This window comes from Rhinolophus ferrumequinum, chromosome 16 (assembly GCF_004115265.2).
Source record: "Rhinolophus ferrumequinum isolate MPI-CBG mRhiFer1 chromosome 16, mRhiFer1_v1.p, whole genome shotgun sequence".
Classification (NCBI taxonomy): Eukaryota; Metazoa; Chordata; class Mammalia; order Chiroptera; family Rhinolophidae; genus Rhinolophus; species Rhinolophus ferrumequinum.
Genome location: NC_046299.1, coordinates 64,162,812 through 64,302,481, shown reverse-complemented (window position 1 = coordinate 64,302,481; position 139,670 = coordinate 64,162,812). Strand labels below are relative to the sequence as shown.

At 45.5% G+C, this 139,670-nt stretch overlaps 3 protein-coding genes across 3 annotated transcripts; all 3 read right to left on the bottom strand.

The window, feature by feature from the left end:
- Positions 1-25,528: 25,528 nt before the first annotated feature.
- Positions 25,529-57,935, bottom strand: C16H10orf53 (chromosome 16 C10orf53 homolog). Its single transcript, XM_033129841.1, has 3 exons — positions 57,839-57,935; positions 26,260-26,379; positions 25,529-25,593 (listed from the first exon to the last, which is right to left on the bottom strand). Exons 1-3 carry the CDS (start codon positions 57,933-57,935, stop codon positions 25,529-25,531), a joined length of 282 nt encoding a protein of 93 aa, XP_032985732.1.
- A 2,891-nt stretch (positions 57,936-60,826) lies between these two features.
- On the bottom strand, positions 60,827-116,643 carry CHAT (choline O-acetyltransferase). The gene is made up of 15 exons (XM_033129748.1): positions 115,884-116,643; positions 113,655-113,757; positions 110,642-110,833; positions 109,838-109,956; positions 108,273-108,326; positions 106,543-106,723; positions 105,337-105,514; positions 80,423-80,592; positions 78,007-78,107; positions 76,979-77,107; positions 74,331-74,453; positions 71,253-71,394; positions 71,054-71,116; positions 65,420-65,557; positions 60,827-63,665 (listed from the first exon to the last, which is right to left on the bottom strand). Exons 2-15 carry the CDS (start codon positions 113,718-113,720, stop codon positions 63,396-63,398), a joined length of 1,926 nt encoding a protein of 641 aa, XP_032985639.1. The 5' UTR covers positions 113,721-113,757; positions 115,884-116,643; the 3' UTR covers positions 60,827-63,395.
- A 1,564-nt stretch (positions 116,644-118,207) lies between these two features.
- On the bottom strand, positions 118,208-120,608 carry SLC18A3 (solute carrier family 18 member A3). The gene has a single exon (XM_033129837.1). It carries the CDS (start codon positions 120,176-120,178, stop codon positions 118,589-118,591), a length of 1,590 nt encoding a protein of 529 aa, XP_032985728.1. The 5' UTR covers positions 120,179-120,608; the 3' UTR covers positions 118,208-118,588.
- Between the last annotated feature and the right edge of the window lie 19,062 nt (positions 120,609-139,670).

Sequence of the window (139,670 nt, the reverse complement as noted above, 5' to 3'; positions counted from 1 at the left end):
GTAGGGAGGCAAAGACCTCTTCTTCTTGGCGGAACTATGTCCAAGAAACTCCCTTCCTTCACCTCCTGGCTTTCTGGTCTCAGCGGAGACCTTTTTGAACATGCTTTCTAGTGTGGTGGTTAAGGGTAAAGACTTGGGGATCAAATGGTACGTATGTAATGCTGCTGTAACATGAATGGTTTTCTCTAATTCATAAAGAATACGAAATGTTTCAAATACACAGAAAAGTAAAGAGAATATGAGAACAGACATCAGTGTGCCCATTAACCACTTATCTTGATCAAATCCTAACGTCTTGCCATACACACTTTATATATTTTCAAAACAATAAAACCTAACAGAGACAGTTGAAACTCTGTTGTTTCTCTTTTTCTATTGAGTTTTAGGAGTTTATAAATTATGGAATCTAATCTTGACAGGTATATTTGTTACCAATATCCTTTTCCAAATTGTAGCTTATCTTTCCATTTTATTTATCCTATTTTTTGTTGAATAAACATTAACAACTTTTTAAATCCAATTTATTTTCCTCCGGTTTGGAGGCCACATATTTTTAAAATTCATTCTAGTATGCATTCTTTAGGGTAAGCTATTACAAACACCAAACCAAAACCAAAAAAACTTGAGTTACTTAGTATTTCTAATCTCATTAACAGAGAAACTTTGAAAAAATGAACTACCATTGAATAACTCCCATTTTGGTCTTCTTATCTAAAAACAATATTGTTAAACACAGAAATTACATTATTTTAATATGAGTATGTTACCATTTTTTGTTAATTAAATTTAATGATGTTTTATTTATCCTTGTGTTCAGCATTGCATTTTGTATCCCTCAACTTCCATCTGGGTTCATTTTCTTTGGGCTAAAATTCAACCTTGCATTAACCATGTTTTTTATTTTCTGTATTTTCTGATCAGTGAGAACATCTGGGTTCTCACTGATCCTGGAGGGACTGTCCCTCCCAGACCTAGCCAATTCCTAGAGATTCTAAATGACTCCCCCTTGAGCATGACTGTCATATGCAAACCAACCAATTCAGAACCCATATCCACACTACCTCCTTCACTGGACTCTTCCACTCTGGACCACTATCCTCCAGCCTTAATCACCCAAGGGTCAGGTACAGACAACTAGGGACAGCTCCTTTGCTCCAGAGCCCGCCAAGATTATTCAAACTACTCAATCCTAAACCTGCTCTCTCTCCCTTTCCCATTTCTTCCTACAGAAACCATAATAAAGGCTCTTGCCCATGTTTTCCCCACTCTCTCTGCCTCCTGACTGACTCTGGTGCTGCCCTGTGTAGCCCTCCATGTAATGTCCCATGCCCCCTGTTTCTAGGGATCTGTAAGTATAAAAACTTCCTTCATGACATTCATTTCCATATCTCTGTGTCTTACCACATCTGAGTAAAACAAATCCCTGTACCTTAAAACAAACCCCTGTACCCTTAAAACAAATCTTTAATAATTATTTTAGTGAAAATCCATAGGCCTTTGTATGTATAAAAACTCTTTTATTACCATTCATAAATCATAGTTTATCTGACATAAAATTCTAAGTTGAGTTATTTACCCTCAGCCTTTGGAAGATATTACTCCATCATCTTTGGCTCTCATTGTTGCTGATGGAAATTTTGTCATCAGTCTAATTATTGTTCTGGTAGAAATTTGTGTTTTCACTCTGGAAGCTTTTTACACTTGATGGTCTGCAGTTTTGTCACAATTTATCTAGGTACAGATTTATATTTCTTTATGCTGACTAGTACTCATAGTGCACGCTGAGATCACTTTCTTCAATTCTGGAAATATCTCAGGTATTATCTCTTCAAAGATGTATTTTCTGCTATTTTCTCCAAACCCTGCTTCTGGAACCCCTATTAGATATTTGTTAGAATAACTCAAAGTAGCCTTTGGTTCTCATAATCGATTTTTCAATATATCTTTTAATTTCTTTTGTCTATTTTCCAATTCATTAATATTCTCCTCAACTAGTTTCTGTCTAGAATTTATCCTGTATGGTGAAGTTTTTTTTTTTTTTTCAATTAAGACTTTTTAAGAGTACGCTTAGGTTCAGGGATTTCCCATACACCCTCTGCCCCCACATGTGCATCGCCTCCTTCATTATCAGCCTCCACACTACTGTGGGACATTCATTAAAATTGATGGACATACACTGACACATCAGAATCACCCAAAGTCCATAGTTTACATTAGTGTTTACTTTTGGTGTTGTACATTCTATGGGTTTGGACAAATGTATAGTGTCGTGATCCATCATTATAGTATCATACAAAACATTTTCACGGACCTAAAAATCCTTTGTGCTCTGTTTATCTCTGGCTACCACCCACTACCCTAACACCTGGCAATCACTGATCCTTTATTTTCTTTTCAATTTATTTTATTTTTAAAAGATTTTTATTAAAATATAGCTAACGTACAATATTATTTTAGTTTCAGGGGTATAACATAGTTATTCAACATTTATATACCCAAAGAAATGATCACCATGATAAGTCCAGCACCCATCTGACACTGTACCAGCTATCACAATATTATTGGCTATATTCCCTGTGCTGTACATTACATCTCCCTGACTTATTTGTTTTATACTTGGAAATTTGGACCTCTTATTCCCCTTCACCTTTTACCCTCCCCTTTTTTAAAAACATTTTTTTATTAGTTTCAGGTGCACAAAACAATGTAATAGTTAGACATTTATCATTTCTATCCCTCACACAGTGACAACTCCCCTCTCCCCATCCACTACCCCTCTGACATCGCACACAGCCGTTACAGTTCCACTGTCTCTATTCCTAATGCTGTACTCCACTTCTTGTAAATATATATACACACATACATATATGTGTACATAATATATATATATATATATATATATATATATATATATATATATATATATATATATATATATATAAAATTGTAGTTGACGTTCATTATTGTTCAGCTTCAGCTTCAGGTGTACAGTGCAGTGATCAGGCATCTACACCATCCCTGAGGTGGTCTCCCTAATGAGACAAGTGTGCATCAGATACCCTACAAAATCTTTACAACATTATTGATTACATCTCCCAAATTAACTTTCGTATCCCCAAGGCCATCTTGTGGTTACCGACTGTGCTTTCTAATCCCCTCACCTTTCCCCTTATCCCACTCCCCCTCCCATCTAGCAACCCTCAGCTTTTCCTCTATGTCTCTGAAACTGTTTCTGATTAGTTCATTCACTTATTCTTTTCTTTAGATTCCACATATAAGTGAGATCTTATGGTATTTGTCTTTCTCTGTCTGACTTATTTCACTTAACATAATGTTCTCTAGGTCCATCTGTATTGTTGCAAATGGTAAAATTTCCTTCTTCTTTATGGCTGTGTAATACTCCATTGTATAAATGTACCACAGTTTCTTAATCCAGTCATCTACCTATGGGCATTTTGGTTGTTTCCATGTCTTGGCTATTGTGTATAGTGCTGCAATAAATATAGGGGTGCATACATTTTTTTTGAATTAGAGTTTTGGATTTCTCCAGATACGTAGGAGTGGAATTTTTGGGTCATAATGTAGTTCCATTTTCAGATTTTTGAGGTACCTCCATACTGTTTTCCATAGTGGCTGCACCAATCTGCAATCCCACCAACAGTGCACAAACCTTGTCTCCACATCCATGCCAGCACTTGTTGTTTGTTGATTTATTGATGATAACCATTTTGACTGGTTACCCCCTTTTAAAATTTTTCAATTACAGTTAACATTCAATATTATTTTATATTAATATCAGGTGTACAGAATAGTGGTTAGACATTTGTATAATTTAAGAAATGATCCCGCTGACTAGTCTAGTACTCACCTGGCACTATACTTAGTTATTACCATATTATTGACTATATTCCCTGTGCTTTACTTTACATCCCCATGACTATTTTGTAACTACCAATTTGTACTTCTTAATGCCTTCACCTTTTTCACCCTGCCCCTAACCCCCTCCCATTTATCACCCCAACAAATCTAGTACCCATGCACAATACGTAGTTATTATGGTACAATATTATTGACTATATTCCCTTTTCTATACCCTACATCCCCATGATTACTGTGTAACAACCAATTTGTATTTCTTAATCCCTTTCCCTTTTTTGCTCACCCCCACCTCCCTCCCATGTTCTCTGTATTTATGAGCTTTTTTTCTGTTTTATTTGTTTATTTTGTTCTTTAGATTCCACATATAAGTGAAATTACATTGCATCTGTCGTCCTCTGTCTGACACTTGACCCGGCACAATACCCTCCAGGTCCATCCATGCTGCTACAGATGGCAAGAACCCATTCCCTTCCATGGCCAAGCAATATTCCATTGTATATATGCACCACCTCCTCATTATCTATTCTTCCATCAACAGATGCCCAGGCTGTCTCCACATCTTGGCCATTGTAAACAATGCTGCAATGAAGATATGGATGCACATGTCCCTTCAAAGTAGTGTCTGTGTTTCTTCAGATAAATCCCCTGAAGTGGGATTACCACCAGGTCCTTCTTTATCTCATGTTATAGCCTTTGTTTTAAAGTCTATTTTGTCTGGTGTAAGTATTACTACCCCAGTGTTTTTTTCTTCCCCATTTTCATGAAACATCTTTTTCCATCCCTTTACTTTCCGTCTGTGTGTGTCTTTCGATCTGAAACGAGTCTCTTGTAGGTAGCATATGGAAGGGTTTTGTTTTGTAATCCATTCAGCCCTCCTATATCTTTTGAGTGGAATATTTAATCCATTTACATTGAAAGTAATTGTTGATAGATATGTATCTATTGCCATTTTATTATTCATAATTTTGAGCTTTTTTTCCATCTTGAAGGAGTCCCTCTAACATTCCTTGTAATACTAGTTAGGTGATGATGAACTCCTTTAGCTTTTTCTTGTCTAGAAAGCTCTTTATCTGTCATTTGATTCTAAATGATAGTTTTGCTGGGTAGAGTAATTTTGGGTTGTAAGTCCTTGCTTTTCATCACGTTGAATATTTTGTGCCAATCCATTCTGGCCTGCAAAGTTTCTGTTGAGAAATCAGCTGACAGTCTTATGGGAGCTCCCTTATAAGTTACTAATTGCCTTTCTCTTGCTGCTTTTAGGATTCTCTCTTTGTCTTTAAACTTTGTTGTTCTATCCTGCTTTATCTAGTCTTCTGGTGACTTTGTCTACTGCATTCTTCATTTCAGTTAATGTATTCTTCACTTTTGACTGGTTCTTTTTGTATGGTTTCTATGTCCCTTTTTATGCTTGCTATCTCTTTGGTGAAGTTCTCACTAAGCTCCTTGAACATCCCTATAACCATTGTTTTGAACTCTGTATCTGGTAAGTTGCTTGCCTCCGTTTTATTTAGTTCTTTTTCTGGGTTTTTCTCCTGTTCTTTCATTTGGGATGTATTTTTTTGTTTCCTCATTTTGGCTGCCTCCCAGTCTTGGCTGGGTGGCCTTATGTAGTAGGTGTCCTGGAGGACCCAGTGGCACAGTTTCCCTTGTCACCTGCACTGGTGCTCCAGGAGTGTCCCTTATGTGGTTTGTGTGCCCTCCTGTTATAATTGAGCTTTGGTTGCTACTGGCATGTCAGTGGGTAGAATTGACTCAGGCTGATTGGCTGTGGGGTTTGGCCACGTCCACAGCTTACAGTGGCTTACCCCACTGATTGGGATTTTTCCCCAGTGGGCTCCGGTGCCTGTTGAAAGTGCCCTTTGGGTATGCTGCTCATGGGGCTAATTGAGCAGTGCTCTGCTGTGGTCTGAAACCAACCTCCAAGTATGTTGGTTTTGGGGTCTCTTGCAAAGGGCTCTGGTGCAGGCCCAGGTCACCCTGGGCCGAATACCTGGTAAAAGCTACAAAGCAATCTATGGTTGTTTGCTGCCTCTGCTAGTTCTGGAGGTGTATGGGAGAGGCCACTCTGTGAACTGAAGATGTATGTTGCCAGTACTGGGCATAGAGTAGCTTCACAAAATGCCAGGACACCTCCAGTCCTGCTGCCACCTGCCAGGTCACTTAAGGTTCAGCCACTGATAAAGCTTCATGTGGTGTGCAAGTTGGGTGAGGCAGGGTCTCAGGGAGTCACTAGAGTGGGAAGAACTGTGTCACCAGGTTAATGTAAATTCTGGTTTGGTGCCAGTGCTGAACCTGAAGCTATTCAGCAAAAGTCTCAGAGCACACTGAGGCCAGTCTCCACACGCCTGGGGTCTGTTGGACTCTGATAGTTTACCAAGAATGAGGGCAATTTGGGTGAGGCTGGCTGCTCTTGGAGAAATTGCCTCCAGTATTGGGGGAGTGGAGTGGGGCAGGGTCCCAGTAAGTCAGCAGGGCGGAGCTGCAGAGCTCACCAGGCCAATCAGATTCAGATTTGGCTGGGGGGCAGGGCAAGGGGGCAGGCTCAACACAGGAAAGATGGCACCCACCTCCTAGCTGTACAGGAGGAGGACCTCCTCACAGGGAAATTGTGACTGTCCTGCAGCCCTCAACCCAAAGCAACACAACTCAGTCTGCCCCCACACCCCCTGCATGTCTCTGACACCCTCTGAGTTACTGTCCCTCTGCTGGAGCCCAAGGTGAGTGACTGGGAGTGAGAAAGTTGGTGCACAGGTCCTTTAAGAGGATGCCTGGATTTCTCACCACCTCCCATCACATTCAGATGCTCAGAATCCCCACTGTTTTTCACAGCCAGATGTTTGGAGGCTCCTTTTCCCAGCACTAGTACTCTAGGCTGGGGAGGCTGGTGTGAGGTTGGGGTCTCTTTCTTCTCTGGGGGGATCCTCTGCAGCTGAGATATCTATCCTTCCTCAATCTCAACTGCCACATGAAGTTTTGGGGTTAGCCAGTTCCACATCTCTGCCACTCTTATCAGTCTCAGGGTGGCTTCTTTTTATCTTTAGTTATAAAATTTCTGTTCAGCCAGACTTCAAATGGTTCTCCAGGTTGATTGTTCTATGATTTAGTTGTAATTTTAATTTGTTCACGGAAGGAAACAGGCACAGTGTTTATCTACTCTGCCATCTTGGATCTCCACTCACTGATCTTTTTAATGTCTCTATAGTTTTGTTTGTTTTCCAGAGTGTCATATAGTTGGAAAGATTGTCTTCTTTTTCTTAATAATAAGCGTTTACAGTTCCTCCATATCTTTTCATGACTTGATAGCTCATTTATTTTTAGTGCTGAATGATATTCCATCATCTGGATGTACCACAGTTTATTTACCCATTTATCTACTGAAGGACATCTTAGTTGCTTCCAAGTTTTGGAAATTATAAGTAACATTTCAATAAACACCAATGTACAGTTTTCTGTGTGAACATAAGTTTTCAACTTTTTTGGGTAGATACCAAGGAGTATGATTGTTCGATAAGATGGCAAATTATGTTTAATTTTGTAATAAAATGCCAAACTATCTTCCAAAGTGGCTCTAGTGAGTTATCAAAAATTTCAGTGATTATACTTTTGTAGGATTTCTAAATTATTTATATCTACTTGATATTTCATTTTAGTATGCATTCTTCATTTCTGCCTGTGGGGACAGAGCCCCAAAAAGCAGTTTCCAGGCTCTCGGCCTCACATAGAAAGGTGCTGGCTCAGGTAGTAAATGGCCATCGACTGTGATCAAATGGCCAGCAGCTGTGGCTAGTTGGCCGTCAGCTGTAACCAGTGAGCCATTAGCCATGAATATAACTGCCATGGCTAGGCTAGTAGCAAAAAGAAAAAAGGGGGAGCTAGCAAGAAGATGGTGGCTGAGTCTGCAAGCGGCACAGTGAGGGTTGAGAATTGTGTTGCTCCTGGTTCCTGTGTCTCCAACCCAGTCGCCAGTGAGAGTATAGTGGTATGACTCCCCTACCTATGGCTCCGTGGGTGTTCCTTTTTGGCCTCACCATATCCTGCGTTCTGATGTGGGGAGTGGGACCAGAGACCCTGCCTGACACCCTGCATGACACATGGCGAAGTCGGCAGGATCCCCTGCACTACACTGCCTCTTTAAAATTAATTTTATTTTTAACAAATGCTATGTTAAAAATCTTTTTGAGCAACTTATAATAATTTTCGAGTATTTGTCAGACTGCTTTAAAAACTTAATTTTATGTAGAGTGATTTCATGTTCAATTATTAATTTTCTTGGCTCTCTTTTCAATATTTGCATTCTCCCTTATATTTTGGAATATTAATTTGCTAACTTATTTTGAGTAGAATGTTTTAGGGCTTTTGTTTTGTTGGGGTTTTTTTCCTTCTCTTTCTGGCCTTGTCCATCACTTTTTCACTTTTACAGTTGTCTTTCACTAAGCCACATCTACTCCCATCTAGGACGAAGCATTATAATAGAGTTTTACAGATCCTATTCTGTGGTAATGCTAGAGAAATCCTAGGCTCAGACAAGAAGCCAACATGCAACCTTGATTAATTCTAGTCTTTGTTCAGCCTTCTCTTGATATCCAGAACCTCAAATAAACTGGGGCTCCAGGCAGTGGGTCGGGGTTTGTTTCAGCCTTATTTCCCTACAAGGGCATCCAAATCCCAACACCAGACTTAAAGCAGAGATATTGGAGCCAGTCTTCCACCTCACATGGAATATTTTTAGTCCTCTTACCTGTAAAAAAGCCAAGCTCCCAGGAATGTTGCCTGCTTTGGGCTCCAGTGCTCAGCAGGCTTGAGGCTTCTGTGCCATCTACAATGTTGTATGACTGTCCTGACTCTGGCCGCAAACATGGTTATCGTTCTTTTTATGAGCTGACTATATCTTAGAGCACTCCTCTTTTAAAATTTTATCTGTCACTGTTATGTATTTGGAGCAGAAGGCTGTGCTGAAGTAGGAAGATTTCTTGAAGTATGTCTTAGAGTTCTTTCATTGCAAGCCACAGAAATGACCTCTGGAATTTGCACACAGGGAGCCTAGGAGCTAGCCCCTGGGCTGGAAAGATGTGAGCAGAGTAGGTCAGGGGACCTGGGCAGTAGGAACTAAAGGACAGCCTGGTCCACGCTGTTCCCAAGATTATGCCTCAGTCATTTTGTCACTATCTTTAAGAGTCAAATTCCAGGAAATAAGATCTGATTGGCATTTTTTGGGCTACACATATCTTTTTTGGAGTAATTTGATTGATAACTTATTTTAGATTGTGTGCAATGAATGGAGGAGGAATCCCAAAATAAAATTCGGGTGTTGGTTCCAGAAGATGAGACCATGCATTTGGGCAGAAAAACTCTAGATGCTCAGGCCACATGTTCTGTCACTAAGTAGGTGTGAGAACAATAACAACAATATTTTTCAAGTACTTTCAAGTACTTACTATGTGCCAGTCACTGTTCTTGGTCTCTTCCACCTAATAACACCTTTAAATCCTCACTGTACCCATTAAGATATATATTACTTTCATGCTACTGATTATGACATTGAGGCTCAGAAAGGTTGAGTAACTTTCCTAAGGTCACATAGCTGGGATTCACATCCTGTTGGTTGGGGTCTAGGGTCCTTATCTTGAGCCACTGAGCCACATGCCTCTGGACTCGGGTGTTTCTTCATTAGGTTGACTGAGAATTCAGTGAAGAAGTGCAGGAAGAGCATGTGACATTGCGAGTGTGGTCATCCAGTGTCTGACCAGATTGGTCAATATGGGACCGATTTGGGCTCATGGGGTTTTCTCTATATGTGGGGAGTGAGACGTGGTGATGTGAGCTATTGTTTCCTTCAATACCTGAGGAAACTTTCATAATAACAGGGGATTCTCAAACATTAGAGGCCAGAATTGAACTGTGTTACAAATTATCTGCCTCCCCATGCTGTCTGCCACCTCTCCTTCCAGCTGAAGTGCAAAATGAAAATGCCCCGTGGTCATTTCCTTCTCAGAACCACCAGACCCAAAGAAAGGCCAAAGAAAATATGCTGCTGCTTTATTGCGAAGAATCATAAAAACCAAACCTCACATGGAAATGTAATAATGTCCTTTGAGTAAAAATGAGACACTTAGGAAAATAATAAAGCATAATAACCACCAACGATTATTGATGGCTTAACAGTGCACCAGGATCTGGGCTCTGCTCATTATGTTATGTTCGTTTTTATCCTCATGATAGTGCCATGGAGAAGGTCTTATGACCACCCCCATTTTAGAGATGAGAAAACAGAATGGGGAGGTTGAGTAATTTTTCAGCCATACAGATCATAGAGGAGTGCTAGCACTCACATCCCAGCTCTGAATTTCCACCTTGAACTATGTGTATTGCGATGCTGACCAACAAAACTGCCATCTTTTCTTTTTTCTATGCCTCCAGTCCATAAAACTACACACGTGCTTCTATTTGAGAAAACATTTTCTCAAACATACGTGTGTCCAAGACTGTGTTGTTCAGGAAAGGGACTTGAGGATATGTTTGCTGGGGTCTTACGGCCTGTTGAAATGAGTACTCTGAACAACAAAGGCGCCGCCACGCTGGGACTGCACGCCAGGATGGGCATAACTCATGTTCCGAGCAAGTCAAGCTGTCTGGAAAACAGTAACCATCCGTAGTGACAATTGAACAAAAAAATTGAGAAATGGGGAGATTTTCCCAACCATATCACTGTTACAATCATTTTTCTTGGGAAAAACTCCACCACATGTATTTCTGCCCTCTTGCCAAAAGCCCTAACGTGTTCTGACACCTTCTCTACGTCTAATGAAGTGAATTGGAGTGTTCTTGGCCACCGGCACTGCCTCTCTCCCGTATCAATCAGCATACGACATGTCCTTGCTGGTTCTTCGCTTAATCTGGGTCATGAAAGCAGACTAAATTTGAGACCTGACTCTGCCCCCAGCCAGTCTTATGGCCAGGGGGAAGTTGCTTCACTCTTTGAAATACTATTTAAAAATCCAGCTACCGAGGCTGGTTAGCTCACAGGTTGTTGAGAACTCATTAGCATACACGAAGAGCACAGCATAGCTTCCTCTCTCAAAACAGGTAACACAGTGAAGCTTTGCAGCCTGTGGTCCATTTTTTCCTGGAATTGAGACAAGGGGGAGGAGTTTGCTGCCTGAGAAAATAGGAAAGTGTTTGTTTCTGAAAGGGCGTGGGGAGGAGGCGAGGCCCTGGGAAAATGGAGAGGAGGAGGAAGGGCTGTGCTGGGCCACAGGAGACAGAGAAGAGACAAATGTGAAGAGGACTTTCACAGTCTTTGCTGTGGGGCATGTGATAGAAGTCCCTTCTCTTCCCCCAGGGAAGCTTCCATAAATTCCACTTTGTGTATGGCTGCCTCTGGGTAAGTGGGTTTATTTGGAGGTGCCCTGAGAGGAAGATGAGGTGAGCGACAACATCAGCTCCTGCAGGGATGGGTGGGTGACTCAAGTCCCAGACTGGAGCAGATGTGCTGGGAGCTGCAGAGAGCTGCCCCAGCTCGGGTGTGAGAGCTCGCCCAGGTCCCTCAGCTGCTCTCAGTGGCAGATGGAATCTTGCAGAGCACCACTGTTATTTGATGGATGATCTAGTGCAAAACATTTTGGTTCCAAGTGACAGGAAACCTAAGTCACACTACCTTAGAAAACCCAATCACTGTGGCTGGGTGTGCTCTGATTGGCTGGACATGAGTCTCAGCTGCCACAGGACAGGATAGCCTCCCAGTCAGACCACAGAGACTCAGAGTAGGGCAGATGTGGACCCTAAAACCACAGGGCTATTCCTGGAAGAAGGGAGAAGGGAGGCAGCAGAAGTGAACAGCCACCATCCAACACAGTGGCCAAAGGAGAGAGCCAAGTCTTCTCTGCTCTGGAAGAGATTTTCCAGCCACCAAGAACCTAGGGAAACATTTTTCACTGGCTGGTCAACTTATTCCCAAAGGGAGAGGCTAAGAAATGATCAGCAGCAGTTTGTACTAAGCACTTTCCAACATGCTTTGATGAAGCAAGAATGCTACGCTGCCCCCTAAGCAAGTGGAGGCTGGGACAGTGATTGCTGGTGTCTAAGCTTCAGTTGAGGGCTTACTATGTGACCCTGCTGTACAAGGCTTGGGGGCAAGAGGCTCAAAGATGTAAACGATGACATGGCTGCTGCTTTGAGGAGCTCTGGGACCCTCTCAGGGGACAGGTGCACATGGATACAGGTGCCGGGTGTTTGTTCAGAACCCATGGGGGAGCGAGGGCTGCAGGAGACTAGAGGATGGAGTCTGCTGTTCTGTGGTGAGAGAAGGGATGAGGAAAGATTACATCAGGAGGAGCCATTTGAGCTGGGCAGCGTTATACCAGGTGAATAGGGCATGACGGGAGGGCACAGGTGTGTAAATGTGACTAGCCTGGTGGGATCATTTCGGGCTATGAAGTAGACAGTGGGTGAGTGGAGAGGTGAGTGAGGCCCAGATCATACAGGCTGAGGAGATTAGATTTTATTCTAAAGCCATGGAGGGGTGTCTCAGTTGAGGTTGTAGCTATGAGCCGCAGGGCTGATTCTGGCTGAGATAGGCTAACAAGGAATTGTTTGAAGGGAAACCAGGGAACTCAAAGAATGGACAGGAAGTCTGAGGAACCAGGCTGGATAAACGATGGGACAAAGCCAGAGGACCAGCCCAAGTCACACCACAAAACCAGGCCTGGGAGGATCCATGGTCATGGCTCATGGAAACTGCAGCTGCACCACCAGCCTCACTGGGTGCTGGGTGCTATGGCTCGTGTGACCATCCTGGCTACCTACAGACACTACGTGTAGCTGCCACAGCTGGAGCCATGGAACGTATTATCTGTTCTTTCATCATCCATGTGCCAAGAGCTGTAGAGTCAAAGTCTGGGGCAGGGGCATGCGATTGACAAAGTGTGGGTTCCTTGACTAAGCTTCCCCGAAGACCCAGAGTGTGGCCAGGTGTCCAGGAATGCTTTGATGATGGCCAGCCAAAAAACCACAGACACACAGGGAAGAAACAGGGTCCAACTAATAGTTTAGAAAGATTATTTCAGCAGCAATGTAGAGAGCAGTTTGCAGGAGGAGATAATGGAGAAAGTAACAAGATAGGAATCCAGTGAAATCGTCTAGGAAAGAGGTATTGAAATCCCAAACTAGGGCAGAAGCACTGGTATTGTTGGGGAAAGGTCAGACTAGCAGTATTTCAGAGAGAAAAACAGGAGAAGATGGTGAAGGAGTAATTGGCTGTCTCCAACTTTTCAAATTGAGTAAGTAGGTCGTTGATCACAACTCTAACGTGGGAATACAGTAGGAGAAAAGAGGTGGGGAGCAGATGTGGGGACTTACTGCAGGTTGTCTGTGGGACATCCAGCTGTAGATGTTTAGGAGATGTGGGACAACTGGTGTTTCTGGCAACTCAGTATTGGTTCTCCTTTTCTGGAAACAGAGCCTCTGTTTTCCTTTTGGGAAACTAACCTATTCCCCGCACTCCATCCTTTAGCTTCTCATAGATTGAGTTTCCCCTCTCTCAATCCCAGAAGTAAGGGTGTCATCCAGGCCTGACTAACCCAGGTCACAGTGATTGGTTTGGAAATGGACACGTGACTCAATCTGGCCCAATGAAGGTCAGGCCCTGGGGCTTTTCTGGAACTGTTGGGAAGGTAAAGCTTTCTATGGGGGCTGATAAGCTGGTGAAATATCAGCCTGGAGCTGCTGGTGGCCTTCTCATCACTACTTTGGGTGAGCTTGCATGAAAATGAAGCCAACACAGAAGAAACCAGTTCCCAGAAACGGAGATAGAGTCCTGCTGTCATTCACCGAGCACTTGTATGCCAGCCACGCTGGAAGCTGTAAATGGACTTTTCAGTTAGATGAACCAATATAGTTCCTATTTTCTTAAGCCAATTGCAGTTGGCTTAAGCCACTTAAAGATGAAAATTTCCTGACTAGACCGCTGGGATTGGGAATCTAGACCTCAGCCAAGAATCGGAGCTGGAGAAGATGTTAGGAAGTTGTAGCTGAAGTTGTGTGTGTGACCTTAGAATGTGCATGGAGAAGGGACCAGGGACAGCCACAGAGTGAGCCAATATGTGGGTGCGGTATGGAAATACACTTAGAAACACTTATAAATAGCACAGCACTAATGCTGGGCCCTTCTTATAAAGTGCTAATGTTTGAAGCAGATTAAGAAAGTTTTATTTAAGACAATTAAAACCAAAACTAGACTAGTGTTTTCTCTTTCATTTCTACAGAAAACCACTGTCCTCTCCGAGGACAGTTTCTAAGGAGGCCTATACAATTCATGCCCTTGGACTGCCGGCCTGAATGGCTCTCCAGTGCCTGCTTCAGAAAGTACAGTCATCAGCAAGCAGTTTCAGATATATTTCCATTGTGGATTGTGTTATTTAGCTCACTTAACTCATTTAAACCCTTTCCCCAGTGATGCTAAATCCCTAATGAATATTTAAGTGACCAGAACATTTTAAAGACAAGAATCAGTCAAGTCTTGGAACCTGATCACCAGCTGCTCCGAGCTCCTTTGGTGTTCTTTAGGCTCTTCCTTAATCTGGGTAAACTTTGAAGTTTTTGCAGAAACCTTGTTTATTTCATATGCTCATGTTAACTGGATTACTGTTGTCACACACTGTTGTTGAAGGACACACCCAGGCGGTCAGTTTTGGGAAAATGACAAGCATAGCTTGAGTCCCATCCCTGCAACGGGAGGGGGTGGAACTGGAATACTGAGACTTGGGGTCCCTTGGATGAGGGCTCTGCTATCAGCTGGGGCCACTTCTCACCAGGGTAACAGAGCCTGGTCGAGTCCCTCACCTCCACTGAGACTCAGTCTTTCCACCTGTTAAATGGAGAGGATACTGACTGTGTAGGGCTGTGTATGGGTCTTTTGAGGATTAGATGAGATCAGGCACCTCAGATCAGAACAGTGTGTGGCACGTAGCAAAGGCTCCAGAATTGATAGACGTCAGTAAAGGAGCTCAGCTTTTGCCTTTACTTATTTTTTATTGTATACTAACAAAATAACAAGTGCTCATTATAAAAAATGCAAACAACATAGAAGTACAAAAGGAAAAAGGAAACTTCCCTTCTACCTGCTTGCCTTGCTCTCAGGTAACCCTGGGCAAGTTTCCTGACATACCTCTTGTTGTGCAAATGTGTGTACACATACTATACACACACCACATAATTGTTCACACATATGTGATAGGACATCTTTACCAAACCAGCACCGATAGCTAGATAGAGATAGTATCTCACTCTTAAAGTTATTCAAATAGTTTGGAGGGAAGAGGCAACTGACTTTTTCTGGTACTAGTTTTACAGAATCATATACTCCATGTCATATAATTTGTCCATTTAAGATTTAAGTTGTACAGTTCCATTGTTTAAGATGCACAGTTCCATTGTTTTTAGTATGTTCATGGACTTGTACAGCCATCACCAAATCAATTACAAAATATTTGCATCATGTCAAAAAGAAACCCTGTACTCTATCACCCCCTTAATCCTCCATCACCCCAGCCCTATGCAACCACTAATCTACTCACTATCTGTCTCTCTCTATTTGCCTATTTGGACATTTCATATGAATGGAATCATAGACGATGTGGTCTTTTATAGTTGGCTTACTTCACTGAGCACAATGTTTTCAAGGTCCGTTATGTTGTAGCATGTATCAGGACTTCATTTCTTTTTATGGCCGAACAATATTCCATTGTATGTACAGACCACATTTTGTTTATCCACTTAACAGTTGAGGGACATACGGATTGTTTCCAACTTTTGGCTATTTTGAGTAAATGCTATGAACGTTCATGTACAACTTTTTGTGTCAGCACATGTTTTCACTTCTCTGGTATATATAACTAGGAGCGGAGTTTCTAGGTAACTCTATGTTTTACTTTTTCAGGAAATTCGGACAGTTTTCCAAAGCAGCTGCACCACTTTCCCTTCCCACCAAAAGTGTGTGAAGGTTCTCATTTCTCTATATCCTCACCAACACTTGCTGATTTTTTGATAATAGCCATCCTAGTGATATCTCGTAATGGTTTCAATTTGCATCTCCCTGATGCCTAATGACGTCGAGCATCTTTTCCTGTGCTCGTTGGCCATCTGTATATCTTCTTTGGAGATGTGTTTATTCAGACCCTTTCCTCAATTTAAAATTGGGTTATTTGTCTTTTTTTTATTGAGTTGTAAGAATTTTTTATGTATTCTAGATACAAGTAATTTGACATATATGATTTTATCACTAGGTAGGTTGTCTTTTCACTTTCTTGGTAGTATCCTTTGAAGGACAAATGTTTTTAATTTTGATGAAGCCCAAATTATTTTTTTCTTTAGTTGATTGTGCTTTTGGTGTCCTATCTAAGAAACCATTGCCACATTCAGGGTAATGAAAAGTTACCTGTTTTCTTCTAAAAGGTTTTTCCTTTTGGCTCTTACATATAGGTCTTTCGTCCATTGTTTTGTATCTGGTTTGAGGTAAGAATCAAACTTTAGTTTCTTGCATGTGGCTCTCCAGTTCTCCCAGCATCATTTCTTGAGGGAACTGACTTTTGGATTTTTCTCCACATACTGGAATCTCTCTTTAGTCATCTTTCAGTTGATTCTTATTTTTCATGTCTTCAATGACCCTCTGCTATGCTTTTTAAAAGATAAAAAGTGTGTCTAGTGAAAAGATCTTCCTCTCACTGCTGTTCCTCTGTTACCTCAGGACTCCCTATCTAGAATTAGCTACTTCCTGTTTCTTGAGTTTTTATGCAGAGTCAATGCATACACATATGTTCTTTCTCCTTTTTTCACAAATCATAACATAGCATATACACTTCTGCAGCATGCTTTTCATGCTTTTTGACTCAAACAATATATCTTGGAGTTAGTTCCATAACAGTACCCCAAAGATCTCTTAGTCCTTTTACAGGATGCACAGGACTCCATTGCGTGAATGAGCTGTGTTTCATTTAATCAAGTCCCTTGTTAGTAGATATGGGACATTTTCCAATCTTTTGCTATTTTAAGCCATGCTGTAAAGAATTCTTGTACATACAGAAATTTATATGTGCGATTATAAATCTTTCTGATAAGAGGAATCTATTGAATGAAATGATACATGCTTTAAATGTTTGACAAATACTTCGAGATTGCTCTGCAGACATTTTATCAATTTCTATTGCTGCCAGCAGTGCATGGGTGCCCGTTCCCCACGTCCCTGCCAACATAGAATGTGGTCTCATTTTTTGATTTAGTATCTGTTTCAATTTGCATTGACCTTATTATGAGTGAGGTTAAACATCTTTTCCTGTGTTTAAGGACCATTGATATTTCTTTTCTGTGAATTGCTTCTTCATATTCTTTGCCCTTTTTTCCTGCTGGGTTGTTAGTCTTTTTCTTATTGATGTGGAAGCTCTGTAGAGATTAAAGATATGAATTGAAAATGCTTTTGCCTATCTGTATTTTAACTTTTGATGATATTTTCTTTTTTTTTAAACACAAAATTACTTTTATTTCTATGGAGTTGAATTTATCCATTTGTCTTCTATGTCTTTGTGTTCTGAGTCATGCTTAGAAAGGCCTCCTTTTCTCCAAGTCTAAAAATGATTTCAAGTTTGTGATTTTATTTACTACTTTTAAATATTTGATCCATCGGGAATTTATTCTAGGATAAGGTTAGATAGTAATCCAGGTTTCCTCTGCATGGCAATCCAGTTGTCTAACAACATTTTCAGAAGGACTCTTCCCCACTGATTTGAAAAGCCCTTTATCATACCCTACATTTCTCTGTTGATTACAGATTTCTATTTTTTTACTACTATTGTTTATATTTCAATATAAACGTTATCATCAGTTTTTCTTGTTTTCAAAAGTCTTATTGTCATTTTAGTTGGGCATACATTACATTTATGGATTAACTTAAGGGGACTTGATACTTTAGCATGAGCCTGCCTGTAGTATCTAGGAGGAGGAAGGAAGTATGATGACAGTGACTTTTGAACTGCTTAGAAATGTTCCCAGACCTAGAGCACTCAGGTGTCTCAACACCAGGCATCACAAGTCTTCAGTGATGACTGAGCCACCTTAATACATACATCTAGCAGACGTCCCGCGAGCATCTACTTTGTGCCAGCCTGTGGCTAAGGCTGCTAATTGCCTCCCAGGAGCCATTCTTTCGCTCTTCTTTAGTACTAAGATGTTTTGCTGCTGGCATCAGCGTGGCTGCCCATCTCCACTTCCCGTTCCCTGTTGTTGCCAGATCTGGCCACGTAAATGGAGGGTCGTGTGAGGTTTCTGATAATTCTTCTTAAAGAAAAAGGACAAACCCTTCCTTGTGCCCCTTCCTCTTCCTGGCTGCTTGCAACACAAACCTGATAGACCAGAAGGCTCCATGCTAAGATGACAGAGCAGTGAGATATTCGTAGATGGAGTTGGGTCGCTGGTAACAGAAGAGCGGCCAGTCTAGACTTCTGTATTAGGCAAGATTCTCCAGAGAAGCAGAACCAATAGGATATACATACTTGTCTACAGCTTGCACATGGCGCATCGTGGAACTTCTTAACCTCCATAATCAGGTGAGTCAATGGCTTATAAATTTATGTATGTGTGTATGTATGTATGTATGTATGCATGTATGTATATAGCTATAGATATATGTACATACTCTAAACACAAATATTATTTATATATGCACGCATTTGTGTATATATACAGTTATTATATTTGTATATGTATGTGTTTGTGTATCAAGGTCTGACAATTAAGTTCACAAACTCATCCTAGAAAAAGTGCTACAAACCTCATTGCTGAATATCACTATGGTCACCTGCGAAGTACTCCCCTTGGGAAGCTATGCACTGACGCCAGTGCCACTCTACCCTTCAAAGCAGTGTTAGAACTCTTTTCCTGGAATGGCCATCAGAGCTGTTGTCATATTACCCTTGCTGTCCTGAGTGTCATCAAAACATCTTCCTTTAAATATTTTCTTTATCTTTGGGTAAAGAAAGAAGTCATTGGGGGCCAGATCAGGTGAGTAGGGAGGGTGTTCCAATACAGTTACCATGTTTCCCCAAAAATAAGACCTGGCCGGACCATTAGCTCGAATGCGTCTTTTGGAGCAAAAATTAATATAAGACCTGGTGTTATGTTATATTATATTATAATGTTAATTATAAAGACCCAGTCTTATTTTAATATAAGACTATATATTAATTTTTGCTCCAAAAGACGCATTAGAGCTGATGGTCTGGCTAGGACTTATTTTTGGGAAACACGGTAGGTGGGAGTGTGGTGGGACCAGGGAAGGCTGCAAGGAGGGCCTGATAGGTAAGTGGGGACCTGAAGGCTAAGCAAGATTTTGTCATCCAGAGGACACAGCACAGACACTCCAGGAGGAGAGAGCAGCGTGATAAAGGCAGAAAAAAGAAAAGTGTGGTTTATGTAGAGGAACTATGAGAAATTTGGAGTAAGCAGGTTGTGTGTAGGATAAGGTCTAGGTCAGTGGTAGGACTCAAAAGGCATGAAAAACCACAATAAATTTGGGGAACAACTTGTAGCACAGTAGTTATAATAGTTCAGAAATATACTCCTAAATTTAAAATAAAAGTTAATGGGAAAAAAAGCACTTTACAAAAAATTTATAGCTGTGGTTCTCGACTTGGATTTCCCCATTCAACACATCTCACATCAATAATAGCGGTGGACTTAGCCGCAGGCTCACTCCCCTGGGGAGGCGCAGTATATCATGTCAGTCTCCACAGAAGGTGTCTGCAGATCGAACAAAGCTGGAATCTGATCCATCCTTGGGGAGGTGTGCCCCCACTCTCCTCTAGAATCACTGCTCCATCACTGCCCTTGGCTGCAGCCAGCCTATCCTGCCCAGTACAGAGGACTGACTTTTATCCAACGTAAAAGACCTATTGATGTGAGTGTGGGTTTTTAATTAACAGATATTTCTAGAAAGGCAAATAAGTTTTATAGGTATAATCCAAATGCTGCCTGGCTCCCCTGGGTTCATGGGTACAAATGAAAGATTAGCAACAAAAGCCCGAGTTAGTTCAGCAGTGTCTTCCTGAGTGGTAAAGACAGCCCACACTCCTCCATGTGCCCTTTCTGTGGACAGGCGTGTGGGGGAGGTGCACCTGCACGGTCTCCCACGTGGCACTAGGCTTTCGGGAGGCTTTGTCCATACTGCCCAGAGTCACCTCCTGCAGGTTCCAGTGCCACTGCCTTCTAAGGCCTCTGTCGCTGCTGTGCTCACCAGCTGGGTGTGTTCCTTACCTGCATCCTTCCCTCCCTCCAGCCCAAGTGTAGACATAGATGAGGAAGAAGTGTAGATACCTCCCGTAAGTCACCATGTCACAGTGCAGGTGTCAAGAGCTTGCTGGAGGCTTTGGGATAACTGTCACACTCAGGGCGTACCAGCCACACAAAACACTTCCCAGCCTAGACCCCAACCCACCTCATGCTCATGCCCAGGGAGATTTCCAAACCTCCTAAGACTCCTTGGAATCCAGGCCCAAGAACACAAGGCTCAGAGGGAGGAAACATGCCATCTCTCCTGTCTGCCACAAGCCTTCCTGGCCCTGACCAGGCTGACAGAGGGAGGGCAGCTCCCTCCCCTTCCTGGGGCATCCCCGCCTCTCCATGTAGAGTGTGGTCTTGCCCTAACACCCAAATGCCACTTTTTTCAGAGTGAGATGGCCTACGTGATTGGAATCAGCGGAGGCACACGTTAAAATGCAGATTACTGGGTCCCATACCAGATTCATTAAGTCAGAGCCTGGACTGGGGCCCAGGACCTGCTGAAAAGAGACTGCAACATCAGTGCAGCCCTTGGGGTCAGACATTTTTGTCTTAAATATTATATATTCGTTGTATCAGTGATACAGGCTGGCCTGAGCTTCTTCCAACTTGTCACTCTTGTGTGAAGGGGACATTGGGGATTACCATTCTTCTTTAGTCTTCTGGACCTCAGCTCTTTTTTCATTTTTTCAATTAAAAAAATTTTTTTTTTACTGGGGTAATTTTTTTTACTGGGGTAATTTTTTTTTACCCCACTCTGCCTGCACCTGGGCTTCCTTGTACTTGATCACAGAGAACAATAAGCATACTTAGGGGCTCAGCTTCCCAAATGTCTTCATTTCATAGATCTGCAAATAGTTACAGGGTTTGCTTTTCATTTACATAACCAAATGGTTGGGTCAAGTGGTTTTACTAGTACGAAGAGTAGTTGACACACACCAGCATTGAAGACAAGAGGCTATGGGCCTGTGGGAAGGTGACTGTCATTTACCGGGATAATTACACACAGACCAAAGGTCTAAGCGGGGAGTGGCCCTGGGCAAACAGGAACAGGGGAGCAACCTGTTAATGGGCCAGATGTATGGTTTTGTTCTTTTGTTTTTTTGTTGTCATTGTGTTTTTCAAAAAATTGAGTCAACACTTTAAAACCAACATTACAAATAAAAGTCCAGATTCCTGGCTCTCCTAGAAAAATTCAGAAGATTGATACTACCAGTCTCACCTCCTCTTGCTCAGTGGCAGCGTCACTGAGACAAGATGCAGCTGCCCTTTAAGCCTGGATGCCTGCTACGCAGGTCACCCCATCCCCACGCCCCATGCCCCACGGTGTCCCCATGAGGCCAATGTCCCTGGGTAATCCGTATGCTGTTTCCTTGTACCAGTTTAGTGCCACCTAGCCTGCTCTTTTTCTGAGTCTGCAACCTCGGGGCTGAGGTGGGGACCCCTGGTCCACATGGAGGAGAATTCAGGTCTCCCCCACTGAGTCAGAATCTCAGCTCACAGCTAGGACTGGGGCACCTGATCACATTGCTATGAAATGTTCAAGCCATTTGGGAAGAAAATTTCTCCGTGCTTTATGCCAGCGACCTGTACTAACATTTCCTTGTCTTTCCTCTGGATTTGGCCAACTGTGTGTTTCTGCTGGAAGCTTGACACCCACAGGGTGTACACACATTGTCACAGATGTTCTCCACCATGGTGCCCACAAGCCCCCAAGCTGGGCTGAATATCTGACGCAGGTGAATTTGAGCACCCTGTCCCAGTATTATTTCGCCTGGGATATGTGTCCACGAGCAGAGCCTTTGTTTCTGAGGGTATGTAGTGTCCTTTGGGGTCCTTTCATCCCCACACCGCTCACATGTCCCAGCAGCTTACCTTGGGAACTGATTTCTTAACACAGTTCTTATATATATGGGCTTGTCACAAGTATTGTTTGTCAATGTTTTTAAAGATGAACCCACGAAGAGTGCAAATACAGCCATGGAAACCCCAGGCAGTAAGTCCAGGGAGGCCCCTAAAAATCTCCATTCTTTCAAAATTTTAAAACTCAATGAAAAATGCTGAGAGATTCCAAATTTCATTTGAAAACTAATAGAGTTATTCTAAAAAGACACTTTCTTTGCATGTTCCAGTAACAATACAATTGTTTGGCATCTTGTAAAAATTAAAACGTGATTTAATTAAGGGTCATTTTAAAAGCGTTAAAAGGCACCTGAATGTCTGTCTCATTGAAGTACAGAGACTTTTTTTTTTTAATTTATTGGGGTGACAATTGTTAGTAAAATCACATAGATTTCAGATGTATAATTCTGTATTACATCATCTATAAATCCCATTGTGTGTTCACCACCCAGAGTGAGTTCTCCTTCCATCACCATATATTTGATCCCCCTTACCCTCATCTCCCACCCCCCACCCCCCTTACCCTCTAGTAACAACTAAACTATTGTCTGGAAGCACAAAGACTTTTGCCTTCAGTTGGGAGCAAGCCGTGTTCCTGTTTCTCTGCAGGGAGACACGTGCAAGAAGATATAGGACAGAGGGAAGCAGAGGAGGAGGATGAGGACACATTTCTTTAGATTCAAAAAATGATTACGTTTCCAAAGAGAAAGCTGTTCTTAATCAATGACAGGGAAGGACTAGGTCACATGGACAGAAGACCTCTAAGTCAAATTCTTGATTTTAAATGTTTATTTGAAAAGTTCCTCCCTAACCCCTCACACCCCGACACACATGCAAAGTAACAATTGGTTACGCCACTGAAAACATTTGCATATGGAAGACACCGTAGTCCTGCCGGCCTCCTCCCTCCACCTACCCCACCCACTTCTCCAAGCCTCCACCCAGAGGTAACGCCAGGGCTGTTTCCAGTAATGTTGACTCACGTGTCATTTAACTCTGATCTAAACTGGAACACAGTAGCATCTCTCACAAGATTTATGCACTTGGATTTTTCTTAGAATCTGTGTGCAATCTTGTCACACCTTGTCTTTCCACTCTGGTCATGGCGGGCAGGAGAGCAGGTCCTGGTGGAGGTCGGGGGCTGCTCTTAGTGCACAAATACAGGCTGAGAGGGATGTGGTGGAACTGAACTTACTGCACCAAATGCAGGCAAGAAAGCTTGCAATTTTATTTTTCAGCAGGAAAAGTTTGGGCAGTGAACGTAGGAGTCACTCTTTAAAGAGGAAGAAATTTCCTGATTTAAGATAGAATGCTTAGACAGTCAACAAATGTTTTAGTCCCATGGGAAGAAGCTCAATATAAAAATGGAAAGTTAAAAAAAAATTCCTAATTGGGTACATACAACATGATCCCAAATTGGTTAAAGCAATTACTGTATACAACGTCTGACAATTAAGTTCCCGAACTTGTTGCAATGATGTTGCTAACCACTTTTTGTATCAGAGGGATTATTCATTATGAATTTGTACAAACGGTTAATCAAGTTTACTATTTGGAAGTGCTGAAAAGGCTGCGTGAAAAAGTTATATGACCTGAGCTTTTTGCCAATTTGTGGCTCTTGCATCATCACAATGCACCAGCTCACACAGCACTGTGTGTGAGGGAATTTTTAGCCAGTAAACAAATAACTGTATTGGAACACCCTCCCTAATTATCTGATCTGGCCCACAAGGCGCTGGTGTCAGTGCATAGCTTCTCAGGGGAGTACTTCTAAGGTGGCTGCAGTGATATTCAGCAATGCGGTATGCAGGATTTTTTCTAGTAGGAATTCACGAACTTAATTGTCAGACCTCATATGTTTATCTCTTTATGAATATTCAGACATAAATAGAAGAAACCCAAATTAAAATATGCCAAAATGTTATCAAATTTATACTTTATTCTTACGTAAATTTTTCCATTTTACTTTAATGAAAATGTATTTCTCTTGTAGGAGAATGTTGATATGAAAACAAAGATAGAATGCTACATCTGTAATAACTTACTGCTCTTGGAGAAAAGGGGACTAAATCTAGAGTTACTAAAAAAGATGTATAAAAACTGGCACCAGACACCAGAAGCAAGAATTTTTTTAGCCTCAGCTTCTCAGTAAAGATGACTAAATATTTCCAAAGAGTCCTAAGTGATTAATAATCTGTGGATGAAATTGATTAGTGAAGTTTGGGCTGAAAATGAAAATTACATCCTGTTTTACCTCGTGTGAGAAAGAACTTGTGCAAGTGGTTTCATTGAGTCCTGGACACGTTTCAGGTTCTGGGGTGCAGGAGGGTCTGAGGCTGCCTGGGGCAATGGAAAGGACAGCTTGCCAGGTGCCACGAAGCCACAGGGAGCAGGGGCGCCTCTGAAGGTAATGTATTCAGAGCCAGCAGCTCCCTTGTGGAGGCTCTGAAAGCCCTTCTGTCAACATGTGCCCAGCATCCTCTGTGCAGGAATCCATCTTTCTTCACAAAAGTGTGATGCCTTCCTCCCACGACCTCACAGGTAACGTCTTTAGATCTGTATCTGCATTGCTCCCCTCTTCTGTACTCTGTAGCCAGGACTATATACTACAGTGTGGTTCATGGAACTGAAAGTAAAAAGAGCGTCATTTTGACATGGCTGTTTTTTCACACTGACCGTAACGGAAACCCTTTCTTAACTACATGGGCTGTCTTTTCCTTCAGAGGGACAGGGGAGCCACTTTACCCTTCTGCTCTGGCCTTTTTTGGGTCTTCTTCAGAACAGCCTATTGGACTGGCTAATGCAAAAGAAGGCAGATAATTTTCTTGTTTTAAAGGAGAATAACTGAAGGTTTGACTTTAAGTAATTGTCTATTAGCATTTTAAGTATTATTCCTTGGGGAGCAAGAAATCAACCTGTAGGATTAGCCAGGTTTCAAAATACTGACCTTAACTTTTGGTTCAGACTTTCAAAGGCCACTGTTCTCTCTTCTGCCCACCCACACTCTCCTGCCCATCTTTAATTTTACCTGTTCCTAGCTCTTCACTAACTATAGAATGGAATCTCAGATGCTCGTGGCAACTATGGATTATTAGTAACAGATGGAGTTTTGTTATTAGATTGCATTTTATTATTTCCTTCAGCTCAACATTTTATTATTTTCTTCAGCTCAACGTGATATTGGAGGGCTCTCCCTATGAGTTGAGACTGAGAGATGCTGCAAATGATGTCATTTTATTTTGTTGTGGGCCCTGTTTCCTTACAACCAGGTGAGAAACCTTATGCTGTGAAGGACAGGTTGATGTTTCCTCGTTCTGATTGATAGAGCCCGGCATCCCTGGCCCAAGTGGCTTCTTTTGTTTGCATCTCAGAATGGCTGAGGCAGCTGCTGTTCTGTTGACTTGAGATGCCTGTTCCCGCGAGGAGTTCAGTAGGCATTTAGTACGGCTAACCTGGCCTGTTGGCACAGAGGGTCTAGTTTACCATCACCTCCTAGGGAAATAGATAGAAATAGATAGAAAATGTACAACTTAATGTCATATAAGACATATATAAGACTTCCACTGGGAGAGTATTTTCAAAGTACACAGGCATGCTCATGGTTAACTAGCCTTTAATAGAGTATTAGTGGATTGCCAAAGCTTTTACTTCTGAGCAGACTGAGATATGCCCAATGCCAGCATGCCAGGCCAGAAGCTCTCCAGGACAAAGAAATCCTTATACATTTCTGGTAATGCCATGTACTGCTGGCATGTCAACTATGTCTTAGCAAGCCTAGCTAGAATAATCAAATGGAACAAAAACTGTTTTGAAGGCAACTAACAATAAAACACATTATTAAAATTCAATTCCCCTCTCTCCCCAAAAACAACCCATTACCTCTAAATTCCCACCATGTCATTTGAAGTCCAGAGCTAAAATTTCGTTTTCTTTGTGTCCCTCTTCTGTTCCCAGTGTTCTGGGAAGAAGCCATCAAGCACTTACATTGGGTGTGGTTTTGGATATGCTCATCCCCATGCCACAGAGCACAAGGGCTGTGAGTAAGAATTTCAGACTCAGACAGAAACCCACTTTGCATCTGGGCACGACACACTGACCACTTCAACTAGAAACTGAAGATCCTTCAGAGGAAGCAAAACACTGGCTGGAAGCATTTACCAAACTCCAAGTCTTGGATGTTGCATTGGAAGACAACGTCTTCGTTCACCTTGAGTTCTACCACATTCCAGTCTTCTATCTTCTCTAGAATGACCTTGTGTCCATCTTCAGCCAGCACAGCTGGAAAAGATGGAGAGGGAAGTGGTGACACGGCGCAGACTCCAGATTAACCTGATACACAGATGTCCTCATGGATAACAGCAGCTGGTCTGCCCTCCATTGTTGGGGGGATGTAGCTCACTTGTCCTGGTGGCACTTACCTGGTGCTGGTCCCAATGTGCCCTTACCTGTGCTGAGAAGCACAGCCAGAGACCTGAGCATTCCAGGGTTGGTTGCGATTTGCCCCAGACCCATATGATCTGTGAAAATATATGCTTTATCTAGGAAGAGTTTTTGAGCTTTTTTTTTTTTTTTTTTTTTTTTTATGGAGACAGTACTCAGTGTTGGAGGGGATTTGTGGAACTAATTTCTTACCCTGCTGATGGAAGTATAAATTGATCACCTTTCTGGAGGGCATTTTGGCAGTACATGCCAAAAACCTTTAAAGCCTCAAAAAAATTAGAATTAAAAAAAGATTCTAATTTCTGGCCCAGGAACTTGCACTTATAAGAAAGTTTCCTAAGGAAAAAATCAGAAATACAGGCAGATTTTTGCAACAAGACATTTCATTCTGTAGTTTTATAACATCAAAGTAATGTGAATAATTTACACACCCAGTAATAAGGGGATGGTCAAGTAAGTAGTGCTAAGCCCACATGCTGAGACTTTATTTGGGTATTTCAAAAAATATGTATGAATTTTTTAATAGCAAGAAAAATATTTGTAATATAAGCAAAAATCAGCATGCATTCATATATATATTCAATATTAATTAAAATATGCATATGTAATAGCATAAAAGAAGAAAATATTCAGTGGTTATCTGTAGTAGATTATGAGAAAATTTTTTCTCTTTATTCTTTTATCATTTTCCAGATTTTCCATCATAATGAAAAACATGTTTTTTTAAAAAAGCTAATAGACTAAACTTTTATTCTCACCTTTGGAATCTTCATTTTGGTTATCACTTACTCTTAATGGCTCCTTCCCTAGAGATCAGCTATGGAAAAATCATTAGATTTATTCTCTAATGGGGAAATGCAAGAGTATCTGGGCTTAGGAGAAATGGTGAACAGCTTAGAGCTCTATTTTTCTCCAACATGCTACTCCCTAATTTCCTTGGTGTTAAAGTTGTGTGCTAAATCACCACCTTTGGCAGTCTTCATGCATCAGTGAGAATTTTGGTTAGGATGCAAAGAGAAATCGGATCATGTTTTTTAAAGTCTTAGCACTTCAACCAGTCTTCTGTGGAGAAAAGCAGACAGTTATGTCAGTTAATTGTATTTAATTAGAGACAATTGCTTTTTCAAAGTGTTGGCGTGTCCACTTCTTCACCTTTCAATCAGTTCAAGAACACCCAGCCCCAACTGTGAACATTTTAATTGCACGATTTTAATTTCACTTCTGGAAAGGAACTTCAGAAAGTAACTCAGCGAGGATCTCCATTAATAAGATAGCACTCCTGGGGCACCCAGTGGAGGCCTTAACAGACCTCGTGTCAGCAGACACCAATCTCGACAGAACACCCGCATCGTTTTCTTTGGCATATTTATGTTATTGTATCCTATTTAAGTGTCTTGTTCTTAAACATCTTTGGAGGAAGGCACTCAGCTTGGACCAATGACTTGTTTAAAATGGAGCAGTTGACCCATTAGGAATGGCCAGTGGATCACCTATGAAGCATAAATCTCTACAGGCAGAGATTTCTGGGGATCATATACTCCCCTAGCAGCACCGCCTCAGGAGAGGAGAGGTGTAGCTGGAGAGGGAAAAACCCCAAGTGGATAGTAGGTAGGAGGCAAATCAGCCCCCACGACCTTGGCTTTTCATTGTCTGAACATGTTCCTGTACTTCAACATGATAGGAAGAAGTCAGGAACACATCAGCTTCTCCTCTCACCTTACACCCCACCTCTGGGAGATAGCTGCTATCTCTATCCTACCAACACCCAGCACCAACTCTCTAAGGCCTGGGGGTTCTGGAGAGAAGGAGGGCACAGGTTCGGTTTGGGGCTGGTCACTGTGTCTGCAGTGTAAGTGAGGAAGGGCTCCGTAAGAGGAGACCTCAGGAAAGTGTGCACCCCGCAGCTGCCATGGCCTTTTTCCTCAGGGCCCGATCTGAGCGAGCTTAACGGAGCATGTGAGTTTGGGATGTGTTTTGTGAGAACAGCAGCAGCCTTCCACGGCAAGGAGTATCCGAGAAACTGGATTTGATCCACCAAATACCCACCCTGTGGAAGTGGGGTGTGCTGAATAATGGGGATCTGCCTCATACCTGAGTGAATGGAGCCCTATAAAAAGAAATTCTCTGAAGAGAGCAAATCCCTCCTCACTGTACCTTGTATATGGTGGTGAAGCACGGGCCCTCGGCACCTTTCAGGGCATGCCTCCCTCACTGACAACATCACTCTGCCCCCAAGTGCCCAGTGTTAATAAATCTCATTGAATAAACAAGCTCATGATGGCACTGCGCACTTCCAATGACTTTTTTGGACTCTGAGTGACCTAAGACTGATTTTTGTTAAAGCGATAAGCCATCTCAGAGTCTAGATCATATATCACCCTCAGGACAGCCGTTCCTTCTCATCAGTCCAGGATGTGTTGAGCCCAGTGGGTCGGGTGGCCAGTGCAGGCTTAAGGGATCAAACTTGAAGAAGCACCAGAATTCCTGCAGCTCATCCAAATGCCACTTCTCTACATGGAGGACACATTTGTTCCTATGAGCTGCCATGGGGTTGTCTATTCAAAGAAATGTCAGATAAATATACTCCATGCAACAAAGTCTTGCAAAGGCAGTGGTTAAACTCCAGCATAAATCAACCCGAAGCTGTAAGGCCACCCGCTGAATGCCTGACTCTTTGAAGTGGCACCTCATTCTTCAAGGGGGATCTGGGTAAACTGAAGGGACACGGAAAAGCCTCCCTCTTCTCAGTGCTGGCGGAACTGTGCACCATCTGCAAATGATGTAAATACTGGTGGTCAGGAAGTCAAGGCAAACAGAGAGACAAGCCATCCCCCCTTCTCTGCTTGGCACAGATGCGATGCCAGCGACCACTACTGTGTGCAGCTAATGCATAGCCAGCATCTTAACTAAATACAGGTGGACTCCATGTTATGGGTCAGTTTCAATTCCTTCTCGTGCCCTTTAGCGAGTCATTTGGCAGACCTAAATACAGCAGGCAAGGAGCAAACCCTGGCCAGGAAAATTGTTCAGAAATTTTTGTTAAGCATTAGTTAGTTTAGTTTCATCAGCACTGAGACATGAGTGGAGACATTATTGCTGAGCTATTATAATTTGCAGGTAATAAAGAAAGAACAAAAATGTTCTATCTCTTAAGGCATAGTAAGTTCAAGAAAGATCAAGCATATTTCCAAAGCCAGCAGGGCTTCAGGACATGATAAAGAGCTATGATTTTTAAAGAAACACACAGAATTCAGATGCAGAGTTTACATATGAGAATCTGCAAATGGACCACTCTGTGCGTGATGTGATCTTAGTGTTGCATCTGCAGTGGTAGGGGTGTGTGGGACAGGGAGAGCAGAGCCGACACGCCCTACTTTGCTTTGTTAACACCCTGGCATTTGTCACCGGCCCTCAGTAAATGTTGGCTGCCAGTGTAATATGAATTATAATTCAGGAATATACAAAGCTAACTTTAAAAATCAACCACCCGTTGATACCTTGCAATACTCAAGTCTCCTTCAGCCATAAAAATTCTCCCCTTGATCTTCTCAAAATACTCCTCTGCTCCCCTACTGTGGGCAGAGCTGCCTATGCTCATTGCTTCCTCATCTGTACCCCCTCCTTTACCTCCTGCAGTCGGAGCCCTCAGCCCACGTTCTCCTGAACCTGTGCTCTCAGAGGCGAGGAGCCATCAGCACATTCAATGGCTCACCCAGTTCTCCCCCACCCCTCTTGGCAGATGGACACACTGACTCATCTCCTTTTTGGCTTCTTTAAAATACTTCTGCTGGTACAAAGAAATGTTAAACTTCAACTTTTTTTAGATTATAAGTGTCCTGTAGCCCCACAACTTTTAAGGAACCTTAAAAATTATCGAAAAGGACAAAAATATTTAAATTACCCATAATTCTTCCCCCTCCCCTCCCTCTGTCTTTTTTAATGGAAGTGGGATCATATGTACATGAAATTCAGAAACATACTTTATCCCTTAACGCAGTCGTGGTGATCCAGCCCTGTCAATATACGTAGATCTGCTGCATTGCATTTCCTGTGATGGACGTACTGCAATTTACTCAGCTATTCCTTTTTCTGCTTGTTTCTAATTTTTCACTGTCACCAAGAAAATTTCAGGAAATATTCATGGGCGTGCCTCCATGTACATATGCTGTGAGTGTGTGTGTGTGTGTGTGTGTGTGTGTGTATGTCTAAAATTGAGAAAACTGACCTTTCTGAGCCTCCATTTACTGGATTCTTCAGTATATGGTTAAATTTTAACACACTGCCAAGTTGCCCTCCAAAGTTACTGTGGGGACAGAGTCCCAGAGAGCAGTTTCGGGGCCCTCGGTCTCACGTGGGGAGGTGCTGGCTTGGATAGTGAATGACCGTCGACTGTGATTGGTTGGCCGTCAGCTGTAACCGGTTAGCCAATTGGTTACTGATGTAACTGTGGGGCTGCGTTGATTGGTTGGTTGGTTGGCAGGCAGAGATGTGAATGGAGGACTGTGGATCGTGTGGCTACTACTGCGTGTGTCTCGCCCTGGCCGCCAGAGAGAATATAGTGGTATGACTCCCCTTCCTATGGCTCCGTGGGTGTTCCCTTTTGGCCTAGCCATATCCTGCGTTCTTATGTGGGGAGTGGGACCAGAGGCCCCGCAGGCCGCCCTGCATGACAGTTATTGTGCCAATTTACCCTCCCATTGCAAGTCTTTGAGAACATTCTTTTTCTATGTCTTTGATCAACCATGAATTCATCTTTTTCTGAAGATCACTCCTGTTTACAGTTTCGTGCCCATCAGCCATTTTCATCTTGAAATTCTCATGTCACTTCCTGCCTGTGCCTCCAGGTTCTCTCCTACCTCTGCACCCTTCGGAGGGACCACTGCCGATGTCCTGCTGTCTGCCGGGTTCTGTCTTTCCTTGCTTCCTCCACAGTCTCATCTCCTGTCGTTCCAGCATTCAGCTCCATGTAGGTTCATTTAAACTAATATTTATTGGTCTTTAAGATATGCCAGGCACAGGCCCAGATACTGGAACACAGCAGAGAACAGAACAGACAAAAATCCCTGCTCCTTTGAAGCCTACAGCCCAGTAGGAGAGAAGGGTAACAAGGTAAATAGGTGAAATATATGTTGTATTAGATACTTATGAGCACTAGAAGAATGAAAAGAGGAGGGAGGGGAGGGAAGGAAGAAGGAGGCACAGGTGAGTGTTGACATTTTCGATGGGGATGCCCAAGAAAGGCCTGTCTGTGGAGGTGACTTTTGAGAAAGACCTGAAGGCTGAGAGAGAGTGAGGAGTGAAGGCCGTTGCAGGAATCTGGAGAAAGAGCATTCCAGGTGGCGCAACTGCCAAGCCCTGAGGTGAAAGTGCACTAAGAATGTTCAAGGTCAGTGAGGAGTCTGGTGTGGCTGGAGCTGAGTGAGTGAGGGGAGTAGTGATAGGAGGGAATGAAGTCAGGGGGGTCAGTAAGAGCCTGGAAGACTACTCCAACTCTTTGGTTTTACCTTTTGTGATCTGGGAGTCACCAGAATGTTCTGAGACTCTCAGGCCGTGCTCTGACTCAAGTAGCTTTGGGGGCTGAGAACAGACTTCAGGGGGTGAGGGTGGTCACAGGGAGCTAAGTGAGGAGGCCAGGGCCGTGATCAGGCAGAAGATGATGGTAGCTTGGACAAAGAGGTGGAGAGTGGTGGTAGGAAGGTTAAGTCATGGTTGGATTCTGTTTGGATGCTTTGAAGATAGAAATGACAAGATGTTCTGAAGCCTAAATTGGAGTATGAGGGAGAAAGAAGAGAGAGAGATGCCTTCAAGATTTTTGGCCTGAGTAACTGAAAGAATGGAGCTGCTATGAATCGAGATGGAAAAAACGCAGGAGGGGCTGTGTAGGGGCAAGTATTAGGAGGCCAGTTAAAAAATTTTGGATGTATTAGTCTGAGGTGCCTACTACATATCCCAATGACAATGAGAGGTCCTGATTGGAGATATAAATTTGTGAGTCATCAGCATATAGATGTCATTTAAAGTCATAACTACTTCTGACTTAAATCTGCCTGAAATACAGAATGTAATTGCTAACATATTAATATTTCCTAATAATTCATTCTTTCCCACTTTTCCTCCCCAAATCTTTTCATTCAGAATTGGTTTCTTAAGAACTTCCTTCATCTCATTCTTTAGCTCAAGGAACACTGGCTTCCTTTTGCCAAGGGTAAAACAGATCTGACTCTCTTATTGCACACCTTCCTCTAGGCAGACCCACTGCTTGCTTCTCACCAACATGCCCCAAGCTACTCTGTCCTCCTCTTCTTAGTGACTCCCCTCCCAGAATAATAAGAACCAGTGCTCACTGAGCACTTACTACATGCGAGTATGGTGTTCATGACTCTACATGCATTTTCTCTTTGGAATTTCACATCAGTAAGTGAAGTGAAATTCACTTCACTTTGGAAAATCCCTATCAGTAAGATAGGGATTTTCTCTCATTTTACCAATAAGTAAATGGAGACTCGGAAAGGTAAAATAAGTTGATCTTGACTTTGGCCACACAGCTATTAAAAGGTGGAGACCAGTTCAAACCTAGGTCGGTTGGACCTCAGAGCCTTGTCTCTGCCAACAATGCAAGCAGGAGACAAATGAGCAGGGAGAGTAACCAGCAGAGCCAACAGAATTTATGTACAAACGAGATGTACAAACTTTCCCCCTAATACTTGTAAATTATAACAAATGTTCATTTAAGCATTCCACTTTAATATAATTCTTGGTATGTAAACAATCTAATTGAACTCTATACAATCAGGCTGATTGTGACAGCAGGAAGAAACACAATTAAAAAGTGTCTGCAGACATCAGCAAAATGGCAGAGTAGGAAGCTCCAAACTCTCATTCATCCACAGAAACGTCAAAAAAACAACCAGCAACTGTGACAACCAACTTTCTCAGAACTTTGGAAAATAGTAAAAGGTGGCAAACAAGTGAATGCCGAATCATGTAAAAGGCAACTTTAAACTGGTAAGAAAGCATTGTGGCATCTTTGCTTTTGCCCCTCCACTCTCTCCCCCCCGTCCCTGGCTTGGTGGCAGTCTTGAAGATAGCAGCCCTTGTTTCCAGAGGGAGCACAGCAGACCTTAATTGCAAATTCTTGTATTTGTCAGTTCTAACCTATCTGGGGGCTACCTAAAGGATTGACACAAGGCGTTAGTCTTTGTTTCACCTAACTTGGAACTCACACAGGGTGGAAAATCTGTGGGCAGTGCTCAAAAACTCTGTAAGGCAAATGAAAAATTTATAGCTGTCTGAGCAAAAGGTTATTGAGACATTCAATAAATTTCATAAAGCCTGAAAGGAGAAGCTGGGGAGAGAATTTCTTGGGGGAAATTAGAACATTTAAAAGTACTCATGTAGACTAGAAAATTAGAAAGCTAAGTGCATGCCCAGAACAGGATGCACGCTCAGAAAAGACCTGGGAAGATCCTAAGCTCTCACCACTGGTTGATCTACAGGCACAGTGAAAATAGGAAGTAAAAGCTGAGGTATTGTAAATAGCCTGGATAAGTGTTAAAGGAGTGCCTCAACATAGAGCAAATACATAAAGAATGGTGAGGCTTTTTGTTTTATTTTAAAGCTACTGGCATTCATGGAAATCTCTGTTGAAATACTGGCTGAACACGAGCTAAGAACAGCAAACCTTGGGAAATGGGGAGAATCTGATTTTTAGAGTTACCAACTTATAATATGTGAATATCCAGTTTTTAACAACAACAACAACAAAATTAAAAGCATTCAAAGAAACAGGAAAATAGTAGACATTCAAAGGAAAATAATAAATTCACAAAAACTGTCTCTGAGGAAATCCAGACATTAGACTTAATTTAAATTAACTATCTTAAAATGGTAAAAAGCAAAAGGAAACCATGGACAAACGATGAAAAGAAAACAGGGAAATAATGAACAAAATGAGAATATCAATAAAAGGAGAAATTTTAAAAAGAAACCAAATAGAAATTCTGAAGTTCAAAAATACAATACACTAGTCCTCCCTTATCCATGGGGGATACATTCCCAGACCCCCAGTAGATGCCTTAAACTGCGGCTAGTACCAAACCTTACATGTACTATGTTTTTTTCTCTAAACGTAAACACCTATGATAAAATTTAATTTATGAATTAGGCACAGTAAGAGATTAACAAAAATGCTTAATAATAAAATAGAACAACTATAACAATAGACTATAATAAAAGTTATGTGAATGTGAGCACTCATTTCAGGGGATCCCTTGCTGAAGTCTTCGTATAGTCTCAATGCTTTCTGGTGCAACAGTTGCTATCAATTGGAACATGTTTTCTGTTCCTGTCTTCCACCCACAAATGTAATTTCCCATCTTGACTAAGTACTTATCATGCACTGTGATTGTAACTTTTGTAGTTTGAGATGCAACAGCAAAATTAGCACAAATTTCTTTTCCCTTTTCCGCAATTTCACAGATAGAAGATTTATTTTTACCATAGATCTTAGCAATCTCAGCATATGATTTTCTTCCTTCCCTTATTAAGTTGAGAACTTTCACCTTTTTACTTAAAGGAAGTACTTTATGGCTTCTCTTTGGCATATCTGGGTTGCTAGCATCACTACTCTTGCACTTTGGGGTCATTATTAAGTAAAATAAGGGTTACTTGAAAACAAGCATTGCAATGCCATAACAGTTGATCTGATAGCTGAGGCAGCTATTAAGTGACTAACAGTTGGGTAGTGTATACAGTGTGAATACACTGGACAAAGGTGTGATTCACATCTGGATGGGATGGAACAGGGTTATAGGAAATTTCACCATGCTACTCAGAACAGTGCTCAATTTAAAACTTATGAATTGTTTATTGAACTTTTTATTTCTGGAATTTTCCATTTAATATTTTTGGACTGTGGTTGACCACAGATAAAAGGGAACTACTATAACTGAAAAGAAAAATTCACTAGAGAGATTCAGCAATATATTTGAGCAGGCAGAAGAAAGAATCAGTAAACCTGAAGACAGGACAATTGAAATTATTGAGTCCAAGAAACAGAAAGAACAAAGGATAAAGAAAAGTAAGTGAACAGAGCCTAAAAAACCTGTGGGACATCATTACACATACCAACATACACACAATGGAAATCTCAGAATGAGAAAAGAGGAAGGGGCCAGGTTGAAAACTCCCCAAATTTCATGAAAGATGTAAAAATACATATTCAAGAAGCTCAACTAACTGCAAAAGGGATTGATTTAAAGAAATCCACACTGAGATGCATTATAGTCAAATTATCAAAAGACAAAGACGAAGAAAGAATCTTGAAAGAAGCAAAAGAAAAGTGACTTGTCATGTATAAGATTAACAGCTCAGTGATTTCTCATCAGAAACCATGAAGGCCAGAAGGCAGCAGGATGACATATTTAAAGTACTGAAAGAAAAAACTTGTGTTGGTCAGAGTTCTCCAGAGAAATAGAAGCAACAGGTTATATATAGACAGAAAAAGAAAGAGAGAAAGAGATTTATTTTAAGGAATTGGCTCATATAATTGTGAGGGCTGATAAATCTGAAGTCTGATGGAATGGCAATACAGGTAAGTGTTGATATTGTGAATGATTCTGAATCCCACCAGTCAGGTAGGCTGGAGACACAGGCAGTGGTTCTATGTTGCAGTCTTGAGGAGAATTTCTTCTTATTCGGGCAAACTCAGTCTTTTCTCTTAAGGCCTTCAACACATTGTGGAGGGTAATCTGCTTTATGTAAAGCCTACTGATTGTAAGTGTTAATCACATTTGAAAAATACCTTCACAGCAACATCTAGACTTTTGTTTGATCCAATAATTAGGAACCATAGCCTACCCGAGAGTTGACACAAAAAACTAACCACCACAATTGTCAATCATGAATTGTATGTATGTCAAAATTGCTCTTCAAGAATGAAGGAAAATTTAAGACATTTCCAGATAAATAAAAGATGACAGAATTTGTTGCTAATAGGAAATCCAGTCAAGATGGTGGAGTAGGTAAATACTGTGCTTATGTCCTTTCACCACCATATCAAAATTACAACTAAACTACAAAACAACCATCACTGAGAATTGCCTGAAATCTAGCTAAACCACAGCCATACAACTAAGGATATAAAGAAGGAGCCACCCTGAGACTGGTGAAGGGGTAGAGACATAGAATGGGCTGGTCCCACACGTGTGGATGACCATTACAAATTGGGAGGGATGTCTTGGCTGTGGAGGTCCACCCTGGAGGAGCAAGGAGTCCCAGCTCCACACAAGGCTCCCCAGCCCAGGGTTCCAGTGCTGGGAAAAGATTTTAGGTGAGTGAGAAAGAGGGCAGCTGAAGTTCCAGGTGCTCCTCTTAAAGGGCCTGCACCTAGAATTACTCTCTGATGGACTCACTCACTCTGAACTCCAGAGCTGGCGCAGCAGATCGAAAGGCACCAGGAACATGCCGAGAGGAACTGAACTGTCTGGTTTCAGGGTGAGGCCTGGAGGGGCAGCGTTCTTCCAGATGGAGGAGCTGGCAGAAACCATTGTTTTCTTGTGGAGCTCTCCCAGTGTGCAGACACAGGTGGTTGTCATATCTGAGTCTCCATTAGCCTGGCTAACACTGTTCATTCGCCATGAGTCCCTGAGACCTTTCCCCACCCAACTTTTGGGCACACTCAAGCTGCTTCCAGTGGCTTTTCCATATAAATGGCTTGTTTTGGCTCATGCTGCAGACTGTCCTAAAATCTCTCAAAGGTTCACAAAACTTGAACAAGCATCATCTTCCTTTGATGTGTTCCATATCTCTTGCTGAAAAGCCATAAGCCCAGCACTAGTGATAGCTGGTGTCAATTCATGGCTTGGCCTCTCGAGGCACTTCCAAGCCCAAAGCGAGCAGCAGCCATCTGTGGATTGCTTTGTGGCTCATGCCATATGGCCTCGGGCATGGCATGGGCTGCAGCTGTAATTGGCTTGTGGTGGGGTCCCTCCCAGGAGGCCTCCATTCTGGCACATCTGGTGGTCAACTTTGGACCCAGCCAGAGCATCATCTGGCAGTCTTTGTGTACAACACACCCAAAGGATGCACTGGGCAGGCACCAGAGCCCTGCTAAAGCAAATCCTGCTCTGTGGGATCAGCCCTGCACCACAGCCCTTTCAATGTAGTCACAGCCAGTCCTCACAACCAATCGCCTGAGGATCAATCCTTTCCATTAATGTGCAAACACAACCAAGACTCAACTACATCAGGAGGGCACCAACAACCCACACAAGGAACACACCTGGAGTACCCAGTTCAGGTGATCAGGAAGACTGTGCCTCTAAGCCCCACAGTACACCTATTACATAAGGCCACTCTACTAAGACCAGGAGGCATAGCAGCCCTACCTAATACACAGAAACAAGTACAGAGAGGCAGCCAAAGTAGGGGGACAAAGAAACATGTCCCAAATGAAAGAACAGGACAAAGTTCCAGAAAAAGAACTAAACAAAATGGAGACAAGTAATCTACCAGATGCAGAGTTCCAAACAATCGTTATAAAAATGCTCAATGATCTCAGGGAGAACTTCAATAAAGAGATAAGAAATATAAAAATGGAGATAGAAAACAAAGAAATAAAGAATACAATAACGGAAATGAAGAATACATTAGAGGGAATCAACAGTAGATCAGATGAAGCAGAGGACTGAACCTGTGATTTAGAACATAAGGTAGCAGAAAACACCCAATCAGAACAGCAAAAGGAAAAAATAATCCAAAAAAAAAAAAAATGAGGAGAGTTTAAGGGGCCTCTGGGACAACATCAAGCATACCAACATTTGCAGCATAGTGGTACCAGAAGGAGAAGAGAGAGAGCAAAGAATTGAAAACCTATTTGAATAAATAATGACAGAAACTTCACTAACCTGGTGAAGGAAATAGATATAAAAGCCCAGGAAGTGCAGAGTCCCAAACAAGGTGAACCCAAAGAGGCCCATACCAAGACACATCATAATTAAAAGGCCAAAGGTTAAAGACAGAGAGAGAACCTTAAAAGCAGCAAGAGAAAAGCAGTTAGTTACCTACAAGGGAGTTCCCATAAGATTATCAGCTGCTTCCTAACAGAAAGTTTGCAGGCCAGAAAGAATTGGCAGGAAATATTCAAAGTGATGAAAAGTAAGGTCCTACAACCAAGATTACCCAGCAAAACTATCATTTAGAATAAAAAGACAGATAAAGAGATTCTCAGACAAGAAAAAGCTAGAGGAGTTCATCACCACCAACCAGAATTACAAGGAATCTTAGGACTTCTTGAAGAAGGAGAAGAAGAAGAAGGAGAAAGAGAAGGAGAAGGAGAGGGAGAGGGAGAGGGAGAAGAAGAAGAAGAAGAAGAAGAAGAAGAAGAAGAGGAGGAGGAGGAGGAGGAGGAGGAGGAGGAGGAGGAGGAGGAGGAGGAGAACAACAACAATAACAGATCAAAAATATGAATAATAAAGTGGCAAAAACTACATATCTATCAGCTATTACTTTCAGTGTAAATGAATTAATGTTCCAATCTAAAGACAGGGTGGCTGAATGGATAGGAAAACAAGACCTTTACATATGCTGCCTATAAGAAACTTACTTCAGATCAAAAGACACACACAGACAACATAAAGGAGTGAAAAAGTAAGTCATGGGGATATAACGTATAACATAGGGAATATAGTCAATAATATTTTGATAGTGTGGTACAGTGTCAAATGGTTTCTAAACTTATCATGGTGATCACTTCTTTAGGTATATAAAAGTTAAATAACTATTGTGTACACTTGAAACTAATATAATATTGTATGCTAGCTATATTTTAATAAAAATCTTTTAAAAATATTTTGTTGCTAATAGACCCTGCCCTACAAGAAATGCTAAAGGAAGTCCTTCAGGCCAAAATGAAAGGACACTGGAGAGCAACATGAATTCATATATAAAGAACTAAAGGACACTAATAAAGGTAGCTACAGAGGTAAATATAAAAGCAATTGTTACTGCATGTAACTCCTCTTTTTTTCCCTATATGATTTGAAAGGCAAATGAATAATGCCATAATTATAAATCTATGTTAATGGGCACATGATATCTAAAGATGGCAATAACAATATAAGATGTATAGAAGCAGATTGTATACACCAGTGAAAACTAAGCTGGTATTATTTAAACTAGATTGTTATAAGTTTAGAATATTTATTGCAACCCCTAAGGTAACCACAAAGGAAATAATTTAAAAATATACTAACATGGAAAGGAGAGGGAAAAAAATGGTATATAACAGAAAAAACAAATAAATTTTTTAAAAAGAAAATAATGGAGAAATTGAGGAACAAAAATAAGATGTAATATACAAGCAACAATAGCTAAATGTCAGGAGTCTTCCTTACCAGTAATTACTTTAAATGTAAATAGATTAAACACTGATGAAAAGGAAGAAATTGGCATAATGGATAAAAACCACAATCTATTTATATGCTGTCTACCAGAGACTTACTCTAGATACAAAGACACAAAATGGTTAAAAGTGACAGGACGGAAAAAACATTCCAGGTAAATAACAACTCAAAGAGAGTCAGGTTATCTATATAATTATTAGGCAAAATATATTTTAAGTTAAAAAGTTTACAAGGGCCAAAGAAGGACATTATATATTAATAAAAGTTTCAAGCCATTAAGGAAATGAACAATTATACACATATACACACCTAATGACCAAGCCCCAAAATGTATAAAGCAACAATTGACAGAATGGAAGGGGGAAATAGTTTTATGATAATAGCTGGAGACTTTGACACATCACTTTCAAAAATAGATAGAACATCTAAGCAGAATACCAAAAGAAAATAGAGGACTTGAGCAGCATTGTAAACGAACTAGACCTAACATACATAAATAGAACACTCCACCAAAGGCAGAGTAAATTTCTTCTCAAGTGCATATGGAACATTCTCCAGAATAAACTATATTTTAGGCCACAAAACAAGTCTAAATAAACTTTAAAACAATAAGATCTTACCAAGTATCATTTGTGCTCACAAAGGAATGAAACTATTATAGAAATCAATAACAGAAGGAAATCTAGAAAAATCACAAATATTTGGAAGTTAAACAACACACTCTTGAACAACAAATGAGTCAAAGAAGAAATCACAAGGGAAATTAGAAAGCATCTCAAGATGAATGAAAAGAAAAACACAACATATTAAAACTTACAGGATGCAGTGAAAGCAGTACTCAGAGGGAAATTTATAGCTGTAAATGCCTACACTAAAAAAGAAGATTTCAAATCAATGATCTCATTGTACAGCTTAAGGAATTAGAAAAATAATTGCAAACCAAACCCAAAGCTAACAGAAGGAGCAAAATAATAAATATTAGACTGGAGAAAAATGAAAAAAACAATAGGAAAAAAAAATCAATGAAACCAAAAGTTGGTTCTTTGAAAAGATCAACAAAATTGACAAATCTTCAACTAGACTAAGAAAAAAAGAGAGAAGACTCAAATAACTAAAATAATAAACGAAAGAAGGGACATTATGACTGCCTTTACAGAAATAGAAAAAGGGTTATAAGAGAATACATAAATAAAAAGGATTATTATAAGAGAATATTATTAACAACTATAACTAACAAATTGGATAATTTAGATGAAATGGACAAATTCCTAGAAACACAAAACTACCAAAACAGTTTTAAGAAGAAATAGAAAACCTGAACAGACCTAAAACTAGTAAGAAGGGTGAATCAATTCTCAAAAACTCCCCAACAAAGAAAAGCCCAGGACCAGATCAGTGAATTCTACCAAACATTTAAAGAAGAATTAATGCCAATCTTTCTCAAACTCTTTCAAAAATTGAAGAGAAGGGAACATTTCCAAACTCATTATATGAGGCCAGTTTATCTTCATAGCAAAGCCAGACGAAGGCACCATATAAGAAAAGGAAACTACTGACCGATATCCCTTATGAATACTAATGCAAAATCCTTAACTAAAAAATAGCAAACTAAATTCAGCAGTGTAGTAAAAGGTTTACACACCACGACCAAGTGGGATTTACCCCAGGAATGCAAGGGTGGCCCAATATGGGAATCAGTAAATGTAACATACCTCATTAATAGAATGTAACATACCTCATTAATAGAATGTAACATACCTCATTAATAGAATGAAGGAAACAAAAGCACATCATTATCTCAGTTGATTCAGAAAAAGCATTTGACAAAAATCCAACATTTTTCATGATTAAAAAAACTGGGAGTAAAAGAAAACTTCCTCACTACAATAAAGGCCATATATGAAATATCGACAGCTAATGTCATGCTCAATGGAGAAAGACTGAAAGCTTTTCTCCTAAAATCAGGAACAAGACAAAGATGCCTGCTTTTACCACTTGTATTCAACACAGTATTAGAACTTCTAGCTAGTTAAATTAGGCAAGGAAAAAAAAAGGCTTTTAAATTGGAAAATAGTAAATAAAACTACCTCTATTGGCCGAAGGCATGATCTCATGACCTTACACGAGTATCTAGAAAATCCTAGTGTCCACAAAAACACCATTTGAGTTAATAAACAAAATCAGCAAAGTTTAAGAATACAAAATCAATACACAACAAATCAGTTGTATTTCTATACACTAGCAATGAGCAATCTGAAAAGGTGAGTAAGAAAACAATTCCAATTACAATAGCATCTAAAAGAACAAAACACTTAGGAAAAGATTTAACCAACAAAATGCAAATCTCATACACTGAAAACTACAAAAATTGCTAAAAGAAATGAAAGAAGGCCTATATAAATGAAGAGCTATCGCATGTGCATGGATGGAAAGACTTAGCATTGTTAACATGACAATACAGTTGAACCTTAAACAACACAAGTTTGAACTGTGTGGATTTTTTTCAGTAAATATATATATAGTCAGCCCTCCATTGCATTTGCAGATTCAGCCAACTGCAGATCGAAACAGTATTTCCTACCTGTGGTTGGAAGTCAGAAGATGTGGAGGATGGACTGTATGCATTGTTTTGTGCCATTTTATATAAGGGACTTTAATATACACAATTTGGGGATCTGTGTGGGAGGAGTTTGGGAACCAATCCCTCACAGATACTGAGGGGTAATTAAGTTTTTGAGGAATCAAAAGTTATATTGGATTTTTGGCTGCGTGGTGGGTCAGCACCCCTAATCTCTGCATTGTTCAAGAGCCAACTGTAGGAGTGACATCATAGGAATGGCAGCAGTGAGGTGGGCTTCTTGAGTTCTCCTCCGGAACTTACTACAAATTGGCCATCTATAACCCATCAAAGGACTCTCTGCTCATTACACAGAACAGCTAAGAGATTCACACGAGGTTTACTTGAAGGTGGGCAAACCAGGCAAGCAGGGGAAGAGGGAAGGGAGCAGTGTGGAGACAAGGCTGCATCCGCGGCTGCAGGGACATGGAGCCTCAAGATGCAGACCAGAGATTGCACCAGCCAGACTCTGGGCTCTTTCCCTGTACCCCACAGCTGATCTCTCCTGCCAAAAGAACAGCACATCCAGCGTTTGAAGCAGTAAACTCAGCTGAGATTTCCACCTGGGCCCTAGGTCAGACATAAAGACAAAAAGCAAATGCCATACCTGGGCCCCTCCCCTCAGTCTCCCTCAGCAATCCTACCCCGCCCTTCCAGAGTCTCAAGCTGGTCCCTGAGCTGAAGAGTAGTGTCAGATTACAGAGGAGCTTTGGTGCTCAGGATCTGGAAAAGGCCGGTTTGCAGCTGTGACCTAGGGAAGAGGCTGGGAAGAGTGTGACAGTACTGGGCTAGGAGACAGAAGACTCCTCCATCCCCAGCCCCCACCCTTTCTGGCCTGCCAGTGGAAGGGCAATTACAACTGCAGAGATACACGCAGGGGTCAGCAGCAGGTGGCAGAGGCAGCTCTGGGCTTTCAGCAGCTCAGAAATCTTGTGCCCTCCACACCCCTAGATGGAAGAAGTGCCCTAAGACCCCGGAGACCTGGGCATAGGGAAGAAGCCCACCTCGTGGTGGCTGGCTGTGGTGCTCTCAGCGCCCATTTGTGTGCAGACGAGAGCAGAAACTGCACTGACTTTGTAAAAACTACCAACCACATCCCATAGCTCCACTCATCTACAACTGCAGTGCCAGGGTCACTCTGGACACCAGGTGGACAGCTCTGCCACCACCAGACGCAGAAGAGTCTTTGTACAGCAGAGGACAACCTGGAGATAGGCTGGTGGGCTTAAGCCAAGATTGGCGCTGTTTGTTTTGTTTTTGTTTTTTTATTTTACTATTATTACCATGAATTTTAGTATATATTCTCATTTCTCTCTCTCACTTCTTTTCTTTTTTCTTTTCCTTGCTCAATTTTTCCTCCCTCTTTTCATTTTTCTGTATTGATTTTTTTTTTTGGGGTATTTTTGATATTTTTGCCTGTGTTGACCATTGGTTATTGGTTGTTTTTACATGTGAGCGTATTTGGTTTTTTCTTTGTTGTTGCTGTTGTTGTTATGCTTGTTGATTTGTTTTGAACGGAAATTGCCCTACACCAGGACCCAGCCCAAGAGGCACAAGATTCAACACACCCAGAGGCCAACTCCAGAACAAATCAGACTATTACTGGGTTTGACTTACAAATGACACACCCAGAGGGAATTCTCTACAGGCACAAGAACCCATAGGGCCAACCCTCATCTGAGGGGTCAACCCTCACACAGCAGCTCATCCACTGTGGGCAGAGCCAAATCTCACAACTAGCCAGCCTAGAAGTCAATTCCCCTTACTGACAAGCCAAAAACAATTAAAGCTCAACTTTAACAGGAGAATACACACAACACAAAGGTCAACTTTAACAGGAGAATATACACAGCACAGGGGAATAGGAAAGTGGTGTAATTCAAATATAAAGGACACATACCACATAAGATCACTCAGCAAAGACTGAGAAAACTAGGGGATCTGCCTAATATATCAAAGCAAACACAGAGAGTCAGTCAGAATGAGGAAACAAAGAAACCTCTCCCAAATAAAAGAAGAGAAGAAACCTCCAGAATTGGAACTAAATGAAATAGAAGTAACCAATCTATCAGAGACAGAATTCAGAACACTGGTGATAAAAATGTTTAAGGAGCTTAGTGACGACATAAAGAAGGATGTAGAAATCATAATGAACAACCAGTTAGAACTAAAGAATACAATAACTGAAATAAAGAACACACTTGAAGGAATTACCAGCAGGTTAGATGAGGCAGAGGATCGAATCAGCAATTTAGAGGACAAGTTAGCAGAGATCACCCAAGTGGAACAACAAAAAGATAAAAGAATAAAAAACAATGAAAATGGTTTAAGAGACCTCTGGGATAACATCAAGTGTAACAACATGTACATCATAGGAATACCAGAAGGAGAAGAGAGGGAGCAAGGGATCCAGAACATATTTGAAGTAACAATTACTGAAAACTTCCCTAACCTGGTGAAGGAAATTGACATACAAGCCCAGGAAGTGCAGAGAGTTCCAACCAAGAAGAACCCTAACAGGCACACACCAAGACACATTATAGTTAAAATGGCAAATGTTAAAGACAAAGAGAGAATCCTAAAAGCAGCAAGAGAAAGACAGCAGGTTACATACAAAGGAACTCCTATAGGACTACCAAATGACTTTTCTACAGAAACTTTGCAGGCCAGAAAGGAGTGGCAGGAGGTATTCAAAGCGATGAAAAACAAAGGCCTACAACCTAGAGTGCTTTATTCAGCAAGCCTATCATGTAAAATTGAAGATAGATAAAAAGCTTCCTAGAAAAGAATAAGCTAAAGGAATTCATTACCACCAATCCAGCATTACAGGAAATGTTAAAAGGGCTTCTGTAAGCAAAAGAAAGGTGAAAACAATCTAAATAATGAAGAAATACAAATAACAAAATAGCAATCCCAATTGATGTTTTTCAGAAACGGAAAAACTCCAAGATATCATAGAGAATTTCAAGAGACCAGAATAGCTCAAACAATCTTGAGAAAGAGTAATGTTGGAGGACTCATACTTCCTGATTCCAAAACTTACGAAAGCTAAGTAATCGAAAGAGTGTGGTACTCTCATAAGGATAAACATATAGACCAATGGAATAGGATTGAAAGTCTTGAAATAAAACACCACATCTAATAATCAGTTGATTTTTGACATGAATGTCAGAACCATTCCATGGACAAAGGACAGTCTCTTTAACAAATGGTACTGGAAAAACTGGATATCTACACGAATACCTTAAGTTTTTTGTATTTTTTAATTGTAGTTGATATATAATATTATATTAGTTTCAGGTATACAATATAATGATTAGACATTTATTAACTTATGAAATGATCACCCCAATAAGTCTAGTAACCACCTGGAACTCTGCATAGTTATTGGAATATTATGGGCTATATTTCCTATGCTGTGTTTTATATCCTATGACTATTTTTATAACTTCCAGTTTGTACTACTTAATCTTCTTCACCCAACCCTCTTCCCATCTGGCAACCATCAATTTGTTCTCTGTTTCTATGAGTTTGTTTATGTTTTGTTTGTTTTGTTTCTGATTCCACATATAAGTGAGATCATGTGGTATTTGTCTTTCTCAGTCTGACTTACTTCACTTAGCCTAATACCATCTAGGTCCATCCATGTTTCCCCAAATGGTAAGATCTTGTTCCTTTTTATGGGTAATATTCCATTGATGGTATGTACCACATATTCTTTATCCAATTGTCTATTGATGGGCACTCAGGTTCTTTCCATACCTTGGCTATTATAAATAATGCTGCAATGAACATAGGGGTACATATATCTTTTTGAATTAGTGTTTTGAATTTCTTCAGATAAATACCGAGAAGTGGAACTGCCGGGTCGTATGGTAGTTCTATTTTCAATATTTAAGGAATCTCCATACTATTCTCCATAGTAGCTGCACCAATTTTCAATTCCATCCATAGTGCACGAGGGTTTCCTTTCCCTCACATCCTCACTAACACTTGTTGCTTGTTGATTTATCAATAATAGCCATTCTGACAGGTGTGAGGTGATGTCTCATTGTGGTTTTAATTTGCATTCCCCTGATGATTAGTGATATTGAGCATCTTTTCATATGTCTGTTGGCTAACTGTATGTTCTCTTTAGAGAAATGTTTATTCAGATCCTCTGCTCATTTGTAAATTGGATGTTTTTTTGTTTTTTGGTGTTAAGTCATACGAGAGTTCTTTATATACTATTTTGGATATTAACCCTTATTGGATGCATCACTGGTGAATATATTCTCCCATGCAGTAGGATGTATTTTTGTTTTGTTGATGGTTTCCTTCATGGTGCAAAAACTTTTTCGTTTGATATAGTCCCATTTATTTTTTCTCTTGTTTCCCTTGCATGAATAAACATATTCAAAAAAGTATTGCTAAGAGTGATGTCAAAATGTTTTCTGCCTATGTTTTCTTCTAGGAGTTCTATGATGTCAGGACTTACATTTACATCTTTAATCCATTTTGAGTTTATTCTTGTATGTAGAGGTCTGACAATTAAGTCTGTTAACTTGCCACTCTGCGCTTACATTGGCAGCACTGGACAGACAGCTCGGTAAGGTTTCACCTAGGATGAAGGATATACCTAGGTATATCAGTGTCTCACAGCTGTGTTCGTGTCGACATGCGGCGGTGTCTTGCTGAGTGCATTATTGTTGTGGTGTGGCTTTGTGTGCCATCATGAGAATGTCTGAGCTTGAATTAGAGCAACAAACAAATATTAAATTTCTTGTTAAACTTGGCAAGAGTGGAAGTGAAATCAGGGACATGTTAGTCCAAGTTTATGGGGATAATGCCATGAAGAAAATGGCAGTGTACAAATGGATTAAATGTTTTTCTGAGGAGAGAACGTGTCACTGATGAAGAGAAGTCAGGGTGCCTAGTAATGATCAGAACTGATGAAAACATTGCAAAATTTTGTCGAATTGTGTGTTAAAATCATCGGCTGACTGTGAGAAGCATAACAGATTGTCGGGTAGATGTTGAGGAAAATTTGCCTTTGTTGGTTGATGTGAGCTTTCGTCTATTAGCTTTTATCTGTTCCTGTATGTGAGGTGATTTCTGTGCTGTGATCAGAGGTTGAGTAAATTCCCCCTTTTCGTCTCATTCTCCCGAGCAGGGGAGACATGGGATGAAGTTGCTTTCTGTATGAGATGAGATTGCTTTTCTGTCTGTGCTGTCCGGCTTTTTACTGCATGTGAGGTGATATGCTGCTTAGGGTTAAAAAAAATTCTGTGCTGTGATTAGGGGTTGAGTTAATTCCCCCTTTGGTCTCCTTCTTCTGAGTAGGGGAGATACGAGATGATGTTGCTTTCCGTCTGTTTCTCCCTCATCAGCAGATGAAGTGAAGAAGTAGCTAAGGTATATCAGGATGACGTGATAGGCATGTTGTCAGGCTTTGGAAGGCCTTGGGCTGATGGCCCCATGCAGGAACAGTAGTTCATCTGCTTGTCCTTTAGCAGATGAAATAGCCCTTTAGCCGAATAAGAAATATTTTTATCACAGTAACTGCCAGATCCTCCTGGAGCTGGCTCTTCCCGGAGGGGGAGGCAGGAACAAGGAGCTTGGCTCTAAGGTACATCTGAGAAAATACATGACAGACCTCATTTGGCAGTGTAATTTTTGTCATTTTGTCATTTTTCATTGGTGATTCTTCATTGTTCTAACATTTTGAAGACTTCCAGCAACATGCAGCTTCCAACACCAGGGGATGTCCCGACTTCCAGCCGTGAACCTAGTGAGGTCTGGCTGGTTCCCGTCCTCTCTAGTGTTGTTCCCCACCATTAGCCTTCTTGAGAACTTGTTAGCATCTTGAAAACTTTATGCAGCTTGCAGCTTACAACATCAGAAGACGTCTTAACTTCCAACAACAACAAGAACAGCAACAATGACAACAGCAACAACATTCTTCAGATTGTTAACACCTTGAAAACTTATATGTAGCTTGCAGCTTATAGCATCAGAAGACGCCTTGACTTCTAACAACAATAACAACAACAGCAGCAGCATTCTTGGGAACTAACGAGCAGCAGTGTGGGAGATGCCTGAGTTTCTCTCAGCTGCAGACCTGGCAAGGTTTTGATTTGTAACTTTTCCAGTGCTGTTTTACCCCCGTTTGGCAAGCTTTTGGCATCTACTGTAATAGTTACTATTCTATAAAGCTTATTACTGCTTTTTGATACTCCTTACTAATGTTACTTATGTATTTAACTGAGTGATTTTTGATCAATAGCAAACATATGTTGGGATATCTTAAACTTATATGTACGTGTACTCCTTTGACATGACATTGTTATCAATGTGTATAGTTTAGTCTTAATCACCGTTACTTTCTGTCATTAGCACATTCTTTTAAGTGCCTTTGCCTTTTGCTATTACATAGTGCTAAATAAATTGATTAGATATTGCAAAATAAATAAATTGATTAATTCCCCACTCTAGTGTGCTCCTTCCCTTTCTTTTCCCCACTCATCATTACACAGACCAAGTAAATAATGATAGAGAAACAGTTAGGAAAATCTTAACTGAAAATCTTGGCATGAGAAAGGTGTGTGCAAAAACGGATCTCACCAATAACAAAAGCAAAGGTGAGTTGAAGTTTGCCAAGACCTTTTGGAGAGGCAAGACAATGTTTTGGGCCGTGTTATCACTGGTGATGAAACATGCGTGTACCAATCCGACCCTGAAACAAAGCGTCAAAGTGCACAATGGAAGTCAGCCAATTCTCCAAGACCAAAAGTGTTCCATCAGTCCAAATCAAGAGTCAAAATGATGTTGCTAACTTTTTTTAATACTATCAGAGGGATTATTCATTATGAATTTGTACCAATTGTACAAACAGTTAACCAAGTTTACTATTTGGAAGTGCTGAAAAGGCTGCGTGAAAAAGTTAAGACAACCTGATCTTTTTGCCAACAATTCATGGCTCTTGCATCACGACAATGCACCAACCGACTCGGCACTGTCTGTGAGGGAGTTTTTAGTCAGTAAACAAATAACTATTGGAACACCCTCTCTAATCACCTGATCTCGCCCCCAATGACTTCTTTCTTTACCCAAAGATAAAGGAAATATTGAAAGAAAGACATTTTAATGACATTCAGGTCATCAAGGGTAACACGATGACAGCTCTGATGGTCATTCCAGAACAAGAGTTCCAAAATTGCTTTGAAGGGTGGACTAGGCACACGTGTCGGCACATAGCTTTCCAAGTGGAGTACTTTGAAGGTGACTGTAGTGATATTCAGTAATGAGGTATGTAGCACTTTTTCTAGGATGAGTTCGTGAATTTAAGTGTCAGACCTCCTGGTAAAAGAAAGTAGTCTCGTTTCCTTCTTTCTTTCTTTTCTTTCTCTTTCTTTCTTTCTTTCTTTCTTTCTTTCTTTCTTTCTTTCTTTCTTTCTTTCTTTCTTTCTTTCTTTCTTTCTTTCTTTCTTCCTTCCTTCCTTCCTTCCTTCCTTCTTTCCTTCCTTCCTTCCTTCCTTCCTTCCTTCCTTCCTTCCTTCCTTTCTTTCTCCATGTAGCTCCATGTATCTCCAGTTTTCCCAGCACCATTTATTAAAGAGACTATCTTTACCCTATTGTATATTTTTGCTTCCTTTGTCATAGATTAAATGACCATATAACCTGGGTTTATTTCTGGGCTCTCTATTTTGTTCCATTGATCTATGTGCCTGTTTTTGTGCCAGTATCATGCTGTTTTGATTACTATGTAGCTTAGTAGTATAGTTTGATATCAAGTTGTATGATACCTTCAACTTTGTTCTTTTATCTCAAGATTGCTTTGACTTTTGGGGTCTTTTGTAGTTCCATATAAGTTTTAGGATGACTTGTTCTTGCACTGAATCTGTAGATTGCCTTGGGTAGTGTGGACATTTTAACAATGTTCTTTCCTATATTTTATTTATATTTTTGATCTTTTGCTTTCCTTCTTAAAGAAAACCCTTTGACATTTCTTATAATACTTACTTAGTGGTGATGAACTACGTTTCTTGTCTGGGAAATTTTATGTCTCTTTCAATTCTAAATGATAGCTTTGCTGAGTAGAGCAATCTTGATTGTAAGTCTTTGCCTTTCATCACTTTGAATATTTTGAGTCATTCTTTTCTGGCCTGTAAAGTTTCCATTGAGAAATCATCTGAGAGTATTATGGGAGCTCCCTTGTATGTAACTAACTGCTTTTCTCTTGCTGCTTTTAAAATTGTTTGTCTTTAACCTTTGGTGTTTTCATTATGATGTGACTTGATGTGGGTTTCTTTGGCTTCCTCTTCTTTTGGACTCTGTGCTTTCTGGGCTTGGATGTCTATTTCCTCTCCCAAGTTAGGGAATTTTTTCATCATTATTTCTTTAAACAGGTTTTCAATGACTTGCTCTCTCTCTTCTCCTTCTGGTACCCATATAATGTGAATGTTGGTACACTTGGTATTGTCCCAGAAGCCCTTACACTATCCTCATTTAAAAAAAAATATATATGTGTATATATATATATATATATATATATATATATATATATATATATTTAATTAATTTATATTTTGCTGTTTCAATTGGACGTTTTCTACTACCTTGTCTTCCAAATTGTTGATTTGATCCTCTGCTTCATCTAGTCTGCTGGTGATTCCTTCTAGTGCATTCTTATTTCAGTTATTGCATTCTTCACTTTTGACGTTGTTTTTTATGGTTTCTACCATTTTCCCTGAAAATAAGACCTAACTGGAACAGAAGCCCTATCATGACTTTTACTAAGACATCCCCTGAAAATAAGCCCTAATGTGTCTTTTGGAGAAAAACTAAATATAAGACCCAGTCTTATTTTCGGGGAAACACGATAGGGCTTATTTTTAGGGGATGTCTTATTAAAAATCATGCTAGGGCTTATTTTCCAGTTAGGTCTTATTTTCGGGGAAACACGGTATGTCCTTTTTTATGCTTGCAATATCTTTGTTGAAGTTCTCACTAAGTTCCTTGAGCATCCTTATAACCAATATTTTGAACTCTATCCCTGGTAGGTAGCTTGCCTTCATTTTATTTAGTTCTTTTTTCTGGATTGTTCTCCTGTTCTTTCATTTGGAATGCATTTCTTTGTTTTCTCATTTTGGCTGCCTCTCTGTGTCTGTTTATATGTATTAGGTAGATCTGCTATGTCTTCCAGTCTTGGCCAGGTGGCCTTATGTAGTAGGTGTCTTGTAGGATCCAGTGGGAGTCTCCCTGGCCACCTAAGCCAGGTGCTCCAGGAGTGTCCCTTGTGTGGGTTGTATGTGCTCTCCTGTTCCTATTGAGACTTGATTGCTTTTCGCACATCAGTAGGTGGGATTGACCCTCAGGCTGACTGGTTGTGGGGTTTGGCCATGTCCACAGCTTATGAGCTGCTGTGTGGGTTTTGCTTCAGCAGGTTCTGGTGCCTATTGAGACCACTCTTTTTGTGTGTCACTTGTGGGGCTAATTGGGCAGTACTCTGCTATGGTTTGAAGCCAACTTCCAAGTATCTTGGTTCTGGGACCTCTTGGGAGGGGTTCTGTTGCAGGCCCAGGTCAGCAACTGCCTGTGACTGGCCAGGGGCTACCTGGTAGGAAGTAAAAAGTAATCCCCAGTTGTCTGCTGTCTGTGTTAAACCTGAAGGCAGGTGGGAGAAGCCACGGTGAGAAAAAAGACAGCTGCCACTGGTACCAGGTCTGAGGTAACTCCACAAATAGCCAGGGCACTTGGCTCCCTTAAGGTTCAGCCACTGATAAAGCCTTGTTCAGTATGCAAGTTGAGTGAGGCAGAGTCTCAGGGAGTATATAAACATAGCAGAGTAGGAAGAGTTATGGTCACCAGGTTAATGTAGACTTTGGTTTGGTGCCAGTGCTGAGCCTAGAGTGACTCAGCAAAAGTCTCAGAGCACACTAAGGCCAGTTGCCACCCACCTGGGGCCTGTGGACTACTGTAGTTTTCCAAGAAGGAGTGCAATGCGGGATGGCCTGGCTGTTTGTAGAGGAAGTCCTTCTGGCAGTGTTCAAGTTAGGTGTGGTGTGGTCCCAGCTGAGTCAGCAGAGTGGAACAGCAGAGCTCACCAGACCAATCAGATTCAGATTTGGCCTGTGGGGGTGGGCTCACCATAGGAAAGATGGAACCCACCTGCTGGCTGCATGGGAGGAGAAACCTTCTCTGAGAAAATGCCAACTGTCCTCCCAACCTCCTCCTGAAGCCACACACCTCAGTCTGTCCCTGCCCTCCGCCCCCATATGTCTCCAAGACTCCCCGAGTCATCATCTCTCCGCTGGAGTCCAAGGTGAGTGACTGCAAGCAAGTTAGTCCATATGTGGGCCATTTAGGAGAACGTCTGGGTTTCTTGCATCCTCCTGTCCCACCCGAACAGTCAGAATCCCCACTGTTTTTTACTGTTTTTGACAGATGTTGTGGAGGCTCCTCTTCCGAGCATCAGTACTCCAGGCTGGGGAGCCTGGTGTGGGAGGTTCAGGTGCCTCGCTCCTGTGGGAGAAACTCCATGGCTGAGGTATCTATCCCTTCTGATTCTCAACTGCCACAGAGAGGTTGGGGCCCATTCCGCGTCTTCACCTCTCCTACCAGTCTAGATGTGGTTTCTTTAGTTTTACGTATAGGACTTCTGTTTGGCTAGACTTCAGATGGTTCTCCAGGTTGATTGTTCAATAATTTAGTTACAATTTTGATGTGTCCATGGAAGGATGCAGGCATGGTGTTCATCTATTCCACCATCTTAGATCTCCTATCTGTACTTGAGTCTTGATTGCTGTTTGCACATCGGTGGTTGAGATAGACCCAAAGGCTGACTGGGTGAGAGAGCTGGCTGTGACTACAATGGACAAGCTGTTGTGTCGGGGCTGACTCCACATAGCAGGAGTCACTTTAGTTAGGTTCTGGGGTCAGCCAAGTCTGTCCTTCAAGTTTGTTGTTTGTGGAGCTGTTTGGGTGGTACTCTGGTGTGTTCTGAAGCTGGTCATCAGGTGTATTGTTTCTGGAGCCTTTTGTGAAGGTCTCTGGTGCAGGCCACGATCGGTGGTCATTTATGTCTACCTTGGAGCAGCCTGGTGGGAGCTACAAAGTGACCTGCTGTTGGTTGCCACTTGTTCTGTGCTTATAGGTGTTTGGGAGAAGCTATACTGGGAACTGAGGACAGCTGCCATTAGTTCCAGGCTTGGCACCCTTTTGTGGGTACCACAATGTGAGTTGAGGCTAGCTGCCAATTCGGATGAGCTTATGGCCACTTAATTGAGGCTATGTTCCCAGCTGCCACTGGCCACAGCTTATTCCTGTCTGGAGGCCACCTGATGGGAATTGCAATGCAAGTTGAGATTTATTGTGCCAGACTTGTGTTCACTTAGCAAGAGGTACAGATATCTGCTGCTTGTTAGGGGTGTGTGGACCTTTGAGAGATTTGTGGGAAATCTGTAGTGTCAGCTGAGGCAGGCTGCTTGTGTGGAAAATCTGCTGGAAGCTGCTGAAAAAGCAGCTGGAACCAGGCATGTGAGTTGGGTGGAGCAAGGTCTCAGGAAATCACCAGGGTGGGGTGACCAGTGTTATCTATGCTAATGAAGAGTACAGATTCAGCACCTCCCTGCACTGGGGCTGGAGGGTTCATCAAAGAAACAATACCACCTGCCAGCATTTCCATCCCTGGAGAAAGCTGCCCTAACCCCTGTCTCTCCAGCCCTCATTCTGAAGCTAGTTAATTTTGTTCCTCTCCATATGTCCCTGGCACTTTTAGAGCTATTTCTCTAGGCTGGAGGCTTGAGCAAGTGAGTTTTTAAGTGAGGGAGTCCATGCACAGGCCCCTCAAGGCTCCAGCAGCCCTCTCTGTCACTTGGATACAAACCCTACTGTTTTTCTCAGCCATTCATTATGGGCATTTCTCTTCCTGGTAGTAGTACCTCGGGCTGTGGAGTCCAGTGTGGGGCTTGGACCCCTTTCTCCTCAGGGAAGACTTCTACAGCTGAGATATTCCTCCTTATTCTTAATCTCCACACTGTGGGTGTGGGACCTGCCCGTTCTGTGTCTCTTCCCCTCCTACCAGTCTTGTTGTGGCTTCTTTTTTGTGTCCTTAGGTATAGGAATTCTGTTCACCTAGTCTTCAGGTGGTTGTCAAGAGTGGCTGTTCTATAATTTAGTTGTAATTTTGATGTGGTTGTGGGAGGAGGTGAGCAAGGCATTTACCTACTCTGCCATCTTGACTAGAAGATCCCACATGAATATCTTTTGAGTGAAGTTGGACCCTTATCTTACATCACATGCAAAAATTAGCTCAAAATGGGTCAAAAATCCAAATTTAGAAAATATAAAACTTTTAGAAGAAAACATAGGGGCAAATCTGCATGACCTTAGATTTGGCAACAATTTCTTAAACACCAAAAGCACAGGGAACAAATGGAAAACCAGAAAAACAGAGCTTCATAAAATTAAAAACATTTGTGCATCAAAGTACTCTATTAAGTAAGTGAAAAGACAATCTACAGAATGGGAAAAATTATTTGCAAATAATATATCTGACAAGGGTCTAGTATCTGGATTATATAAAGCATACTTTCAACCAAACAACAAAAGGAATGATCCAATTAAATAATGAGCAAAGAACTTGAACAGACATTTCTTCAAAGAAGACACACAAATGTCCATAAGCACATGAAAAGCTGCTTAACATCATTAGTCACTAGAGAAGTGCAAATAAAAACCACAATGATATTCCATTTTACACCTACTTAAATGGCTATAATTAAAAAAAAAGTACAAGTGTTGGCAATGATGTGGAGAAATTGGAATCCTCATACATTGCTAGGGACAATGTTAAAATGGTGCAGCTGCTGTGGAAAACAGTTTGGAAGTTCTTCAAAAAATTAAACATAGAATTACCATATGACCCAGAAATTCTACTCCTAGGTATACAGCCCCCCATCCAAATTGAAAACAGGACTCGATACTTTTACACCCATGTTCATAGCAGCAGTATTTACAATAACCAAAAGATGGAAACAAGTGAAGTGTTCATAAACAGATGAATGGATAAACAAAATGTGGTATATTCATATCAATAGAATATTGTTTGGCTGTATAAAAGAAGGAAATACCAACACATGCTACAACATGGATGAAACTTCAAAGTATTCTAGTGAAATAAGGCAGATACAAAAGGACAAATATTGTATGGTTTTACTTACATAAAGTATCTAGAATGGGAAAATTCATAGAGACAGGAATTACCTTAGAGGTTAGCAGGAGCTGGGGGAAGGGAAGAATAGGGTGTTAGTGCTTAGTGGATAGAATTTCTTTTTGGGGTTTAAAAAATTTTTGGAAATAGATAGTGGTGATATTTGCATAACATTTTGAATATCATTAATGGCACTTAATCGTACATTTAAAATAGTTAAACTGGCAAATTTTATGTTATATGTATTTTACCACAATAAAAAAATAGTACAAAAAGAAAAAGAAGTAGCTGAACTAAGACAGAAAATGTGAGAGTCATTTAGGAAGGAGAAGATGGTAACCACTAAGGCTGGGGTGAAGAAAAAAACATGTCTGCAAAAATTAAAAGCCTAGAGACAGAGGAAGTAAAATGGCTCAGAGAACACTTGAATGTAAGATTTTCCAGCAGTGTAAGATCCACCTTGTTTTTAAAGAAATGCTGTAACTGCTTAGTCTCATCATTTAGTGAACATAAACTAAAGGTGGGTTATGAGGTGAGGAGTCAGTTGGTGGGGCTCATCAGATGGGGAAGAAGCAAAAAGTCAGTTATTTAGTCAGTGTCCTTAGCCAAGATTACAAAACATTTTAAGCACCACCAGATAACAATGAGCTATTTATAACACAAATTTCTCAATCAACTTTTCTCTCAGAGAAAGCAATTTTCTCTGCTGACTGAAATCCTCCCCATTCTCCAAACTAGAACTTAAATGCCACCTCCTCTAGGAGGCCTTCCCTGATTGCTGATTTTGTACCCTCTGGCCTCGCACAGCATTTTGCCTGGAAAATTCTAGGTTTGGGTCATATACTGAAGTTCATGAAGTCTCATTCCTGGGCTCTCTTCTCATTCTGTATGTTCTCCCCAAGTCAATGAGCCCATACCTTTCTATCTCCAGCTCAGACTTTTTTCTGTGAACTCCAGAACTGCAGAACCGACTCAGTACTTCCACCCACATAGCTGAAAGCACATGAAGTTTAGTAATGTCCAAATGGAGCATGTTCGTCCAGTTGAACAGCTTTGGTGTTCTCAGTTTCAGTGTAGAGCACTTCCATCCACCAGCACTTGGCTCAAGCCAGAACTGACTGGATCTGGAGGACAGCCTCTTGATGGTTGCCTCCCATCTTCATCCTTTTAGGGAGTGCCATTACTTTTACTTTAATCCACCACCCCTTTATTCTGTCCTGGCCCAAGCTACTATCATCTCTCCCCTGGACCACCCAACAGCCTCCTGACTTGTCTCCATGCTTCCATTCTTGCTCCCCTCTAATCTTGCTCCCTTCTAAGCAGCCACAGTTTCATCTCCCTGCCTAAAACTTTTATATGGCCCTACAGGATTTGTCCCTGTCTACCTCTTCAACCTCATCTTCCCTTCAGTTCAACAGATACATCATTTGTTCATGCTTCCAGCCTTTGCAGATATTAGTCCCTCCATTCAGAATGCTCTTTCTTCTCTTGACCAGTTAGTTTCTTCTTACTCTTTAAAACTCAACTCAAATGTAATTCTAGCAAATAAACTTTTCCAGATCTTTGGCCTTCCCCCTTCAATTACGGCCAGTGTCAGGACCTACTATGATTACGTTCCTCTGTCTGAGGCTTAGCACTTCTGTAAATTAGTAGTCAACAATGAGAAGCTCACTTGAAGCGTATTTATCTTTGTTCACCAGTATGTCCCCAATGCCTGGAAGAGCATCTGACACACATTAGGTGCCCAGTAAAAGTTGTTGAATGAGTGAATGATCAAGGGATAGGCTCATTTTCGAGGTAGTCATATGACCTTGGAAAAGTCACTTACTATTCCTGATCCTCAGTTTCCCAGTGGGCCCACCGCACATGTTTGTTCCCATTCTTATATTGAAGCAGTGGAAGCCAGAGGAAGATGCTAAATCATCCTGGGGTGGTGAGGGCTCACGGAAGACTCTCCAGAGGAGGTGGCACTTGGTCTAGGTCTGAAGAAGTATGGAGATCTACAGCACAGCCTGCACAGATGCTCAGAGGCTAGGGTATACTTAGCGCACACAGCTAGGTGGCTCTCTATCGCTCGCTGCCCACCTTGCAGGCCCTCCAGGCGGAAGGTGCGGTGCTCCACGGACAGGCCGACTGCACTGTAAGGGCCATAGCGCAGGATGACCAATGCGTTCTTGGGCATGGCTGGGCCCATCTGCCAGGGCTACAGCGCAACACACACTGCTAGGCAACTGCTTTTCAGCCCCGTAAGAGTGGGCGTGGCCACGAGCGGGTGGGCGTGGCCAGAGTCGGGGAGGGTGGAGCTTGAAGACCCACAAGAGCCCGGCTTAGGGGGTGAGGAGATCAGGAATTTCCCTTCCTGGATACCTGCACCACCTAATGTGCACCCACCCCTGGGTGCAAAAAGGCGCAGTGCTGGTCGGAAAAAACTTGATTTCGCGACCCTCACAGCCAGGTAAACATGAGATTTCAACCTGATATGGCAAGTGTTGATAAATAACAATAGCCAACATTTACAGCCGGTTACAGAAAGTATGTGTCAGGCGACATGCTAAACACTTTCCATATGTCATCTCATTTAATCATTTTACCATCCCTATAAAGTAGGTTGTGTTATTTTGTATTTACAAAACTGAGGCCCAGAGGGTCCAAATAACCTTCCCAGGCAAGTCAGGATTGAAAACCCTTGTGAAGGGCATATGTATTGATTTCTTTTTATTTATCTTGCCTGAGATTTGTTGAGATTCTTGAAACTGTGAATTTAAGTCCATCTGTTTTGGAAAAATTGGAGCCATTGTCTCATCACATTGTTTCTGTTCCATTTTCTCACTTTTCAGGGACTCCAGGTAAATGTATGTTATACCTTGTCACTGTATTCTTTATGTCTCTTCTCTTCTGTGTTTTTCTTCCATGATTCTTTGGGGATTGTTTGTAGGTGAGTATTTATTCATTCATTTTTACCTGTAATCCAGTTTACTAATTGTCTCTGCAGCTGTGTCTTAACTGCTATTAAAGCCATCAATTAGGTTGTTTATGTCAATTATTTAAGTTTTCAATACTAGAATTTTAGCTTGGTGCCTTTTCAAATATGCTGTACCACTTTTTTATAATGATCTATTAGAATGATACTATTATTTTTATTCTTTAAGCTGTTGATGAGTAAATAAAAATAAGATATTTTCCAATATTAAATTAACTTGCATTCTTGGATAAACCTGGCTTGGTCATTGGTATATTATCTTTTTTATATACTGTTAGAATTTGCTTGCTAATATTTTGTTTAGGATCTCTGGATATACATGCATGAGTGAAATGGGCATGTAGCTTTTTCTTTATTGTATGTCCTACTCTGGTTTGTATATTAAAGTAGGTTCAGAGAATAAATAAGGGAGTATAGAAGAAGAAAGAATATCCCCTTATTTATCTTATATACAATTAAAATGATCACTTCTTTGAACGTTTTGTAGAACATGTCTGTAAAATTTTATGTTCCTCTTTCCCCTTCCCTGAGTGGGAAAATTTTAAACTACTGCTTCAGTTTATTTAAGATTTATAAGAAATTTTATTTCTTCTTTCATCAGTTTTAGTAAATTATATTTTTCTAAGAATTTTTCTATTTTTATCTAAATTTTCAAATTTATTGGCATACAATGTTTGATGTATTTTATTTTTTAATGTCTATTGTAGTTATATCAACTTTTTATTCATAATATTATTTATTTCCGACTTTCTCTTTTTTAAATTAGTTTTTCTGGAGACTTGTCTATTTTGTTAGTCTTTTAAAAAAGCCAACTTTTGCTTTGTTTAGGTTCTCTGTTATTTTTTTTCTCCTCCTTTATTGATAGCTGTTTTTAATCTTATTCCTTTGAGTTTACTGTTCCTTCTGCTTTCTTTGAGTCTACTGTTTGATTCTTTTTCTTTTCCTTTTTTTATTTTTCAAGTTATACTTAAGTCATCAATTTTCAGTCTTTCTTTTTTTCTAATGTAAGTGTTTTAAGCTGTAAATTTCCTCCAAAGCATAATTTTTGCTGTATCCCAGATGTTTTGATATGAGGTATCTTTATTATCATTCTGCTCTAAATTTTAAAATTTTCATTATTATTTCTTCTTTGAGCCATGAGTTTTAGAAAGACATCTTTCTCTGATTCTGAAATATTCTTAGCCATTTTCTCTTTGACTAATGCTTTCCCCCCATTTTCTCTAATCTCTTCTTCCTGAACTCCTACATGTATCTTCCCTGTATTTTCATTTCGTTTTAATGTTAAACATATCTATTTTATAGCTTTCCTCTGAGTCACCTATTCTTTCCAGGATTTCTGAGGTTAATTCTGTTTGTTTTCCCTCCTGTGCTGCTTTCCCTCCTGTGAGCCACGTCTCGCCACAACCCTGGAAGTGGGTAGTGCTGATATCAACATTCCTATTTTACAGACAAGGAAACTGAGGGTTAGAAAGGTGAAATGACATCCCCAAAGTCCATGGTCAGTTAGAGATAGAGCTGGTTTCATAGTCCAGGCATCCCACTGCCGAGCCGGGTGCTTTTCCTCCCCTCCATCCTTCCCTAATGTTTGTGCAGGCCTAAGTGGAGATTCCCAGCTCTACATCCAGCCTTCTGCTAACCTGGTCACAAACACCCTGTGAAGCCTCTCTGACCCTTGCCCCACCCCGTGGTGGTATGCCACACACTAAGAGAGACAAAGTTCCTTCCTTTCTTTTCTCTCTCAGTCTATGTATCTAAAAGCAGCCGCCACTACTGCTGACAGATCTCAAAGGCAAATGAATTGTTGACCCAGCTCACAGAATTTACACCAAAATTGTTGTAACATTTCCGGGGGAGAAACAATGACCAACATCATCTTTCTTTGCATTACTTTTTATTGAATGCAGACTTACAGTCTTTAAATAATTTGAATATAGTGTTTTCGATATCCAGTTTTTTAGTCATACATATATTTCTTTAAAGCACAAAACTATAACTTAGAATGGAAAGGCTATAAATACACATGTACATATTGCCATAAATCTAAAACTATTTTATAAAAATAGAACTCAAACAACTTTATGTATTTTGGCAACTTAGCAGTATTGTAAGGTGGCCACATACATTTTTATTATGCATCACTATCCCACAATGACTGTCTCCAGGTTTCATTTTCCATCTCTTTGAAGCACTGGGAAGTCTCCTTTACCAGGGTCCCCACAGAGATGTCCGTGGCCATGGCTCAGTGTTGCCTTTGCATAAAGACTCGGGGAAGCCACCTGTGCTTGGAGGGGGAAGACCAGCTTCCAGCCCTTCCTCAGAGAGAGGAGGTGTCCCTCCTGCCAAACAGCCCCCATCCACACTTCTCAAAGCCCTCACAGTGCATGGTTGATATCTGAATATACAGAGTCACTTTCCTTTCCCTGTGTTCAGAGAATGGCAGATGTGAGTTTGGTTCGTTCAAGTCAGTGTAAAACATCTGAAATAAAAATCACCCAAACAATGCCCACTGGGGTAACGCCATCCTGACAGTGGGCACCAGTGCCCACCTGCATGTGCAAAACCCTTTATACACATGCTCTCCAATGCTCACAGCCCTGCAAGTTTGGGACATTCTTGTCCCCACTTGATGATGGAGGGGATTGAGTCTCTGAGCACTTAAATCTCTTGGCCAAGGTCAGCAGGGCTGCCTGACCCAAACCAGAGCTCTCTGCCTGCCCAGAAATCCATAGAGGGAAACCAGAAGAGAACTCAGATCGTCACTGTGGTTATTGGGTGAGAACAGACAAGGGGCTTTGGGTCAGCTTACAGCAGTTGGATAGCAGCTCCCCAGACATTTGCAGGACTCTTGGGCTGCAGCTTTCCCAGGGGAGCAGGAGGGAGATGCCTGAGGGCAGGAGCAAGGACCTACAGACCAGTGACTTCGAAGGGCAGTGCCAGAATCTCCAGATCATCCAACAGAGGTCTGCAATCTAAAACCAGGACTGTTGGGGCTGCTTGTGTTTTCAGAGAGCTGAGCGAAGGTCAGAATGCCTGCCCCCATCTCAGCCCTGCATGCTTCAGCACAGGTCAAATGCGGACAGCATGCACAGTGGCCCAAAGAAGGGACATGTGCAGGGTCCCTGGGCCAGAGTGGAACGCTCAGAATGGTGCAGAGCACAGCAGGATGGGTGGGGTGGAGGTCGGGACAACTTTTTCAGGAAACTCCCCAGGGAGCACAGCGCCTCCTCTGGACAGAAGCAGACTGCCTCAGCTATTTGCAGCTTGGATTTTTCTGGTTGCTTTCCCACTCCTTTGTCCTTTTAGATTTCTCATAAAAATATGCCCCAATTGGAAGATCTCCTCCCCAATCACAGCTCTCAGGACAATCTCAACTCTCGCTCTGTGGACTGTCTGCCCCTCCGTCAGGGCCAGCGCTGGACTAGGCCATTCCCTCCTCCTGGCCCTGCTTTCTGCCAGCTGTGCTCTCAGCCCCTGAGGCCAGCGGAGAGCCCTGCCCAGGGCTCCTCCACATGGGTTTTAGTCCCGATCCCTGGACAACATCCTCCACGCAAAGGAGCCCAGCTCTCTAAGGGTGTCCTGCTTAAACCACTGAGATCATTTCCTGAACTTAATATCACAGCAGTTTTCTTAAGAGCCTCTCTTAAGAATGAATAAAACAAAACAAATCAACAATAACAACAACAACAACAACCACAGAAAGCCCCCAAACCAATCGTCTCTCATCTTCTCTACAAGGCAGATCACCTGTCTGGGCGTGTTTCCTGTGAAGAGGAGTGGGGAAGCAACCAGGAAAAACGCAAGTGGCAGGATCCTGGGATAGTAGACTGGCTCTCCCTCCATCCCTACCGCTTGCCGCAGGCTGTGCTGTTTACTCATCCTGGACTGTCCCTGAGGCTTCCAGCGAAGCAGAGAGCAGTGACTACTCCAGGGCAATGGCAGATGAGGGTTTTCCCTTCCGGAATAGCCAGACCAGATTTTCTGAACTCAGTGGAAGGCTGCCTCTGGGGCGCGAAAGGAGAAATGTGTTTGTGGGCCCAGGTCACTATATTTTAAATTAACTTGGTGTGTGTGTGTGTGTGTGTGTGTGTGTGTGTGTTTGTGCAGGGGAGGGGGTGCTTACAGGACTGTATGGTTCAGTGCAGGCCACTCTGAATGAGCAGTCTGCTTTGAATCTGAAAACAAAGCCCTCTACTCCTCCCAAAAAGAAAGAAAAGAGGTAAAGACTTGGAGTTAGCCTCTTTGCTCATGAGTCATTTAGGTACATTGTACTTAATAAGGTGACTCATTCTTTCATTGGGCAAACGTGACCTGGACGTGCTAGGTCCTGCTGGAGAAGCAAATACCAACATTAAGCTTCTGAGGCCATGGAGGGAAGTCAGTGTCGTTTCCCCACCTTTCCCAGGCCGCCTTCACGCCAGGCTGGTCTTACTTCCAGCGCACAGGCAGAGGACACCTCGATAACTAATGATGATTCCCATGCATAACGAGGGACGTTTTCCCCCTGACACTCAGCTTTGTGTAACACCTCAGTGTGGGCTATGAGTTGGGCCCTGAGGACAGGGTAGCTGCAGAAAGCTGGGTTGAGGGTTGGGAGCAGGGGGTGGGCAGGGTCTGGCTGCTGCAGAATGTTGGGTTTGGGGAGGTGACACCTAGCGGCAGGAGTCAAGGTTTGTGGCTCTGGCTGGGCCTTGTTGGTTTTTCTTTTGCCAACAGTGGCTTGCCTGTGGCCGACTGTGGCGGACAGCAGAGATCTCTCATTTCAATGAGGCTTTCTTCCACAGCTCTCGCAAACTTGGTAGAAGAGGTCTCTTTGCAGCTGTGGAAGCTGGAGATGCAGAAAAGGATGCCCTCCGGTTGGGGGTTATAGCAGGCACCATAGCCGTCGGGCACCACAGGCCCATAGCAGCAAAACATCTCCATGGTTGTGGGCACCTGGAGGAGAGGACAGGTCAGGAGCTGCTTATTCTGGAACGCAGCCCACGGGCCTGCTAGAATGAAGGGCACTCCAACAACCCGGGGCCTCAACGGAATATTTGCTTCTCTGACTTTTTCCCACTTGGGCGTTTGACTGAATTAACCAAATCAGCCAATTGCTTCAGCATGGAAGGCCACAGCCAGTCGTAAAAACAAACCCATCTAACTGCATGATAGCAGAAGAAGAGGAGCTGTACGCCACTCCCTGGTGTGAAATCTGCTCTACTTGTGGAATCAGAAACTCCCAGATTCACCTGCTGCTGGGTCTCTGCTGAATCTCTCCTTTACCTGGGGGCCTGTCTGAAGCACCGAGGCAATCAGGGTAATTTACTAAATGGCACCCTGGTGACATCCAGTGGTTCAATGGCTTCGCAGAGGGAGTAATTTATGAACTGGAGGAAATCTGGCCTGTCTCCTCTGTCTATTCTCCCCACATCCTTAATTACTGCCAGCATTGCCTGGCTGCTCTGATTTTCTCCCCACAGCCTGGCCATGCACAATTACCCAGCGTTGGGCCTTTCAAAGTTTGCCACAATTGGAGTTTTAGTTATGCACCTAATGTTTTGACTTTAAAGCTCTGAGATTTTGTAATCTGGATCACAAACCAAGAAAATGTGTTTCTGAAGGCATTCAAGCCATAAATTGTTCATTTCCAGTTGAAAAAACAAATAAAAAAAACAACCCCAAACCACCACACCCCAATTAATTTTATTAGTTGGTCTTTAGGGGAAAAGAGAACACTTTCTTGGGCAGGTGCGGGTGGGGTTTGTTTTAAACGCACAGGTTTCTGGCTCTGTGTACTCGGGCCTTCAGAAATGACACTGGCTGTTTTAATGGGGCAGAACAAACCATTAGTCTTGCTAATAGAGTCACCTCATTGTCAGATAAATTTGCCGTGCAACAGCCGAAGGCCATAAAGCCGTTCCAAAGCACTTTTTACCCAGGGATGGTTTCCTGAAGAATTTATGTTGTTCTGCCCTCGTTTATTCACGTCTGTGAGCTCACTGCCATAATGACAAAATCAAATTACTGAGTGAGCTTTTATCCTCAAACACAACTTTATCAGCTCCTTTTATTGCTACCTTTCACAGATGAGGTGGAGTTCTAGCACATTGACATGTGGGGTGGGGTGGGGGCGTGCGGTACTTTGTCTCCTAAGCTGCTGCCTTTCTCTGATGGATTTCGTTCTGTCTTTGTGACTGTGGTTCTCCAACAGAATGAGGCTGTGGTACTGGTTAGGAGATGCTAGGCTGGCAGTTGGTCGTGTAGCCCTTTACAATAATGGCTTGGACGGCTCAGTCCATGGCAGGCACGTGGCTGGGCTTTCTACCTTTGTCATTGCATCTATTTAGTTGAGCCAGGACTTCCCTCTAGGCCTGTCAGGCTTCAGAGCCTGTGGCCACCACAGTGCAACACTAACGCCTCTCATGTAGCACATTGAAAGGCAGTAAGCACAATGGTTATGGCACCAGACTGGGTGCTTTCCTCCTGTCCACCTCTACTAAGGTGGTGTCTGTGATTACTCTTATTTAGAAGATGGGGAAACCAGAGCTCTGACCATTTAGGTCATTTTACTGAGGTCACTCAGCTTGTGAGAAGCAGATACGGGACTTGCCTGACTCCAACCAGTGGGCTGTATTCACTGAGCTCTTTAGAAAGCCCACTGGTTATACTCAGTGGCCTTCTGGGTGACGGCAGCAATAGGGCTGTACCTGGCTGGTGGAGAGGACAAATCGGTTGCTCATCAAGTACGTTTCATCCGTGAACATCTCAGGCAGCTCCTTGCACATGTCCCGGGCCAGCTCCCGCAGCCCCAGCAGGTGGTTGTCGATAGCCATCCCTGTTATGGCCTGGGCAACAAGGGACAACGCACGGGGAATGAGACGCGAGCTCCCACATGCCTCCTGCCCTCCTCTCTCGTCCACAATGCTAATGGCGACTCCACAGCCCACAGTGGCCCAGTGCTTGCTGTACACAGTGTGCGTGGGTGGCTGTCCAGGACTCACCACTTTACCACACAGCCACTGCTCCTGGGGCCCTTGTGCATTTCTCTGTGCACAGGATGAGTCCAGATCAGGTTGCATTCTAACGTGAAGAAGCCTGCATTAAAGGGCGGTGAGTCTGAATCCCCTTCCATGGTCACTGATGGTGTGCTCCGTGATAGCCACTCAGTGCTCTAAGTGGCAGGACCTTCTCATGTAGGGGACGATCTAGGGAGAAGGACAGGTGCTGGTCCAGGGACTGCTGAGCCCCATTCAAGCATGACGAGGGGCTCCCCGGCATCACTGGGCAGACTCTCACCACAACCAACACTTTATCCTCCAGCAGGAGCCCGAGGGATGAGGAGAGAGGGCATTAGATCTGTTCCTGGATCTTGGCTGCTATTTCATGGGCCCAGAATCAATTCAACTCAACTGGATTCATAATCTAAGAAATCATCTTGAGACAGAAACTAGGCATCTTAGCAGAGGCTCAGCTGACATTTTCAAGGGGAGAGCTTGTTGAGTGAAGAAAGGTTTTTTCTATTTATCACAAGGTAGTTGAGCTCTGATCAAAGGCTAAGATAATAGTGGTGGGGGTTCCAGAATCTCCATGTAGGAGGCACTCAGGGTGGTGGTGTGGCTGGGGGCAGGGCAGTGGGCCGAGGCCCTCATGCTACATCTTTCCCACTTGAGGCTGCATGTGTAGCATGCACACTGGTTTTGCTTGGATTACATGTTTATTTGGGGCAATTTTGGGAGATGATGGAGACATGGGGGCCACCCCTGACCTACAGTGATAAGTTCTGGGTCAATATTAAGGTGATTGTGAGTAACTGGGGGCTTCACAGTTACTTAAGATGGCCATTTGGCTGTTAAAGCCCCACCTAAGAGGAAACCTCCCACTGCAGTGAACTTCTTTCAGGTTTACAAGGCACGTTTGGGATTTGACAGCTGTTCCCTTTCAGTTGGGAACGAATACATAAAGATGACACAGAGGCCCCAGTCTCTCCAAATGCATCTAATTATAGGCTGAAAAGGCACATTATACAACCACAGCTCACTTTAGATGTGCCCCGTTAGGACAGGAGAAGAACTATGAGCCCAGCTATGAAGTAGAGCACACTTCTGATTTCTCTGGTCACCTCTGTTTAATCGATGATTTGTGTAGATCTATAGAAGCAGCTGCTCTGTGCAACAGCCAACCCACCCCTGAGTGGGTTTTCACTGTCTCTGAACCCTCTGTAGCAACTGGAGTTGCTTTAAAAGATTGTTTGGATTACAGCCATAAATTAGTAATGATGAGTAAAACAACTCATCATTCACTCTTTCATTCATTCAGAGAGTCTTAATTGAGTGCCTACTATGTGCCTGCTGCTGTTGTGGCTGGAGTGACAACAGAGAATGAAGCAGTGCTAGACTCAGCCCTCAAGGAGCCTTGTGTGTAGTGGGAGGCAGATAGTAACCAACCATTCAAATAAACTTGTGATCATCAACCGAGATAAGTGCTATGAAGGAAACCATAAGGTGCTGTGAGAATATGTGAAGGGAGTCTGGACCACATTTGCCCCTTCACTGGAATCTCCTTTCCCTACCACCACTGCCAAATATGCTTGCCACATATGTGGAGGGTTCTTGCCTCTTTCCCCTGCCCCTTACCCTGCACGGCCAACCAGGCACCAGATTTACCTACAAAGCATCTTCATAGCTCACCTCTCACCATCCCCTATCTCTCTTATTTATTTAGTTGTTCCCATCAACTTAAACTAGTTAACACAAAATAACTCTATGACAATTCTTTGGACGATAGTTTTGAATTTTTTTCCTAAAAATTTAACTTATTACCAAAGTTATATATTTATATAGTTTAAAAATCCCAATAAGCCAAAGGCTTATGTCACCTTGCCAGAGCTGATTTACACTGCACAGAGGCCATACTCAGAACGTTGTCGGCATTTACTTTCTTAGTTCTAATAACGTGCTTCGACGGCCATTACTGCATTTTCCAGTTTTACCTGTAATCTTATTATAGAGGATGGACTTTGGCTCTTTTATACCCCCGCTCTCCAGATACATACATCCACTCTCCCATCCTCCCAATAGAATTACATTTTAGCTCTTTGTTGTTTGATTCAGTGTTCACATGATTATAATTGTGCAAGTATTCTCAGCTGTGTATTACGACTAGATTTCCTTTCTTATTCAATTTTTTTGTTTTCCCTAGAATTGACTATTTTAAATGATTAAATTGTGATTTTTTTCCCCACTTGCTGAGTTTTCTATGTACCTATAACTAATGAATTCCGAAACTCTCAGCCAGACGTGTAAAACTTCCCTCAATACATTCAAATACATCTGATAATTTATCTGTTTCATTCCGCCTCTCACTTCTTGCTTCTCTGTGTACTGATTGCTCCTTAGGTTTGCTGAACACCTGTCAACTTGGGATCACCCTCTACTATCATCCTCTTTCTCTGCCTCTTTTCTTATTTAATCTTCTGATTTTTGGATCCTATGACTTCTTTAGTTTGTTTGTTTGATTCTCTTACTTTAGTGGTCCACATCCTAACTTTACATGAAACAGAGCATAATAAGTAAACATTTTGAGACCTTATCTGTCTGAAAATGTCTTTATTCTATTTTCAAACTTGATGATAGTTTAGCTGGGCATGGCATATGCATTAAAAATCATTTCCCTCAGAATTTAAAAGCATTGCTCCACCATCTTCTACCTTCTACTGATTGTGTTGAGAAGTCCAGTTACACTTCTACCATATTTCCCCTCAGAGTTATTTTTATTTCTTGGGAAAAAAAACTTTTAGAGTTTTGTTTTCTTATTTATGGATGCAATATCATCCCTTATCTTTCAGAATATCTCCATTATAGTTTTAAAAAAGTCCTCTTTCCTGCATTGTTTTCATTCTCTTTAAGTTTCTTTCAAATTATTTTTAAAATTAAACAAAAACTGTTTGCACTGGCTTTAGTTTTTTATGTTAACAGCTCTCCTCAATGTCTATGGCTACCTGTTTATATTTAAGAATAAAGCACTGAAAAGATGATTAGAAGATATGTGTTTGAGAATGTGCTTGTCAACGGGTAGACTTCACCGTGAGGTGAAAGAGCCCAGCCAGCTCACCTTACAGTGAGGTCTACCAGTTGACAAGCACATTCTCAAACACATATCTTCTAATCATCTTTTCAGTGCTTTATTCTTAAATATAAGGATAGTTTAGCTGGGCATGGCATATGCATTAAAAATCATTTTCCCTCAGGATTGTGACCCTAACTATCAGTATCTGTGACTCTGTTCTCCTGTCCTGGTCAGTTACACCATATAGAAATCCTCTAATCTCCTTCTTGGGGAGAGGTGGTAATAAAGGTGGTTCCCAGTGCACCTGGAGCTGAGTGGCTGGAGGGTTTACTATTGAGTAAGCAGATTTTCATTAATCCTCTTATTTTTAGGACAGTATCCCCTCTCTCAGCTGTACCTGGTGTCCCCAAGTCTAGTGTCCTTCTTCTTCAACCTCTCCAGGAGATAAGCTTCTAGTCCACCATTGGGGAAAGGGAAGATAGTAGCCTGGCTACATGGGAGTAGTGAAGAACTTGGAGTCTGACTCTTTCTTCTATAGATCATCAACCAATTCTCTTCTTTTCAGCCCCACGTCACCTCTAGTTTTGGTGGGTGCCCCCAACGCCTGAATCATTCTGAGGTTCTGCAGTGTAGTTCATTGGGCTTCTGGGCCTCCCTCACTGCTTTGAGTGGGTTTCAGCTTTCTCTGGTCTGCTAAACTAGCTGCCATCTATCTGTTCTATTTTTCAGCTCTAAAACTTTGCTGTCCCTTCCTTTCCCCTTCTCTCTACTCTAGTGTGTTTGTGGCTTAAAAATCTCTTTGTCAGTATTTTTGAGGATTTCGGGCGGTGGGGGGGAGGTGACAGTAAACGCTTGTGTTCAGTCCACCATGTTTAATCAGAAGTTTGTGCTTCCTCTCCCACCCCCTGCCTCTGCTCTACTTCAGACTTTACATCAGCTCTCCCTAAATATATATAGGTTCCCAGTTAGTGTTGCTGAGTCTTGGCAGACCACGCATGCTCCAACCAGTCCTTCTGCCTGGTCACTAAAGCAGCTTAGTGACGGGGACATCCAGCATTATGAGCTCACCTGCTCCTCTGTTCTCTGCACACACTGAACTACTTGATTTCCCTCCAATGTATCTTATTCTCTCAAGACTTTATCTTTACACATGCTGTTCCCTTCTGGGGCCTTCCTTCCCTTCTATGTCTGTTACATGCACCTCTTCATCCTTCAACTCTCATATAAGCACTTCCTCCGGGAAGTCTTCTTGGCTTTCCCAAGTAGAGGAATGAGCTAGCTCCTCCATGCTCTCTACTACTTCCTCAGGGCTCTTTTCACATGGATTGGATTTATCATTAAGGGCCTCTCCTCCCAACTACACAGTAAACTTTCTTATGATAAGCTTATGGACTTCATCTTTTATTTCCTAGCACCAAGCACTTTATCTGGCATAAAGCAGAAAACCAAAAAATACCCATTGAATACATGAGAGTGAGCTTGATTTCCCCCAAACAGAACAAACACTTCACTCTTCAGGTGAATTAGGGACCTATATTAGAGAATATACTGAATTAAAGGAAAGTCTACATTGGCTAGTTCTAAAACCCAGATATGCATTGTATTTGTTTTCAAATATATAGAGTGAAATCTAGTCAACCCTTTTCTGTAGATTATGTGATCCTTCAAAGACTGTATCAGAATGATTTGCAATGATTATATTGCTTGCCAGACCCAGTAGTAGCTTATTCTCTGTTGTTTGTATGCTGGTTTTGCAGTACTAGAAAATAAGTTATTTCCCTAAACTGGGGAAACATTTCTCTTACAATTTTGATGTCACTATTAATTTTCAGAAAAGACTCTTATTCAAAGTTAGTATAAATAAAAACATGGGAATAAGAAGGTAAAAAAAGCACTAGGTGGGAAAAAATACCACCTCACCTGCGATTGTGCAAAGTGTACAAACCACCAGTTTGCCAGGTCTGGGCACCACCCCTCACATTTGACTTCTCTTGTTTGTATAAATTATAAATTGCTATGTGTGCTTTTATTATTATTGGTGTTTCAAAGACCATTCATTGCATTCTCGTAAAATCCATGTAGAAAGCAGGAGTGGTGTGTTATCTAGGTTCTGAAAATAAGAACGAAGCTCTGAGAGGCAAGGTGACCTGGCCAAGTCACTGGGCACTTGGTGGCCCAGCTCTCACCCAACCCGCGCTGCAACCCTGCTCTTGCAGGCCCAGCTCTGGCATAGCCCACAGTCGTGAGCCCAAGCAAGGCCACACCTCGTCACTCACCTTGACTGTGTACTCGGTTTGGGCTCGGATGGCATCCTTCAGGAGCAGAAGCTTCTCCAAATCCTGTAAACAGATGAGAGATACAGCACCTGGGGCATCGGGAGGCTGCTCAGTGACAAACAGGCCAAAGGAGCTGGTTGTCACGGAGCTAAGCAGATGGGCAGCGTCCTTGAGACTCCTCAGATGGAGCAGGGCTTACTGGCATGGCAGCCTTGTGGTCAGTGATGGCTTTCACAAAGCTCAGTGCCTCTGGAGTGGCCGATCGAATGTTGTCCACCCGTCCCTCCTGGAATCGGCGAATGGACGCACTCTCATAGGTGGGCACGAGTCTCTTGTGGAGCCTGCACGAGATGAAGGATGAATGGCAAATGGTGAGTGTTCTCAGGGCCTCAGCAATGCTGAGAGAAAAATAGCCCCAGCAGGCTTTATTTTCACACTCCTGACTTTACTTGGCATAGTATTTCATTTTAATGTTAATAGAATTCTAGAGATGGTTTCCCAAAGATGAATGTCTGGGCGTCTCTAATGTGAAGAGCTCTGTACACTTCCATATGCTTGTGATACTACATCGATATATAAAATAAAGAAGTAACTGGTAGCTTTAAAAAAAAAATCCCAATCTGATGGGAAACCTAGAATTTTCTGCGAGACCCAATGAGTGTTTGATTAATAGTGCAGAATGGATTAACTGTGTCATTAATCATTCACACCTGTGAGAGAATCCTTTTTTATTTTAAATAATTCAAGCATTACCTACGGATGGAGGCAGGGAGCGGCCTCAGTGGCCATGGGCATCCAGGGCAGCTGGGCTACCAACACACGTGTGGGCACTGTGACGGCGCCGCTCCTGCCTGACGTCTGTGACAGGAGCAGCAGTGGCCACACTGCCCACCAGCCAAGGAAAGTCTCTTCCTTAGGAATGTGAACCCAGTAAGCACCCCTAAGCTTGCGTACCTGGTTGGCACACACCTTTCTCTACCAGGCAGTAAAGTCCTTGATGTTGGGGTTGGGGGAAGGGAATGTGACAGAAGTCAGTGAAGAGCAGTGACAGCCGAAAGTCACAGAGCAAGTCTCGGCCCTATGTCTCAGCCTCCTTGGGGCACGTCTCTCCCGCACTGCACCGGGTGAGCTCCAGGACGGGGAGGGCTGAGTCTGATTTGGCACAGCGCTTGGCTCTGTATTGCTGGGTGAGCAACGGAATAAACTGCCTGTACATTTAAGTCCCATTTCCCCAAGACACTGGCAAGGAGCTCATTTCCTGTATTTCTGTGGCCCCTGGAGGCAAACGCTATGCCAAGCACAAAAGTAGAGGCACTCACTGGCTGGTTACTGATCAACCCTAACTTAGGCAGCTTCTAGGTTTACTGAATCTAGGAGCAGATTGGGGAAAAAAAAAGAGTTACGGCTTCAACCCTGAAGCATGTTCTCCATGGGAAGCCGGTCATATTTTAGCTATCCGGTGATCTCAGGAGGCCCTGGCCACGTCCATTCTTGGCCATGACGGGTGACAGCAAAGATCACTTGAGGAGGCAGTGTTCTATGTAGGTTCTGTCAGCTCCCCTTGGCTTTGGATCTGAAACTCTGAAGTGCTCACTGAGCCACTCATGGCTCTGCAGGGTCCTGCCCTCATGGCCCATTTCAGCCATTTGCGATCCGAGTCTCAGAACTGCTGACTGCAGTTCCAGATGCCAGGTCCTGCCATAGCTCAATGCCGGTGAGGTCTCTGTGTCCCGGTGCTGAGAGCAGCACCGTCCTCATGTGGGGTGATGTCAGCCTTTCCCAAGGAGTCCTCCCAGGACAGATGCTCCGAGTGACTGCTCCCTCCCCTGTGAATTATAGCCCCGCATGGGGCACTGGGATGTGGACGCTATGTCCACACAGATGCTGTCCACTCATGAGTGACACCTCCTTGCCCCGACTTTATCACAAGATCACGTCTTGTTCCCTTGGATGTTGCAAACGGAAAACAGGTCTGGTGGGGCGAGTGCTAGTTACTAGCTGTGATAGTTTCTGAGCTTTTGCTTCTGGAACGCTGTCGCCAACTGGAGCCAGGCCTATCTTGAGGAAGACGTATTTTGCATAGTAGTTTTAATCTTCTATAAAAGGTGAGGTGGGAACCCTACTCTGCCTTCAGTCCTTATTCCCTACTGTCATCCCTCCCCAACACAGAGCTACCACTCTAGAGCTTTTTCTAAACCTAAACAGACCTGACCATGCCAGCCCCAGCTAACACTACTGCCAGTACCTGATACCTACTCTGTGCCAGGCGTGCGAGATAACCAAGGTCATGCTTGGGGGAGACAGTCTAGAAAACAAAGTCAAGAAACCAACGAACACAGTAGTTCACATGAACGACAAGTGCCATGAAAGAAAAAGAGAACAAAATTGGCATCATAGAGAAAGGGGTCTGAGCTGGCTGCTTTAGATAAGAGGTCTGGAAAAGCCTCTGAGGGATGAACCTGAGTGGTGGGAAGGAGCTGGCAAGTGAAGAGTGATGGTGACAGGTGGGCAAGCACAGCTAGGGCAACGGTTTTAGAGGCACAAGAGAGCTTAGGGGAGGGACCCAGGTGAGGCCAGCTCATGGGGAGCCCTTCGAAGCCTGGCAGGAAGCCATTGGGAGGGTTCAAGATGGCAAATGATAGAATCTGATTTGCATATTTCCAAGTTCACAGTTTATGAAGACAAGATATAGCAAGCAAGATTGGGGAGCATGCTGTGGTTGACCAAGCATGAGACGGCATGGGCTTGGGAGGCATCGATGGCAGTGGAGACGGACAGAGCATGGGTTTGAGAGACATTGGAGGAGAACTAACGTGATGGGGGATGAGAGACAGGGACCAATCAAGGATGAGTCCAAAATCTTTGACTTGATCTCCTGGGGGGGGGCGGTGCTAGCTCCATTCCCTTAGCAAGACCAGAAAGATGGGAGACACGTCACAGCTACCGGGGCCCAGGTAGGCTGGGGGAGATCAGGAGGAGGAGCGTCTTCTCAATCCGAGTCCCCATCACCTGCCGTGCCCTGGTTAGCTCTGCTCCTGCCCTTTAAGCTTGTGTCCCTGGGCCATCAGGCAATTCACTGACTGCAACATCCTTCCTTTTCTTTTCTGAGGTTGGAGTCACACCTTGAAACCCAGTTAGGTGGCACCTCCTTCCACGCATCCTGTCCTGGTCATCCTCCCGTCCTCTGGACCCACAGAAAGTCGTCCTCCCTTCAGGGTACTTTTAGACTCTAGAATCTAGAGCAGCTTGTCAGCTCATCTGGGCAGGCTTTGCTCACCTGTAGAAGGCCAGTTGGAGGGCCACCTGAATAAAGGCATCAGGGCTGCATTTCTGCTTCTTGATGAATGTTTTCCCGTAGTTGTCAAACTTATAAACAGTAAAGTCAAGATTCTTTACTATGCTGTGGAAGAAAAAGAAAAGAAGCTTTTATTGCATGCAAATTAGAAAGCACACACAGAGTCTAACCAAGTTTCTTGAGCTTGGTCTATGTCCTAGCACTCTGGACGTCCAGGACACAGTCCCTGCCCTCAGGAATGGATTGGGGGTCAGAGACAGTCCTTGACACATGGAAGTGACAGAGGGCATTGCGGACCAAGGTTACTCTGAGCTTCAGGTGAGGCTTGGCTGGGCAGGATGTTGGCCCTGCTCGGGGCTGGAGGGAGGTGGGAAGGACACAGAGGGGTGGGGCAGGAGAGTCATTTTCTTGGGCAGGGAGAACACTGCCCACAGAAGCAGGCCTAAGAGAGGCCATTCATTTGACCTGTTTGGGAAGGTATGTCCAGCATCCCTGTGGATTCTTTGGCATCCTGGCCATCCTACCAGATCCGCAAACCCGCTTCGTGCAGGGAGAAGCCTATTTCTCAGATGGCTGCAAGCAGCATCTCCTCACCGAGACTCATCCTTGTTATGCTTTGGGAAGAAAGGCCTGGAGCCTGGTCACTGGTCCTGGTCCACACAGCAAAGGCTGCTAGTCTGGTCTTTGCTGGTGACTAAAAATCCATTTGACCCAGAAACTGCTGCTGCGGCTTCCATGACATGCTCAGGTCCTTGCTGCCCATGACTCATTGTCGGAGTAGCGGGATTCCCCGAGTCTCCACTGAGACCCTTGAGCACCGGTCTCATCCTTCCCACCCCCCCGTAATGACCAGTCTCTTCTTTCATACTGAGTTTGGGGTCTGGGCTGACTGCCTGCTGAAGCAATGCCCGGCAAGGACATGTGTGAGCGCAGAACCCTGGTCGGGCAACCCTGGCCCCACTCACACGCTCCCTCCCTCAGGACTCCATGCCCCCTGCCTGCCCCTCCTTCAATTATTCCTCAGCCTCTCTTGAGCTCAGCTCTCAGAGGGCCATGCCAGGTTCTGGGGACTCAGAGAGCCACTTCCCATAGGAACTCGCCCCTCAGTTTGGCCTGTTGACCCACTGTCCCCAGATAGGCTGAGCTCGTCATCACAGCCCCCTGGAAACTTTTTGCCCAAGCTCTGCCCACTCAGACCCCACCGCTTTCCATGGGCATCTCAGGACCCTCCTGCTTCCCCATTTACAGGCCTCTCTTGGTTTTCTCCATCTTCCAGATAGAGGAGCAGGGTGCCTCGGGATCAAGTGGGGACTGCTTGAACCCCTAAAAGTGAGCAGCCTCCTTCTTCCTTGCAGGGATCACCAGCCCACCAGCTCACTCCCCTAGTGGCCTGCTTATCGCAAGAACAGCTGCTTAAGGTTGAGATACCAGGACCACTTTATATAATAGATGAACAGCTATGGCCTCTCCCACTCCTCCAAGAAAGCTAGTCAACCTTCACAGCAGTTTGCAATGGACTAGTCATCCCCACCTGTTGGTCCCTGAGCCCAGCCACATGGTGTCCAGCTCACCTACCCTATTCCCACAGTCTCCTCCCTGGGTCCCCAAAACCCCTGCACAAAATCCTCCAGGGTTCCTTGTGGCTTTCGGGTCCTGTGACATAAGGAGCACGAAGCTCTTCACAACATGGCCCCAACTTCCCTTTAGTTCCCCAGTGCTGGCCTTCCTCTCACCTGCTGGTCTCCAGAGCAGCCTGAGTCTTTTATAAACCTGCCCCTTCCCCAGCTGCCTGCAACAGAAGCTCCTCTCCACCCTTCAAGGCCTGTCTTTGCAAAGCCCTCCCTCAGTGTCCTGGCAGAATTCAGCTCCCATGTCCTCTGTGAGCTCAGGTCTGTAGGCCTCTCTCTGGTTTGGGCACCTATTGCATCACACGTCTTTGCTCTGGGGGGGGGGTTCACTTCTGCCACCAACAGATAGAAGGCAAGCCCCATGGCACATTCATTTCTGTGTCCTCAGAGCCTGGCACACACTACAGCTCTGTGCACGTGGGATAAATGAACGAATGAATGAATGAACGCATGCTCACTTACTGAATGAGGGAGTGAATAACCAAGGTCCGGATTCAGTTGTCAGCCCATGGCTCCCTCCACACCTTGCCATTGCCAGCGCTGCTCCCCCAAGAGGGGCGCACACCTGACCCTGTCCCTTCCTCCCTGGATCCCATTAGGGACAAAATTGCCCTTGGGAAGAAAGGCCACCTTGTCAAGTTGCAGTGAAAATTCAAGCAAATTGACATAGCTTGGATTCAAATGACCTATTCAAACCAGTTGTTTATTACTCTCCTGAAAGCAGGGGGTGATTTCCCCACCTTGACTCTGCCCAGTCAGGTGAAACCCATGAAGAAAATAGCTCCACGTTTGCATTTTATGGAAATGATGGATCTGTCAGCAAGTTTATTGCCCTGAGAGTTATAACCCCCTTTAGTTTGACTACATTTCCTTGGAGGGAGAGGGGGTGGAGAAGCTGGAGTCTCTGGAACCTTCCTGGGTGCCTCAGTAGCTGGGGTGGGAAGGGGACCACGAGGTAACCCCCAGAGCATCACCCCCAAGGAGACTTGGGCTTCTCCTTACCATTGTAGTTTTTCTGCCGAGCAGGCTAAGAGGCCTTGAATTTCCGGGGAGCATTTCCACCTCAGCCTCCTGGGAGCCGGCAGCTCGCTGACAGAGTCAGCTCGGACCAGCTTCTTGCTGCTCCTCATCCTGCAGGCACAAAGAGGCAACCCTGCGAGCCAGAGGGCTGGGCAGCATGCTTCTCTGCTCCGCAGGCATCTCAGTGTTGGAGATTCAGTGGGTGTGTGCTGCCCCCCACACTGACCCATTGCACAGAGGAATAGACTGAGGCTCCGAGAGGCCACCCAAATTAGCAAGTGGCAGAGCCAGGATTACATCCTGTTCCACCTGACTCTAATGCCCATTATTTCTTTTCACATTTTTCTGTTCGACAATGTTACACCACTAACACAAAACATTTGGAGAGAAATTGAAGCAAATTGTGTTATTCTGTCTACAAGGGTTGGTATGGGTTTTCAGGGATCCTAAAGAGGTCCTAAATCATGGAAGAAATTTAGAACTTAGAATCAGGGAGAAGATTCTAGAAGAAGAAAATGAGCGAAATTGTAAATGGAGGAAGGAACCCAGTGTGTTTAAAGAACAGAGAAGCCCTCAGTCTGGCCAGCAAGGAAGCTAGAGAGAGTGAGAGACCCAGCCCAAGGGGACGGAAGGACGTGCAGCTCAAAGACCTTCCCTCTGTGGGTCATCAGCTGGCCCAGGTTGGACTCTGGATAAACAATAAGGATTGATCTGAGCGACCCTGGACCAAAGTAAATATTCCTTTTTAGCTGAAAATTCTTTGCCAAGCCTTTCCCTAACTTCCCGAAATGTGTTGCCTGGTCAGCCCCTTCTGTCCATGGCCGATAGATAAAGCGTACGGTGTCTCATTCAAGCTGGTTTGCAAATTCATCTTTTGCTATGACACTTTCCAGAGTAATGCAGCCCTCCCCGCGGACACCCCAATTCTTTGTAGCCTAGCTTGGTGGCTGCTGGGCAATCTGGCTTGGCCTCCATGGTTGATCTGGAGGATTTGTGCCCTCTAGACTCACATGAGCTTGAGCAGATGCTCCGTGCACTGCACCAGGACGATGCCATCGAACGGGGAGTGTTCACACACCACGCCACAGGTGCCGTCCCGGCCCACCACAAACTGCAATAAGGAGGAGAGATGAGCAGGCCTCTGGGAGAGTCAACATTTCAAACCAGCCCCATGCTCCAGGCCACGTCCCCCTGGCCTCTCAAGGGCTCTCTCCTCAAGGACACCAAAGCATGTTATCTCCTGAAAAGAACGTGGCATGCAGTTGCCAGTGCCTGAGAATGTGGGAGGGGGTCTCAAACAGATGGGAACTGGGTGATCTCCTTCCCAGAAATGCTCTAAGCAGTGGAGGTGCAGCCTAAGTGCCCTGGCTGAGAGGCTGTGCACACTCTCCTTGGCTCATGGGCGAGTCGCTGCAGTTTCTACTAGCCCTGTTTCCTCTTCACAGTGTGTGGCAGGGACACCGTCCCTTAGTACATTGTGTGACGATGTGGCTGGTGGCCCCTGTGTATTTGGGTACCATTGATTTTATTCCCAGCATCTAGACACTGGTCTAGACACCCAGTTGACACAATGTTGAATGGCTGAATGAAAGATAACAATCCAATCTGGATGGCATGCAGATTCCTAGGGAGAGATGAGAGTGAGGGAAAGGTGTGCTGGGGCGTCCCGTTGCCCGCTGCATGGGCTCTGTGCCAAGGACCCAGATTCCAGGTCTGCTGTCACTGCCTGCTAGCTGGGACAGCTTTGACAAGACACTTCAACCGTCTGGCTTCAGTTCGCTCTCATTTAAAATGGATCCATTAAGGCTAGTTCATAGGACTGACATGAGGGTTAGAGAGAAGGTATATGACCGGACCACAAGAATGGTAAAGATTACTTGTGATTTTTTTCATGACCTTTCAAAGGCTGTTTTAGCTGACTTGGAAACAGGACATACTCAGTGCACAAAAGTACTGGAAGAAAATAGTAAGAATGAGATTTGATTCTTAAAGCATAACTCAAATACAGTAGGGCTGTCTTGTAGGTCAGCACAGTATCACACTCAGTAGATACTAGCCCACTAGCCATAATCAAACAAACAAATATACAAACAAGCTTTCGAAATCTTTACTGGGCACACAGCCCACTCCTGAGCTGACTCTTTTCATGTCTCCCCTAATCTCTCACATGGTTTTCAGTTGCCTAAATCTTTATTCCTATTCTTCAAACTTCCCACAGAGTTTCTCACAAAACTCATCCCTGCCGGCTCTTTTCTCTCTCCCCGAGAGTTCCTTGCCATTCTGTTTTGAGACTAGCTCTAGATCCTTCCAATTCACATCCACGAAGCTTGTTGGGCTTCTCCAGCTTACCTGCTAATCTGTCCTGTTGCAAGAAGAGCCCAGAGGTGGGCACCGCCATCCCCATGAGGCAGGAGGGAAGGACTGTGCCCACTCATACCTGAGTGTTGTTCTGTCCCTGTCACTAAAAGAAAGGGAGGCAAACGGTGCCTTTTAAAACCTGCTACCAAGCCTTCCTACGATCTGGGCCCCGTACATCCATTATATCGTTCCACTCCCACAGCTGCTCCGTGAAAGATTACAAGCCATTAGCACCATGGGTGGAGGCTGAAATAGCCAGCATAGCAGCAAGAGAACTCATCAGAAAGAGCAGAATCAATATGCAAACCAATAAAAAGGATGTGCTGCAGAATGGAGGGGACGAGGGACAGAAAAATAAGCCTAGAAACGCTCACCAGTGCGAGCGAAACAGAGAGATCGTCGGCTGCTATTTAATGTGGTCATTGTGGAAGTGTGGCAGCTTGAAAAATAAACAAGATTAGATTCAGGATTCACATGCTGGGGAAAAAAGGATGGGAGAACGGAAACGAATGGCCCAACCTCAACCTCATCCCTACTACCTGCATGACTGTTTTTCTCCAGGCCAATGTGCCTTATTTCTGGGTGATGTCATATGAATGAAAAAAATACGAATTGTTTTATTTCATTTTATGACTTTTCTTCTGTGAAGATGCTGAGCTGCCTTACTTCTCAGGGATGGATGGAGGTGTGCCAAAATGGTCAGGCCAGGGTGACAGAAATTCAGGAAAGCTGACATCTTTGGGCATCAGACGTGATTCTTGCTGAACGTGGTGAGGATTTGCTCAGTGGCTTGCCCCCACCTTACCATGTGTGATGGCAGATGGGCAGTGAGCCCCAGGTCTGACCAGGCTGTAGGAAGGTTAGGGAGTTTGTGTTGGGTTTGGCCGCTTGCTTCTGAGAAGCATCCTGGCCTGTTCAGGGGCTGACAGTTATGGCACATGTCCATCCCCCTCAGTTCCCTCAGCCGCACAATGCAGCCTCTTGGGCAGCATGGGCCCATGAGTGAGTCTGCCAAACACGAGCATAGTGCCAGGTCGGACCACTGGCCATACTGCAGAGGGCACTTACCTGCAGGGACTTGTCGTACCAACGGTTTGCCCCGTTCTTGCTGCAGCCTCCGCCATGAAGGAGCTGGAGTGCCCTGTTGGTGTCACTGAGCTCCAAGCCCCCTGGGGCATCCAGGCACACCAGGCAGATGCAGCGCTCGATCATGTCCAGCGAGTCCCGGTTGGTGGAGTCTGCAGGGCAGGCAAGCAAAGCCTTTGCACTGCCCTACCTAGGGCCTGGGGTCCCCTCTGCACAGCCCCACACACCACAGGAAGACTCACGCACAGGCGCCTCCCTTATCCCAGTGGGTTTGGCTGTGAAATCAGCCAGATTGTCCTGAGCTTCTGTACTAACCCCAGGGTCCAGCTCACCCCGAGCCCCTGCAGTAGTCTTGCCCTCCAGCTGTGCCCAGTTCTGCCTCCAGATGTTTCATCACTGGTCCTGCCTGCCAGGTTGAAGGGGGCTGGTGTGGGGCCATCTCCATGGATGTTAGACTCTTAGGCCAGCCTCCACCAGGGGAGGAACTCCAATTACCCCTTTCAACAGCACCCTCCATTCTAGCACCCGAAAGCCATACCTGGCACGTAGGTGTGTTTACTTGTCCTGAAATATAATTTTCAAACGTTAATTGCCAGGACTTTTAAATTAGTCAATTGCACATGGAAATGTGAAGTAAGAGAGTAAGGGTACTGCTCCTCTGCCCCCTCTAGCCCAGCAGTTAAATCAATGCAGAGGGCAGATGGAAGGGCCAGGTTGCCCTGAATCTGTATCCAGATGGGGCCGTTTCAGGCCTGTTGAACTCATTAGGACAAATAGATTAAAAACCACTGAGTTGTGCAGGAGACAAGTTGCCAAGGGAGTTTGACTCCTCCATGGGGACACTGCGCATGGGGTTCTTCCCGGAATAGAGCTGAGCTGGCCACATGGGTTGCCAGCAGCTTCCTTCACCGAGCACGGGGAGGTTCACAAAGGCTGCCCAACGAGACCTGCTCATGGCCATGGCTGGTGCTGCCGTGTCCCTTGTCCCTCTCAGGAATCTTTATGGTGGTGACTGTGTTCCTTCCCACCATCCCCTATGCGGTGTGGCACCAGGACCCAATGGAGAGGCTGTACATCACCCGGAGATCAAGACTTTTGGGCTGGATGCTGTAACAGGATGAAAGTTACCGTGCCTCACCCAAGTCCCAGAATGTTCTATGCATGGGAAGATGGCCTGTGTGGTATTTGGAGGCAAAAGTGGCATTATGTGACAGAGATTGCTAGTTGCATATTGCAATATCCATTCTCCCTTTAGCCACAGGATGCCTGGTTTGTAGCTTGGCAGAGGGACAACCAGAACTAAAGCTACATAGCCCAGGCTCCCTTACAGCTAGAGGTCACCATGTGTCTAAATTCTGCCAATAATATCTAGAAGCACTACATGACAGCTTCCAAAAAACCTTAAAGATGACTAGCATGTGCTCTTTGCCCTTCTTTCCACCTTCCTCCATCTTGCTCCCTGGAATAGAGGTGTGATGGCCGGAGCTCTAGCTTCCATTTGGGACCAAAAGGACGAGGGCTACACCCTTGCAGTGAGATGGAAGAACCCTAGCCACCATGTATCAGCTCAGGCTCAATTCTGGTGTACATGAGAGAGAAACCTCTATATTTTTAAAGCCACTATTATTTGGGGTTTTCTGTCACATGTGGCCAAATCTAATCCTAACTTACACTGTCTGGTGATGGTAGGTTCACGTTGTTACACTGCAGGAATTAGCTGGAGTTGAGAAGCTGCACCCTGGTTTGCCACAGTCGTTTCTCACTCATTTAGCCTCCTTGGTTGCTGCAGATATTTAAATTCAAGATGCCTGTCCAGAAGGCTCTTCTCTTTGTCGGAAAGAAATACACTGGGAGCTGAGGACCCCTCCAAGATGACAGTCAAGTCCCTCCCGGCTCCCTCTTGTCACAGCATCAAGGCAGGCACTTAGGTGTCCTTGGTCCTGAGTGAAGGTCCTCCTATTTCCTGTAGTCAGTTCTGAGCCAGCCCAGGCACACAACCATGTGCATGTGCAGCCAGAGCCTCACACACTTCTCGGCTCCTGCCCCTTCCCATCCCACTGGGCTCCAGAAGCTGCTCTTCTTCCAGAGTTATGCCCATCATCTCTCACGGTCATTGGGAATCTGCCTTCCCCAAATCCAGAGAACGTACGGGAGCAAGTGTGGCTTCCACCTGCTTCCACTCTCAGGCTCAAGGTGTCCCTGCATCCTCTATTCAGCAGCCAGTTCCTGCCTGTGGATCGGAGCCAAGCACAGAAGCACCTTCCCCAGTCAGTGGGAGGCAGAGTCCACACACCGCTGGTGCTGCCAGTGGGGGACCACACAGGAATGCGCCTGTCCTTTCCTCTGTCGAGCTGGGGACCTGCGGTGGCCTTTGGTGAGGTCCTGTTCGGCCCTTCCTACTCTTGGCCTTGCCCTGGGATGTCTGCGCTGCTTCCTCACTGGGCATCTGGCCAATTTCCCCCGCTGAGGCTGTCAGCCTCGAGTGAGGCATCCCTAGGACCCTCCCCTGGGTCTCCTCAACACCTGCTGGGCACATGGGTTCCCTGCTCTGCCCAGCAACTCTTCCAGTTCTTGAGAGGTTCCACATGTCTTCACGTGAAAGGAGTCTCCAGTCCCCATCCATCCCCTTCCTCCCACTTGTTGAAAATCCTGGGGGAAGGAGCCGTCAGTCACAGCAGGCCTTCCACTCTGGGAAGGAGGGTGACCAGCACGGTAGCCCGTTCTCAGTCATCCACTCCCCTTTCCTGTCTAGAATGAGGGCTTGGGGAGCACTGCACTTTCAGATCCCCTTTGATCCCTATGGGGCCAGGATGACTCAGCACCTTCCACATGGCCTCTTGGGCTCTCCTGCCTCAGTCTGATCAACTTCAAGGCTTTGGGCTCTGCCCTGAGGAGCTAAAGGTAAATGAGACCTCGCTGTGGCCCTGGGGAAACTTGCCTTCCCTTTGCTCCTTAAGTATGGTGCAGTCACCGTGTCACCCCTTCAAACTGAAATGGATCCTCCTGACCACCAGGTAAAACCCAAACTTCTAAACATGGCCCCTGAACTCCAGGTCTCACCCCTGCTGCCCCTTGGGGGTCGCCCAGGCTTACTCCTGTCACGGACCTCACACCAGCCTCCTGCCACTCTCTGGACAGTTATGCACATGCATCCCCTCACCATGGGGAAGGCTGTTCCCATGATGGGGACCTTCTCTCACTCTGCTGATAAAAGCTCTGCTTGTGGAACCCTCCTGAGCTCCCTAATCCTCCGAAGTGTTGGCTCTGTGCCTGGGCATGGTGGGAGCAGCCCAGATGAAGTTCCCGCCCTCCAGGACCCCTCACACCGGGAGCTGCCTGCTCAGTACAGATGAACCTCTGCTCTGTCCACCAGGCCAGGCTCACAGAGTGCCTGAGACAGAGCTGGTCTGGTTCCCTCTATACCCACTGTCTCCTACTGCACAGCACAATACCTTGAAGCACATGATCCTACCACTGCCCCCAAAACCCCCCTGTTTCAAGCAGTCACTGCCAGGCCAGCCTCAGAAGCTCTGATCTGGCCCCCTCCCCATGTCTGTGAGCTCACAGAGGGTGGTGCCAGAGTTTCCAGCTGAGACAGGCAGAAGAAAGTGTCCACGGCTGGCAATGAACTTGAGTTTGCATGGGCAGGTAAGGCTGATATCTATGTACACAGTTCAGAGAGGGAGCCCAGCTGGCCAAGAGAAAGGGCCGTGACCTCTGGAGGGTCAGAAAAACACTACTTTTGGGGTATAGAGCTTTAAGGGGGGGGTGAAAAGGGGAGGAGATGGGAAAGGATTCCTTACCCTTTGCAAGACTCTAAGCCCTGCCCATCTCTGCTCCATTGATAGACGTCCCTGTCAATGGCCACGGGGCCCGGCCCTGCACTGTGTGCTGTTCTAGGGGTTCCTTTGGACTCCTAGGCTGGCTAGTGACTTCAGAACATGAGAGGGTGTTGGCCAGGCCTGGGATGGAGAGCAGAGAAGAAGGGAGAAGCATGTCAGAAAGGTGATAACAGTGTAGGAAAGGGCCCCTAGGGCTGGGAAGTAGACATCCAAGCTTGTGGGTGAAGGCATAGAGAATTTAGGTGATGGTGGAATGACACAGTAAAGTGATGCTGTTAACCAACCTTTGTTGAGCACGTACTATATGCCAGGCAACAATCTAAGCACTCATCCTGATGAATATGGGATAGGTACTATTATCACCTTAGACTCAGGTGAGGAGCAGAGAAGCTACATGTCTTGCCTAAGGTCATCCAGTAAGTGGCGAGCTGGATTTGATCCCAACCCTGTGCCCAGGTTGGGAGCAGATCATCTGGGACCGAATGGCAGTCTTAGGAATATAGACTTGATCCAGCAACAGCAGGAAGCCACTGAAGAATCTGGGCAGGGGTTGATGTGGTCAGAGCAGAGTCCAGGATGCCTAGGAGCTTGGGGAGGGCGTTGGCCTGGAGGCCAGCCAACGGGCTATGGGTAACCCCAGTGCTACCCACCTGGGCTCTGTTGGCCATTTCTCAGTGAGCTCTGAGAGCCCAGGCTTGGTATCTGCCTGCACCAAGGTTTCCTTAGGAACAGCGCCAAGGTCAAGGGGAAGTGAGCAGTCCTGAGGTCCCCAGGAAGCCCACAGAAATCCAGCCAGGAGACTGGGGAGCAGGCCTGACACAGCCTCTGGGCAGGAGAGTGGAGGCCTGGCACAGTCCTTCCCAGCCAAGCGACTTGAGGCTGACAGCAAAAAAGGATAGTTTCTTGGGCATCAGTACCCTACCCTCCTCTAGACAGGAGGAAGGGCCCCCTGGGAGGGGCTGAGCCATCACCATTGCATGCTGGTTGTGCAGGGCCCTGGAGCTTAGCGCCAACCAACAGGAACGAGGTCCTGGCTCATTAGATAGAGTGAAATGGGAGCAGGACAGCCGAGCGGGGATGCCAGGTGGCCTTGCAAATGAACTCCCTGCATACAAGGAGCTGATCGGTCAAATGCTGACAAGTTTATCGTGGAAGGCAGAAAATAAACTACAGCCAAACTCATCCACCATGACTCTGGCCCAAGTGTAATGGAAACAGGGGGCAGTGGGCTGGAGGCACACGGCAGGGGCCGTTTGTCTTGTGACATCCTCATCGAGCACACCGAAGCTCGTTTAATGTGGTAAATCAATCTTCCTCAAGGAGGAAGCCCTTGCTTAATAGTGAGAAGTTGGAGTTCAGTAATAGGAGGAGCTTGCTCTGCCACCCACACCTGGGGAGTTGACAGCTTCGGTGATGCAGAAATTCCAGAGGCCATGAGGCCTTGAAGGGCCTTGGAGCTTCTATTAGACGTGGAAAGCTTACAAGCTGTGACTAAGGGGAGCAAAGAGAAAATCAACATGGCACTGCTGCCTTTGGAGGGCTGCAGAACACTCAGGCACTGCTGCCCAACACACACCTGTGCACATACATGCACAAACATCTGTGAGCAAGTGCATATGTGCGTGCGTGCGTGCACACACACACACACACACACACACACCCCTCTCTGGAACACTTGCTTTCTCTGATCCATTCCCTGACCCAGGTCAAGTTAGCCCAGGTCAGCCTCATGTGGTCTAAGGAGATGCAGGCACTGGGCACCTTCTCAGAGGCTTGTAGCTTCTAAGCCATTGTAAATCCCATCTGAGCCTCTTTCCTACCCAGGTGAAAGGATCATATCTCCCTTGGGAGGGAAATCTGCCACCACACAGCCCATATACTTCTATACTCTATGGCTTATGGGGTAATTTTTATGCTCACAGTCCCCAGAAGCTATGAGAATTCTAAACACATATATTTCTGGCTGGAGCAGTGCCAGAGGAAGCCAGCTAAAACAAAAGGTTTAAATAAGGTCCAGAGTCTCAGAATATAATACATTCAGGTTTCAATAGAAAATTACTTGCCATACCAAGAACCAGGGAAATCTCAACTTGGATGAAAAGAGAGAATCAGTAGATGCCAACACTGAACAGACAGAAATGTTACAATTATTTGACAAATATTTTAAAATTAGCCATCGTAAAAATGCTTCAACATTTTTTATGAACACATTCAAAATAAATGAAAAACAAAAAACAAAAACAGAGAGTCTCAGCAAAGAAATAAAAGATACAAAAAAAACCAAAAGGTAAGTTTAGAGCTAAAAAATATAGCCAATATAAAAAGCTCAGTGGATGGGCTCAACAGCAGAATGTAGAGGGCAGAGAAAAGAATCAGTTAACTTAAAGATAAATCAATAGAAATAAGCCAATCTGAACAGAGAGAAAATAGACAAAAAACCCTTATAATCTAAGGGATCTGTGGGAGAGAAGATCTAACAATGATGTCATTACAGTCCCAAAAGGAGAGAAAAAGAGCAGAGCAGGAATGTACTCAGAGAAATAATAGCTGGAGATTTCCCAAACCGGGCAAAAGAGATATGAGGTGTAATCAAACATACAGTGAATGCTCCTGCAGGGTGCCATCCAATGGAAAGGCAGGGATCTTTAATACGGGAAGCAGCAAGTCGAACCTTAGTAACAGTGGGTGACAAGTTTCAACTTGTTCAGTCAGGTGGAGCTACGGTTGAGAGAAGGTGTGTTTTAAAGTGTGCCGTAAATCATCCTCCATCATGACAACACTCCATGTCACACATTGCTTCTGGTATGTGGCAATTTCTGTCAAATAAAAACATCACGGTGTGTCCTCATCGACTTTGTTCACCGGATCTGGCACCGTGCAACTTCTGACTCTTCCTCAAATTCAAAATGATTCAGGACATCAAGGTAGCCACAACAGCGCAACTAAAGACACTCACCAAAGAGGTCTCCCAGAACTGCTTCAGAAAGTGGCAAGAATGATGGATAAATGTGTTCAACATGAGGTGGGATTAATGGCAATGTGTCTTTTACTGTAATAATTTTTTTACTTAAACATTCACCATATTTTGTGATCATACCTCATAAACCTGAAGATTCCAGAAGCTCAGTTAATGCCAAACAGGATAAATTCAAAGACATCCACACTAAGGCATATTATAGTCAGACTTCTGAAAACTAAAGACAAAGGAAAAAAGTCTTGAAAGCAAAGAGAACGAAATGATACTTTACTTATTGGTGAGAAAAAAAAAATCAAATTACAGCATATTTCTCATCAGAAACCATGAAGACTGGTGGGAAATGGCACAACCTTTTTTAAGTGCTGGAAAAAAAAACTGTCACTGCAGAATTCTATATCTAGCAAAAATATCTTTCAGGTATGAAGGGGAAATCAAAACATTCTCAGATGAGGAAAAACTAAGAGAATTTGTCTCCAGCAGAGCTACCCTAAAAGAATTGCTAAAGGAATTTCCCACCAAAGAAAAGAAATTATATAAAGAAAGGAACATTGGAGCATTAAGAAGGAAGAAAGAATAACAGAAATACTAAAAAATCTTAATAAATTAGTTTCCATTCTCTTTTTGAGTTCTTTAAATGATATTTCACTATTGAAGCAAATATAGCACTGCCTATAGTTTTAAATTTCTATTAGAGGAAATATTTAAGACAATTATATTATAAATGGGGCAGAGTAAAGGGACATAAAGGGTGGTAAATTTTCTACACTTCACTAGAAGTAACAAAATTTCAACACCAATAGAGTGTGATTAATTACATATATCTAAGGCAATACCTATAGAAACCACTATAAAAAGCTATACAAACAGATACACTAAAAATACTACAGATAAATCAAAATGGAATTCTAAAAAATGTTCAAGTAACCCACAGGAAGGCAGGAAAAAGAAAGCAAGAATTGAAAAACAGAGGAAACAAAAAATAAAATGGCAGAGCTAAACCCCAATATATCCATAATTACATTGACAGAAATTGACAAAGTAGATTTAAAAACATTTCCCAGTATATATGCTATACACAAAAAACTCACATCAAATATAATGAGATAGGGTGGTTGAAAGTAAAAGAAAGGAAAAAGACATATCAAGCAAACATTAATCAAAATAAAGCAGGAGTGGCTATATTAATATCAGATTAAGTAAACTTTAAGCAAAGAAAGTTACCAGAGGAATTACATTAAAACAAAGGGTCAATCTACAAGGAAGATAATCTACCAAGAAGCAATCCAAACATACCACAAAATATTTGAAGCAAAAACTGACAGAACTGAAGCAAGAAATAGACAAATCCACAATTGTATTTGGAGACTTCAACACCCCTATCTCGATAATTGATAGAACAACTAGACAGGAAGTCAACAAGGATATAGAAGAACTCAACAAAATAATCAATCAACAAAAGCTAATCAACAAAAGCTAATTGACATTTATAGAACACTCCACCCAACAACAGCAGAATGCACACTCTTTTCAAGTGCCCATGGACCATACATTCCAAGGTAGACCATATTCTAGTCCATTAAACACCGTCAACAAATTGAAAAGAATTGAAATCATACAAAAATGTGTTCTCTGACCACTAGAATCAAAGTAAAAATAAGTAACAGAAAAATAACAGGAAAAGTTCCAAATATTTGGAAAAAAAATAACACTGTTCCAAATAATCCACGGCTCAAAGAGGAAGCCTTAAAGGACATTTTTAAAGAATTGAAATGAATGAAAATAAAAATACACCATATCAAAATTTGTGAAGCCTAGCTAAAACACTGTTGAGAGGGAAATGTATAGCAAAAATGATTACATTAGAAAAGAGGGAAAGTTTCAAATGAATAATGAAAGATCTAACCTCATGAACAAAGGGGAAAAAGACTAAATAAACACAAAGCAAGGAGGATGGAAATAACAAAGAGCAAAAATCAATGAAATTGAAAACAAAACAAAGAAATAGAAAATCAATGAAAAGAAAGATTAATTTGAAAGATCAATCACATCTCTAGCAAATCTAACAAAGAAAAACAAAAGGGAGAAAAGACACAATATCAGGACAAAACAGGGATATCATTATAGACCCTGCAGATATCAAAAGAGAAATTGGGAAATACTATGAACAATTGTACAGACATAAATTTGACAACTTAAATGAAATGGACCAATCCTTTGAAAAGTATAAATGACCACAATGCACCAAATATAAAGTAGGTAATTTTGATAACCCTATAACTACTAAGGAAATTCAATTTGTAGGATTTAAAACTTCCAAGAAAGAAATCTCCAGACCTAGATGGTTGCACTGGAGAATTCTACCAAACATTTAAGAATTAACAACAACACACAATTTCTTCTAGATATTATAAGAGGAAGAAACACAATTCATTTTATGAACCCAGTGTTACCCTGACACCAACACAAGACAAAGTACAAATATGCACACACCCAAAACAACCAACTACAGATCAATAATCCTCATGAATATAGCTACAAAAATACGAAACAATATATGAGTAAATAAAATTATAAAACATATAAAAGAGTTATACTTCATGACTAAGTGAGCCTTATTCCAGGTATGCAAGGCTGGTTTAATATTTGAGAATCAATTAATGTAATCCATCATATTAATAGACTACAGGAAAAAATACATGGTTATATCAAGTGATGCACTAAACGTCTTTGACAAAATTCAACATCTACTCATGATAAAATATCAGTATGGGGGTGGCCGGTGAGCTCAGTTGGTTAGAGTGTGGTGCTGATAACACCAAGGTTGCCAGTTCGATCCCCACATGGGGATCAATCACATCTCTAACAAATTTAACAAAGAAAAACAAAAGAAAGCTGTACCCTCCTGAAAAAAAAAAGAAAAAAGAAAGAAAAAAAAAACCTCAGTAAACTAGGACTAGAGGGGAATTTCTTCAACTTCATAAAGAGCATTTACAAAAAAGCCTATAGCTAACATCATACTTAAAGGTGAAAGATTGCATGTTTTCCCACTAAGAAAGGATACCCAGTCTTACCACTGCTATTCAACATAGCACCTGAAATTCTGGTCAGTGCACAAGGCTAGGAAAGGGAATAAAAGGGATACAAATCAGGAAGAAAAAAAAAACTGCTCCTATTTTCATATGACATGATTGTTTATGTAGAAAATCCTAAGGAGAAAAAAAAAGCCCTAGAACTAATAATGAGTTTAACAAGTTTGCAGGATATAAGATAAACACACAGAAATCAATTGTACTTCTGTATACCAGTGACAAACACTGGTAAGCCAAATTTAAAAGCCAAAATTAAAAATATAATACTATTTACAATCATGCAAAATAAATGAAATACTTCAGTGTAAATCTAACAAAAATGTACAGGACTTGTATGTTGAAGCTGGAAAATACTAATGAAAGAAATCAAAGAAGAACTAAGTAAATGGAGAGAAATAACATGTTCATGCATCAGAAGACTCAATGTAGTGAAGATGTCAATTCTCCCCAAATTCATAATACAGGCTCAACACAGCTCCCAGCAATAAACCAGCAAAACTATTTCTAGATATAGACAAGATTATTCAAAAGTCATTGTGAAAAAGCAAGGGAACTAGAATAGCTAAAACAATTTTGAAAAAGAACAAAGTTGGAGGAATTTGTATATCCAATTTCAAGACTTATCATATAGCTACATAACCAAGAATGTGTGGTATTGGAAGAGAGATGAACATATAGATCAATGGAAGGGAATAGAAAACCCCAAAATAGACACACATAAATATGCTCAACTGATTTTGACAAAAGTATGAAAGTAATTCAATGGAGAAAGGATGTATATAAATCTGATACCTTATTAAAAAAATCTAATACAAAATGGATCGTCAATTTAAATTTACAATGTAATATTATGAAATTTTTAGAAAAAATATAGGGGAAAATCCTTGGGACCTAGGGATAGGCAAAGAATGCTTCAACTTGACACCAAATACACGATCCATAAAAGAAAAAATTGATAAATTGAACTTCATCAAAACTAAAAACTTTTACTTAGTGAAACATTCTGTTAGGAAGATGAAAGATAAGCTAAAGATTGGGAGAAAATATAAAACCACATGTCCAATAAAAGGTTAGTAAAAAATGTATAAACCACTCTTAGAACTCACAGTAAAACAAACAACAATAACAACAAAACCCCCAAACAATCCTATTGTATAATGAGCAAAAGACATGAAATGATATTTCACTGAAGAGGATATACAGATGGTAAATTAGCACACAAAAAGATAATCATTAAGAAATGTAAACTAAAACTATAATAAGATATTGATACAGACCTATCAGAATAGTTCAAATAAAAAATAGTGATAACACTAAATACTGGCAAGGATGCCAAGAAACTGGATCACTCATGCATTGCTGATGGGAATGTAAAATGGTACACTCACTCTGGAAACATTTTAGCAATTTCTTAATAGACTAAACATGCAGATGTCACATGACCTAGCAATTTCATTCCTGGGCATTTTTCCTGAAATGAAAACTTATGATCACACAGAAACCTATACATGTATGTCCATAGTAGCTTTATTTATAATACCAAAAACGTAGAAAGAAATCAGAATGGGTGAACAATTAGATCATCCATTGTGATACATCATGGAATACATAAAAAGGAACTATTGACATATGCAACAACTTGGATGAATATCCAGAGAATTATGCAGAGTGAAAAAAAAGATAATCTCTATTTCCTCTTTTTTTAGTGTTATGTGTCTCAGTTTTGGATTTTTTTGATGTGGTTACCATTAAGTTTATGCAAAACAAAGTTTCATATATAGTAGCTCTTTTTCTCTTGCATGCATCTTATCTCCATTCCCCTTTGCAAATTCAGACCTTTATCCCTTCTCTTTTATGTTTTTTTGATGTCACAAATGATCCCTATTTATGCTGTAAGTTCATTTCCAAGTTGCAGTAGCTATTGCCTTCTTCTCTCTCTTTTAAAAATGTTTCTACCTCCTTTAGTCTTTATGTTATATTTAAGTGTATAGTACTCTATTCTGAATAAAGGTTGCCATTTCCTGCTTCTGTCTCTCTTAGTAATCTTGCTCATAGTTTCGTATTATTTTGTCTTTTTGTTTCAGGTAGAATAGCCTCCTTCAGTAGTTCTTTTAATGCAGGCCTTGTGGTGGAAAATTCCCTCAGCTTCCATATGTCTGGAGAGATCTTTATTTCTCCTTCATAGCTAAAGAATAACTTTGCTGGATATTTTATTTTTGGTTGGTAATTTCTCTCTTTCAATAGTTTGAATATTTGATTCCACTCCCTCTCAGTTTACAGAGTTTCTGCTGAAAAATTCTATGATAATCTAATGGGATTTCCTTTATAGGTTACAGTCTTCTTTTCTCTGTCTGCCTTGAGAATTTTTTCTTTGTCATTAATTTTGACAGCTTTAATATAATGTGCCTTGGAGAAGGTCTTTTTGGATTGATAAAATTAGGTGTCCTGTTTGCTTCTTGAATTGGAGGGTCCAGTTCTTTCCATAGGTTTTGAGAAATTCTCACTGATTGTTTGAATAGGCTCTCTGTTCCCTTCTCCCTCTCTTCCTCTTCTGGTATACCCATTATTCTCATATTGCTCTTTCTGATGGAATCAGATAGTTCTTGTAGAGTCCTTTCTTTCTTTTCTTTCTTTCTTTCTTTCTTTCTTTCTTTCTTTCTTTCTTTCTTTCTTTCTTTCTTTCTTTTTCTCCTCCTCCTCCTCCTCCTCCTCCTCCTCCTCCTCCTCCTCCTCCTCCTCTCAACTCTCTCTCTTTTTTCATCTATGTCACTGCCAGATTTCTGTCTTCAATATCACTGATTCTTTCCTCCATCTGGTCAGCTCTATTTCCTAAGCTCGCTATTTCATTCTTCATCTCTTTTATTGAGTTCTTTAGCTCCAGAATTTCTATTTTGTTCTTTTTTAAAGTATCAATTTCTTTGGTAAAGTATTCATTTTGTTCATTGATTTTATTTCTGAGTTCATTAAACTGCCTATCTGTGTTTTCTTGCATCTCGTTGAGTTTTTTTCAGAACTGCAATCTTGAATTCTCTGTCATTTAAATCACATATTTCCATGTCTTTATTTTCTGGAGATTTTTCATTTTCTTTCAGAGTTGTCTTGTTACCTTGGTTGTTCATGGTATTTGATGGATCATTTCTCTGCCAGAGGAAAACATCATAGAATACCACCATACTAGAATAACAGACAGAAATACAAGGGAAAATAAACAATGTAGACACCAAGCTACCAGAAAACAAGATGAAATTTCTGTAGAAAATATTCATATATCAATAATCACCCTAAATGTAAATGGGCTGAACTCACCAATAAAAAGGCACAGAGTAGCAGATTGGATCGAAAAACAAAACCCAACCATATGCTGCCTTCAAGAGACACATCTCAGCTGCAAAGACAAATATAGATTCAAAGTAAAAGCGTGGAAAATGATATTCCAAGCAAATGGCATCCAGAGAAAAGTGGGTGTAGCTGTACTTATATCTGACAAAATAGCTTTCAAAAAAAAGGTAACAAAAGACAAAGATAGACATTTCATAATGATAAAGGGGACAACACATCAAGAAGATATAACACTTGTAAATATATGGTCCCAATCAGGAAGCACCAAACTATATAAAGCAACCACTAACAGAGCTAAAGGAAGAAACTGACAAAAACACAATTATAGTAGGGGACCTAAATACTCCATTGACAGCTATGGATAGATCATCCAAACAGAAAATCAATAGGGAATTATAGGCTTTTTAAATGACACATTAGACCAAATGGACATAATTGATATTTACAAAGCCTTTCATCCCAGAACACCAGATTACACATGCTTCTCTAGTGCACATAGAACATTCTCTCAAGGATAGACCATATGTTGGGACATGAAAATAGCCTGAACAAATTTAAGAAGATTGAAATCATAACAAGCATATTATCTGACCACAATGCTTTGAAATGGGAAATCAACTGCAAAATGAAAGTGGGAAAAACCACAATAATGTGGAGACTGAACAATATGCTACTGAAGAACAACTGGGTCAAAATAATAATAATAGTAACAACAACAATAATAATAATAAACAACTGGGTCAAAGAAGAAATAAAAGAAGAGATCAAAAGATACACTGACACAAATGAGAATGACAATACAACACATTAAAACTTTTGGGATACAACAAAAGTGGTAACGAGGAGAAAGTTTATATAATTACAGGCCTATCTCAAGAAACAAGAAAAATCCCAAATAAACAACCTAACATTACATCTTAAAGAACTAGAAAAAGATCAAGTGAAGCCCAAAGTCAGCAGAAGGAAGGAAATAATAAAAATTAGAGCACAATTAAATGAAATAGAGAACTAAAAGGCAATAGAAAAAAGTAATGCAACAAAGAGCTGGTTCTTGAAAAGATTAATGAAATTGACAAACCTCTGGCTAGACTCACTAAGGAAAAAAGAGAAAACACACAAACAAAATCAGAAATGAAAGAGAAGAAATTACGATGGGTATCACAGAAATACAAAGGATCATTCAAGAATACTTTGAAAGACTATTTGCCACCAAATCCAATAACCTAGAAGAAATGGACGAGCTCTTAGAAATATACAACGTTCCTAGACTGAATCACGAAGAACTGGAAAATCTAAATAGATCAATCAACAGTAAGGTAATTGAAATAATCATCAAAAACCTCCCCAAAAGTAAAAGTCCATGACTAGATAGCTTCACTAGTGAATTATACCAAACATTCAAAAAAGATTTAGTACCTGTCCTTGTCAAACTCTTCCAAAAATTGATGAAGAGGCAATACTCCCTAACTCATTTTATGAGGTCAACATTATGATGACCAAAAATTGGTAAGGATAACACAAAAAAGAAAACTACAGGCCAATATCTCTGATGAATACAGACAGACACAAAAATTCTAAACAAAATACTATCAAATCGAATACAAAATACATTAAAAAGATTATACATCACAATCAAGTTGGGTTCACTCCAGGGGTGCAAGGATGTTTCAACATATGCAAATTGATCAATGTGATACTCCACATAAACAAATAAAGGATAAAAATCATATGATCATATCAGTAGATGCAGAAAATGCATTTGACAAGATACAGAATCTATTTATGATTAAAACACTATAAAATGGGTATAGAAGGAAAGTATCACAACATAATAAAGGCCATACTCATATATGAGAAACCCTCAGCTGATATCATACTGAATGATAAAAAATTGAAAGCTTTTTCCTCTAAGATCAGGAAAAAGACAATGATGCCCTCTCTCACCTCTGCTATTCAACATAGTATTGGAAGTCCTAGCCAGAGCAATCAGTCAAGAAAAAGAAATAAAAGGCGTCCAAATTGGAAATGAAAAGTCAAATGGTCACTGTTTACAGATGACATGTTTCTTTATATAGAAAACTATAAAAACTACACCAAAAACTATTAAAAACAATAAACCAATACAGTAAAGTTGCAGGATACAAAAATCAATGTAAAAAAATCCATTGCATTCCTATATACTAACAATGAAATTTCAGTGGAAGAAATGAAAACAATTTCTTTTGCAATTGCAATAAAAATAATAAAACACAGGAAAAAACTTAACAAAGGATGTGAAGGAGCTATACACTGAAAACTACAAGACATTATTAAAAGAAATTGAAGGAGACACAAGAAATGGAAAGATAGTCCATGCTCACGGATTGGAAGAATCAACATAGTCAAAATGGCTATATTACCCAAAGCAATATACAGATTTAATGCAATCCCCATAAAAATTCCAATGGTATTTTTAAAAGAAATAGAACAACAACAACAAAAATCATCAGATTGGTAAAAATCACAAAAGACCCTGAATAGCCAAAGTCATCCTGAGAAAAAAGAACAAGGCCAGAAGTATCACACTCCATGACTTCAAATTATACTACAAAGTGACAGTAATCAAAACAGCATGGTATTAGCAGAAAAAAAAGACACATAAACCAGTGGAACAGAATAGAGAAGCCAGAAATAAAACCACATACATATGGGCAAATAATTTTCAACAAAGGAGCCAAAAACAGACAATGGAGAAAAGAAATCCTCTTCAATACATGGTGCTGGGAAAATTGGACAGTCATAGATAAAACAATGAGACTAGCCTGCTATTTGTCAACATACACAAAATTAACACAAATTGGATCAAAGCCCTAAATATAGGACCTGAAACAATAAAATGCGTACAAGACAACATAGGTGCTAAATTCATGGACCTTGGTCTTTGAGAGGATTTTATGAATTTGACTCCAAAGGCAAAGAAGTAAAAGCTAAAATAAATGAATCAGACTGCATCAAACTAAAAAGCTTCTGCCCAGTAAAAGAAACCATCAACAAAATAGAGGCAACCAACCAAATGAGAAAAGATATTTGCAAACAACACCTCTGATAAGGGGCTAATATCCAAAAGATATAAATAACTCATACAACTCAACAAAAAACAAACAATCCAATTTGAAAAACGGGCAGAGGAACTAAACAGACATTTCTCCCAAGAAGACATATAAATGACCAACAGATACATGAAAAAATGCTCAACTTCATTAACTATAAAAGAAATGCAAATCAAAACCATAATGAGATACCACGTCACACCTGTTAGAATGGCTATCATCAACAAGACAAATAATAAGTGTTGGAGAGGCTGTGGGGAAAAAGTAACCCTCATAACTACTGGTGGGAATGTAAACTGGTACAGCCACTATGGAAAACAGTATGGATGTTCCTCAAAGAATTAAGAATAGAATTACCATATGACCCAGCAATCCCTCTTCTGGGTATCTACCCCCAAAATTTGAAAACATTTATCTGTAAAGATTTATTTACCCCTATGTTCCCTGCAGCATTATTCATGGTGGCCAAGACATGGAAACAATCAAAGTGTCCTTCGATAGATGAATGGATAAAGAAGATGTGGTATATATGCACAATGGAATATTACTCTGCCGTAAGAAAAGATGAAATACTGCCATTTGCAACAACATGGATGAATCTTGAGATTATCTTGCTAAGCAAAATAAGTCAGACAGAGAAAGTTGAGAACCATACGACTCCACTCATACGCGGGATATAAAACTGAAAGCAACAAGCAAAGAAGACAAACAAACAAAAACTCATAGATACAGACAACAGTTTAGTGGTTACCAGAGTAGGTAAGGTGGGGAGAGGGGGTGGTAGAAGAGGATAAAGGGGGTCAAGTATATGGTGACGGAAGAATAGTTACCTTTGGGTGACGAACACATAATGCAATATACAGATGATTATAGAATTGTACACTGAACTCTACACAATTTTATTAACCAATATCTCTCCAATAAATTTAACTTGAAAACAGCCCATCTCAGAAGGTCATGTATTGTATGATGTCATTTATATAACATTCAAGGAACAATATTAACATTATAGAAATGGAGAACAGATTAGTGGTTTCCAGGGGTTAAGGAGGAGCGGGGCAGGAAGTAGGTGTGGCTACACAGGGCAGCCTGAGGGCTCCTTGTGGGGGTGGGAGTGTTCTGTATGTTGACTGTCTCAGAGTCAGTGTCCTGGCTGTGCTGCGGTACTAGAGGTTTGCAAGATGTTACCACTGGGGGAGAGGGAGAGTATGGGCAAAATTATTTCTTACAAGTGCATGTGCATGTACAATTATCCCCAAATAGGTTTAATTTAATAATTAAAAAAACCCTCAGAAGCCATCGATTACTCCTTCTTCTGGGCTCTCATCACCATGTGTCCACAAAGGCACATGGAAAGAGCTATTATACTTTCAGAATCAGGGGAGGGGTGGCGAATGGAAAGGTCAGGAGATAGGAAAACAACACCTTCCGGCTGCCTCGGACCCCCAAATACCATTGTACCCCAAATATCATTCCATGATTTCATGGAAAGTGAGGGCCAGAGTGATGGCGCCATGCGCACAGAGCATATGGTGTGTGAGAAGCCCGAGGGAAGCAAAAGAGCATCCCAGCGTTAACAAGGGGTAGGGTTCCACGCACGGAGTCCAGGTCCTCAGTGTGACGCCACAGGCCACTGTCTCCGACCACATGGACGTGCCCATTCAACAGGTGCCCATTTCCAGTTCACCAGATTATTCCAGAGAGGTTTTGTCCCCAGAGTGTTTGCCCAAATCTAATGAAACTTATTATTTGTCGAACACCCTCTCTTTGTGTGCCAGACACCAGACCACTGCTTTGCAGCCTCTCTGAATCCCTTCAGTACCATCCACAGGGAGGGACTGCCATCTTCATGTCCCAGCCTAGGGAGCCAAGCTCCAGGGACAGCAGGGATGTCAGGTAAGGCCAGGCTTCTCGCGCTAGACCACATACCTCTGCCTGCCTGGATGCTCTGGTCCATAACAGTCTTCATGATTCCACGGTGGCAGGGAGGCATTGGCTCCAGCCCCACCTCCCCCCAAGAAAGAGAACAGCATTTAGCCTGGAGAGTCCGCGGGTATTTCTGGGCCAATTAAATCAGAGAGGCTGTTCCTGCTAATGTGTAATTGGTTTTAAAATCAGCAGACTTGCCTATCTCTGGATGACAATATTTAAATAGCAAAACGCCCCATCCCAAGTGGTTCTTGTAAACCATGACCGAGGCCTTCTGCAGATGCAGCCGCCTTCTGTCAGCTCCCTCCTTGAAAGCAGTGGCTCAGCTCTAAATGGCTGCTGGGGATAAATATTTATGGGGCTGTATAAATGGAGACATCTGCCTCCAAGTCTGTTGGCAGGATTTCCGTGGTAGCACCCAGGAAAGCTGGGAGGGGGCTCTGCGAGCTGGCTATTCTTTTCCTACAAATTGACAAGCGCTATAGCCTTCCAGACTCAGGGCTGAATGTCTAATTAAATTTCCAGAGCAGGATAACGGTGTTGGCTCCTCCTGGGTTTAGGAAGCCACAGCTTCGCGGCTCGCTGGGGAGGGAGGCCCTGAAAGGATGTTCCTCCTGAGGTCCTGAATCACACCCCTACAGGCAGTGGGGGCAGATGACACTGGATCAGTCCTAGTTCCACAGCTGACACCTCTAAGGGTGGGGTTACCCTGGTCAGTGGGAGACACAGCCTCCTCCATTCCGTGGGGATGAAATCCTCCTCACAGGTTATAATGAAGACCTAAAGCGACAAGGGACAGAAAGTGCCCAGGACAGGGCCCAGCATCAAGGGGACCTCGATGCACAGTAGCCACTAACATCTGAATAAGGGAACCCCAACCCGGGCTGCACATGAGGGTGCTTACAAATACAGATTCCGTGACCTAGCTCCTGTCCCACTGGAAAATCACTGGGACCACGGAATCTGTTGTTTTGTGTTTTGTTTTAAGACGTCTCTAGATGATCCTGATGCTGTCGACCAGCCCCAGGCACACAGACATCAGCCTACCTTGGCTGAGCCTCATTCCCGGTAGGCACAGGAAGCCCTCCTGCGCTATGATGGGCAGAGGGGTGAGGCCCCCAAATGCCCTCAGTATGCCTGTCAGAGAACTCCTTTGGTTTTATGCTATCCGCTCTTGTTCTAACAATTCTGCGTATTCCAATCTCCGCCAACAAAGACCACAGACCTCTGGAGGCAGTGGTGTTTCTGGTGGCACTTGTGGTCCTTGGCACCCCAGGAGAGCTCTCGGCATTGGCTGTGCATGACCGGGCTGCCAACAGAGATAAAATACACACACTGGTCCTGCACCACGTCCTCCGTGAGCTGTGTGAGAGGCTCTGTGTGACAGGCTGTGGGGCTGTGGGGACACCAGGCACAGAGAAAGGGCATGGGCTTTGTAGCAGACATCTGGTTCCACTGCTATTAGCTGTGCCATGGTAGCCATGACTGCACCTCCATGAGCTCCACCCTCTCAATGTCACAGAAAGAAGATTGGGCAGAGGAGCTAGGAGCTCATGGGCAGGGCGGACCACCTCTTCTCTGGAGGAGAGAGGGCGGATGCGACCGATTGCCCTGCTGAGCCTCAGCTGACCCTGTGAGAATTCAGCAGCAGCTTTTGTCTGAGCTCAGAGGCCTCTCTCTAGACCTCCGCCAAGACAAAAGGAACTCAGCTTGACTGAGGTCTCCTGCCGGACAGCAACTGCCTTGGCCCAGTGCCCATAGGCACTGGTTTCTGCCCAGGTCCCAGGAAGAGGGGTGGAGACCTTGGGACTTTAGCTGAGATGCCCTGAAAAGCACCTGTCCCACAGTGTTAATTAGGATACTGCCATGGGCTAGAAAGACGTTCCCACCCCCACAACTACAACCAGGCAGACATGGGACAGAGACAACCAGGACAGAGTAGCTTCCCAGAAGTTAAGGATTTGGGAGCATTGTTTGCAATGATGACCCTGTCCCTGTGTCTGTCGCCAGTACTCACATGTCCTGCTGCTCTAGTAGCCCCTGCATGGGCTCAGCCCTCACACCCACTCCTTCCCTCCTTCCTGAACCCTTCATGAAGCCTGACAAGTGATGGCTGATCCCCCTGCATCAATAAACTCTCAGAGAGTGTTCTGTAACCTTCTGCCTCGACTGGAGGGTGGCACCACCTGAGGGTACACATCCCTGTGCCCTCTTGCAGGCTGTTTTCCTTCACTCTCATGTACCCCATGGCCAGGTCAGGTAGGTGTCTTCCTTCTCTCTGTTCCCGCTCCTAAACAACTCCACCTTCCCCCTTTCCCTTTGGAGCCACAAGGGCTAGCCTTTGACCCCTCCATCACCATCATCCCTCATTGCTGTGCCCTTATTATCATCACCTCCTCACAACTCCCCACCATGCTGAGCTGAGCTCCTGGCTCACCTTCCTCCTCCCAGCACGACGCCCATCATCATTCAGGTGGGTTGAATGTCACTGTGGATGATCCAGCCGAATCCTCCTCTCAGCCTGTCAACCTCCCAACTTTGACATTCTAACCTCAGCACCCACTCCCACAATCATTTCTGGGAACTCATCATTACCAGGAGCTGACCTCCCCACCCAAAGTCTCAATTTCAAGCATCCGCCCTCTGACCACACTCTTCACTTACTTACCTCACTGACATCCCCCAAACCACTGGCCGCACTACTATTTTCGCAATCCGTTATCTACCTCTGTCTTTCACGTCCCTCCTATCATGGGCTGAATTGCGTCTTCCCCAAATTCTTAAGGTGAAGTCCTAACCCTCAGGATGTCAGAATGGAGCTATACTTGGAGATGGGATCTTTATTGAGGTAATTAAGGTAAGATGAGGTCAGGTTATTAGGGTGGGCCCTAATCCAACATGACTGGTGCCCTCATAAGAGGAGATTAGGACACAGACACACACAGAGGAAAGACCCTGTAAAGACACAGGCAGAAGACGGCCATCCACAAGCCAAGGAGAGAGGCCTCAGAAGAAACTAACTCTGTTGATACCTTGATCTCAGACCTCTAGCCTCCAAAACTGTGAGAAAATAAATTTTTGTTGTTTAAGCTGCTCAGTCTGTGGTACTTTGTTATGGTAGCCCGAGCAGATTACTGGGTTCGGATTCCAACATTCCTTTGCCACCTTCCCCTCTTTCCCTCAGTTATATTCACCAACCTTGGCTGAACCTGGTGAGCCCCCTTCTCCTTGTCTGAGCCTGAGGAGCTGAACATTGCGGGAAGAGGGGACTGCAAAACAGTACTAATTAGTTTCTCCCAAAATGTATGACCTCAAGTCCTCAAACATGAGCTCAACACAGTCCATAAAGCTTATCAAGCTTCACGAGTAAGTTCTCTTGCCCACTTTCCAAAACGCTATTTCATGTGCTCTCTTTTGTCTTCAGAATCCTACCCTCTGCCTTTCTCAGCTCATGGATGTGGCTCTGCTGATCTGAGGCCAGAAGCCACCAGTCGAGAACCTGCTCAGACTCCTGTCACCACAGCACGATCTCATGGACCTAGGGCTCAGGTTTCTGTTTTCCTTGAACCAAGCAAAGGTCTCTTATTCTCTGGGTTCCATATTCTTTTGTCTTTGCAAAGAATTGCACCCTTTCATTTATCTCCTCTCTCCTTATTACATTCATGCATTTGTCTACATACAACCAGGCCCTTGCCTCTCCTACTAAAAACACTTCCCTTGACCCCCATACTCTTCCAGCAAGTCCCTCATTTTTCTGCTCCATTTAATACCAAAATGTCAGAGAAGAGTCACCCATACTGACTGATTGTCTACTCATTGACCTCATCAATAATTTCTTCCTGCTGTTGGATTGCTTCCATCAGCATACAGCCATTGGTTCTTCCTACTATTCCAGTCTGACCTTTGTGAAGGTCACCAATGACTCTTCCTTGAGCTCTCGGCAGCATTCCATGTGGTGGGCCACTCCCTCCTTCCCTCTTGGATCTTTGTGACTCATCTGGTTTTCTCTTGACTTCAGGGCTGCTCTATTTCAATCCCCTTTGCATCTTTCTCTGCCTGACCTCTGAGTCCCCATTCTTCTGCTTCTCGATGATCTCACCCAGGTCCGTGACTTTCAATATCACTTATGTGCTAACGGCTCTCAAATTTATATCTCTGTACCAACCTCTTCCTCAAGTTTCAGACACATAGATTAGATTTGATGTTTCCACTTCGATGACTCAAGACATCTCAAACCTGACACACTTGGAAAGGACTTCTCCATTCTGTAGCTACTTCCCCAACCTGGCTCCCATTTCAGTGATGGTACTACCATCTACTCAGATATTCAAATCAAAGACCTAGGAACCTTTCTCTCATTTCTCTTTTTCTTCCTCTTCTAATTTGAAATATATCTAGACCTCATCCGTGTCCTTCCATCTTCCCGCTCAACCCTAACCCAACTGCCATAATCTTTCACTTTTATATTGAAATCGTTTCCTAAATGGTTTCTCCATTTGCCTTCTGTAGTAAGGGGCCGTTCCAGGGAGGAGGGCTCTGTGAAGGATTGATTTCCTGCTGTGCAGATGACACAGTCAGTGCTAACTGGATTAATCGGTTTTCCAAAGGGAAGGCATGTGCGCCCCCTCCTTTCTGTCACGCTTCCCTCAGAAACAGCACTTCCATTCAGAAAGCCAGATCAAGAGCCATTAACAAATTAATTCCGATTAGCACAGCCCAAGCACTGAGAACTCAAGGCAATCCTGGGCAGTCCTGCAGGGAGATATCTTGGCCTGGCCTGCTAATAAAGTAGAAATTGTACTGGAAGCAGAAGCGATTATTTTGATGCCTGTCACTGTCCCTGGAGGGGAGAAGAGTGGGATTTGATTACACCATGGTCTCCTAGGGGAATTAACTCACTGTCAAATGATAAGTTATTAATTCCCCAATTTAGTTAGGTCTGTGAGAACACGCGCAGCTCTCACACCTTCCTGTGGCCTGCGCAGCCCCCTATTTAGGACCAAGCACTCACAGGTACCCTATAATTGAATGAAAGGATAGTTAATTGGTAAGTGGGAAATAAGTCTGAGGACCAGTCTCCTTAGTAACCCTTCATTCTTTTATTTAACAAATATAATTGGGCCCTTACTATGTTTGGCACAGCAGTTTCAGAAGTGAAACCAAACAGATAAGGCTCCTCTTCTCCTGGAGCTTATTGACCGGGGAAGGGAGGCAGATAATCAGCACGAATCAAACAAATGAAAAGCTGGCATCAGAGAGTGAGAAATGTAATCAGGATGAGAAAACAGGACCAAGTGACAGAGTTTGCTAGGGGAGGGATGCTCAAGAAGAGCCTAAGGTGGTGACACCTAAGCTGAGCTCTGGGTGGTGCAAAGAGCCAGCCAGCTCTGTGGGAAAAGCTTTCTAGGGAGAAGGACCAGAAAATGCAAGTGTCTGTGGCTAATGAGCCGGCCCACCACCTTCTCATTCTCCCAGCACGAACAGAATGACCACCTTTGTCGCCCAGGCTGCTCTCCTCCTGGTCATGACACGTTCCCACTGGGCGGCCAGTTTTGCCCACAGTCAGCCTGCCAGCCTGGATGCTATCCCTTCCTCCTGCCCCCTCACTCATGTCACAGGGCTTTGCTCAATTCCCATCTCTTCCAACGAAGCCGTTTCAAAGCGTCTCAATTGGAAGGGCTACCTTCCCGCTCTAGAGCACTTATTTGGCACCTGCTGTCTCATTGCCTTACATGGGTGGATGGCGCATTACCATGTATTTGAACTTGCCCCCACATGCCTCTCTTCCCCTGTTCCTATCCAGTGGACTTGGGGTAGGGGCTTCATCCTCTCTGCCTCTTATACTCCTGAGACCTAGCTCAGGTCCTCAGCTTACAGACACTCGAGGAGTCTTGATGGACACCTGGCCAAATGAAAGCCTGAGGGGCAGATAAAGCCTCACAGAATCTCACCTGTCATCCAGGAATCTCTAACATAGGCAAGAAAGGAAGGTTCCCCATCCAGTCCTGGGAATATGGTTGGCTTTGGATTTGAAAAGTAATTCCCATAAGGATGATTTTAAAATGTTAAGACTATTACCAGCTTTCCTATGGGGATGCTTGGAAACTTGCACAAGAGGAGCAGCCAGCCAGAAGGAAAAGGTCAGCTTGAAAATGATAAGTTCTAGGACTGAAAAAATCACATGGAGGAGGCAAGCAACTATCCTTCCAGTGGTGGGCTCCATCCCAAATCACCATCGGATAGCTTTCCCAGCAACTCAGACCCCTCAAATGAGGACCATCCTTTCCCACAAGTAAAATACAACTGCTTAATTGTGGCCAGGCTTCCTTGCTCTAGCTCGAAATCTTCCCTCCCGCAGTATTCTCAGACATTCCGGAATTCCAGTGCTAGTCAGCCTTCCCCAGAAAGCTAGGGTATTGTCAGATGAAACAAGAAGGTACCAAAGTGCCTTCAGCATCAAGATGCCTCGCCGACAGCAGGGCTTGCTGCCAGGTCCTGAGTCGGAGGGAGGCCTGAGCGCCCCATGCAGTGGCAAATGGGGATGAGGCATGGTGCCTGACCCTGGAGGACGGAAAGCCAATGGGTGTGAGGATGAGATGAGCGTGGAGATGTGCTGGGCACTGCTGCTGACCTTTCATGAGGACTGTCCTGGCCTCAGCCCACTCGTTCCTCCCGTCTGATGTCAGCAGGCCGATTGGAGGCAAACGTTCATCCTCGTTGGAAGCCATTTTGACTATCTTCCTCAACTGAGTGAACAGATCCCCCTCACTGAGACGGCGGAAATTAATGACAACGTCCAAGACAAAGAACTGTGGGGGAAACAGGTCAAACACGTCACTCATGGCAGCTGGCCCAAGGCGCCAGGCCTCTACTGAGCCTTCACACGTGAGGATGGACGGGCACGCTCAGGCCCAAGGTTCCCAAGGTATGTGATGGCTCCGAATAGTCACCATTTGGGGCCAATCCAACTCTGTCAGCTGTGCTGGACTCCACGCTTAACCAATCAAAGAAGTTCAGATCATACCTTGTTAAAAGATCACTTGCTTTTGTGGTTCCTAGTTCATGTAATACTATTGTGTTTGTGGGGTACTGAGTATAAATTGGTACAACCATTGTTGGGGGCAGTGTCTATCAAAACTAAAAAGGGGCACACCCTATGACTCAGCAGTTGCACTTATAGATATATACTTTAGCCTAAGACTGAGACAAACATATTCCCTTGGGCCCCGGAAGACCTATAAAGGAATGTGTGTGTCAGCCTTTTTTGCCGTAGCAAAATGCTAGAGAGCCTGAATGTCTCCAGTAGGGAGGGAATGGCTAAGTAAAGTGTGGTGCATGGCTTGTCCAGTGCATGCCTTCCTGGCCATGAAAAGGAGTGAACCAGCTCTAGATACAGCTACAGGGATAGATCTCAAACACACTGGTGAATGGAGAAAACAAAGCGAGGAGGTCCCAACCATCAGTCTGTCAAGCTGTCCGTCTGTCTGTGTACGGTCTCCGGGAAGGCCAGGGCCTGGGTAACTACGAGCAGGGGCTGAGGCCACGCCCAGGCTCATTAACCACCCTCACTCCACCCATCCAACCAGCTCTTTCAATCTGCCCGGGCAGGTCAGGTCTGGAATGGGAGCCCAAGGAAGGGGTTCTCAATTGATGACTCTCCTCATTCTTAAAATCCAACCAGTAGCAAGAAATGACACTGACTGGGAGTCAAAGGCCCCACTCTGGAGCCACTTTGTCCCAGCCCATTGTGTGACTCTGGGAGGGGGCTGAGCAGGACTGGTGAGCACACAGATGCCGTCCCAAGCCCCAGAGGGTGCAGCAGCAAGGGGCCTCTTACCTGGTTGCAGCAGGCTACGATGATGTGCTCTGGTTCGGGCATGACACTGCTCTTCTGGGCCACCAGTGTGTCCCGGGTGTGGCCGGGGAGCCGGTAGGAGGAGAAGAGCCCATAGTATTGCTTCATACAGAGCTGCTGACCTGATAGCTGGCCCTTGGCACAGTCTGTGGGGATGGAGTGGCTGAAAGGGTAGAGCAGGGGAGAGGCTGGAATCAGAATTGGTTCTACTGACCATCCAGCCCCAACACGATTAGGCAAAGCAGGGCACAAAAACAAGAACTGCATTACGATAGCAGTCAAAGAGCTTGACTCTCCACTTTTTAAAGTAGTGGAGTGCCCCATTTCCACGGCCAAGGAGACCCTCGGGGTTTGCTCACCCCCGTCTCATGCACTACAATGGATCTTGCCATTCTAGCTCTCTGTGCCTTTGCTCATGCTGATCTTTTCTTGGCATGCCTTCACTCCCACCCTGTGCTCAACTAATTTGTTCAGAAACCCCCTTCCATTCCTTCAAAGAGCCTACTCCTTCATCACCTCTTCTAGAAGCGTCTTCTGCGTTCAAGGCAGAAAATTGTCTTTCTCCTGTGGTCTCGGCATGCCTTGTGTCCTTCTCCCCTCTCTCTCCCTCTCCTTCTTCTACTTCCTCCTCCTTCTCCTCTTTCTTCCCCACTGTCTCTCTCCCTTTCCCTCTTTCCTTCCTCTCTCCCTTCTTTCCTCCTTCCCTTCCTTCCTTCCTCCCACCCTTTCAGACAACAAATGTTACTGAGCATACCTCTGTGCCAGGCACCATTCTGGGACCTGGGAATGTAGTGGCAAACAAGACGTGAGTTTCCTGCTCTAATGGGGTGCAGGTCCTGCGATGTGTAGGTGGGGGCGAGGGTTGCAGGTAGTGAACCAGGGTGACAGGAAGGAGTGGCCAGGGGCAGTCTCACTGCTGAGCGCTGAGGGTAGGTAAGAGGCAGCCATGACAAGGGCTGGGGTCCCTCAAGGCAGGCCAGGTGAGGGTCCCACAGCCCTGCTGCTTCAAGTGCAGGTGTGTTCAATTGAACTGTAATGACCAACCCATGACAAGGTGAACATGGGAATCCAGAGGAAACTTTCAGAAACCTTTGTAGCAAATGGACAGAGGAATGTTATGTCTGTTGAATATAATAATAAAGCCAGTGGTCTATTTTGTACCTTTGTACCATTTTCTAATTCATTTTTGTACTGTTTTACAAACATTTTATAAAATTTAAAAATCTGTTGGTCCTTTACCACGGATAATTTTATGAACACCAGTTTAAGGCAGAAAGGAAGCCAGTGGAGTTGAAGCCCAATAAACAGGCTCAGACTGAGGAGCCCATTCCCTTCCAGTGGCAGGTAACACGGTGACTAACGATCATCTCGATCCAACAACTCTCCCTTCTCTACCTGCTCATGTGTTCTCTAGATGTCCGATACACTTATGAGTGTGTACATATGAGATAAGAAGGAAAGAGCTCAAGGAAGGACAGCGCTTCACCCAGGAAAAGGAACTGTTAGCAGTTGGGCCAGCAGGTAGAGGTCATCCTGATGCTGGGATGGGTAGGGTCCCCCTACACTGTGACAGGAGCCAAGAACATAGAGCTGAAAAACAGACAAGGTCCCAGCCCTCTGTAGCTCCTAGTCTGGTGTGGCAGGGAGACAGGTGAACCAACAGGCTATGCCAGAACAGGGCACCGCCCTTTGCAGGCTGGGCCCAGTCCTACCTGTCTAGCAGGGCCTTGTAGTTGAGCACACCGGAGATGAGATTGGCAGCAAACCTGCAGGGAGAGATGAGGCTTAGTCTCTCCTCTCAGGAGCCCAGGCTCTCTCCCTCTCTCCAACCTTCCTCTCCCTCCTTTCCTCCTTCTTTCTTTCTTCCTTTCTTCCTCTCTGTGGCCTATCCTCCCTCCCCCATCCCCACCCCCTCTTTCTTTCTCTTTCCCAAACTCAGTGACCAGCCACCAGATGCCAGGTCTCCTGTGGTGCCCTAATCAGATGGGGTTCTTGCTGCCTCTCCATCCCCACCCCTATGTAGTCAGTCCTTCACAAGCATTGGGTTAAAAAATGGTCCTGTGGAGAGAACTGTAGGGAGGAGAGGAAACTGGACTACGAGTGAGGAGGAGGAAGGACAGGAAGCCAGAGAGGCCACGGAGCAGGCAGGAGAGGGCAGGACAGTCAGGGTGGGGTTCCTCCAAGGAGAGGCTCATGCTGGGGCTGGACTGGGCCAGGTCCCTAAGGCGCTGGGAAATGCCGCTTCTTGGGAAAAGTCAGCAACTTGGTTCCCTGAATGCTAAGGAAAAGGAACGTGGGTGCTGGGGGGAAGCCCTGGGGGGAAGCCCTGGGGGGAAGCCTACCACAGAACCGGGTCATCTTAACTCTTCATGGATGATGAGCCGCGGCTTAACTGCATCAGGAGGAAAATACCCACTCAGAGGGGACTTTGAGAACGGTTCTCAGAAGTCATTTGACCAGCCGTGTACTTCTGCACTCTTTTTGACCAGGGGAAGGGGTTAGGCTGCCCCCCAAACAGTTGGGCTGGTCTTGGTGAGGAAGGAGGGGGTGAGGGTCTCCTGAGCATAGCTGAGCCCTGTCCATAGGTGAAGTGGTCCCTACCTTTTGTCCTTTTCCTCCCTCTGAACTGTCCTCATGCTGTACCCCACTTAGGTCTTAAAACCAGAGACCCGGATTTGGGTCTGAGTGAATCCTATAGGGAGAGCCTTCCTTCCTGCCCCACCCCTGCATAAATGGCCCCTACATCGTCATTATTGGGCCCAGAGCCCTTCCAGCAGCTCAGTGAGCTCTGAAATTGCAGCAGATGGCACAGGCTCTGGTGAAGGCAGCTGGCGGGAAGGAAATCGTTTCCACCCCCTCAGAGCCGCTGTTAAGAGCTGGAGGCTGGAAGGCAGCAGAGGCCTCTCAGATCACCTGGGGCAGTGTGTCCCACCAACAAGTCCCAGCTCAAGCACTGGTAGGATCAGAGGGTACCCACCTCTTCCCAGGGCCCCAGCCAGGTCAAGACTGCTGTGTGGACACCTCGGGGCCTGAGCCCTTCATCAGCGCCCACTCACCCCAAATAAATACATTCTGAGGAAGACTTTGTGTTTGTTCCTCACGTGCACTCTCACCTAACCTCCTTCATGACCCATGGCTTGGACGGCTGCTGTCAGGGCCATTTGGCCTCAGAAAGCTCCACCAAGGCACCGCTCGGCTTGTCCTTCCTAGTGCTGGGGCCAGGACCCCTCTCCTAGACAGACTCCCAAGACATGAGCCCGGGGCATGGTGGCCTCACCTTAGCTGGTCATTGGTGTCCTGGAAGTGCTGCCGGACAAAGATCACAGCTGGGCTGGAGTTGACAGGCAGGGCCAGGCGGTTATTGAGATACATGTCATTCAGCCAGTACTCAGACACCTGCAGGGGAGAGTGGGGGGGCACCATTACCCCAAGCGCCACGTGCACCCCTCCAAACACGGGCACCTTGCCTGTGGAGCACACCAGTCCCATCCTGGCAGCCCTGAGGAACAATCAGGACACATCACTGGATCACACACTTCAAACATTCATTCATTCCACAAACATACACAGAGTCCCAGTTATGTGCCAGGGCCATGTACTTCCCAACCCACATGCCTGTTTGCATCCTTGCCCTGGACTCGCTCCTTTCTTCCATCCCAGATTCCCATCTTGGTTGTTTGGTGCTTCATTCATGCCCCCTGCCCATCCTTATGAGGGTCCCATGCCTGCCTTTCATCCCTTTCTGCTTCCCTGACTTTATCTCTACCTTTTGCTGCCCCGTCCCGTTCACACATCTGTCCTCCAGCTTTGTCCTCGTCTGCCCCCACCCTTTCCCTGTCTGTCCTCATCCTTCCCCCATCTGTCCCCCTGTCCTCATCCCTATCCCCCGTCCCACATCTTGTCTCTTCCTCGCCCTTGTCCCTTGCTCTCCCCTTGTCTCTCCCCTATTCCTGTTCCCCATCTGCCTATCTTTGTCACATACCTGGCCTTCAACCAAATCCCTCTGTCTCCATGTCTGCCTTCTGCCCCGCCCGTGGGTCCTTTGTCTGCACCCAGTCAGCTCCCTCCCAGCAGCTCTTACCCAGTTGGCTGTCTTCTCCTGTCGCTCTAGGAGCTTCTGCTGCAGGATCTCACCAAGGCCACCAGGGGCCCCAAACTGCTGCACGATGGCCTGGCTCCTCCTGAACTGCTCCTCAGGCACCAGGTGCTGCATGCACCGCAAGTATGTGTCCAGGGTCTGCTGCAGTGGGGGCACTGGAAGTTTGGGCAGCTCCTGGAAGAGAGGTTCACAAGTCCTTGCTGTGCCTGCCCTTCGTGTGGACCATGCTTGTCACAAATTGATGCCCAGTGTCTGTCTCCATCTTCCCCCATCCTTGTTCCCTGTCCTGAGACTCATCTGTTTCCAGGGCTCAGCTCAGCTCAACAGAATTGTGAACTTAGGAAGCTCCTGTTTGCTTTCCCCCATGCCCAGCCCTGCCTCCAGGAGAGGACAAAGTGCTGTGGAAAACACCTTGATGTTGGCCCCAGGCAGACCGGGTCCATGCCCTGAGCCTGCTGCCCACCAGTTGTGTGATCTCGAGAAACTCACCCTTCCCTCTGTGCCTCAGTTTCCTCCCATCAGATGGGGGTACTGACCTCCACCTCTCACAGGATCAAAGAGATAATGGACATAAAAGTGCTTATAAATAATAACAAATGGGTCTAAGATGAAATAGTCTTGCTATTGATATTGGCTGCTAGTCATTCTTAATTTAGGAACTGCTCCCAGCTGGGGCTCCATGGAAAGATTTGGATAGGTGAAAGGGGTGGGAGATGTGGTTCATGGCTTGCCTTGATGACCAGAATTCTGCGAGATGTTTCCTGGGAAGGTGACTCATGCCCTGGGCTCTTTATTAAATCCCTTCCAGTTATGAAACCCATGGAGGGATGTTCTGCTCCATTTGGGTACGGGCGGGGGTGGAGGGAAAGTGCAGTGGAAGTTCTTCCTCTCTTAATCTCTCCAAGTCTCGGCTTCCTCATCCATAGCACATAAATAACAATTCCTGCCTGAGAGGAGCCCAGGGAGAATTAAATGAGAAACTGGCCCCAAATAGGCACACCATTAAATGTTATGATGTTATTGTCTTTATCCCTCCAGAGGGATTCCGAAGAGGAACCCCATAATTTCTGGGGGCTCCCAAAGTGTGGAGAGAGTCTGAGTACGACTTCCCCCTGACATCCTCCCTGTCTGGGCCTTGTGCTTCCCAGTTTACCAGCTGTGTTACCAGCAATCTCACATATGTGTTCAACCATTTTATCACTAGCTTCACTGACAGATGAGGAAACTTAGGCCCAGAGAATGGATAGTCCAAGGTCACCCAGCAATTTGGAGGCAGAGCTGGGACCTGAGCTCAGTCTTCATCCAGCATTCATTCTGCTCCTTCCTCCTTGGCTGTTCTCTCTTTCTCCCTTGCTCTCTTTTCTATCCCCTTTCCTTCCTCCTCACTTAGTTGCAATTGGAAACCAGGACTTTTCATCTTATTGCTTAAATTTTACAAAGTTGCCAGATAGTGGGCTGCCTTCTTTCAGGGGTTTCTCCTCCGTGGGGAGGTGCGGGCAGTGAATTTCCGCCCCAGGTAGAAGGGGCCTGTGGAAGCTTGTCTCTGTTGCTGTACAGGCTCCTGCTGCTGCACAGGCTGGAGCCCCTACAGCTGCTCTGAGCACATGGGATCAAGTGAACGTGCGCTGATGAATGAATGGGGGTCCTCCACCTGTCTGAGCCTGTGTCTAAAGTTCACTGCCTGAGGAGGAGGGGCGGGTGTCAGTGCTTACTGTGGGCTGCTCTGCCATGGGGACCACTGGAGGATGGGTCTGACAGCATTTCACATTGTCCACTCCACTCCCAGAGAGCGAGGTCCAGGTCCCCCACCCAGCCATTCTGGTTCCCTCTTCTCTCTCTCGGGGCCTGGGTGTCTGTGTGGTGGGCGAGTGGGCAAGCACCTACAGAAAGCCCAGCCCAATTGGTGGCTTCGCTAAGAGTGCCAGCAGATCTGGCTGGAGCCCCTGCTAGAAACAGGCCTCCCTTCTTTGAGGCTCTGACAGTGCCCTGGGACTCAGCCTTTCTCTCCATGAGGAATTGGTGATGGGTAAAAAGCAATGAGGCAAGAATCTCTGCTCTGATGTTTCATCCCCTTGGGCTCCTCCCAGATTCTCAAGGGCTTCTGGCCCACAATGGGGACAGAGGCAGGCACTTGTATTAACGAGGGTCTTTGGACCCTGGGGGTCTCAGGTCAATACATGTTTCCTGGGCAGTTTATGTGAGCCAAGTTGTACTCAGTTTCCACGGAGAGATGGCACCTGCTCTCAAGGCAGCCGCGGTCTAAAGGGAGGGACATGCCATGGAGCAGAAGCAACAACAGAGGTGTCGTCAGCTGTAGCGGACAGGACAATGTGGTGAACAACTTCATGGGGACAAGCCAGAAAGTTCTGATCAGGGTTTCAAATGAAGCCGGGGGTGGGGGTGGGGATGTCACGGAGGTGTCAAGAAGGCAAATGTGGCAGAGGAACCAACACATGCAATTCCCTGGAGATCATATGTGTTGCTCTATTAGTCTGGAAGGTGAGTGGGCTGAGAGAGAGGATGCTTGCCCAGGGAAGGGTGGCTTGTCTCAAGCCAGTGGGGAAGATGGTGCCTAAGCTTCTAGGGCTGAACTAGTGACAACAGCTGGGGCTGGGATGTGACAAGGCTTAGAGTACGGGATTCAGCCTATTGAAGGCAACTCCACTGGGCTCAAAGCCATTGGAAGTGGGACTTGGGGTTGGGGGAAGTCCTGGGAGAAAACAAGAGTGCCTGGTCCAGGTCAAGGGCTCTTCCTGGTCTTGGGGGTTAGGAAGTATGGCTGTCAGCATTCGCATAGCACCCCCTGAAGCCACTTCCAGTCCCCAGCCCCAGGCCCTCCCAGACTCCTCAACAGACCCATGAGACCCTGCTGCCTGGGTCTCATGCCCAGGACAATGGAGTACTGGGGGCCAGTCCCACCCAGGACTGTTCTGGAAGCAAGAGCATGTGAGTGGGGAGAGCAGGGGTAAGAGAGAGGGCTCCAAAAGTCACTCACAGATTCCTCCTCACTGCTGGGAGTTTTTGCTGCCATCTTAGGTGGGGCTTTTTCCAGGATGGGCATCTTGGTGACTCCTGGTTGAGGAAGCAGAGGTGCAGACCTGGGGACCGAGAAGCAGGGAAGCATCAACACAACCAGCCACATAGAACTGCCAGGGACCCTTCATCTCTCATAGTGATACCTGTCCACGCCCTGTAAGGAAGCCAGAGCTATACAATACTGTCTGTACACGAGTCTCATTGTAGGCCTGGCCCCAATCTCCTGGCCACCAGACCAGTCCCTCTGACCTCCAGCTACCTGCTCCACCAGGCTTCTGTCACCCAGGCTCAACTGACCACCCACGGCAGCGAGGGAGGAAGCAGGGCTGGGCTTGCCCACTCCAAATCCACGAGCAGCCATTGGCAGAGCGCTTGCTTTATTCCTGCCTGGGATCCAATAGATGAGTGCAGATTAAAATCTCTTTCCCATTAGACTCTGAGCTTCTCCAGGGCAAGACCATACCTGCAGTGTTCAGTGCTTCATTTCTGGGACCCACTGGGTGCCTGGCATGGAGTAGGATTAGTACCGGGGAGCTGAGTAAAAGAAATGCATGTGTGCATGAATACATGCCTGAATGAATATATGCCCGAATGAATGAATGCAAGGCCCTCCAGGGCCCTGGGTTCCAGAAGGCTCTCTGGACTGATTGGGAGCCTGGCCTGTGGCCAAGGTAGGGAGGACCCTGGGGCCCGCTGGATGGGCTGTGACTTAGGCAGTCTCTGGCCTGAAGGTTACCAGTGTGGGTGGCATGGGAATGCTGAGGTGGTACAGGAAGCTGGGCAGCCCAGGGCCCTGGGGGCCACCTGACTCAGCCTGGAGAGTGGTGGATTAATTTTGAAGGGACAGTAGAAGTGAGCCAGACCAAAAGGGACAAAGATCAGTTTTTAAGGCCAGTGGGGCCTAATCTCTACCCTCAGAGATCCCTCTAAACTAAGCATAAGCCCGTAGAGACACACACCCATGCTTTCCACTCACCAATGCCCTACTCATTCCCGAGAGCCTAAAGCTGATGCTTAGCCCATGCTACCCCCACCGCACCCCCCACCAGGCAGGCACAGTCCATGTTGGGGTTGGGCATGGGCACAGTGGACCCAAAGACAGAGCATACAAAAGATGGATGAATCCAGCACAGGGGTGGAGGAGCCTGGGGTCGCCTGGAAGCGCTGGGCAGAGAACGTAGAGTCCTTCTGGGCACCATGCCAGAGTGCTCAGGACTAGGTGGTCCCCAGACCCACCACCGGCGCCATGGAGCGCAGGGGCTGACCCTACCCACTGCCAGAATGGGCAGGTGAGGGTCCACCCTTAGTAGACAGGGTTTTGAGGGGGCAAAGAAGGGTGAAGCCCTAGACACAGTGCTGCCCATGCCCCTCCTTTTGCTCTGGTCCGGAGCCAGCTCCATAGCGGGAAGATGCTCGTGAAACCTCAGAGACCCCACGTCTGAGAGTCCCACCAGATCTAAGCAGCATAGTATCCTGAGAGCCAAAGCGGAGGTCCCTGCGCCAGCAGCACTTCCTCCTTGGCCCTTGGGCCGGAGCCTAGAGGGTGTATCTTTCTGTCTGTCTGTCGGTCTTGCGGTGCCCTCCCGCCGGCCTGGCTTTCAAAGGCTTCCTGCAGAGATCTCTCTGCTCTGCCCTAGAGGCCCAACCCCAGCTCGGCCGGCACCACAGGCTGTCCACACGCTCTAAGGACTCCCTGAGACCCCGCTTATACTTGCTAAAATAGCACCCGCCCCCCACCTCCTGCCTCTTCCACAGTGGGAGAGACCAGTGCGCCGGCACTTCCCGGTGGTCGGGGTGAGACCTGAGGACCCTTTGACCGGGGCCAGAAAAGTGCAGACTTTGGCGCTCAGCAGATGGAGGTCCAGGAGAAGTGAGGACAGGCACGGGGAGGCGCGGGGCCCTAATGATCAAGCCGCTCTAAGTCCTGTCCCCCTAACGTCTCGTCATCCGGCATCCAGCTTCCCGACCCCCGAGGCCCGACCCCCGACCCCAGTCTGCGCGGGAAAGCACCAGAGCCGCGGGCTCCCTCAGTCTGCCGGCGGTCCCCCGACGGCGGGTGCCGTTCAGGACTTGGAGGGCTCCGCGGGTCCTGGGGCCTCTCAGCCCGGTCCGGTCCCTGGACCGAGCCTCCCTCTGGCCCCTGAGCTCCGCTCCCCGCGCTGCCCGCCGCCAGCCCAGCCTTTCTCACCTGCTCTCCTCCGCTCTGCCGATTCTGCCGCCGCTGCACCGCACCGACCAGGGTTGGGGGCGGGAGCGGGAGCTGGAAGGATCTGGGGGCGTGTCAGCCGAGCGGGGGCGGGGACTTGTCGTGAAGGTCTGCTGGGCTCACAGACCGCGCTGCAGTCTCTTCCTGCAAGTCAGGGGGACGAACCCCAAGAGACTCGCAGACCCCCAGGATCTACCTGGCACTGAGTGAGGCCTCCGCGTGGCTTCGAGCGAGAATTAAGGCAAACACACAGGTGTCGTGCCTTCCAGTGCGCTCGTTTATTCACACAGAAAAGGCAGTGGGAGGAACAGCCCCCTCACCATCAGCATCACAGCGCAGCATAATCACAGCAATACGGCCATCAATATAGCAATAACAATTTAGGAAAGTATTTTGATAACGAACCAGTCCCAGGGTCACTTAGAATCCGGTGTGCAGGGCGGCTGGGCTGGTTGGTCGGTCCGCAGAGGCTCGGCTGAGTCTGACCGAGCAAGAAGGTTTGTGGAACAGAGGAGCGGCCCGCTCACCTCAGTCCGACCGGCTCTCTTAGCTGTCAAAGTCCTAGATTATAAGGACTTCAATAGAGCCCTATGACGTCACCTTATCAGTCCTCACAGACTTGTTTCCTATCAGTACGTGCAGCTGCTGCACCGTCCATCTAGTGGTTGTTTATCTTCATGGGGAATTTCCACAGCACCCAGGGTCCAAGATAAAGTTACTCTTGCTCATACAAATACAGGCTTTTCAGGGGCGTTCTACACAGGACTGCCGCCTCTGTCGGTGGCAGAGCCTCCAACGACTTTGCTGGGTCCCCGTGGGCTCCCGACTGGCTGCAAGCAAGCTGGCCGCGCCCGTCCTCTCCTTCTTCTGTTCCTCCTCCCTCCCCTTCCTTCTATTCCTCCCTTTCCCAGCCCCACCCATCTCGCTTCTTCTCCGTCCTCTATAATCGCGCCCCCTTCCCCACACCCCGCCTTCCGGGATCCCACCTCCCTGTCCCCTGCCCGGGCTCGCACCTGTTTGTACAAGGGCAGCAGAATCCAGGCCCGAGAAGGGCGTGCGGATCACTGCCCCGCCCACGCCCATTACCCCAGCCGAGCCGCCGTCAGTCCTCGCGCTCCCCCACCCCTTTATCCTGGCTGGCGGCTGCTCTGCAGAACCCTGGCGAGGACTGGGTCTGGGGAAATCTGTGCGCTCCCCACCCTCTAGGCCAGGCTCAAACCATACAACTCCTTTGAAAATGAAGGTGATGACATAATAATAATGATAAGACCTGTTTGTTAATCACTGCAGGTCCTCCCTCCTTTTTATTTCCACCCATCCCTGCTGGCACTATTGGGTGGCAGGAGGATACGAACCTGGGAATGCTTAGAGACACCCAGCCAGAGGCAGACACTCCTCCCAGACAAAGCTCTCCTCCCCTACCCCACATATAGGTCCTTACACGCAAACACACACAGACAGACCCACAAAGACAGACCCTGTCTAGACAAACACACACAGCGGGACATGCAGACTGAGAACAGACGTGCACACACCAACCATGCAGATGCCCACAGGCATTGTCTAACGCACAGGTATTCCTCAACCCGGCAGCCTTTCCACCCGCGGGAACGGGAGGCCTCTGCCGCCTTCAGCAGGCCACAGACTCCAGGACTGGGAGTGGGGCACAAACACGGATCTGGGGCTCCTAGGGACCCGCACTCAAGGGAGACGTTTCTAACCGCCCCGGGCAGCTCTTTCCACTCAGGACGCGGTAGGGGTGGGAGGTTGGCACCAGCCCCCAAACTCGCACCCTCTCCAGTCCCGACTCTGCACAACAGAGACACAGCAGACACACCTTCTCCCCTGGCTCTCTAATGAAGACACGCATCATATACGTGTGTTTCCAGAGATCGGACTTCTGCCCAGAACAGCTTGGCCCCTACTCCTTTGCGGAGCCTGGACAGGGTAGGATGCCCGACTCCATCCCCAGCGCCTCACAGCCAGGCGGCTGACGCAAGAGGTGTCCTCAAGGGGCGGGGCCTACGCACCTGGAGGGAGCGGGTCCTCTGCTACCCGGGCCTGGGCGGGTGGGGCTGTCGCGGGCTGAGGGCGTCCTGTGCAGCAGGCTGTCTGTGGGTTAGAGCCCTTGTTGGGTTTGCTTCTTTTGTACGTATCTCCTTTTCCAGGTAGTAAAAGAGCCACAGGTTCTCAGGGCGCCCGCCGGTCTGAGACCTGGATTGGGGTTAGACCCAACTCACCCTCCCCTTTGTTCTGGCCCTGTGCCCGGCCGCCCACCCCCATCAGTAAAGAGACTCGGTCTCGGACAGATATGATTTATTGATTCGGACTGGAGACACTGCTGTGCAGCAGGCCATGTTGGCATTGAGAGAAAGAGAAGGGGGAACAGACAGACGCACAGCTCTACACATGGTGGCCCCCAGGGGGAGGCCGGAGCTCCTCTTCTTCCGTGCCAGGAGAGCATCGCTTCGCGTGCCTCGGGGCTCCTCGCCCCACTGCACGAGAGGGGGAGGGACACAGAAAGGGTCATGGAAAGGGGACCCGGGTAGGGGGAGTCAAGACAGGGGCTTGCGCTTGGATAATCGCAGGGGGGAGAGGGGCGGGCCCTGAGCCTGAGCTGGCTAGTGCGCCCACAGAACAGGCACTGTGACCCGAAGCGTAGGTGGCCTGGAAGAGGAGCGGGGCCGCTAGCTGCGCGTGTAGTAGTCGTTGTAGTCGTCCTCGCATTCGTCAAACGGGCCGGGTGGGGTGCGAGATGCGCCGTCAGGGTCAGATACAGGGCGCTCACGCAGGCGCACGGCATCGTACAGACCCTGCGGTGGCTCTTCAAGCAGCACGTCGCGCTCGGAGCGGGAGCGCGTCAGGAGACCCACGTTACGCAGTAGCAGCAAGACAGGGGCATAGAGCAGGTTGACCAGGCCCATGCCAAGGCTAAGCTGCGTAAAGCCCAGCGAGTGCACGATGTGGCCCGCCACTATGGGCCCGAGCGCATAGGCCACGGAATAGGAGATGTCGGCGATGGCATAGACGCTACCGTAGACCGAGACGTGGCGCACGTCCACGAGAAAGGCGAGGGTGGGCAGCAGAGCCGTGTCGACCAACGCAATGCCGAAGCAGAGGCCGCAGAGCGAGACCACTAGTGGTGCGAAGGAGCGGCAGGCGGGCACCACGCACGAGCTGGCGCCGATCACTGCCAGCCCGAGAGCTCCGTAGAGCCACTGCAGGTGTGGGTAGCGCGCTGCCAGGCGCACGGTGAGGTAGACGCCTAGCACGTGCGGCACGAAGGCCGGCAGCCAGACCATGCCCATCTCCCACTCGGACGCCGCCATCGTGTGCTTCATCCACGTGGCGATGGTGGGTTCGAGGAAGGCGAGGGGGATGTTGCAAGTAGTGAGAGCGCCGGCCACCACGGCTATGTAGGGGTCCAGCATGAGGCGGTGGATGGGCGTGCCCACTGGCAGGTTGGCCCGTGCCCGCGCCGCAGCGGAAAAGGGCTTGGCCACCGCCAGCAGCAACATCGCGTCGAGAAGTGACACAGCAGCGAGCACCAGAAAGGGCACGCGCTTGCCCGCGAACTCATAGAGGATGCCCCCGAAGGGCGGTGCCACTAGACTTCCTAAGCTGATGAAGGCCAGCGCCACGCCCAGCGCGCGACTGCGCTCGGGCTCCTCAGGATACTTATCGGCGATCATGGCAATGCCAGACGTATCCGCGAAGGCCGAGCCCAGGCCTTGCAGGCTGCGCGCAGTGAAGAGCATGGCATAGTCTTCCGCGAAGGCAAACAGCACAGTGGAGGCGAACATGACACCCAGGCCAATGAGCAGCGGCACGTCGTAGCTCATGCGGTCGATGAAGGGCCCGCTCAAGGGGTTCACCAACAGCTGCAGGATGGCCTTGGAGGCAAACAACACCCCAATCTTCACGTCCTCGCTCTCCGTGGGGTAGCGGGGCCGCAGGGCAGACCCGGCCGGCCAAGCGGCCGTCGGGGACTCTGAGCTGTTTACCATGTTGGCACTGGCATTGGCTGGAGTGGGCGGCAGCAGGGTGGGCACCCACACTTCGGGGGCCGGAGTGGGGTTCTCGCTGCCCCCGCGCATGTGGGCAATGTAGTCGGGTACGATGGGCACGATGACCATGTACAGCATGTTGTCCAGGAACAGCGCCACGCACACGATGACCAGCACCAGGCGCCGCTGCCGCCGGGGCTCCTGGAACGCCGCACCCACCACCTCCGACAGCTTTGTGGCGGCCTCCCGGGCCTGGCCCGCGGGTTCCATTGCCCCACCCGGCCGCTCTTCCGAAGACGCCTCTGCCGGGGCTGGACGCCGGCGCCCTGCAGTACAGAGATAAGGGCGCAGAACTTCGGGGGCACGGTCCGCGCAGCGCCCCCTGTGCTTCAGGTGGCTGCAGGGCTCATGGCCCTGCGCCCCGGGAAAGGCAAGGACCCTGTCCGGCGAGGCGCCGCCGCTTTTCGGAGAGGAGCCCTGGAGCAGCCGCTGCTGGGCTCAATGGTGGTCAGGGAAGGTGGGCCGAGGGGTCCGGGACCGAGACTGAGCGCGCTGCGTTTCAGGCGCGTCTGGAGCCGCCCCCGCCGCGCTAAGAGGCTGCCCGCGCGGACCGAGGGGCATGCCGCTGCCGCCCGACCGCCGGCTGCTCGCCCCGCTGCCTCTTTCCCCTCCCCTCGCGCTGGCTCTTGCCTCCTCCGCCGCCGCCTCCTCTTTTTTCCCTTTCCACTCGGGGCTGTGACGCGGCGAGTCTCGGCCCCCAGTGGTGCCCGGGCCACTTGCGTCGCTCATGCTAATGCGACGTCGGCGGGGCGGGGGCCGGGGGCGGGGCGCGGCTGGGTGGGGGGTCCCCTTGCCAGATGCGCGAAGGCTGAAAACCCAGAAAGGAGTCTAGGTACCGAAAGAGTCCCCGCCAATCCCCTGAAGATAATGGGTGTTCCGTTCGAGGAGCAGGCTTTACGCTCACGCACCTCGCCCCACCCCAGTCTGGACCCGTGAGGTCTGAGCCCGGTTTTCTCCCCCCGGGAGGGGGCGCGCAACAGCCGCTTTACCCCGACCCCGCGGGAGAGGGGGGCGCCTGGGGCTCCAGATGTCCGCCTCAGCCTGGATCTCGGCGCACAGCCGGCAAGCAGCCCCCGAGGTGAGCCGCAGCTGCGCCCATCTGTTTCAGCAGCTGAATTGTGAGGGCGACTGAAGGGGCGCAAGGTACAGATCCCCTAACCCTTTCTCTGGCCCCGCCCCCTGGCCCCTTCTACCCACGGAAAGGGAGGGGGAAGCGCGGAGACTGCTGGGCGGGGTTCCGACTGACCGGCCCTTCGGGAGAATGTCACAGCAGAGAATTCTTGACTTTGAGCATCTGGGGATTGAAGGGAAAAGTCGCCTTGCCCCCACCCAAGACCCGGAATATCAGCCCTGTCCCTTCCACCCTCTCACACTACCTCACCACCCTCTCCCAGCCAGTATTCCCCCTTTCCTCTTTAACTGTCCTGGTCCCCCAGCTCCCCCTCCTCCCCCTCTAACTCCTCCCAGTCACTGTAAGCACCGGAGGAGGCCCAGTTCTTCGCTCCTGCGTGGCCCGCCCCCTTCCCTACCTCCTTACCCCAACCCCCAATCTCCAGAGCTGCCTCCAAGTCCCGGTGGGCTCCGGAAATGATGTGGCCTGGGTCCTCTCTTGGAGCTGCGAGAAAGCCGGTGTGGGCGCAGTGCTCAATCCCCGAGCAGGACCCAGCCGCTTTGCTCTCATCAGAGACTTAAGGGAGGCTCACCTCCGGAGAGGGCCGCACCCGCTTAGATGCCCGGTTCTCAGCGTACAAGCTGACCTGCCCTGGCTCCAGTGTGTCCCCAAAAGATCTTGGACTCTGGACGGCAAATGGAGTCCGTGTTCTGGTCCTCGGGCTGGCAGGAGAGAGGCTCTGAGGCGGCTGAGGTTGGGAGACTCGTGTGGAGATTACGGTTTGTCTCTTGCTTCCAGAGTCAGAGAGGATTCCTTCCATTTTTCTGGCCTCAAAAGCAAACTAGCATTGGGTCCAGCTTCTTCCCCTACATGCTCCCCACTTCAAGGAAGCACTGTGATGCAGTGTGATGCACGTGGGCTGTAGAGACAGACCACGGAGATGGCTCTCAGCTCCATCACGTACTAGTTGGCTGCCTGGGAATAGCTTCACTGCTCTGTCCATCAGTTTTCCTTTATCTGTAAAATGGGGGCAATACTAGAATCTACTGCTTAGTGTGCCTGGCGTATAGTAAGAGTGATCGATGTAAGTGCTCGCTATTGTGATTTTCAGCATCTATGAAATGTGTTGTTTTATCTTCATTTCAGTTGTGGATCTTGTGTAGAGCAGATAAAAGGTACAGGGGCAGTCTGGCTTCCTGGCTAGTCCCTCTGCTTGGGTGGGCATTGTGATTCCAGGCTCTGTCTTGGCTGGTGGAAGGTCCCGGGGGCAATGGAAAGTTGGCTTCTGTTCCTGAGACGGCTGTGGGATGAGGTGATGAAGCCCAGGGCATCAAGGGAAAGGCAGCAGCCTGCTCCCTATTGTGTAATTTCTCGACTCACCCAGGTACCCCAGGAAAGGAAGAGAAATTCTTCCACTTAAGGAGCTGCCAGCACTTGCTCTGCAGTGGCCAAACTGCTCTCTGTTTGAAGGCGGGGAAGAGCCCCAGTATGGGCACAAGCCTGGTTCTGGGTGACCGTGGGCAAATCACAGCCTCTCTCTGGGCTCCAGTCTTGGTTTCTGTTAAGTAAGGGGTGGGGGGAGAACCCGCTCACTGCAGCCCTCACTGCAGCCCTCAGCAGAAAGGGGTGCTACAGAAGGCTTTGTCGGGTGAGAGAAGTCGTTTAAATTTTAGTTGAAGGACTGTAGTCAGTACACACACACTCTCCAGGTCATTGCAGGTTCCCTTCGGCTGGCTTTGCACACTTATGTCACCTGCCTGGCTCTCCAGTCATTTGAGTTTGAAACCTCTGGCCTCTTCTGACTCTCTCATTCTGAGGCTTTTAAGGAGGTAGTCTTCCAGTCTGCAGAATAAATATTATTTATGCATATATTGTTTTTCCTGTCTGATTAAAAGGGGAATTTAAAGCCGAAGTTTTCTGTCTAGTGGTTGGAGAACTTAGAAGTTAGTGGAGTCTTAGAGAAGAGAAAGTTTCCCAGGGTCTTCAAGGTACAGACCCCTTCTCCCAGCCCTCTGGCCTGTATAATTCATGGCTGTCTGTGAGTATGGAGCCAAGTTATCTCTGGGTTCATGCCTAACTCTCTGGTCCTCCGTTCCCCAATGGCAGGAAACAGACTCATTTATCAAACACTGTGGCAGGGGTGTTGTATGTGCTGTTTTATTTAATCCTCACTCAATCCTGGTGAAGTGTAGGTTCTATTTCCCCTGTCTTACTGATGAGGAAACTGGGCATAGAGAGGCTGGGTCACTTACCCAAGATCCCAGCAGTAGAGCCTGGATTTAAATGCAGGCTGAGGGACCTGTCTTGTGGTCCTTACACTACCTCCCTATTCCCTGTGCCTCGTTGTGCTTCTGCTGCTCCACCTTCAGAGTGGCCACAGCCCAGCAGTGTAGCGGAGAGGGACAGATCCATGGGAGGAGGAAGGTCCTGGGCTGGCTGCCTAAATAGGCCCCAGGGACACTAAACTACTTCACCCTCCAACTTCACTCTCAGAAGGCCACCGTTCCACCTGTCCTTCAGTAACCCCAAGGACTAGGGTGCAGGAGTTGCAGGGAGGTGAAGACCCTCTGCCTCAGCAAAAGGCTCGGGCCTGAACCTTGGCAGTTCATGGAAAACAGCCCCATTCCTGCGCGGGCCTTTGAGGAGCTGTCCAGGGTGCTGGCCCTGACTCCACCCCTTGACAACCCGCCTCCCACAAGGGCCCCGCCCCTTGGCCTTCCTGCACCTCTGGCTTCTTCAACATAACTTTTGGTAAATTCCTTTCTGGAGACTCCTTTTTCTAAGGATAACTTAAAGGCATAAGAGAATTTCCCATCCAATTCTGTTGGAGAAAATAGAAGCATTCTTTTCTTCTCGTTTATCGGCCAGATATAGGAACTATTGCTACAGAGTATCTATCTGGTACTCATTGTAAGTCGAATGAGTAGAGGGAAGAATTTATTTATTAGACACATAGAAGTGTTTATAATGTGCCAGGCACAGCTCTAAGCACTTTACAAACATTAAGTCATTCAGTCCTCTTACTAACTTTCACAGTACCTTTTCACAGATAAGGACACTGAGGTACAATAATTTATTCACGGTCAGACAGCTCACAAGTAAGCAGTGGAGATAGGATTCAGATGCAGGCTCTCTGGCTCAAGCATGCAGCCACCCGCTGTTCTGCTCCAGAATGGCTGAAGAATATGAGATGACTTCCTTGAAAGTATCTAGCTCACTGCCTGATACTTTGTAGGAGCTGAACTATTATGGTTTTGCATGGATAGAGACAGTTTGGTGATTGCTGGCTGACAACCTTTCGTTCTGTCTATTGGATACCATTGTGGCTTAGGTCTGCTGGAATAAAGTCCTTCTCCTGCTGGATTAGCGTCCTAGTGGACTTTGCTGTGGACTCAGGGAGTTCTGGTGTGTGGGAGTCTGGGGAGGGCGTGGCAGGATAGCCTTCCTGCATCTGTGCCTGGGCAAGGTCTGGTGTGTGTTTGGAGGGGGGTCTGGGGGGAGTTGTGGGGGGTGCTACTTTGCAGGAAGGCGTCAGCTCGTCCTGTATTGTTTTCTGAGAAGGTTGTGAGCCCAGTCAATTCCAAGGCCTTGCCAATTGTTGCTTCACTGAGACATCTGGTTCCTGAGACATGCAACGGCCATGTTTCTACGGAAAAGCAGGTTGATGGTGGTGGTAGCAGTGTGTGGGAGGAGCACTTGCTCCTGATTTATTATTTCTTTGTCTCCCTGGAAGCACTTAAGTGCAGGCTTAGTTCCAACAAAGCTCGTGAGCCTCTTTGGATTCCAATACTGGGGGAGGGAGTGCAGTTTACCCTGGCCTTGCTCACTGCCAATCCCTGTGTGCTGCTTCGGGAGGGCCTCAGGGCCTCAGCATCACTTAATTAATTTAGGCTTCCCCAGCCTCATATTCTCAGATTCAAAGGAACAGAGCAGCCGTGTCAGCCTTTCCCGGAAGCCTGGGAGTCTGGTGGCTTGAAGCCAGAGGACTATGCGCCTGCCTGCCTGCCCTGGGCAAGCCTGTTCTCAGGGCTCAGACCTGCCTGTGCACAGTGTAGGTGAGCTGTCCTGGGAAAAGAAAGGGACTACAGCTCCTGCACTGTGGGTGGGCCTTGGAGCCCCTCACTACAGAGAAGGGGCTTTCCTTCTGAACCCTGACACTTCCCATGAATCATGGGGTGGTGGCCGGGCCTCAAAATCTTAGTTTCTGTTCCCTGCACTCTTCCTATCCCAATCCGCTGAGTCTCTCAGGCTCATCTACCTCATCCATTGAGACCATCCCTACTCTCTAATTTCCCCCAAGCCCAGTCTTCCCCCATGCTGGGGCAGTCATCACCTCCCAACTTGTCCCTTGTTTCCTGACCCAGCCAACTCACCTGTGTACTTATGCCAAACTTCTCTGTACAGTCCCATGCTAGCACCCACATGCCCATAGACCTCGCAGGGCTCCCTGCTGCTGGGACTGGCATTCAGCTTCTTCACCCAGAATCATGGTTTTCCACAGTGTGCCCCCACCTTTCCTGTCCTCCTAGTCTTCCCTAACAGGCCCCGGGAGCACCCACCTCTGCACCTTTGAACCTGAAGTCTCTCCGCCCATGCCCAGCTTTGCCTCTCCTAAGTTGCCATATGATCACATTCTCTGATTCCTGAAATATTGTGAACAACCTCCCTTCCCCCTCACCATGCATCCCATTGCATTTTCTACCCTCTTCAGGAATCTATCCCACATGGTGTTCGACCTGTTGCCCCACACCAGCCTGAGAGCTCCTCGAAGGCAAGATCTGCTTTTCTGTGTTCAGTAATAAGATTTTGCTTGTTATGAATTCTGCAGAGGACTGGCGATAGCACTTTGCATAGGAATGGATGTGTCAGTGATTTTAAATTTCATCTCTACATTTATTAACATGAAAATTAATCACTTAAGTAATACATAAATAGACATTGTTTATAGAGATGCTTATAGAAATTAGAATATTATGAATGTTAATTTGTGATCACAAACCCTGGTCCCTTCTGCCACCTCTCAGAAACTACCACGTGTACTGTTTTTATGTGTATTTTAAACCATTTTCTATACATATCTACAAACCCATGTAAGATGTAACATGAACAGCCTTTGTATTTAGCTAAGTATATTTTAACATATATGTTATTATATATGTATCACTCTGTAGTTCTCTCCTTTTCCACTCAACAATATATCCACTTTAGTTTATACAGAAATAGCTCGATTTTCTTAGCTGTTGCATGGTGGGTTTTTTTTTTTAATATGAACATACTGCAGTGTTTGCAGTTATTTATTTTCCTATGATGGACATTTAGGTTATTTCTAATTTTTAGATGTGAGGTTGTTGCAGTGAGTCTCCTTGTGTGGAAGTGCTTTCCCAGGAGATACACCAACAGTTTGGTTGATCCAAGCAATCTGAGCACATTTTCAATTTTAAAAGAAATTCCCCAGTCTCCCTCCAAAGTCGCAGCCTGTACACTCCTGCTTGCAGTGTATGACAGGACACAGTTTCCAACACCTTCACCAACATTTGCTCTTTTCTGTCTTAATCTCTTGTGTCAATCAGATGGGAGAAAAATGGTATTCATTATTGTTTTAATTGTGTAATTGTTTTAATTGGCCAAATACCTTTTTATATGTTTATTGGCCATTTGTATTTTTGTTTGTAAATTGTTACTTTCTTTCACCACTTTTCTATGAGATTGCTTGTCTTTGCCTTCATGAGTTGTAGGAATTCTCAAGTAGAATATCATCATTAAATAGCATAACATCATTAAACAGACTATCTTTGCCCTGGACACGTTCAGCTAAACTTCTTCACTACTAGAATTTGTGGTTCATACTTATTGGCAGGATAAATTAGAGTGGATGTGAAGTTGCCACACCAATAAAATCCTTCATAGCCTCTTCCTCATCAACAGGAGAGTCCAAGTTCTTTAGCTTGACATAAAAGGGCCTCTATAATCCATCTACCTCCACGGTCTCAATATGATACCTGTGTTTGATTCCTGATTCCATCAATTTCTACCTGACTAACCTAGAGGAAATTTACTTAAATGTTTAGGGTTGGGGTTCTATAAAAGCATACAGTTGTCCCTCCTTTGCAAATTTTCTAACTCTCTGACCTTGTGCAGGTTACTTAACAACTTCTCCAAACCTTACTTGCACATCTATAAAATGGGTGAGTTGACAATGCCTCACAGAGTTTGGTATTAGATTCTCTGTGAAGTAAGTTGATGCAGTTGTTAATTATACCCCCTCCTGTCTGCCTAGATAACTCCTACTCATCTTTTCTGATCAAATAAAACCTCTTTGTCCCAACCCACCCCCAAATAAAACTGATCTCTCTCCTTTGTGCCAAGACCATGTATCTATCACTGTACTTGTCACACTGTGTTACAAGGATGTGTTCATGTGTCTGTTTCAGATAGGGCCTGAGGTGGTAGGGTTATGCTCAGTGCCTGGTACACAGCACACCAGGTAGAAGACTGTGCAATGGAAGTATAAATCTGTTTGTCACTTTTGAAGGGAATAGGGAGGGCTTCCTTATCGTGCCCCAATTCTGTTGAGCCAGGAATGGACAGAGGGACACTTAGAAGAAAGCAGAAGTGTTCCTGAAAAATACCACAGATGTACTTTGGGGAGCGCCAGGGAACAGATTTGCCCTAAGGCACATGGACACTGCAGCCTCACTGAAAAGCTCCCCCGATTGATAGGCAAAAAGACATTTAAGGGAAACTGCCTTTTACAGGTGGGGTTGGCTCTTTTGGCAAAACCAAGAAGGTAGATGAAGGCTGCTGGGCATCTCTCTTGGTTTTAGAGGCTTCTCTTGATCCAGAAAGCGAGCACTGGCTGCTCAAAGTCAGTTCCATTTTCAGACTTGGAAGTTTGGGCAGGGAAATCTCGGAGGTCAGTGCAGAGGGCGGGCAGAGGACCACCGTGGAAGGATGTGCCTGCAGACGTGTGCTGCACAGGGCTACAGCATGCTTGACTGCATCAGTATGTCGCCAGCACGTAGCAGGGCTTGGTGCAAATCCCGGGGAGACACTTGTTTGGGAGCAAATTGTTCTTGATGGGGATGCAGTGACCATCTTCACCGAGAATGGTGACAACCCTCTGTGCATGGGTGATGTGGTCATGGGTTCAAAATCATCTGTCTTGAAGCCTCTGAAAACAGATTCCCTCTCAGAGGGGCCCTAGGTGTGGATGGAGATGCAAGGAGGAGGCCCCATCTGCTGAAGGGGCGGCCCTGCAAGGCTGTGTACTGCCCTCGTTACCCCGAGGCTCCAAGTCCTTGAGGATGGGTCTGAGTGGTGAACATGGGCCTGGAGGGCGCAGGGGCACTACAAAGTCAGCCCCGTTTCCTTGACTTTTGTCTGAGTGGCTGGAAATCTGTTCTTTCCCAGGCTGCCTGCCAGTGCCTCCTCCAGGCATGTCTGTGATGTAAGAGAGAGGAGGGCAAGCAGTCCTAGTGCGAGGCCTGGCCCTATGCCAGACACGTAGAAGGCTTTTACCATTATTAGCTTTCAGTCTCTTTCAATCACATTCATATGAGCTAAGTCCTCTTCTGGGCCCCATTTTATAATTGGCAGTGCAGGGGGTTGAGTAATGTACCAAGGTCACCAAGTTTCCTGATTCATGCCATTGGTTTGTCCACGTGGCCATGTGGCATCCGTGCTTTGGGGGCCTGTGGAATTCCTCTATGGCCTTCAAAGCCCTGCCTCTTCCTTCCCTATCCTGTGTGTAGGATCATAGCAGTCCCCTGGGTGTTGGGGGCCATCCAGCCCCAGGTACAGAATGTCCTCCTTCTCCAGACATTCTGTCCTGTCCTTAATCTCTCAGTAGCCTCTCGGTAGATTCTGCTGCCTCTGGTGTTGCCCCAGCTCTTGACTTCCTAAACTGCTCTCACAGTCAACTTTTAAAAACATAAATCTTCCCCATAGTAGACACTCAATATGTATCTGTGAAATCAATCATCCTCTTGTTTTGAATGCTATTGCCTAGGGTCAAGTTCACAAGCTAACCATGGCTTTCCAGCCCCTTGGTATGTGACCCCAGCTCTTCCCCACACTGCCTCTCCTAGCACTCCCAGCCACAGGCACACAGCAGCCTTTTCAGGACCTTTGGGTCCTGCCAGGTCTGGTCCCACTGTTGTCCAGCAGAATGGGTTACTCACCTGGGGAGCAGCCTGGCCCCCAGGCACATGCCTCTACCCTAGCGCCACCAGGAGGGCTCCTTGGGTTTGAGTTCATGTTTTCTCTCCACCTGTATTTGATCCATCAATCATCTCCCAGGCCCACAATAGGGCCTCAGGGGCAGAAAAGCATCTGGGAAGAGTTTGTGCTACATACACATGCAGCTGTGGGTACCAAACCCTACCTGCCCCCCCCCCCAGCCCCCAAGTGAAGCATACTCTTGTTTCCACTGTATTTATGTTAAATGCTGGTTACAACCCACTAACTTGGTTTTATAACCAACAAATGGTTGGTGACCTGCATTTTGAAAAGCTTAACACTGGCTCACTTCTTCCTCACAACAACCTTATAATGTTGATAATGTTATTCCCTCCCATTTATATCGGATGAAACAGAGACCCAGAGAGGTGAAGTAATTCATTCCAAGTCACTTGGTAGCAAGGAACAGAGCTGGGGTTTGCACCTGGCAGGTGGCTCCAGAGCCCCTGTTCCCAAACCTACAAATGTGGTTTTGATGATGGGTCAGTGCTGGAGGGGCTGGGTGACGTAGTGGGACAGGAGGCTGTCTTGAGCCCACTGCAGGGGCAGCTCCCAGCTCCTTACACACCCGTGGGAAGTTGCTGGAAGGAACAAAAGAGATGGAGCATTCACACCCCCTCCAGGGTTGACTCCCATAGTGGCTGACTCTGCCCAGAATGTTGTTCTTGCCCCTCCAGGGACTGGGGGGAGGGGGTGCAGTTAGCTTGTGCTGAAGTGAGGGGCATGGGGATCCCCTCCTCACCTGCGGTTTGTGCTCAGGGGATAAGCTGGGAACAGGCAGAGCCTGGGTGTCAGGAGGGCTGGTGGATGCGTGGGTGGGACTGCCAACTGCAGGACAACCCCTAACCCTGCCCGTGATTGTGCTCTGACGATGGCCAGTGCTTCACATACATGAGCTATGATCTTCTCAGGTCTGTCACCACTGTTCCCCAGCACCTGGCACTGTTCCTGGAACGTGTGGAACCAATGAAAAGTGGCTCTTTTTGGAGGTGTTCTCAAGGAGGAAAGTGACCAGAGTGCCGATCCTTTCTTGTTGAGGTACAAAGATGTTAAAACACATCTGAAAAACACTGGGGGCTGCACTGTGGATTTGGAGCAAGATGAGACCCTGAGGCGAGGTCTCTGGGAGAAAGTCTGGGTCAGCAAGGTGGGGATTCTGACCCCCAAACTCCTGGTGATGTGGGCGATCCTGGAGAAATAGCCTATATCTTGGTGGAAAGAACTGGCCCTTTAGGGCAGGTGGCCTGGGACATCCCTGACTGACCCCAGCTCTGGCAATCCTGGTCACACGAGTCCAGTCCTAGGCCACACGAGTCCAGTCCTACAGAGGCCCAACTCCGGGCTACTTGAGCCGGGGAGGGGAATCCCTGAATAGTCCTGGAGCTCCAAATGGTGACACGGGCAGGGACACAGGGACTTCCTATCTGGAGAGATGAATACAGACGTGGCCTCCCTCTTCCCACATATGTGTGGGGACCTGGAACTGGGGATGGTGTCTGTGGGGGCGAGTCAGTGGGAGGCACTCCAACTCAGTTGAAAACATGATCAGCTTTGAGTGTCGAGAAGACTAACCAGAGCATTGTTTTCCCAGGTGATTCGGATGCCGTTACTTGAACTTCATTTAAAGCTAGTTTCAACTAACAGTTGATAATGGCACATATGCGCACCCCTCATAAGGCACGTGTCTGTCTCCCCAAGGCTGTGGGGTCCCAGTGGGGTGCTTGACCATTGGTGGGGATTCCATGCCTGGCCAGGCTGGCACAGAGTGGACCATCCCTGGGTTTGTAAGTGAGCAAGGGACAGGTGGACAGGTGCCGTTTCCTCACCTGAACTTCTTGGATGCCATCTGGTAGCAGACTGCATGACCTGGAACATTCTTCTCCTTTAGCCCAAGATAGTGAGAAAATTCCAGCCTCCCTTGTGGAGTGTTTTAGTCTGCAGGTTGTTGGGCTCAGAAAGCCCCTGTCTGTCCCCTAGTGGCCGGAAGGAGGGAGGACAGCAGGGCCAAGCCTCACCCCAAACAGCCCTTCTCAGCCATCCTTCGTGAGAGGATGGGACTCCATGAGCAGTCCCAGGGACTAAGGAAGAGCCCAGGCTGTACCCCATGTGGAAGACCACCAGATAAGACCCTCTACTCATGGTGGGAGCAAGAGGCTGACCCAGCTTCAGACCCTAGGAGGAGGGATGGAGAGAGGCACCTGGCTGAGGATCAGTCCGGGTGTTTTTCAAAAGAGAGGAAGGGGACTCTTTCCTAAGCAGGGGATGGAGCCTGGCTGGGCCAGAGGTGTGGGAGAGAGGAGATGATGGAGGTCACACCCTGTGGCAGGTGCTCCAGGTGGGAGGCTGGGCCAGGCGGCTGGGTGTAGGGGTGGGGCACTGGAGTGCAGAGCCCTGGGACTGCAGGGCAGAGGCTGTGTGCCAGGCCCTGGGGAGCCAGTTAGCTTTCCATGGTGAATTGAAGGGAACCATATACGGATCCCCATGTTTGGGATTTTTATTAAGGATACAGTCTCAGAAGTGGAATGACTGATCCAAACGGTAGGACCATTTCACACCTCTAATGCATAAAGCCAAATGGTTTTCTAAAAGCACGACGCTGGATTCCATTCCTATTAACTATGAAGGTGCTTTCCCAGCCCCTCCCCGACAGCACCCAGGTTATTACCTTAAAAAAAAGAGATAAAAACCAAGCTAATAGAGAAACCATGCTATCTTGTTTAATTACTATCCTTTGATGATTAGAAGTCAGTGCCACACTGGCCTAGACCCCATCGTCACTGCAGCTGGGAAGGTCCCCACCATGCCTCAACCCACCCAGTGTCCCTTGCATATGCTCTCCCCTCTGCCTGGAAAATAATCCACCTGTATGTCTCATTCCCTCATCTCCTTCCCATCTGCTCTTGTTAATGAAGCCTTCCCAGACCACCTTGCTTAAAACTGCACCCAGCACTTCTCATCCCCCTTGGCTGCTTAATATTTTTCCAGTGTGTGTGTCTCCCCTCCCTGGAATGGATGTCTGTGGAGGGCACGTGGATAGGGGAACAAGGTTGGGGTACAGAGTTGAAAGTCAGTTAGAAAGAGGGGAGAAGCCAGCCACCCAGGGCCCAGCACTGGCTACTGGGCTGGAATGGATGGAGGGGTTGAGGATGCTGCTGAAAGGACGGGGTGCTTCCTGGTGTCTGACCCCCTGCTGCTCTTAGGGGAGGGCTGGGAGTCGGGGAATCTGACTCACAACCACCCCCAGAAGTGTGTTAACGCAGGGGAAACCTCTGGGCCATTCTTTGTTTTGGCTGCAGTTTGGATGACAATTAATGATATGCAGCAATGGCTGAATCCATGGTCCCTCTGACGGGGGGTCCTGAGGGGTCCTGGAGGTGGCAGGGGCTCCAATGCCCTTGAGAGGCTGTTGAATTAATCCAGAGGGAGGATGGGAAAGAAATGGTGTCCCTGGAGAAAGTCAGGATTCAGAAAAGCCCAGAGGTAGAGGGGGTGTTTGAGGGAAGTGGGTAATGTGGAGGAGTCGCTGTCCATAGAACCAGGTAGGGAAGGAAGGGGTACCCTCAGCTGATGACGTGTGACTTTGAAAAGGGAAGCAGGAGGGGAGAGGACCAATGGCATCTACCCACTGCTGGATCGTGAATGTGCTGGGACACAACCCAAGTGACCTGAGCTGTGACCTCAGCCCAGCGAGCTGACCTCTGACCCCACAGTCACTGGTCTTCCAGACCTCACTTAGCTTGTCCTGGGTCTCAATAAAGCCATCACCGAGACTGTCCCCATATTCCTCTGCCTGGGGGATCTGTACCCTCTTTCTCCTAGGGCTTGTTCCCACACCCCCTTAGGAGGGAGCTGGTCAGAGCCTGGCCCCAGCAGGGTGTGAAGCCTGAGTGGGCTCTGTCTTAGTGAAAATCCGCAACCGCATCTCATGGGTGGGGAGACCACCACCCACAGCAGCCGGCCCCAGGCTTTCTGAAAGGGACACAGATCCCAGATGGCAAGGTGGTGTCCTCCAGTAGTCACCCGGGAGGTGAAGGAGGCACAGAGGATGGTCAAATGGCTTGTTCAGGAGGCTTGGAAATCCTAGGAGACAACCAGGAGCTTCCAGGAAGCCTCCAGATCCGCAGTGTTCTGCATCAGCTCCATGGAACTGGGCCAGCAGGCCCTGCCACTGAATGATGGGAGACATGGTGACCCATCAAATCCCGTGTGACGTCCTCCCTTCTAATCAGGCCCTGAGCATCAGGAGTGGGGTGTGCAGATCTGGGGTGGAAGGTGAAGCTGCCAAATAGAGTTGGTTTGGCCTTGCTCCTGAATTTGAGAGGCCAGGCTGAGGGCTCGGAGGTGAGATGAAAGACAGGATCTGGGGGTGTCCTGGTGGAATGGAAGGCCGTATCTGGTAAAACACCTGTCCTGGGAAGGGGGGCCTCACCCAGGAGGATAGCCGCAGAACTGGTGGTGGAGGGCTGGAGGGTGGGGTCAGGGCAAAGTGCCCAAGACCCCAAGGAAGGAGGTGAGACCCGGGAGAGGAGCCCAGGGAGGGGAGAAAGGCCTCAGAGCATGTAGCTGCAACGCTGATGGCTGGCATGTCTGCACTCTGTTCACTGTGTGGGGCAACTCTCCACAGGCACCACGCTTACTGCCCAGCCACCGGGGAGCGAGCTGCCAGCGGTGCACAAATCCTTATCTGAAACTCTGGGCCTTATGGTTTGGGGAATTGAAAATCTTTCATGTTTTAGGAAAATAAGATTGTGCGTATACTGTATCGTTTACAACTCTCCAGGAGGACCTGGGGGAGCAGATCAAATCCATCAATATTTTCTGCAGAGAAATATACAAATATTCACACTTCACAGAATCAATAGAGACCATAAATAGACTCATGTCAGTTCAGGCAGGTTAAGACAAGTTTTGTAGTCTCATAAGTTACCAAAAAAAAAAAAAAGAAAAAGAAAAGAAAAAAAGAAAATCTATCTATCTATATATCTATATCTATATCTATCTATCTATCTATCTATCTATCTATCTATCTATCTATCTATCTATATATATCTTGGCTTTTATTGCTTTTTAGATTTTGAAATTGCTGATTAAGGGTTGTGTATCTGTACTTGTCCCCAAGCAGGTTCTGCGAGGTTAAGTGAGCAAGGAGTCCGGAGCTGGGAAGCGGCAGAGCTGGGCTCAGGGGCAGGTGTTCTGAGTCCCATAACAGACTCGGCCTGTGCAGCACTGGAGGGCACCTACTATTGTTCTTACACCATGTCTGTCAGAATACTGAGGACGTGGTGCTGAGGGACCTGCTCTCTAAAATCACAGCCGGGAACGGGACATGCTGGTCATCAGGGGAGGCCCTGAGCCAGGGGCTCACAGTGGCTCAGAACCAGCCCCCACCTCTAACCCAGGTGCAGAGCTCCGGGGAAGGGATTTTCAGATACAATATCCCATGTGACCTTACCTTTGTAGTTTCTAAGGAAACGGGACCCCGGGTCCACCTCTCAGCTCAGATCCCTTTACACACAGCCTTGTTCCATCTCGACTGTCAGACACTCCTTCATCTAAATTTGTTCCTGCGCTCTGCCCTTACCCCAAATCCTTCAGTGGCCCTGTCACCTCTGGTAGGGGGCCCACAGCTGCCTGGGTGTGCTGTCTCCCTTGGTGCAGCAAGTTCACAAACCTAATTTTGGCTATAATGTGCCTCCCTAGTGGTGTTAATCAAATGGGACTTGTTATCACCGATTAACAGGAGCACCTCACATTCAAGTCTCAAAGCTCTTTCACACATGGTTTCACTTAACTCCCACGAAGACTGGTGAAGTAGGTGTGATTACTAGCCCCATTTCACAGATGGAAAAGAGGCTTGTGTTGGTCATCGTGGTGTGCAAGATTCCACAGTGAGTGAGTGCTAGAGCCAAGGTGCAAAGGCAGGTCTACTGACCAGGGGCCAGGCTCTTCCCTCCTTTTGTGCCTCCAAAGGTGATGGTTCAGCTTGGCACAGGTATGTGTGACCTGGGACATGGAGCCTGTCTGCTGTGGTCCTCAGGTGGCAGGCTGTAGCCTGGGCTTCACGTAAGCATCTCAATTTCTGTTGAGAAACAAGAAAGTCGGATGACTCAGGGCCCTCTTTTCCACCTGCACCAGCTTTCTAGGCTGGGTAGCAACCGCCTTTAGACAGAACATGCAGTCACCAGCTTCTCACAGCCCTGTCCAGCTACTGCACTAATTTCTGCTAGTCTCCTGCATCTCTCGCCTCTTGTAGGCACTTGACTTTGTAACCTCTGCTCTACAAAGTCTCTGACAAAATGGGTGACAATGTCAGCTCATATACTGTTGGGCAGAGCCTCACTACTTCCTGAGGGAAGGGACGATTATTTCCATGTGCCGAGGGCCTCTAGGTACTACATACTGTGCCAGACATTGACATGGTTGATAGCTTAGCGAACCTGTGAAAAATGTAGTTTTAGTTTAATTTTACATATGTAGAAATTGAGGTGTGGCAAGGCTTGGTGATTTATGCAAACCCTGCAGAAAGTGGCAGAGCTGAGCCTAGAACAGGTGTGTCTCCTTCCGGAGTCCATGCGCTTTCAGCTGCTGTACCCAGACCTTGTTTCAAGGCTCTGTGGGCAACAGCATCATCTAATCACTTCCCTCCAGTCATCACTGCAAGGATACCCTCATGGGGTATGATGGTGAGCGTAGCCCAGGCTTTCATGGGAGAAACCAAAGCGGAACTGGCGGAATGTAAGGGCCAGGTCTGGATTTTCCCTCTAATTTATCAACTGGAGAACTATGGAAAGAGAGAGCTCCATGGTGTATAGAGTCTGACCTCAGCACCACGCTGGGGAGGGACCTGGCTCAGGACTGCAGATCCTGTTCCCTGGAATTGATAGTGGGTTCCTTTCCATGAAGAGACCTAAGATAAACAGGACAAGTGCCACTTCCTGGTAATCAGAGTGAAAAGCATCAAGGCAGGAGGAAGGTAGGCTGGAGACGGGGCAGCCCCTGTGTCTGGGCCAGGACAGTGGGGCTGAGGTGGCCAGCCTGGGAGCTGTTCTCGCAGGCAGACCTCTGACCATCCTTCCCTGTTTCTGAGCTGGAGACGGGTTTAAAGCAGCAGCAGCAAGCCCCCCAACCAGACCGTCAGTTGTGTTTTATTTCTTGAAACAAGGAAACACGTACTCAATCCCTACAGCAGTGCCTGCTCATTTCGGAGAAAACTGACGGGAGCTTGGCTGTAGGTTCCCTGAGGGCCATCAGGGTCACCTGGAGGGCTTGTTAAAATGCAGAGTACCGGCCCTGCCCACTAGCAGTTTCTGATTCACTGGATTTGGATTTGGATTTCTAACAAATTCCCAGCAGGGCTTTTTTTGTCCTTGCCTGAAATTATCTTACATCTTCCCTGAATAGGCTGCTGGTCCAGAGACCAAGCGGAAGACCACTGGCCTGGATGATTCCATTACTGGTCTTTGCTGCCACTGCCTGGTTATTCAGGAGAATGACATTCCGTCCTTCTGATGTGTCAATTACCTGTCCATCTATCTGGCTCTTTAAATTTTTATTTCATGGAAAATATTTTCACTGGGATAAATTATTTTCCTTGTAAATTTCTCAGAGAAGATTTTATTTATCCATTGGGCTTTAAAAGCCATGATCAAATTTTGCCACTATCACTTCTACCTCCCTGAGTTTTCTTTAGGCGTCACTGTTATTAATTCCTCCATTTCATTAGTCAGTTAAAATTTTTATCTGTGCAGTTTTACCTATTGTATTCTGTGTTGACTGTTTTTAACAAATCCTCCTCCCAACCCCGGCAATTTGGTCAAAATGTCACTGGAGTTAAAATGGCAAAGTCAAAATGTCTTGCTTTGTCTGGGTCATTTTAGGATTATGAACTGACCGCTTTCTAAGAAGAATCAAGACATCTGAAATCAACAGTTGGAAGACCTGGATTTGAATTCAGAATCTGCCCCTTGCTGATGTGATCTTGGGTGAGTTCCTATTTCCTGAGGATTCAGTGCGATCATGTCTGTCAGGCCCTTGGTACACAGAAGGCGTTTTAGGGCCTGCAGAGACCCAGCTGTGTGCTCTCTCTGGGCTGCAGTATAGTCTGATGCTTCGTTCTCCCTGAAGTGGGACTCACAGGCCACCCAGAGACGAGCGCAGTCTGAGTGTTTCACTCATCTATATGCCCAGTTTTGTACAGTACCACTTGGCCTCCAGGCATTACCTACCGGCAGGGGAAACTGGGATTCAGAGAGAATCCACGTGGCCCTGGTCTGTGGAGTCGGTGGGGCTTGCTCGGCAATGGGGGCCTGGGGAACCTGGTGGATTTTCCTGTGGCCTCAGTCAAGCCCCTCTAAGGACTGTTGGGTGACTATTTCAGCAAGAAGTGAGGAATGTTCTGACTTCTATCATCTTCTTTGGAACAAATCTGTGGGTCCATGGTGACAGCTATAAACCTTTCCTTAGTCCTATTTGAGGCATAAAGAGACAAGTTCTTCCCCAATTTATTTAAGAAATATATCAAAAGAGTAAATAAGCAGGATTTTAATAGAAAGGGGCTTTCAAACATCTGCTTGAGACAGAAGCTATGTGTTGTCCTCCCTCAGAGCAGAGGCATAGACCACTTTTATTTTGGAAGACATGCCTGAGGTCTTGGTGTGCCTTACAGAATGATGAAGAGATGGTCTACTGTCCACCTACCCCAGGAGAGGGAGAATCTCTTCCAGCAGTGCTTGGCGGTACTGGCCCCACCCAGGGCGTTTTCCGAGGGTCTCTCGTGGCAAGAAGCATCATTATTTGACTTAGGCTTGGGGAAATGCTAACGATAGTGAATGCCAAACGACTTAGTGCCTGAAGTTTGACTTCACTTTGCCTGATTTTAGTTCCCCAAGTTCTTTGATTTCTGGCAGCTGGTGCATTATCTTCTGAGGGTATTTCAGATCGTGGGTGAAGGGCAGGATCTGGCTACATTAAACAAGGTTAAACAGGTTGGGTTTGGGGGCTTTTGTTGTTGATGTTGTCTTTTATTTTGCTGCAGAACTTCTTGGAAATTTAGGGAGCTTCCCCAGTGTCTTCCAAACTTATCTGGCCACTGAGCATTTTTGCTCCTCTTGAGGATCATCTTAAGGGATTAAATGTTGGGGAAGCTTTGGTGTGTTACCCATGACGTGGGGACAGAAGCAGAAGCAAGCCAGCCCATCTCAGGGAGGATCTGCTCTGGACTCTTCTGTGTTCTGAGGTTTCTTAAAGGGGACTGACCTTTTCCGCTTTGACCAATGACCATTGTCATGCAGGGTGTCGCACAGGGTCTCAGCTCCTGCGCCCCACATGAGAACGCAGGATATGGCTAGGCCAAAAAGGAACACCCACGGAGCCCACGGAGTCATACCACTGTATTCTCGCTGGTGGCCGGGCGAGACACATGAAGTAGGATCCACACGATCTGCAGTCCGCTGTCCACTTTTTCTGCCTGCCAACCAGCCAACCAACCAATGAGCCACAGCAGCTACATCAGCAGCCAATTGGCTAACCGGCTACAGCCAACACCAAGAGCCAGCTCCCACCCCAGGCGAGGCCGAGAGCCTGGAAACTGCTCTCTGGGACTCTGTCCCCACAACCATTTGTAGATCATGCCCAGTCCAGGCTGTGGAAGGCCCTGCAGGAGGAGGGCCTCAGAGGACAGGTGTGTTTGATGGGTGGATTAGTCAGGGTTCTCCAGAAAAAATAGAAAGAACGGGATGTGTGTATATACACAGAGAGAAAGAGAGAACTTTAAGGAATTGGCTCATGAGATTGTGTTGGTATGGCTTGGAATCTTGTGCTTCTGTCCTCTGCCTTAAGAAAGTCAGCTGACAAGACTGAAATCTGCAAGGCAGACCGAGGCAAGAGTTGATGTTGCAGCTTGCATCCAAAGGTTGGAGGCAGAATTCCTTCTTCCCTGGGAGACCTCAGTCTTTTTATTTATTTATTTATTTTTTTAAATTCCTTCAACTGATTGATGAGGTCCACACAGTATGGGGGGTAACCTGCTTTACTCAAAGACTACTGATTTAAATGTTGATCTCATCTTTAAAATACCTTCATAACAATATTGAGACAATTGTTTGACCAAATATCTGGGCACCATAGGCTAGCCAAGTTGACACATAAAATTAACCATCATAATGGGCCATGAGGAGGTGAGTCTCCCAAAGGATGGTGGTCAGGTTGGGCAAAGAAGCAAGGCTTTGTGTGTCTTTGCCTGAAAGTATCTTGTACCTTCTCTAATACACTATGAACAAGGTGAGCACTGAGCTAAGTGTTGAGGTCGAGGGTGAAGGTCAACAAAAGTGTGTGATACACCGTCCCTGCACACAG

Excerpts from the sequence above, each read along its gene's own strand:
- SLC18A3 (XM_033129837.1), bottom strand. The coding sequence starts at position 120,178 with ATGGAACCCGCGGGCCAGGCCCGGGAGGCCGCCACAAAGCTGTCGGAG.
- C16H10orf53 (XM_033129841.1), bottom strand. The coding sequence starts at position 57,935 with ATGCCCAAGAACGCATTGGTCATCCTGCGCTATGGCCCTTACAGTGCA. Across the intron at positions 26,380-57,838 it reads CCGCCTGGAGGGCCTGCAAG|CTGTGCTGGCTGAAGATGGA; the intron begins GTGGGCAGCGAG and ends CATCTTTTCCAG. Across the intron at positions 25,594-26,259 it reads CATCCAAGACTTGGAGTTTG|GAGGTGATGGTAAACTAGAC; the intron begins GTAAATGCTTCC and ends CTATTTCCCTAG.
- CHAT (XM_033129748.1), bottom strand. The coding sequence starts at position 113,720 with ATGCCCATCCTGGAAAAAGCCCCACCTAAGATGGCAGCAAAAACTCCC. Across the intron at positions 105,515-106,542 it reads TCGTAGCCTGCTGCAACCAG|TTCTTTGTCTTGGACGTTGT; the intron begins GTAAGAGGCCCC and ends TTTCCCCCACAG. Across the intron at positions 77,108-78,006 it reads GAGCATCTGCTCAAGCTCAT|GATGAGGAGCAGCAAGAAGC; the intron begins GTGAGTCTAGAG and ends TTGTGCCTGCAG.